Source organism: Amphibalanus amphitrite, unplaced genomic scaffold (genome assembly GCF_019059575.1).
Source record: "Amphibalanus amphitrite isolate SeventyFive unplaced genomic scaffold, NRLGWU_Aamphi_draft 001608F_arrow, whole genome shotgun sequence".
In the NCBI taxonomy this organism is placed as follows: Eukaryota; Metazoa; Arthropoda; class Thecostraca; order Balanomorpha; family Balanidae; genus Amphibalanus; species Amphibalanus amphitrite.
The window spans coordinates 1-137093 of NW_024883101.1; the positions used below are offsets into that span (position 1 = coordinate 1).

General features: G+C 47.9%; 2 protein-coding genes across 8 annotated transcripts; one reads left to right on the forward strand and one right to left on the reverse strand.

Annotated features, from left to right (window-relative positions):
• Nucleotides 1–38689: 38689 nt before the first annotated feature.
• Nucleotides 38690–118268, forward strand: LOC122374127 (ubiquitin carboxyl-terminal hydrolase 36-like). Of its 3 annotated transcripts, none has more exons than XM_043352703.1 (18): nt 38690–38712; nt 43657–43759; nt 43937–44120; nt 44631–44785; nt 46025–46199; nt 46807–46983; nt 51104–51177; nt 58226–58380; nt 62419–62515; nt 63262–63378; nt 77819–77921; nt 79315–79459; nt 87293–87842; nt 88402–88541; nt 91088–91300; nt 93136–94076; nt 99444–99559; nt 115881–118268. In XM_043352703.1, exons 2-18 carry the CDS (start codon nt 43661–43663, stop codon nt 116094–116096), a joined length of 3657 nt encoding a protein of 1218 aa, XP_043208638.1. In that variant the 5' UTR covers nt 38690–38712; nt 43657–43660; the 3' UTR covers nt 116097–118268. The 3 variants fall into 3 exon arrangements, with proteins under 3 accessions (XP_043208638.1, XP_043208635.1, XP_043208637.1); XM_043352700.1 differs by lacking the exon at nt 38690–38712 and adding an exon at nt 38930–39085; XM_043352702.1 differs by lacking the exon at nt 38690–38712 and adding an exon at nt 39139–39186.
• On the reverse strand, nt 108956–113328 carry LOC122374128. 5 transcript variants are annotated; one of them, XR_006255161.1, is made up of 4 exons: nt 110976–113328; nt 110480–110686; nt 110120–110267; nt 108956–109752 (listed from the first exon to the last, which is right to left on the reverse strand). XR_006255161.1 is itself a non-coding variant. In XM_043352705.1 (2 exons), the coding sequence occupies exon 2, from the start codon at nt 112427–112429 to the stop codon at nt 109355–109357; it is 3075 nt and encodes a 1024-aa protein (XP_043208640.1). In that variant the 5' UTR covers nt 112430–112483; nt 112732–113328; the 3' UTR covers nt 108956–109354. The 5 variants fall into 5 exon arrangements, 4 of the variants coding, with proteins under 4 accessions (XP_043208640.1, XP_043208639.1, XP_043208641.1 ...); XM_043352705.1 differs by having other exon boundaries at nt 108956–112483; nt 112732–113328; XM_043352704.1 differs by having other exon boundaries at nt 110120–113328.
• Nucleotides 118269–137093: the final 18825 nt, after the last annotated feature.

Below are 137093 nucleotides of genomic sequence, written 5' to 3' on the forward strand. Positions count from 1 at the left end.
AGCGCGGCACTCCATGATAAGAAGTGGAAATATAAATAAAATATAACGCATGCAATACTACTAAAAAATGTTAGTAAGTGCGCCAAAAAGGAGGAAAGTAGTCATTGCAAAGTGAAGCAAAATGACTGCCCACTATACCAACACAAGCAACTATCATTTACCAGTGTTAGTAATTAACGCAATACGCATTCATACTCAGGTGGGGAAAAGCATGCCTGGTCATGTTCTTGCAAGGTTATTTTTATTGCCGAAACCATTGGCTCCGTCGGTAAGCTAGGCTTGTTGCCAGACAGAACCTCAGGAAACAGCACGGACTAGAGTATATAAGAACTAGTACAATAAGTTGTATAGATGTCAATGTAGGTAATGCATGTAGATACCAGGTAAATATGCAATTGAAATAGACAATGATTGAGAAGGGTGGCACACAAGGATTATTGTAGTTGGTATTTAAAATAGGTATATACGAATCGTTATGTTGTGTACATGCATGACATGCACATACGTACATACATGCATATGCATATGTATCATGTACGCGAAACATACACAGATTTATGCTTTTACATAGTTTCTATCTTGAGGATACCGTAGGTACTTGATAGCCTTCCGTCTATCCTATGTGACTTTGTACTAATATGAATAATGTTCAGGGAAGTCATAATCCATTCCACTTTTCGTGAAGTATGACCGGAAGCCGCCTATGCTTTTCGTCAGCCAATTTGTAAACAGCAGCACATTACGAGCTATATTAATGCCAAACATTACTGGGTACTCCATTAGCAGTCCGGTCTATTTTTAGACTCATCTATTGCAGCTGTTTGCAAACTCCATGCTGATATTTCTATTGCTCCAAAATTATCGCCAAACGCCCGAGCTTCGTAACACAACCCATGCATTTTGCAGAGCTGTCATGTCTTTCACTAATTCATCTTATAGATCTAGTTTATTTTCAGTCCGCTATACCATTTGATCTTGCTTGGTCCTTTTGAGGTCGATGGTCCGACATGGTGGTCCCGGGACCATGATTCACGCCTGAAATGGTCCGAGATCGACGCATGACACCATGGCGCCGATTTGGTGGTCCGAGACCATGTCCCTTCTGCAATCATGGTCTCCGGGTTGACGATTTCATGGTCCCGTGCAGATGGTCCCGGGTCAGTGGTCTATGGGTCGATGGTCCAGAGATGGTCCCATGGTTCCGCCCAGATGGTCGGCCAATAGTTTCGGGTCGATGGTTCTGGCGCTATGGCCCCAGTCCCAGTGGAAGCAGGGAATGGTCTGCTATTACCTCTGTTGATGGGTGCATTTGCGGCACGTATTTTAGCTTATTAGTCCCGACAGGGTGGTTGGAGAGAAAGGAGAGTGGGAGAGAGAGAGAGAGAGAGAGAGGGGGGGGAGGGAGGGAGAGGACTAGGGGAGTAGGAAAGAGTAGAAGGAGAAGTTCTATATGTACAGACTCGGTATCCACTAGATAGGGTAAACAGCCACGCGTATTTACCTACAGGCCGGTATGTCAAACATTTCTCGCGTAGGACGAGAAAAACAAAGTCACCGATATGCAGCCGCAATTATCGACATAACCCAATGGTCAGTCTTCAGTTTCGGTGGGACATGAATACAAATCAAAACTTTATTTATTTTGCAATTAGGTTAGCGATCGTACCCCAACGTGATTGGTATTGCCAAGCACCGTAAAACCGAGCATCGATGAAGCTGAAAAGCGATTCGCAAGTAATGGAGTAGCATTTAGGAGATTTGCGGACAGTCAGTCAAATGTTTCATCCATTGTGTTTTCAAATCGGTATTAAAACATTACGCAGGAAAATATTGTTTAAATTTATTCTGAGGATTATACTGATTGTATCGTTATCCGCTCATATACAGGGTGACACAAAAAAAACGGTCATCACCAAATTTCGAATAACTTCGGGAGTGTTATTCAGATCATCACCAAACTTTGGCCACTTAAGGTCACACCTATGTAGCATACATCCACCAAGTTTCAAGTCTTCACTACGAATGCTTTGAGTACAGTGTGTGTTTTACTGACGCTCCACAATGTGCTCCAGGTGAGCGCCACGGCACTGCAGGGCGTAGGCACACTTGCATCCGGCGGGCAAAGTTGTCGATAACCCGATGGCTGTGCACTTTACAGAGTGCAATGGCCTCAGGAGACAGTGCTCAGGGGGTGTGCTACCCCTGAAACGTTATTCTTATCGGGTTATCGGCAACTTTGCCCGCCGGATGCAGGTGTGCCTACGCCCTGCAGCGCCGGGGCGCTCACCTGGAGCACATTGTGGAGCGTCCGTAAAACACACACTGTACTAAAAGTATTCCTAGTGAAGACTTGAAACTTGGTGGATGTCTGCTACATAGGTGTGACCTAAAGTGGCCGAAGTTTGGTGATCTGAATAAAACTTCCGAAGTTATTCGAATTTTGGTGATGACCGCTTTTTTTGTGTCACCCTGTAGCTTATGAACGACGCTATTGTCACACTCAGCGCATGCTAATTTCTAATTAGACGCTGATGGTATGAGTTTCATAACTATGCTAATTGGATTTCAGTAATATTTAATATTGTAGCGTCTAACTTCGCTGCAAATGAGCTTTTAAACAGGCTTCCCCGAACTACTATGATCCTCAGCAGTGAGGATAGGGCGCCAGTTTGTAAATGGTAGGCGGTGCCCATAAGGTATGCACTATTTTAAAATTTCGTAATGTAATAGCGAAGTTTCTGTTTATATTTGTTTCGTTCATGGCTGTTGTTAATTACCTGAAAATAATTGAAATATTCATCGATAGTGTATATGCTGGAACATGTGTGGGTAAAAGTCCACAAAAAATCAACAGTAAAAATAATTTCTCCTTTTCACATTATGCTGTGAGCTCGTACCAGAGTGCAACGGAGAATAAAAATGATGTTTTAACTTTGGGAATTTCCTTTGCGCTGGTCCTTCCAATAACGGAAGGAAAGTGGCACGGACGAAAAATATCGAAAGCCGGTGCGTGTTTCGCATTTGGGCCGGACGTAAACAGCCAATATCGTAAAGTCTGGGTGATATATAAATGGCTCTCAGCGCAGCACGATCCATTTCTCTGCGATTTTCGAATTCAGGCGGTCTCAATGGCTTTCGACTTCAACCAAGGCGCTTCTATTCAAACGCCTCTGAGTTTTGATTACTGCCTATGATTCTCTGTCTATCACGATTCACGATTAGTTTTTTTGGTGCGCCAAAACGCTTAGAATTCGGCGCCCAACACTAGCAAAACGAGAGGAAATGAGAAAAGTTTCGCTCCTCTTTTTATGCTCAGTGATTCATATGAATCCCAGTACATAAGCTATTCGAGATCTTTTAGGAACAGTTTGATCATAATTGAAAAACAAGGATGCGGAGCCGTGAAAATTTCAGACGGCTCCGGCTCCGGCTCCGGCTCCGGAAAAAAAAGTCGACTCCAGCTCCGGCTCCGGCTCCGGGTGAAATGTCATGGCGGCTCCGATTCCGGCTCCGGCTCCGAGTAAAACGGTCCGGCTCCGGTGGCTCCGGCTCCGGCTCCGGCTCCGACTCAGTACATCCCCTATGCGCAGGGATGCGGAGCCGTGAAAATTTCAGACAGCTCCGGCTCCGGCTCTGGCTTCGGAGAAAAAATCGGCTCCGGCTCCGTGTAAAATGTCATGGCGGCTACGGCTCCGGCTCCGGCTCCGGCTCCGGCTCCGGGAAAAATGTGCCGGTTCTGGCGGCTCCGGCTCCAGCTCCTGCTCCGGCTCCGCACCCTCGTTGAAAAGCACACTTTTCCTATACCACAATTAAAGGAACTATCCCACCCTCTAAAATGTTGTTAAAACCAGTTAAATTGTGCCCGACTTTATAGATTGGATGACCAGGAACACGGTTCTGGCATTTATTTTTCATTAAACATCTTAGGCTTCCCATATTCCAAACACAAACTTTCAAATATGTGACGTCACAGCCCAAAATTACCTCCTTCCCCAGGCCACATTACTGTCATAAAGCTGATTCTTTTACTCTGTAGGCACCACAACAAAGTTCAGACCAAGTTTTAACCCTAGAACGCCTAGGGGCACTGGCGGATCCAGGGGGGGGCCACGGGGGCCATGGCCCCCCCCCCCCAAAGGCCTAAAGTGGCCTGTTTGGCCCCCCCCCCCAAAACGTCAGAAAAATTGCTAAGAAAATATACCTTGATGGAGGTTTTTAGCACACTTGGTGAAGTAAAGCTTTCCACAGCATAATATGGAAGCAATATGGTAGCAGTGAGGGTCAGTCAAAAGTTGCGCGAGTGCAGTCGACCTTCAAAAAGACTGTTGTTGGCACGTGTTTATGGCGCGGTAGCTGGGAGTTGGCGGTGTTTCGCGTGGTGAGGCATCACTGGCGGATCGGGGGGGGGGGGGGGCACGGGAGCCTGAGGTGCCCCTGACAGGCCCGTGGTGCCCTTGCTAGGTCTGTGGTGCCCCTGGACCCTGGCAGGCCTGTGGTGCCTCTGGCGGGCCTAGGGTGCCCCTGCTAGGCTGCTGATGCCCCTGGGACCTGACAGGACTGTGGTGCCCCTAACAAGCCTAAAGTGCCCCTAACAGACCCGTGATGCCCCCGACAGGCCCAAGGTGCCCATGCGTGATGCCGTGTTGTCTGCGAGGCCGGTGGTGCCCCTGCGAGGCCGGTGGTGCCCCTGCTAGACCGGTGGTGCCCCTGGCAGGCCTGTGGTGCCCCTGCTAGGCCGCTGGTGCCCCTGGGCCCTGACAGGACTGTGGTGCCCCTGACAGGCCCAAGGTGCCCCCGCAAGGCCGGTGGTGCCCCTGTAAGGCCTGTGGTACTGGTACCCCTGCTAGGCCTCTGGTGCCCCTGACAGGCCCATGGTGCCCCTGCGAGGCTGGCGGCGCCCCTGGCAGGTCTCTGGTGTCCCTGACAGACCTGGGGTGCCCCTCACAGGCCCGTGGTGCCCTTGCTAGGCCTGTGGTGCCCCTGACGGGCTGGTGGTGCCCCTGCTAGACCGGTGGTGCCCCTGACAGGCCTGTGGTGCCCCCGGGCATTAAGGGGGGGTCATGACCCATGTGGCCCCCCTTGGATCTGCCACTGATACATATCATATTGATTAATAATGGCGTTATGGCTTATGCAATATGCAATGGCAGGCACTTGGTATCCCTCACTTATCCCTCATTGGGGGCTCTGGCGGGCTCCTGAGGGCCCACGTCTATCTCCGGGAGCCCTAGACAGGCTCCTTTGGGTCCTTTCAGTCCACTATAGCATAAGAGGTCTCCATGCGAGTCCTATACATCTGAGGGCGTACCCTGACGTCTGAGGTACCCAACTGCAGCTCCAATGGTCTCTTATACTGGCGGATCCAGGGAGGGGGCATTTACGGTCATGCCCCCTTCCCAGAGGCCTAAAGTGGCCCGTTTGCCCCCTCCCCCAAGCGATAATGAAACATAGTTCAATCAGTGCCTGGCCCAGGAGCCGAGTTAGACAGGGGGTGTTTTACCACCTCCCGGCCCGCAAAGGGACCCAAGCACTGACTCGAAGCGGGTTAACTGGTCGACAAAAGCAATGGTAAGTGTTTACAAAGTAATATAAAGGCATGGGTCGGATGGGCTACCATTTATATATTTTTACTTTTAGTTAAAAAAAAAAATATTCATAGTGTCAGGGCTGTGACGAAAAATAAGTGGCCTAAATCCGATGAGAAAACAGGATTTGGGGGTACCCTAGGTTTGGCTCCTGCATGAGTTGCCCCCCCCCCCCCAAAACGCAAGCCTGGATCCGCCAGTGCCTAGGGGGGGGTTGTATCAACCCCCCCCCCCCCTGAGGTTTTTTCGAAGTGCACGCTAAACGGCTTGTCGTAGCGGGCTGAAATTTTCAATACCCTCTGGGGCAACCTTTGCGCATCTTTTGCCGAAAAAAAAAATTGATCGGGTCATGTCAGGTCACGGAGTTATGACGTCATAAGAGGTACAGCCTCCGGCCGACAGTTACCAAACGTGTGCGCCGAATCCCTAGGTTTTCTGCCGGTGATACCCACATTGTTTGATGGATCATGATGAAACTTCCCATGCATGTTGGGGCAAGCATTGGCTATCGTGTGGTGCAAGAAAATTGACCGGGTCAGGTCAGGTCACGGAGCTATGACGTCACAAGAGGAACAGCGTCCGGTACTATTTTTGAAAAGCGCCCGAACCACTATTTTGCTAATTCTTGTCACCTCAATGGGAATATGCAGCAATATTAGCTTCTATAGGGAGCAAATGGACCTCCCAAATCCAAAAATACAATCAGATTTCAAAAATTTAAATTTTGATTTTTCGAATTTCTGCCGCCGACTGTGACCTTGCCGACTTCCGGCGCTCCCAACGCGCCATTTTTAGAGCTAGGGAAACGAAATACATACCAAACGATAGAGAATTGATCAAGGAACACGATAGTGAAGGTTTCAAGTCGATATCTCCCACCGTTTTGCCGCAATCGCCGCGGAAAGTTGAAAAAGTTTGATTTTTTTCGGAAAATGTGACCTTTGACCGGTCATAAGTAGGTCAAATGTTGACCTAGGACCAAAAAATATACCACCAATCGCGAGATCTCGTTGAGAGCAATCCGTTGGTTTTTCCGCTAAGCTCTACGACCTTCCGTTTCGAAACGCCAGGGGGGGGGTCGTAACAACCCCCCCCCCCCCCTGGTCGTTCGTGTTATGAGAAATGGCCTGGTCGTGCGAGGGTTAAAGGGACTATCCCACCTTTAACATGGGGTTTGAGTTGAGATAGCCAAGTTTGCGGCGAGGTTCAGAAACCACTATCCATCTAGCTTGCAACCCCCGCGGCCTCTTGGTGTTGAAGAAATTCGTTCCCTTCATTTGAAAATGGGCCTTGTACAAGGCCCTATCTTCAACATGGAGCGACCGTTAGTGTGACGTCACCTCGTTTAGTCATTCTGATTTAAATGGGTTTATTCGTTGAAAAATCGCTTAAAACTTGGTCTGAACTTTGTTGTGGTGCCTACAGAGTAAAAAGAATCAGCTTTATGACAGTAATGTGGCCTGGGGAAGGAGGTAATTTTGGGCTGTGACGTCACATATTTGAAAGTTTGTGTTTGGAATATGGGAAGCCTAAGATGTTTAATGAAAAATAAATGCCAGAACCGTGTTCCTGGTCATCCAATCTATAAAGTCGGGCACAATTTAACTGGTTTTAACAACATTTTAGAAGGTGGGATAGTCCCTTTAAGCGATTTTTCAACGAACAAACCCATTTAAATCAGAATGACTAAACGAGGTGACGTCACACTAACGGTCGCTCCATGTTGAAGATAGGGCCTTGCGCAAGGCCCATTTTCAAATGAAGGGAACGAATTTCTTCAACACCAAGAGGCCGCGGGGGTTGCAACCTAGATAGATAGTGGTTTCTGAACCTCGCCGCAAACTTGGCTATCTCAACTCAAACCCCATGTTAGAGGTGGGATAGTCCCTTTAAATGTGGGACGCTGAATAAGGATATACTTACAAATAATGCTCATAAAGACCACGGTTTTTTTTCAACCTTTTCTTGTCTTTCACCTTCCAAAGGACGAGGCAAAAAATATTCGGCGAATTCATTTTCATCATGAGGCTTATGAAACAGGGGGACATACGGAATGGATGTATCTAAATTCTAAACAACTAAGAAACCAAAGAACAAATACTGAGCCGTTGCCTAGCGGACTCACGTTTCCACTCCGCGCTCCACCGCGGAAACCTATGGTCCGATCCGGTGGCAAACACCCAGAGGTGATAAAGTTGACCGGGTCAGGGCGATAAGCCCGGGGACAAACGGCGACAGCCGGCTGGTATCGAGCCCCGCGGCAAACCAAACCCGGGCGAGTCGGTGTTGCAACTGTTACACTGTTCTACCTCCGTATAGAACATGCAGACGCAACTCAGTCAGTTCAAGATGATAATCAGAAACACAGAGATGTTTTGGTAAGCGACAAGGTGTAACATGATAGGACTCCGACTGCTCTCAATTTCAATAGGTGTAACAAAAGCAATCAGCATGGTATAGATGGGCCATGCTCATGCTTCTTCAAACGCGAACGCGTTGTGAGCTGAACAAGCAGCTGACCCCTGCAATCTGCATGTGGACTGTTCAGTAGGGGAAGGTGGGGTAAGACGGCCCAGCGGGGCAAGACGGACCACCAGCCCTCCCGGCTGAACCGCTGCTGGTATCTACTGCTTTATGCACTCACTATCAGGGGGTGTCGAAGTCTAGTAGGAAAATCTGGCAAATTCCCTGCGTGACGTCACGTCGGGGATGACCGACGGCACCTTGCACTGAAAGATACGGCAGAACGGCTGTTTTTGAAAAATGATTAAAAATACTTTTGTGCTGTTATGACGCATAAAACGCTTATCAGCATGTTCCTCATCATGTGATAAAGGCATATCCGTGGTCGAAAATAGCTGAGCCCCTCCCAATTTCCAACCACCGACCTCATAAGCAAAGGATGTAAGCGTAATCCTTAAGGGCGACTTTCCTATACATATCCGTACATATGCGTCCTTATGGAAATCGGTAGTGTGGCGATTGGCGACGCGCGCGACATCTGTGTGGCGACCAAGTGGCGACTGTGGCGACACCTGGTGGCTGCTTTTCTGCTGTATGTAGGCATTGGGGTTTTGCCAGATGTGGTTCCTACTGCTACACCACTATGTTGACCCAATACTAGAGAAGTTATTTTGCTAGTAAAAGGCAAGCAAATTGAAAGTTGATTTATAAAATTGCTTATAAATGATTACGAGATAATAATAAAGAAATTTTGATTGAATAATTATTTAAATAATCAACCGTGAAACTATATTCTGGTAGGTTTAGTAGAAATAAGTCCGTGCAACCTTGTATTTAGGGCCTTGCTCACTATGTTTGTTTTCCTTCGTAACAATGGCCACCTTGAGCTCATGCTGCTAGGATGCATAGCTTTTGAGTTATTGAGAAAAATGTTGTTTTTCGTCAAACCGATCTAATATAAGAGGTCTACGGGTGATTCAATTACGGCGCCTTTCTTGCATGATTAGTTTCTATTTTGCACTTAACTGTGAAGAACAAAGTTATAAACTTAGTTATAGTCACACTTTAGGAAAGGCAAGGTTTTGCCACAGTGTATATAAATACAGTGGCGGCAAATGCGCTTGGTCACGTGACCAAATCTGCACGTGCGGTTGTGGCGAGGGCACTTCCCGAAACTCTGGTGCCAACGGCCTCGCGGCGCCCATAGAGAATACATGGGACCTTTTCTTTTCAGACCTATCGTGTCTAAACCAAGCCATTTAGTGCAAGGATACGACTGGTTTGAGATTCAGTAGTCTTTTGGCTATAAGTCGGCATAAGAAACATATTTTTATCGGCAAAATTCGCAAAGTACCAGGTGGTTTTCCGATACCCTGCACGCCTCCTAACCCCCGGCGGCCGACCGGAGAGTCAGTAGCGCTCCACTCACGACTTTTGGCGATAGCTCAAAACACCTTACAGCTAGAGGGCTGCTATTCGGCACACCTTATCTTTGCTTCCATACGTATCTTTGGAAACCAATTGCATTTCCGTCTCAGGTCAGATCACTGACTTATGACGTCACACGTGAACCTCTGCAATAGTTCCAAAATACCGAAACTTCGCAATGCCCTCGGTGCCAGAGGAGCTGTCACAGCGAGATGATACTTACAGGACCTAGTATCCTCTAGGAGTCTCAAAACTTGTATATCTCGGATTTCTCCTAGAGGTCACATGAGGTCAGGCCGATCGCGTGACGTCACCATTACAAGTCAATGGGGGAAAATATGGAAACTGTAATTTTGACGCCGAGAATGATCTTAACCTAGCTCAAGCACATGGAATCGCAATTTCATGCAATTCTTGCAATGCCCAATGCTTCACTTTTGCATCTTTAACCTAGCGTGACGTCATTCATGACGTCACAAAGGTCACAAGTTTTTTCGTCAATAACTCCTGACAAAATTGAACTGGCAAGTCGGAAAAGTCGCCAATAGACTCGGGAAGACCTACCGAATCGAATGATATACGATATGACCTCCTCCGACCAAGTTCGTGACCTGAGTGTCTCTGACCTGGCTTTTGACCCGATGTGAGCACCTTATGTTGACCCCACCCAAACAAAAGTGTACCATTTTGACGCACCGGAGCATGACAAACATGATGGTACTAAAATCGTGACTCTGCGCCGTTTTTTTCGGCAAAGTTATTTTTCAAAACCCAAAATCGTATTTTGGCCCTCGGGGCACTTGACCTGACCCTCAGAGGCCACCAGTTGACCTGAGACTTTTTAACCGTGCATCAATCGCTGCGTCCCCGGTCCCGTAACGGCACACATGCGTGTTTTTCCCGCGAGGCTAGCACAATTAGGGCGAGGGAGTCGTACCCGCCCACTCTCGCGGCGGGGGCGTAGGTATGTAAAAAAAAAAACTAAGAAGTCTGGTGATGATTGATGCAAGATTCTTACAGATAATGGTAGATGAGGGTAGGGCATCAGTTATTAAAGATAAGTGAAACAAATTTGCAGCCCTCAGTAGCATTGATTTATGCATTAAGAGTTATAAAACCATAGGCGGCGGAACGGGGAGGGCACCGGGGCACCATGCCCCCTATAATTTTGGCATTTAAACATTAGCCCTATGGGCGTTGCATGGAAAGAATCGGACCGAAAGTCGGCAGTGCCCCCCCCCCCCCCATTGAAGGTGTTCCGCCGCTACAGTATAGAACAACTGTAAGCTGCAGGCTCAGCTCTTCAGTTTCTACCTATGCCTGCAAACACAATAAAATCAATGGAAGAGTAATAATAGACTAATTGCATTTTATTGATGCTATTCAAGTATCAATGGTAACTATGTCACCGATGATTCAATATTATTTGCACGGTATCATTTACCACCATGCGTCTAAATATTTAGTACCTAAAATAATGCAGTAAAATAAGCTGCGCCACGTCTGTCGACAAAATCTGGTGCCAACTCAAGGTCACACGGAAAATGTGGTCACGTGACAAATGTCCGGCAGCTGGGTTTTGCATTGTTGGGCTATTTGACATATACGTCATGATAATGACAGAATTTAGATTTGGGGCAAGACGGACCACTGTGGTCCATCTTACCCTGTGGTGGTCCATTGTACTCTGCATATGGAAAGTTCTTTTCCAAAACATTGACACAAGTTTAAGTAAGCTAATTTTTCAGGAAGGAGTCTTTGTTGCATGTGAGCAATGCATGCAAGTGCTCAGTTAGCATGCATTCATGCCAAACGACAATCAACACACATGTTCCCAGCTTTTAGCTGCACTTCCATCACACATGAGTAAAGAATAAAGGCTCATTTTGTTATTTTACCATTCTGGTATCTTTTTCTTACAAGAGTACAGAGCAGAAGTGTAACACACATGCGCGGATAGCAGGCACTGCTGGGTGGTCCGTCTTACCCCACGTTTTTTCTTGTCTGAGTTTTTGATATGTCCCTCTTTAAGAGCATCCACCACCTAGATGTCTTTAATTTGAAATTTAGTCTTTACAAATATCAACAGAGGAAGGATTGAGCATTCCGAAGACTATAAATAATATGAATTACGAGAGCAGTGTAGCAAGATATGCGGCCTCAAACCTTAGCTGGTCCGTCTTACCCCACCTTCCCCTACCTGCTTTTAAGGTGATCCTATACCAGCTCTGCATTTAACTCTCATGGCCAGAGTTCTGGTCGGTTAAGTCTGCATCTGACCGTGGGTCTAATTTGTCTGGAAAGTATTCGCCGCCCAATTTTACAAAGCCGTTTCAAGGCTCATTAAAGGTAGTGTGCCAGCTTTCTTGGACCATATGGAGTTAATGACCCGGATAAGGAGAACCGGATTTTTAGAACTTATCCATACCTTCAAAACTTATGGAAACGTCTTAAATTCTTCAAATTTTGAGTACCCCAGTGCGAAATTCGCCCCGACGGGTTGTCGGTCGTACCCCAACCACATTTCACACCACTATGAACAATAAATGCACACACTAAAATCGCTATTACCGATAGGCTCATCCAATCAAGTTTCGATAAACCCGTTCATCATCATCTCCTGCGGTTTCGAACACGCCTGTTAGGTGGCTTCTGATGCTCGTCGAGGTCGGAATTTCCAAATACGCGTGGTGCGTCGGGCCGCGCGCTCTGACTTCGGCCAAGAAAAATGCGTCAGCTGATCATTGTCATTTCTGCCACTTGCATGTGGTGTAATGGGGTCATAACTTAACCCGCGCCCCACTGGGGTCTGTGTATAACACGCCCTACTGGGGGGGGGGCTATTCATAGCCCCCCCTCCTAACTCCGAAACTACTGGGCCGATCGTCAAAATTCAAACGGCGTCTGATAGCCCCGGAAAAACTGTCGAGCGAAACCTAATTTCATTGACCTCGAGGTCACCGATGACGTCACAGGTCAGGTCAAAGTAAAAATTATTAACATTTTGGCTTGTTCACATTTTGGGCTCTGGCCGCCGTCTTACAAGTCAGATCAGGCTCATTTTTTGTTTCCACACTCGTGAACAGATGCTCTAGATACCTTGAGGGTACCAAACTTGTACTTTGATTTTCAGGTCAGGGTCAGGTCATCACAGGTCACGGAAATATTATGTCATGCGTCGGTCACGTGACACATGTTTTATGGTCCATTTAGGCCATAGATTTCGAATTTGATGTCGTCTGTGTCATTCGAGGTCATTTTGAGTCGAATTTAGCTTAGGTCAGGTCACTTTCAGGTAAAAAAAGGTCAAATTTTGAAGTTAAAATTTTTCAACAAAAAAGGTGTCTATTGGATGCAGTTTGAGCTCAGGAACACGATGGTGCCATTTATATTGGTGTACGATGTCAAATACGTACTGAAAAATTGATTTGAAAAATTAATAATTGTGAATTTTTTTGCAATAATGCGTATAACTTGGCTATTTTTGAAGATATTTAGCTAAAACTTGCTAGAGTTAGTCATAATCATGCGTTCTGTCACATATATTCCGGTTTTTTCGAAAAGTCAAAAACTTTTTGAAAAAAATATAAAAATATAAATATTGAATATTATTATATAAAATTTTCGAAGTTTTCAAAATTTTGAAAATCCGAGATAGCAGTTTGATAGCGTGGTCAATTCTGAGTCCATTCATGCAAAGAAATTGGATCTAGCTTAAAAACTGAGCTCTTGGGAGCGATTGCCGTGGTTCAATGTTTTGCGTCGAAATCGGACGAACATGACGTCACTCTGACGTCATTTCCGGCCGACCTATGGTAGCTACGAAGTTCAAATTTTGACACAAGGTGTCAAATTGATGCAGCCGAAGGTGCTGAAAGTTTGGCGTCGATCCGTCAAGCGGTTTGGAAGTTATTGCAGAAAAACGGGAGGGGGGGCTATAAATAGCCCCCCCCCCCCCCCAGTGGGGCGCGGGTTAAGAGACGGGTGTTTCATATCAATTATTTTACATAAAATCATATTTCAAACCACAAATTAATGTTCGACAGCCAAATTTAAGAAACAATACCAATACAGGCTTACAGTTTAAGGCTCGACATTGTGTTGTCTACGATTAGACAGCTGATAACTCATTCCCGTACGTCGTATGGTCGTAACACTATAATGACCTTTGCTTATTGTCACAAGTGCGCCGCATTCGCGATTGTTGCCCGACGCCTGTTTGCAGGTGAGCCCACTACAGTTGTTATACATATCTAAAAACCGATAAACTTTTAGGCGAAAAAGGCACTATTCCAGGCCCATTTTTGATTTTTTTTTTTGCGATATTAGGTAAAAACAGAAGCTTCTTATCCTAGGAAAAAGAAAACGGGAAATCTTTCAAAGGTGGCACACTACCTTTAATCCAGGCCCAGCGGCGGACCAACAGAAATATATTATGTTAATGTGGCTTATGAGAATCGGAACGAGCTTAGCAGAACGGATAACAGACATAACTAATGATTCGTATGCTCATTTATTTAGTAGGTATGCAAATGGAATTATTAGAGTATGATTGCTCGGGAAATATGAACTCGCATTGGTGACAAGCTAGAGCAAAATATGCACGCTAGTGTGTCATAAACATACATCCCATCAGCTAATGCGTTTATCTAGTGCACACGGTGTAACCCATCCGCACGTTTTATTGGCTCATTTATAGAGGCTCTACAAGCTGATGTCTGACATTTGATACTCGTCATGAAGCTCTCTCGTCTATTGAGCCGGGCCGGAACTTACTTGAAAGTTGCAATATGCACCTGAGGCCTGAACCCCGCAAAATGTAGCCTCTTAGTGCGGGGTAATGTATAAATGGTCAGTGGTCACCCCATGACAGTAACTATACCCTGGGATACGCCTTCATTGTCCAGTGTCCACTGAACCAACTAAAACCCCTGCGAAACAAGTTCTATCCGTATCAAATCAGGCAGCTAGGAATAACGGCCCAGGCCGTGTTCAAGTCTTGGTGCTATTCTGTTTTAGATCAGTGACGATTCGTGCTGATTCTTACTGTCATTATTGGATACTCCTCTCTGATGTGGGCTCAAGTATGTAATCGACGAGTGTTAACCCGCGCCCTGCTGGGGGGGGGGGGGGGGGGTGTTTGAACACCCCCCCCTTGTGGTTTTTCGCGAATCTCTTTTGGACGAAAGACATTATAAACACTCCCAAACGCTGAATTACAAGTGGCTTAGACACACTGAATATGAAAATGGTGTCCGTGACCCCTGTTTATGCCCTGAGGTCATCTTAGGTCACGAATGGTATCTAACAGTTTTTCGCAAATAACTTTTGATAGAGGCATGCTAGAGCGATGAAAACGCCTTAGATGTGTTCAGCTCGACGATACGGATCGACTGATATGCAACATGACCCTTTCCGGTCAGGTCATGACCTTGACCTGAGGTCAAATTTTCAAGTTGACCTTTCAAGGTCAAGTTCTAGTTCATTCGAGCGTCTTGACGAGAGGAACACGATGCCGGTAAAAGTAAGCTCGTACAAGGCTTGGATGAAAAGTTATTGCAGAAAAACTGTTTCCGAAAAAATCGGCTATTTTTGCAGTTTTTGCCCCCTGCAGGCAAAACCGTTGAAGTTAGGTCAAATCTGAGAGAAATTACTCAGAAAGGGCGTTAATAGGGCTATCGAATGCGCTTATCCGCGGCGCTGTAGCTCTATTGGTTCCCGAGTTATGCGTTGGCTTCTTGGAAATTTTCGACATTCGACCTGGAAATCGGCGAAATTTTGCCTTCAATGACCTCTGGTGACCTGACCTTTGACCTGACCAAAAAAGTGACCGAAGTGATTTCGTCATTATTTTTGACGCTCTTTCGAACGCCGCCTTCCGCGTATCGCTACGTGGTCCAGGAGCCGAGTTAGAAGGGGGGGGGGGTGTTCAAACACCCCCCCCCCCCCAGCAGGGCGTGGAAATCCAGGACCCCCAGCCGGGCGCGGGTTAATGAGCTAACCCAACGACCTCTATCAGCGCTCTTCCCCTTTCATCTACGACATTGTCTTTCTAAATCTAGTCACTCAGGTGGATCTACCACATGCATGGTCAAGCCGTGCGTCAATGGTAGGCCGTGCGGAGTGCGGGTTTTCGAACACGATAATGGTGTTTTAATTTAGCTATGTTTAGGGGTATCGCTCTAATAAAAAGCTACGTATTGGATCCGTCGTTATTTTTGCGCGACATCTGGTGCTTGCCTGTCCATTTGATGTACCCTGTAGGCCATTATGTTACGACATTAACCCGCGCCCGGCTGGGGGTCCTGGATTTCCACGCCATTGTAACTCGGCTCCTGGGCCACGTAGCGAAACGCAGAAGGCGGCGTTCGAAAGAACGTCCAAAATAATAACGAAATCAATTCGGTCAATTTTTTGGTGAGGTCAAAGGTCAGGTCACCAGAGGTCATTGAAGGCAAAATTTCGCCGATTTCCAGGTCGAATGTCGACAATTTCCAAGAAGCCAACGCATAACTCGGGAACCAATAGAGCTACAGCGCCGCGGAAAAGCGCATTCGATAGCCCTATTAACGCCCTTTCTGAGCAATTCTCTCAGATTTGACCTAACGTCAACGGTTTTGCCTGCAGGGGGCAAAAACTGCAAAAATAGCCGATTTTTTTGGAAACAGTTTTTCTGCAATAACTTTTGACCCAAGCCTTGTACGAGCTTACTTTTACCGGCATCGTGTTCCTCTCGTCAAGACGCATCGAATGAACTATAACTTGACCTTGAAAGGTCAACTTGAAAATTTGATCGTAGGTCAAGGTCATGACCTGACCGGAAAGGGTCATGTTGCATATCAGTCGATCCGTATCGTCGAGCTGAACACATCTAAGGCGTTTTCATCGCTTTAGCATGCCTCTATCAAAAGTTATTTGCGAAAAACTGTTAGATACCATTCGTGACCTAAGATGACCTCAGGGCATAAACAAGGGTCACGGACACCATTTTCATGTTCAGTGTGTCTCAACTACTTGTAATTCGGTGTTTGGGAGTGTTTATAATGTCTTTCGTCCAAAAGAGGCGCATTTCAATTTTCTCCCATTGACTTTTAATTAAAGGGACTATCCCACCTTCTAAAATGTTGTTAAAACCAGTTAAATTGTGCCCGATTTTATAGATTGGATGACCAGGAACACGGTTCTGGCATTTATTTTTCATTAAACATCTTAGGCTTCCCATATTCCAAACATAAACTTTCAAATATGTGACGTCACAGCCCAAAATTACCTCCTTCCCCAGGCCACATTACTGTCATAAAGCTGATTCTTATTACTCTGTAGGCACCACAACAAAGTTCAGACCAAGTTTTAAGCGGTTTTTCAACGAACAAACCCATTTAAATCAGAATGACTAAACGAGGTGACGTCACACTAACGGCCGCTCCATGTTGAAGATAGGGCCTTGTACAAGGCCCATTTTCAAATGAAGGGAACGAATTTCTTCAACACCAAGAGGCCGCGGGGCTTGCAACCTAGATAGATAGTGGTTTCTGAACCTCGCCGCAAACTTGGCTATCTCAACTCAAACCCCATGTTAAAGGTGGGATAGTCCCTTTAACCCGCGAGTTGCTGGGGGGGGGGGGGCGTTTAACGCCCCCACTTTTTTCGCCGGGCCATAGCATGAAAACGGCGCGCCGCAGGCCCGCCAAATTTTGGTTACCTGTAGGGAATTGATTGAAGTTTATTGTGACAAAGTTTCAAAAAAATCGGTCGGAAAATTTTTGAGATATCGAGGTTTTAGTTACGTCATGATTTCTGAGTTTTCGACCAAAAACGGCATATGTTCAAAAAATCATATAAAATCACAGAATAGACATACAGACATGCCGTAAACGCCATTAGACTGCCAATACCATGAACATTCAAATGGCTATCTTCGATTATTGATTATCGTTCCGCATTTTCCAAAATCTTGAACTGAATCTTGGCAATTTCTCGTGACTACTTCACGACCATGATACATGCCATGGTGTGTCAAAAGTGGAAATAGCCGGTGCGCCGTCTGGCAACCCGGCAGCCCGCCGCCATAGGGAAATTCATGTTTTTTGTCGCTTTTTCGCTCCCTATGAGTCACTTGATCTAATTAGAGCTTAACTAGGAACGAGGCGGGTCACTTGGACGTATTGGGGTGCCGAATACGGTGTTTTGGAGCCAATATCTGGGAAACCCTACCCGCCCAATGCGAGTTTTTAGGAGTCTGCATGCCCAAATTAACGTTGAGCGCGGCCGTTTTCGGTCGGTTTTCCCCGACCTTGTGGCGAAATCGCCTTATTTATTCAACCAGGGTGGGCTAATTCGCTTAACTAGGAATGAGGCGTTGAAGAGAATTATTCAAGGAATAGAGCTGTGCAAAAATATTTTTTTGTATTGTTAAAACTGTATCCGCCCTCGAGGCTCGAACGATAAATATTGTTGACCCATCAGAAACAAATCACCTGGAATGCGTTTGGAATTGGCTGGATCTAATATTAGCGAGTATCTGCTAATGCAGTTTCTTGGCTTACATAGTACACACACAATCATACATACTTCCTGCCCTAATACATAATGTACAATACATACAATAATACATAATACATAATGACTGACATGGTGGATATCACTGTCAGAGAACAACATTGTTACAGCCATGGGTACATACATCCCTGCTGCTAACAGACGGGTGACAGGGATATCAGTGATGTCGAACAGACGGGCAGCCAAGGGGACCTTTCTGCTGGTGAACACTGAATAGACGAATGACGGACGTCTTCACTGCTGGAGAGGCCGAGAGCACACACCTCTATCCTCCCACCGATCCGCTCCCGGGCCGACAGTCAGGTGTGCCGATGAAGTCACCCACCAAATGTCATATGACGCATTATTTGAAGGTTACCAGTATTATCCTGTCAACCATTTGACATCGACTGGTGGTCTGCCCAAGGCGTTCTGCCAGAATAAATGACGGCCGCGAACATACGTGTACAAGGCTGTTTGATTGATCTCGAACCAAAGCACTCCGTGTGCAGCCATTTTGAGTGAAGCATTCGTGAATTGTTTAGAGCTGCCTTATGTTTGTTGAGGCCATTGATAAGCACAATAGATTTATAGTGGTTTATCGACTGCAGTGTTTTGCGATCGTGTGGTCACTGCCTTTCAATAAATCAGAAAGAGGGAATGAACAGATTGAACGTTTTTGCGTATCTATAAAGAGAGAGATCAAATCTTAGCGTTTCTTCAAAACAAGTTTTCGTCGAATGTCTATTTCCAATAAAACACAGCTGTTAAATGATTATACAAAAATATCCATATACATATGCATAAATATCCATAAAAATATACAGTTACAAAAAAATATCCATGTCTCAACCCAATGCTCCTCAAACTGATGCTACACAGATCAGAAAAATAAAATGGAATAAAAGGCTGGTGATTGATCAATGGCGTATTTGTTTTCCGACTTTGCTTACCCAACCGCTCACCAAGCTCTCTCGGTCCATCCACGACGACGGGGGATGGTACCTGCGGTAACTTCCCCACGAGTGCCCTGTCCTGCTACTCACACTGATGTGATTATGTCTCAGTGCTCACTGTGAGAACGTAATACTCCGGTAGGTACTCACTGTGAATATGTGATTCCCCGGTAGGTACCCACTGTGAGATTGTGATTCCCCGGTAGGTACTCACTGTGAGAACGTTATGATGCCCACCGTGGTGGGGTCCGATCCGAGGGTCTGCCACGTCTCCTTCAGGTATCGCTTGTCCTCGTCCGTCAGTTTGGGCTCCGGCTCAGCGGGCGCAGGAGCGTCTCCTGATTGGCGGCGGGACGCCTGGTCCTCCACCTTCAGTGAGTCCTTCTCCTTCTCCTTGTCCTTGCCGTGCGCGGCGCCCATGGCGAGTGGGGAGGGGACACAACGGGAGACGAAAGGGACGCTGGTGCTAACCGTGACACTGCAAACCAATGCTGTTGTGAAACGCAACAGCACACTGACTGCCAAAAACTATTGTTTTTTTTTCTCAAGAGTTCTGAGCTATCACGTCGTGGCTTTCACCGTCCCCTCACCACTTCTTCTGCGTCAGTGTTCGCCACGGGCCGGGCCAGCCCAACGGGCCATGGGCCGGGCTGGGCTACGGGCTGGGCCGGGCCCCCAAATATCATTAGTTAACGGGCTATGGACGGGCCGGGCCAAGAGCTTTGTGCACTATGGGTTTTGCGACTAATGTCAATTTAAGAAAATTTGGAAACTGATGCAAACAAAACCCACTGGGAAAATACAAAAACTAAACCAAATTTAAGGAATGTGAAAGAAAACCTACTTGATATTGAATTTTGGGAATCTTGAGAATTATCCAATATCACATCATGTCACACATAGGAGGGTTTTCATAAAAATTCCGCAACCAAAAAGATCAGAGAATCTCTAGCATCATTAGTTTGTAATAAAAGTTAAAATGTAGTCATCAGAATAACTTACTTAGCACTACAACTCCAAAAACTAAGAAGCCACTCAGCAATGATGGGCCACAGGGCTACATTAAGTTTAACACTTATATATGGCGATAGTGAGACAATTCCAACACAGTCTTTTTTCCTTCACCGACGGCTTTTTAACGAACAGAACCTTAAAAGGATACTCACAAAACACACTGTAAGTAACGAGGAACTCTACAGAGTATTTCGCGATGAAAGCTTCTTTAAATGTCCATAAATTTGTCAAAATAAGTCACAACAAACCAGCCCCTTCTCAACAAAATTTGCAATCATGGCGGCGGCCCTGCGGCGGCCCTATGTTTATGTGGCGGCATCTCGGTAATATACACAACAGTATATCAAATAAATACGTTTTTAAAGTAACTATCAAGGTGAAAAACAAAATTAAACAAATAAAAAATAAAACCTAAATCACGAAGTCTGAAAACTCGAACGAAAAACAAAACAAAAACTTGATCATATATGTTTTATTATACAATTGGTCAAAATCGCTACCTGCCGCAGCTGCGACAATAAAGAAGTGTTCGCTCATTTTTGATTGATGATGATGATGTGTAAAAGTCGCAAAAGTACCCAATGACATTTCAAGTTTACCATGTTTTCTGCTTACGCTGCTAGCGATATCAATATCTTGAAAAGAGCCTAACATAAAATAGCAAGGAAAGTAGCAGATAGTTGTCCACAGAGATTTGGTTGACACGTGGGCATGAATTGAAAATAGATAAGATCAGTTTTGCTGATAAATGGATGGATTTTCTCTTTTTTTGGAAGACAGTGCTAAAGTTAGTGTCACCTATTTTGTATGCTTTCTCAGGCTTTTGATATTGCAGCATCTATGGAGTGAATTTAACAGCAAGGTCAATCCCAGACAGATTCATCAATTCCCATAAGTCAAGCTTTTTTCTGCTGGTAAGTGCTGGGAAGTATAGAGTATGTGGCAAATACTTCCGTCAAGTATGCATTAGAGTCACCAATTATGAATGATAATGTTCACACACATCAGTTTGCAAGATAACTTTACTCATAGAATGTAGTCAATATAATCATGTAAACTTTTTATAGGTGTGTAATCATGACCTAATTGACTGAGGTGCTTGCTGTTACTGTTAAAATTTGTGCCATAGGTGCTTGAAATGATTATATTCATTGAAAAGAAGGGAGTCATGATTGCCATGTTAATATTCATGCAATTTGAATTGTTCTCAAAATAGTGTAATCAATCATGCTGATTATAGCAATAGACTAAGACAATAACTAGATTGCTATTTTTGCCGGGCCGGGCCGGGCTGGGCTTGGAATATTTGCCAAGAGCGGGCTACGGGCTGGGCCGGGCTCTGAACCCATGGGCCTGGGCCGGGCTGGGCTGGGGATTTTGGGGCCCGTGGCGAACACTGTTCTGCGTCGCTTGATTTCTTTTAGTCCCCACTCCTCGCTTTCAAACTCAGTTTGCACTTATCACCCTCGACACGTCTATCCAAATCGTCATGTCACACTACGTCAGCCACTCCTTTTCAGCCAGTCCTCCGTTTTGCTCGTTTTCTCCGACAGCACGCCGTCAGAGCCCTCTGAGGACCGTCCCGCCGTCGTCCAGCGTCGCTGCCGACGGAGCACTGCAGCACTTCGTCGGGACCGACGCGTCGACGACGGGCTTCGACGCGCGCAGCTCACACCGCCGCCGTCGGCAAGAATCACAGCGGGGCGGGGCAGCGAGCCTCAGAGACCGGGCAGGGGATTATCGGCGTGCCAGTGTGTCTCGTTTTGCTGAATCGAGCCGGAAAGTTTGTCTTGACGAATTGCTGATTAAACCAGTAAACCCCGAACATCAGTGGATTACTGGAGATATGAAACGTAAGATCAAAGTTGTGGTATGGATTAGTGAGCTGTTCTGTTGACAACGAGTGACGGAAAAGGCATAAAAAATATGTCAGCTGTGACTAGAACGCTGATAATGAGGAGAGGCTTATGTAGAGTGGAGAGTACTTCAGGACCAGTCGACCTACCTCGGAAGTCATGACGCCATGCCGCAGCTGATAAACATGCTGATAAACAGTATGTCCCAGGGACCCTCCCCATTTCATCCAAAATAGTTAATGCAGGTTTCATGCAGTTGAAAGTGGTCCGAACACCAAATATTGATCCCCTATAATGGTGCCCCCAAAGCCTTTTTCACCTAACGTGAATACTTGCATGGTGAAAAGCTCATGACGTGCTTACGAGACTCATAACCAGGGACGTATCCAAGGGGCGGTCGGCTCCCTTTGCGGTGTGCCCTGCCGGGCGCTCGGGATAGGCAGCCCGAAAGCTTGCCAGAGCCAGAGACAGTTTGGGGCCGGCAGTGCCTTAACCCGGCAGTTGCTGGGGTATTTCGCCACCCACCGTTTGCTGGGGGGGGGGGGCGTTAAACGCCCCCAGCCGATAACTCGAGAACCAATAGGCGCAGCGAAACGCACGAGGCGGCAAACGAAAGAGCGTGACGAGACGCTTCAGATGAGTACTTTAAAGTTGAATTTTGAGGTCACAGGTCGGGTCAAGGTCAGGTCAAACACCTGAAATCGGTCTTTCAGTAGCATGGAATTCAGGACTTCACAATGGGCGCCTCTCGCCATAAACTCTGTCAAAACGGTGCACAATCCACCCTATAAGACCTACAAGAGTGTCAGCTCCATATAGGGGTCAGTCAAGCATAGGTCAGGGTCAAGGTCAGGTCAACCGGGTAGGCACATATCCCCGAAAATCAAAACTGATATTCGCAGCTTGTGACACATGTTTTATAGGTAATTTGGGGCGTAGAACACGATGGTGACATTCATTTTATCATATGTGTACGTGTTTGGCTCAAAAACTTCAATTTAAGAAATTCATGTATCATGGTCGTGAAGTAGTCACGAAAAATTGCCAAGATTCAGTTCAAGATTTTGCAAAATGCGGAACGATAATCAATAATCGAAGATAGCCATTTGATTGATCATGGTATTGGCAGTCTAATGGCGTTTACGGCATGTATGTATGTCTATTTTGTGATTTTATATGATTTTTTGAACATATGCCGTTTTTGGTCGAAAACTCAGAAATCATGACGTCACTAAAACCTCGATATCTCAAAAATTTTCCGACCGATTTTTTTGAAACTTTGTCACAATAAACTTCAATCAATTCCCTACAGGTACCCAAAATTTGGCGCGCCTGCGGCGCGCCGTTTTTATGCTATGGCCCGGCGAAAAAAGTGGGGGCGTTTAACGCCCCCCCCCAGCAACTCGCGGGTTAACCCGCGCCCCGTAGGGCTACCGGCGGACCCTACCACCCGTAGGGGGGGGGGGGCGTTTCGGCCCCCCCCTAAGATCTCGGAAAGTTACCGGCCGATTTTCAAAATTCAAACGGCGTTCGATAGCCCCACGCGGGAACTACCTTGTGACCAAATTTCATTGACCTAGGTCAAACCGATGACGTCACAGGTCAGGTCAAAGGTCAGATTTTCACCGTTCACAGGGATTTCAAGAAATGTGTTGTAAAATCGAGTAAATTGGCAATTTATTGAAAACCATCGATGGTTAATTGTTCGTCAAACACATACTTTGCTATCTGAGGTCTCTGATACCAGGTCAGGTCACAGCGAGGTCAGGTCACCGGGGGTCACAATATGAAAGTGTCGTGTGATACATGTTTTATGGTCCATTTTACATGACAAATGCGATTATGTGGGTTAAGCAGCCTTTGGGGCCAGCCTAGGTCACATTTTGGTGAATGTCAGGTCAAGGTCAGGTCAAATTAGGTCAAATTTTAAAGTTGATATTTTTGCATAAAATGGATATTGATTCGATGCAGCTTGTCACGGGGAGTCTAATGGTGGTCTTTGTTTTGCTCTACGAGGTCTAGAATTGCCAAAAATTGAGTTTGAAAATTTGACGTCATCATTTTTGAACAGTTTTTTCGCTATAACTTGGCCAAAAAAACGAGGTATCGATCTGAAATTTGGTATGTAGATAGAAGACGGTAGGCACTATTACATATATTCCGTTTTTTTCGAAACTCAGAAAACTTTTTGGATTTTTTGGCTAATATATCCAAAAAAGGTTTTTTGGATTTTTAGGGGTCAAAACCCAAAAATTTCAAATATCCGAGATAGCAGTTTTGTAGCCCTGTTATTTCTACATCTTTTATGTCTTGATCATTTTTCTGTATCTTCAAAACTGTAGGCCTGACAGGTCTTCTCGCGAAGGTCTTTTTTCGGTCGAAAATGACAGAACATGACGTCATTCTGACGTCATTTGTGGCGAACCTATCATAGCCTCTGGCAAAACTTTTGATCACTATGTGTAAAATTGATGCCCGGAGGGGTCCTGAAAGTTTGGTGGCGATATCTCCAGCCGTTTAGGAGATATCGACCGAAAAGGACAGGGGGCCCCCCTACGGGGCGCGGGAAAGCGGAAGGGCTTGTTCAGAAGAATATGTTCGAGCCTTCGGGTTCAGTGATGGGCCCCTGGGGCCCTGCCGGGTCACAAACGGGTCCGTAAACGAGCCCTTCGGCCCCATTTTTGAACAGAGCCAGGGTAATTTGGAGCCCGGCAGGGCCCTCAAAGCGGAAGGATCCGTTCCGAAGGATATTCTCGAGCCTTCGGGCTGGAGGAAGGGCCCCTATCGCCCTGCCGGGCCCCAAACGGGTCCGGCAAAATCGGGCCATCCAATCATCCGTCAATGATTCGTTCAAACATAGTTAGGCACCTTCAAAATGATTGTTCAGTCGGTGTAGCTGCAGCGAGCCTTTGGGCTTTTTCTGAGGTAAGGTCGCTTGACGTGACCTGGTTACCTGACCTTGAACGACCCCGGTCTGAAATTTTCACATGTGCGAAAAGATGTATGAAGGTGTGTACCAAAAACGGCGGCGCTGCGCACCACCGTTTTTTTATAGATACTTACGAAAACCTGAGGGGGGATAAAAACGGCCTCCAGCAAGGCGCGGGTAACGAACTTCAACGGAAGTTAACTGCAAAAATGAATTTCAACGGTTTGAAGTTCAAGTTATCTGCAAACATTTTATTAAGGTCGACAAACGCAAGACAATGCATTTTCATTTACAATATCCCGAATTCTATCGTAAATTTACTGTTTTTTCGACCATCTCGAATTTTTACACACCAGGATAGGCAGTCGCTGTGCGACCCCTTTTAGCTGACCTCCGGGCCCTTCTCGGCTGTCGCCCCTCCCTGAGCGGAATCCTGGATACGTGCCTGCTCATAACACTAGCCCCACGACAGGCTGCTATCTTTATAGCTCACGTGCACTCACTGCTCAGTACACAGATAATGATAAAGCAGCGGTGAGACGGGCGAGTTTTGTACTGCATCACCCAATCAGATGACAGCGCTATATTGGTATAAGATTGCCGGTAGCCCCACTAGTTGACCAGCTTTGCCGGACATCGCCAGTCCAAGGCAGACCCTCGCCCATTCGTGCCTCCGTGTGCTCCGAGGTCTCCGTGGGGTGAAGCTCTGGAGTGAAGCTGAAGGTCTCCTGAAGCTCTCCAAGTGGAACAGTTCAGAATGGACCGCCGCCCCTGCCCCGAGCCTGTGGAGGTCAGGATAGCTCTGAAGTTGTGGCACATTTCCACCAGCCGTATCCAAGGCTGGCTGCACGTGGAGTGGCCGTGCGCCGAACGTGGTGGGTATGATTACTACTTCGGTCCGATCGGCAAATTGCCGCTCACGGCAGCATGGCGTCCCGACATCCGGATCCTCTCTTCACCATCGGCCGGAGGTCCTCTGATCAAAGACGACACAGTGGTTCGGCTGGTGGGAGGCCAGTCGGCAAGTAAGGACTATGGTACATGGAGCGCCGTGGTGCCGCTCGACTGTGAACCTCGTTGCAGCTCCATGGACTACTCGCGAACATATCAACGGTCTCTGAGAGTGTTAGAAGTCACCTTGGGCTCCTATATGATACCCATGGACGAAGTACTGCTCACGCCGATTACCACGAAAGTGGACCTGAGCCAGTGTGCTGGCTGGAACAGCAGCGCTGTTGGCTGTTCCAACTCAATAAGAGCCACACGATGCAACTCCAAGGCATTCAATGGCCGGGACGAATACTTCCAGACAGTGCATATCAAGCTGTGTCTCTAAAAGAGCAAGGCACCCACCGACGAGTGCATGAGACGTGTGACTTAGCGGCAGGCGCACAAATATCAGTGCTGCGGGTGAAACTTCTAATGAAATGTATGTTTGGGCCTGGGGAATACATCAGATGTATTTCTATTGTAATAGCACATATGTTCGCGCGTGTCATACTCGTTCACTCGTTCCATACTCGTACTCATTCGTCACCCGGAGGACCATATAAAGTAATTGTTCATATGTGCAAAAGTCTCTTCAAGAGCAATAGGCGAGTGGTTGAAAACTGAAATGGGTAAGAAACGTTGAAGTTTGAACGTTCATTGTGACAGTACGACTAGATAAGTGAACCTTTTTTAAATATAAAGGTACTGTATGTATTATAGAAAGCCTTCGCAAACGCGTTTCGAACATATCTTCGTCAGTGCTAGCTTCCCATAATACAAAATCAAAATCATTTTGATTTTGTATTATGGTGTAAGACCGCGTCGGCCACGTCGTACGCCGGGCCGTGTCGCACCGGCGGAGTCGCGTCGAAAACTGTCGGTCGGTCCCCCGTCTCATCTCAGCTCTCGTGAAACACAAGACGTGCGGCATGGGAACCAGGATAGGGGCCAGGGGCCCCTGAAAATTTCATGACCCTGACCCAAATGAACTTTAACCTGTGACCTACTTTTTGAGACCATGTTTGGCCGGAATCGCGATTCGGCGTATGTCGGCTCGCATTAGCCGCGCGTTTGCAGTCTTTTCGTGGGTTTAACCCTCGCCCGCACATGGGGGGTGGTTGCCACCCCCCCAGGCAGTCTTTCTGCTCTGCACTCAACATTTTTAGAGCTAGAGGGCTGATTTTTCGTATAGCTGCTCCTCTATCCTTTTTTGATGTCCACTGAAAATTTCAAGTTTCTGTGATTTTTGGTTTCGGAGATATGACCTTGTTTTTCAGGTCATGTCATGACCCAAATGGCCAATTCTCAACATCTTGCGTTTGCCACGGGCCTTGTGAGCTTTTGACACCCTGATTTCGGCCTTTTTTGCCAGTCTTACCTCCCACCTATCATGGAACATGTTGTTCGACGATGTACAGGGGTCAAGGTCAGGGTCAAGGTCAACCTAGGTCATCTAAGATAAATGCGTTTTAGGCAAGCTGAATTTACTTTTTGTGAAGTTTTTTGACTGCATTTTTGGTAAAAGCTTCTCAGATCATGATTTCATGTAATATGGACCCAAAAACAATCGGTGCACACATCAGTATACACACAGACACACACAGACATACAAACACATATACAGGGTGCGGAAAAAGTTTTGTCATATGCATGCTAATCTCGCCTACGAGCGCTGCGGTTGAGTTCTGGGCAGCGAATAGCCGCAGGCGTGACCTTCGGTGACCTAGCCACCTGGCCGGAGGGCAGAAACTACCAACCATTCACGGTCAGTCATGAAAAGGCAGGCTAAACGTCGCCTCGTCGCTGGGTGCCTGCGCGCGGCGTCCAAGTCGGGCATGACCGATAAGCAGGTTACGGCAAAATGTGGAGTCACCTGGCGAACAGTCATGCGCATTAAAGCCAAAATACGAGCAGGGGAGACCAAGGGGGAGACTGTCGATCCGATGGTTCGATTCAATCCGGTGAATAAACATCCACAGAAAGTGATGGTGCTCGGCGTGGTGGGTTCGGACGGCAAGAAGTGCCCGATGCTCTTCATTGATGCCAATGAGAAGGTGAAGAGGGTGGTGTGCGAACGTCTGCTGAACAATGACGTCATCCCATGGATCCTGAAGACCTACCCACTCGGCAATTTTGTGCTCCAGCAGGACGGAGCGCCCGCGCACACTGCAAGTTCCACCCAGCAGAAGCTGACGGAAGAGCTCGGGGGAGGCCCATTTCTGGCGCAGGGAGACGTGGCCTCCTCAGTCACCCGACCTGAACTCCCTCGACTACGGCATCTGGAGCGTATTGCAGGAGGAGGTCCAGGGAGTGTCCCATCCTAATGTGGAGGCTCTCGAGGCGCACATCGTGAAGACGTGAGAGGCGATGGACCCCGCCTACATCTTCAAGACATGCCAGTCTTTTAACCCCTGTGTGGAGAAGGTCATCATCGCTGAGGGGGGTTATATTGAGTGAGGGGGGAGTGAAAGCATGTGATAAGATGTGGCAAACCAGTGTTTGGTGGTTTTATTAAATATAACTCCTCAGGTTGCATTTGTTTGTGGAAATGCGGAGATATGACAGAACTTTTTCCGCACCCTGTAATTGACCTTGACCTAACTTGACCTGAAATGACCTCAGCAGCAAAATTCTGGTCGGGTAGTGTGACAAAGAGGTTCTAGCTGGCTTGGCACCAGAAAACAGCATCGTCATCGGTATTTGATAAGCAGCGCACTTGATATCCAACCCAACGGTGACCCAAAACAGCAACATTTTTTAGTTTGACCTGACCTGGAAGGTCAATGACTGACCTAAGAAGGTAAAACTGGGTATCATTGGATTTGTCTCTTCCCAAAGAATCTTTTTGGTCTTTACCGCTAAGCTCTATCTCCAACAGGAACGAAATGGCGCGGGAGGGTGGCAACCACCCCCCCCCCCCCATGTGCGTTCTAGGATGGGAAAATGGCATGTGCGGGCGAGGGTTAAGCGTTCAAATCAAACATGGGATATGATGTTGCAGAGGTGAAAAAACTCCAAAGCTGTCACCTACGCGATGGCTAGCTGTCACCAGTTTTTACACGGGTCAGCTTTAAACAGTACCACAGTTTTCGCCGTTTCTTCATCACTTGGGATCAAAATATTACATTTGTAAATGGGGCTAGAATTGAGCAGAAAGAAACTGACATTCGAAATTTCTGCCTATAACGCATCACCACATCCAGTGATACACCAACAGACAATGAATCACTGTCATTAAACTTACCTAACCGGCCTGATCGACTTCCTGGCTGGTCATGGATTTCTGGTCCAGTTGAATCAGAGCTCACTAATATTTAAGTTGTCACTGATTCAGTTGTCTTTGCTTCAGTAGTCACAGTACCAGTTACCAACGATCCTACCAAGTCTTTGGCTCCGACCGTGTGCTGGAACTCGCCCCAACTAGTGGCCCAGATGTGCCGTTGTCCCGTCCCACCCGGCCCGTCTCGTCTCCGGCGGCCAAGGCCACACAGATGTCCGCAGCTACCGGCCGGCGAGATGAGCTGTCGCGCTGTCGCCGTTTTTCCTGCGGTGTCTATGGGGATTCACAACGCATCGGCTGTCGCACCGGCGGGATTTTCAGCAACAGCTGTCTACACAGAGATGCCGCTGTTAAATTATTTTGCCGTGGTAGGTAGTGGCTCTCTGTGGCTGACAGTTCTGAGTTTAGCGGAAAACGGCTAGCATCAATCATCGATTTTGAATGCATCAACTGAAATACTCGAAGCTGTCTAATTGCATTCCTATGGCTGTCACCTACGCACGCAGGCGAGTAGCAGGTTTTTTCACCTCTGTGATGTTGCTTCCATGCATTAGGGTGGGTGGCAAGGTCACCGGAAGGTCAGGTCAGGTCATTGACCTTTTTTTTCGAACTACTCCGCCACCCATGATCAGGTGACCAGGAGTGCCCCCGCCCTCAAACCCAGCGACTAGCAGAACCTTACGTTAACACCAGATAAAATAAACTGATAAGTCGCGGCACTCCCTGCTAAGAAAGGAAATAAAACTAAAAAAAGCAAATGAGAGAAGGGGTAGCGGGTTTAGGCGGAGACAAGAACAGAATGCGAAAGTAGCCACTGCTGAAACCAGACAGATGACTGTTCTCTACTACGATACCGAAAGCAACTTTCACTCAGAAGGGCATGCATTCATCTAGAGTAGAAAAAACAATCGCTCATTCACACGTCATGCAAACATACGTGGGGATTCGCTCTGGTCAAAAATTCGGCCGGTCAATGCTGAGGGCAGAAAAGCCTTTCCAGCTAAGCGAAGCTTGTTGCTGGTCAGGCTCCTTGCTCCAGCGCCAGAGTTATTCATGGTGACGATGATGAAAATAATTTCGATGAAACGTGATTTACTTGCAATTAGTGCAGTTTTGAGGCAAGTACATTTGAAATTAAGTTGCAATGAAAGGATAGCGAGAATTCAAGAGGAAATTCTCGAGAAAGCTTACATATTTTGTATGAAGTATGCTTTGACGTGTCTTTTTAGCTGAGATTTAGACATCTGATTAATGGTTGTTATAGAGAATTGGGATGCAACGACATTATTCCAGACACGCGGTCCTATCCATGATGCTATTTGTGCACGATAACGTTTTGCCGAGAAGGGTTCGTGAAAATGTTGTCTATTTCTTGTTCTTATATTATCCTGATCTACTGTAACAAACAATTGGTTAAGTTGTGATGGTAAATGTGAAGCGAATTTTCGATACATGAACATGATAAGTTGTTGTCTAGCTAGTGCGTTTACTTTAAGAACATTGAGCTTACGAAATATGGGCATAGTATGTGCAAGACGATGTTCATTTACTATAATTCGAACTGCTCGTTTTTGTAATACTTCGATTTTGTGGAGATAAGTTGGATATGTGAAACCCCAGATTAGGCAGCAATAGTTTAAGTAAGGAAGAATCAGTGAGTTGTAGAGCAAGAGTAATGACTTTTCAGGAAGAAAGTACTTCGCTCTACTCAAGATTCCAATATTTCTACTGATAATGATTGCTATGTTATCGATGTGGTATTTCCACTTCAAGGCAGGGTCAATAGTGATGCCTAGATATTTTACTTTTTCTGCTATTTCAATTTTTTCACCATGTATCATAATGTTCAAATTAATGATATTACCCATTTGGTTGTATACTTGGTAAATGGTTTTTTGTACGTTGAGTGTGACCTTTGATGACCTCGGTTCACTTTTTCGAGTTTTACATGTTTCTATGCTGGTTTTTGGAGCTGAATTCGAATTTAGCAACCATTTGAACATTTACGATGTAGTTTAGGTGCCGCCTTCGTAACATGTTACGAAACTGTCAGAGGCGGTTGCCACCTACTACGAATGCCCTTACTGGTTGACCTGACCTGACCTGACCCGACCTGGCCTAAATGCATGAAGACATCATCTGTGATCAAAACTAACATGATATTCGTGATCAGCACCCCGAAAAACCCTGTAGCTGCCACGCTTTACGACTTTCTAACAGGTCCCGATTTTCCCGACTTTTTGGTCATTGACCTGACCTGGAAGGTCAACCGATGACCTAGGACCTTAAAAATGGGTATCATCGGCTTTCCCTCGTCACGGGCAATACGCTCGTTTTTCCCGAGAAGCTCTAGCTCGATCAGGAGCGAAACGGCAAGGGGGGTCCAACGGACACCCCTTGCCGTTTCCCTTATACGATCGCGACTGGAAAACACCAATAGGTACTGAACTGAACACCAAATTTTGAATAACTCCCACATTTTTTACCGATTCTTCTAAAAATATTGGTATGTAGGTGCACATAGACCACTTCTCTAACATATATTCCGGTTTTGTCGATACCTATAGGCACTCAAAATTTTGGATTAACCTTCGCCCTGGCAGGGGGGGGGGGTCGATGCGACCCCCCCTAAGGTTTTTCGAAGATAGCGTAAAAACAGCGGCGCGCAGCGCCGCCAAATTTGGCACAGCCTATGGGGCAACCTTTCTACATATGACCTGAAAATTTCAGGTCCGGGTGACCTTGGGTCAGGTCACCAGGTCAGAAAAACCGGTACAAGGTCATGGTCAAATTTCAATTTTTTTGCGCCTGTCCAACTCACAGTTTTGGACTGATTTCCTTCAAACTTTCAGGATGTGCCAAGTTCACCGTGCTGTATAACATATAGTTCGGTTTTTTGAGGTCACTGACCTGAGGTCAGTTAGAGGTCATTACGTCGTAATGTTAAGCCTGTGGGAAAATACTAAATTCGGAAAATACTGGAGATATCCGCTTCGTTCTATCATTTTTGTGCTTTGAAACCACAGTACTTAACAGCAGGTCACTTGGTGCTTCTTTGTTTGGTGTACTTATCCATGGGTCAGGTCAAATGAGGTCAACTTAATTCAAATGACGTTTTTGCCAATAACTTGGCACATAATGACGCTAGAGCTTAAAAAAGTGGTGTCATTGTGTTCCTGGTGATCAGCCGAATCGAATGATATGCGATATGATGCAATTTGGTTAATTTTAACTTAATTAATTAATTAAAGTTTACTTAAAAATTAAGAAAAACTTTAAGTACACTTAAGTAAGCCAAAAAGTATACCTACCATTCGACGCGCCTTGACGTGCTGAGTTCATTGGTGATTTTCTTTTTGCTGTATCTTAATTAGATCAAAGGTTATAAGCGAAAAACTTTTGACCTGTTTTTAGCGAAATTTTTACATTTATACCCCCCAAAACCCCCTAAATATTGACCTAGAGCAACCAAATTTGCACAGGGGCGAGAACTCCAGGGGCCCTCCTACCTACCAAATTTGGTGTTTCTAGGTGCCATAGGAGCCAATCGCGAGGGGGGGGGGGTCGCATCGACCCCCCTGCCAGGCCGCGTTATGAAAAATGCCCTGCCGTGTATTTCACACACTTATTTCACTCTTTATGTGGATATACAGGCCGGCCGTATCACTTCCAGACTTGAAGTGTGAAATTCTCCTTGCTCTCATCGTCGCCCCATTTCCATTTCAGACTGACTTCATTGTCGCATTTACTTCGGCATCATTTTCAATCCGCCATGACACCGTCCCAGTCTCATGTTAAATCCGTGCCATTCTCATTTCAATAGCCATCTCATTATCATTCCAGCGCCAACCAATTCCCATTCCGTCGCCACTTCATTTCAAATTCACTGCCGTCCCATTCCCACTCCATCGAGGTCCGTTGAGGGATGGGGTTTTGATTCCTAATCTCCGCTTATGTCTTACCGCTAAGCCAAAGCTTCCCTAAACTAACCCATCGGCCACCATTGTCCCAGGAACGTTCCATCGCATTCCCTCGACTGTCCCATCAACCCTACCGCCCCAATGCTATCCCACCGTCTCTCCTCGACTGTCCAATCGACCGTCGTTGTCCCAGTCCCATCGACCATCGACCAACATTCATCCCACCTGTGGCCCGTTTCTGGGAACCCGCCGTGACTGCCCTGTCAGCAGTGGCACATGAGGCGAATGGACCGAACCCTAACCCTCGCCCGCACATGGGGGGGTTGCCACCCCCCAGGTAGTCTTTCTACTCTGCACTCAACATTTTTAGAGCTAGAAGGCTGAGTTTTCGTATAGCTGCTCCTCTATCCTTTTTTGATGTTCACTGAAAATTTCAAGTTTCTGTGGTTTTTTGTTTCGGAGATATGACCTTGTTTTTCAGGCTCAACATCTTGCATTGGCTATGGGCCTTGTGAGCTTTTGACACCTTGATTTCGGCCTTTTTTGCCAGTCTTACCTCCTGGCTCCTACCTATCATGGAATATGTTGTTCGACGATGTACAGATGTCAAGGTCAAGGTCAAGGTCAAACTAGGTCATCTAAGATAATTACGTTTTAGGCAAGCTGAATTTACTTTTTGTGAAGTTTTTTTACTGCATTTTTGATAAAAGCTTCTCAGATCATGATTTCATGTAATATGGACACATAAACAATCGGTGCACACATCAGTATACACACAGACACACACAGACATACAAACACATATAATTGACCTTGACCTGTCCTAACTTGACCTGAAATGACCTCAGCAGCAAAAACCTGGTCGGGTAGTGTGGAAAAGAGGTTCTAGCTGGCTTGGCAGCAGAAAACGGCATCGTCATCGGTATATGCTAAGCAGCGCCTTGATATCCAACGGTGGCCCAAAACAGCAACATTTTGTAGTTTGACCTGACCTGGAAGGTCAATGACTGACCTGAGAAGTTAAAACTGGGTATCATTGGATTCGTCTCTTCCCAAAGAATCTTTTTGGTCTTTACCGCTAAGCTCTTTCTCCAACAGGAACGAAATGGCGCGGGGAGGGGTGGCAACCCCCCCCCCCCCATGTGCGTTCTAGGATGGGAAAATGGCATATGCGGGCGAGGGTTAATTAATATACGATGCTGTCTTTGACTACCGGGGGCCTCCTGCCCACAGAGGGCCTCTTATCCACGATTACTTTACTAACTCTTAGGTAGGGTAGCCTGGGGCAAGACGCCCCAGATAATTTATTTTGCTACATAAATTTTGTCCCACATCACCTAGAAGGCCAAATTTGTGCTCAATGCGTTCTTTGGACATTTTACTTTAAATTGCACCCCTCAAATTCATTCACTTATGATCGGACTCCAAGCTAGGAAGTGATTTGTGAAGCAACTGCAAATGGGGCATTTTGCCCCAACCCCAGGGCAAAACGCCCCACAGTCTGGGGCAAGTAGCCCCATACTCTAGATTAAAGATTTAACATGGTAGTTGGCTAAATCTTATGTGAGAGGTCCGTTAGACCTCTGGAGGCACGGCACTGAAGTTAGCATATTCCATCCTGTCAGGTGTTCAGCTATGACACTATTGTATGAGCAGGTTTTTCACCTGCCTCATAAGACCAAATAATACATTATTGCAATGCAAATGTTTACAAAATACTTCCTTTGCCATCCAGTTGCTGAGAAAAATGCACATAAAGGCATAGAAACTTACTGTTCGCCAGCTACCGAACATTAGAAAGTGGGTAGCCCGAACAACACACGAGGTAAAACGCCCCATGGGGCTTTCTGCCCCGCGACCTACTGGGGCGTTTTACCCCATCACGTAGTTCGGTCAGAGAACAACGCCTTGCACTCCAGCAAGACATAATTTAACACGAACCAACCCGGCATGATAAGCGTTAGGCAATAGTTGTTCAAAATACATAAAGTCTTTAACCTGATGTGGACCATATAAGAGCGCCATGATGCATAATCTGACAACAAAACATAAAAATCACTCAAAAAACACATTTTTGGCTATATCTCCCGAAAGAGTCATCACAATTTCTTTCCAGTCTGCTCATATAATGATCATATAGAGCACGTTTTATAGAAGAGAGGATGTTTCCCCAGAACTCTGCCAGTTCCGAGAAACATCGGTGAGGCGTTTTACCTCGGCGGGGCGACTTGCCCCGGTCTACCCTATCTACAGAGGGCCTCCTCTCAGTACAGATTGCCTCTTATCTACAGAGGGCCTCCACTCTGCTGACTGCTGAGGGTGTCTTTCTCTTCAGAGGGCCTCCTTTACAGAGGGCATTCTCTCTACAGAGGGCCTCCTCTCTAGTAGGTACCTATCTACAGGGACCTCTTCTCTACAGAGGGCTTCCTATCTATATAGGGCTTCCTCTCTTCAAAGAGTCTCGCCTCTACACAGGACCTTCTCTATACCTACAGAGGACCTAATCTCTGCAAAGGGCCTCCTCTCTTCAGAGGGCCTTCACTCTACAGAGGGCCTCCTACCTACAGAGGATCTCCTTTCTACTGAGGGAGTCCTCTACAGAGGGCCTCCTCTCTTCAGAGGATCTTCTCTCTACAGAGGGCCTCCTCTCTTCAAAGGGCCTTCTGATTTCAGACGGTTTCCTCTCTACAGAGGGCCTCCTTTTTATAGAGGGCCTCCTTTCTACATGGGGTCTCCTCAGACCTCACTACAGAGGGCCTCCTACCCACAGAGGGCCTCCTCTCTACTGAGGAGTCAGAGGGGCCCTAGCGGTCAGACAGAGACACTAGTGGTTATTCACAGGAGGTGAGAAGGACCCTAGAGCTGTCAGGCTGGTCAGAGGGCCCTCGATTGTTCGGACGTCATTTTTTAGACTCCCGCGTGAATTTCGTTCACCTCCGACGTGATTTTGGCCTGATTCCATCCGGGGGCCTACTAAAACCCCAAGGGAGGGGCGGGCGCCCCTTCAGCCCCCCCAATTGGCTACGTCCCTGGTCCAACTCCATACCTACTCAGTACTCATAGTAGAGCTTTGCGGGACTCCTAACCCGCGCATGACTGGGGGGGGGGGGGGCTCTACAGAGCCCCCTCATGTTTTTCAGCAATATCTTCTAAACCGTTTGACGGATCAACACGAAACTTGCGTTACCCTCAGAGGCATCAATTTGACACCTTTTTTTTATTTCAATTTTCTAGCTACCATAGTTTAGCCGAAAATGACGTCAGAGTGACGTCATGTCGGCCGATTTTCATGCAAAATACTGAAATACGGCAAACGCTCTCAAGAGCTCAGTTTTAAAGCTAGATCCATTTTCTTTGCATGAGTGGACTACAAATACACGTAGCTATCGAACTGCTTTCTCGATTTTCAAAGTTTTGAAAATTTTGAAAAATATTGATTTACAATTACAAAAATATATTTTTTGATTTTTTTTCAATTTTTTTTTGACTTTTCGCAAAAACCGGAATATATGTGATAGAACACACACTGATTAACTACATTTGCAAGTTTTAGCCCAATATCTTCAAAAATAGCCAAGTTATTCGCATTATTGTCAAAATTTTACAATTTTATGTTTTTTGAAATCCATTTTTCAGTACGTTTTTGACGTCGTACAGCAATATAAATGGCACCATCGTGTTCCTGAGCTCAAACTGCATCTGAAAGGCACCTTTTGTTGAAAAATTTCATTTTCAAAATTTGACCTTTTCTGACCTGAAAGTGACCTGACCTCCGGTAAATTCAGCTGACAATGACCTCAAATGACACAGACGACACTATTTTCGAAATCTACGAGTAAAATGGACCATAAAATATGCGTCACGTGACCGATACATGATATACAATTTTCGTGACCTAGGATGACCTGGCCTTGACCTTAAAAATTCGAAGTAAAAGTTCGGTAACCTCAGGGTATTTAAGGCATCCGTCAAGGAGTGCGTAAACCAAAAATGAGCCTGATCGGACCGGCCCCAGTAAACATGCCGACGTCGGCCCGACATCGGCTGGACGTCGGATATGCCCGCATGTTCCGACGTCCAGCCGAAGTCCAGCCGACGTCGAGCCGAAGTCCAGCCAACGTCGAGCCGAAGTCCAGCCGACGTCGAGCCGACGTCGGGCCGAGGTCGTTTGCCGAGGTTGACGAGAACGTTGGTCGTTGGACCGACGGGGCCGACGTCGGCATGTTTATTGGGACAATGCGCCAAAAATATCAACCGGCGGCGGGATTCGAGCCCCCCAGTCGCTGACGTCGGCATGTTTACTGGGACAACACGCTAAAAGCATCATCCGGCGATGGGATTCGAACCCCGTGTCATTTGAACGCGAGATTAGTGCGCTAACCACTACACCACGCAGCCAGATAGCGATTTTGGTTTGTTTTGTTGGGTTATGCCCTTTCGGTCTGACAAGACCATTTCAGAGCCGGAAGGATGATAGGATGGAGACATTGGTCTTCTTGGCGAGCACCCTGGGTCCAGTTCATATAGAGTCCCTGGTCCCATTGCTGTTACGTGACACTTATTGGAAAGGGCGACCCCACAATGGATTCATATAGCCACTCTTACACACCTGCACCAACGTTTCCCAAAGTGTCCCTTTGATAAGCGGCACTTTGGCAAAGTGACACTTGCCGACTGGCCTTTCTATATGAACTGGGCCCGGCCCTGGTGAGTTGCCGGGGCTGAGCCTGACCAAAGGATAGGCCGAGCAGCCCCCAAGCACTCACCGCACTCGGCTACGGGCGAGCTCAGCTTACGGGCAATCCCAAATGGGATAAAGTTTCCCGTCCCGTCCGGATCAGGGGGTTGCGACGTGGAGGAAGATTTGAGTTTCCTGAGGATATTTTGAATACAGAAGCTCTTTATGAAACATGAAACATGCATTTTATATTATTTTAACGGTCAAAACAGCGGCCGATGTCGGTCCGACGTCGCCCCGACGTCGGCCCGACGTCGGCTGGACCTCAGCAATTGATCTCGGTCCGACGTCGGCCCGACGTCGGCTGGACCTCGGCTGGACGTCGGTACATGCGGGCATATCCGACATCCAGCCGACGTCGTGCCGAGGTTGGACCGACGTCGGGCCGACGTCGGCATGCCGATACCGAGTTGCCGACGTCAGCCCGACGTCGGCCGACGTCGGGCCGACGTCGGGCCGACGTCGGCATGTTTACTGGGTCCGGCGGTCAGAGCCTAAATTGTGAACTAACAAAAATGTTGATAATTTTTACTTTGACCTGACCTGTGACGTCATCGGTGACCTCGAGGTCAATGAAAATAGGTTTCGCTCGACAGTGTTTCCAGGGCTATCAGACGCCGTTTGAATTTTGACGATCGGTCCATTAGTTTCGGAGATAGGAGGGGGGCTCTGGAGAGCCCCCCCCCCAGTCACTCGCGTTATGGAAAATACCCCAGTCATGCGCGGGCTAAGGAACATATATGGGCCTCGGCACTCAACCACCTCCCTGTCGGCTCGGAATCGGAATGGGCTCTTAGTCTTCCAGATCACCATGGGCATGGACGTGTTCCCCAAAAACCAAAAGGGATGAAGTAAGTGAGGCATCAAAGCACAATAAAATGCTGCCAGATTCAGGTTTACGAATACCAAACTGATGTCAGCTTCACAATTCCATTGCAAATGGCATGTTTATATGCGCAGGATATGTCGAAAATTTTCACGCATTGCGACAATGCAAGATTTAAACGAAAGAAAGGTAAGATAATTATGACGTTTTTGTAAAAAAGTAGTGTAGCTTAGGCTTAATTTCTACGCATTTATTCGAAAAGGTTGTTCACGCCATCAGAATTAGGATTAATTAAGAATCTTGGTCATGAGAAATCATTTCTTTCATAATTCATTATCAACGTTATTTATATCTCTGACGTCAATCAAACTTCTATTATGCTTGATATCTGAAATATCAATTCCTTGTCCTTGACTAAGCTTGCGAAAAGAAATTTATAGACGTTCATGATAAATAACATGTGATAGTTCAAAATCAATATCGACGGGGATTAATACACTTTGGTCACTCTAGTTGTTACTACTTGCTACGCATGCAATTTATATGGTGGTTCTACAAAAAGGTAGTTTAATTACAGCTGCAATTGATCTTGTTCTTGCTTCAAAGCAAGGTGAAGGGCCCGTGAATCGACAATGTCAATGTGTGCTTCATCGTCAGTTCTAGATCAAGTTAACACATTGTTCTGATGCTGGCTTTAAACATTTAAATAATTGATATCATTGTGGCATAAGACCACTATTTCATCTTTAGATATTAATGTCACTGATTGCTTATCATGGAAATGCAAAATCAATGAGTCAGAGTGGCACTTGTTATCGGATCATCTGCACCAAATTTAAATGTGGATTGTTTGGATCTGTGTTGTTAGCTGTATGCTTCATAACCTGGGTGACATCAGCCACCCTTTCTCAGTCAAACCATGGATGGGGACCAGACTGGAAAAGCACATGCTATGCCGAATATTTCCGGCATGGCGGTACTTATTGCGGCAAAAATTTCACCTCGCGTCTGGCACAACTTTGCATGCACCAAATTCAGCACATGGCGGCCACTGAATTTGTCAGCGCAGGGCGGCTGCATAATTTTTCGCCGCATGGAAGTCACTGAATTTTGACAAGCCAGTCAATCTAGGAGCAGTTTCACCCTGTGGGTGGCTCTGGAGACGGTTTGGAATGAGATGTCCCTCACCTCGGTCGTTGCGTGCTCTGACTCGCAAACTGTTCTGAGTCAATTCAGCGGAGGAGCTTCCGCCCTACAGGTGATGCCTTCACCCTCGGTGCAGAGATAGGCATGGAAGACCTTGTTGAACATGGCCGAGCGTTGTGAAGTAATCTTGCAGTGAGTTCCAGGCTCCTGCTCACTGTGGGATCGATGGGATTAAGAGCGCTGCCGCTGACGACCTGGTGAGACAAGCGACTGCCCTGCCATCGGACGCCAGCTCTCTGACCTGGGCCCTGTTTCACCGGTGATTATGAAATTCAAATTGCGCGAGCTGACGTAATATGATGACGAGCTGATAATATGAATTCTGGCACACAATTGCAGCAATATTGTTTGATGTCATCGGTCATCAACTAAATGTTCGAAGCTTATGTCCAAATTTTCCTTAAACCAAACTTCTTTTAAATACATTATATTAAGAAATATATTTAAGCAGCGTGCTGCTATCACCGGTGAAACAGGGCCCTGGGGAGTTCATTGTGCGGCCACGCGTCAATGGCGTAACAACTTGTCCGAGTCACTATTCAAGCCACTCCTCGGGAGCACGCCGCCGCTCCCTATCCCCGGAGAGGACCGAGAGGACGCCGTTTCGGTGCACCAGATGAGGGCGGGCCACTGGGACCGCTCGGCGCTCGTGCACTGAATCGGCCGTCTCCTCTCCGCGGCATGCCAGCAGTGGCCGAACAAGCGGTGCCCTGTGGCTCTCTGCGCCGTGTGCCAAGAAGAGGGTGATTTGTCGGAACACGTGCTGCTCCGCTGCCTGACCCTTGTTGGTGCCCTCCAGTCTCGAACACATAACTCCGCAAATTTTTGTGGCCCTGAAACTTCCGTCTGGGCATTGTTTCACGGCACGACGCTACGGTACGCATTACGCGTATTGTGGAATTGAATTTCCATAGAAACATCAACTAATTCAAACGTTTGAACCCGGAATGCTCTGTGCCTGGTTGATATAGGCTTGGCTGGTAGATGTGCACACAAGCTTTATGTAAAAGTGGCTTAATTTTGGCTCAAATAGACACCCAACTTTCAGCGCAAATCATGCAGAAATTTCAGCGCAAAATCGCTTGCGCCGAATTTCGGCGCATGAGGGTCTCACGGGTGTCCGGCGTAGTGTGTGGATGTGTTCCAGTCAGGGATGGGGATACTGCTGAATAGGTAGGGGAAAGTGGGTGTATTGCGCCCTCCTAACCAATTGCGCCCACCAACATTCCCACGGATTCAATGGCAGGTTTAGAGTTTTGTGTTCGAAAACATTATTTTCACCACTGGATTGTTCATTTTATGGCCCAAACACTCCGACGAAGCCAATCAGCAAGGCTCATTACGCCATCAAAGATGTTATGGCGTTTTCTTAACTTTTTTGCAGTATTTTGAACCGTTGGCTATAAAAATTTACAATATTTGTGTGATTTTCAGAGTGATATTTAGAAAGAAAAACCCCTTTTTCATTGTATATCACTGAAACCGTAAACTTCCTGCAACATCTTTATGATAACTTCTATGCTTTTATTAAAAAGTGCCTCAATTTTAATTGCGCCCATGGCAATTGCGCCAGGGGGGCGCAAATAGAATAATGGTGTAGCCATTGTATCACGACAGTATGAATGCATCATTAAAGGAAATAGTTCACTTTCACGAAATTTTTTTTTTTTTTGCAACGGATTTATGATTTTTTATGTTCAAAATAATCAGCAAAGAAAATAAAACCTTTTTATAACAAAATATTCTTTTCTATATTTTGATATAGGAAGAACTTTTCAGTTTCTGTAAGGCACACGCGATCCAGTATGAAAAGAGCATGGGTCCCGAAAATTCTTCAGAAACAGAGAAATTATCGCAGCCACCGGCATTTGGGCGATCTGCTCGATCTGATAATGTTCCCCTGAATGTCCTAATTGATCAGTACGAGAATTTCTCTAGAGTTCTCGTAGATAATTTCTCTAGTTTCTGAAGAATTTTCGGGACCCATGCTCTTTTCATACTGGATGGAAATATATGCAAGGCACACATCCTCAACGCAAGACATCTTTTTCGGGACGAGAAATGGAATATCTTTGCCTAGGGTGATCGTTGGGCTGTAAAAGCTCCTGATCATGGTGTGTCAAAAGTGGAAATAGCCGCCCGGCCTTAGTTCGCCAGCCTTGTCAATAGATGGCAGTACCACAATATGGGCAGCGGATCGTGCAATTGACGTCAAATTTTCGTTATCAGCTAAGAATTGAATGGCGAATCTTTTCATGCAAGAATCAAGTAAATCGGTCCACAACTTTTCTAGCAACAGAGATATGAAGTCAAACACCCTGCCAGAGCGGCGGCGCGGCGGCCGGCGCGGCGGCCTACGCGCCGCCTGGGAGACTGGCGGCGCTGAACGGTTCCTACTTGGCACTGCACTAAAACCTGTTAACTGCTTGGAATAGTTATTATAGCAAAATTTTCATTCAAGTGAGGAATAACTAAGGGCAGGAAGTATGTATGCTTGTGTGCGTACTGTGTAAGCCAAGAAACTGCATTAGCAGATACTCGCTAATATTAGATCCAGCCAATTCCAAACGCATTCCAGGCGATGTGTTTCTGATGGGTCAACAATAATTATCGTTCGAGGGCGGATACAGTTTTAACAATACAAAAAATATTTTTGCACAGCTCTATTCCTTGAATAATTCTCTTCAACGCCTCATTCCTAGTTAAGCGAATTAGCCCATCCTGGTTGAATAAATAAGGCGATTTCGCCACAAGGTCGCGGAAAACCGACCGAAAACGGCCGCGCTCAACGTTAATTTGGGCATGCAGACTCTTAAAAACTCGCATTGGGCGGGTAGGGTTTCCCATGTATTGGCTCTAAAACACCGTATTCGGCTCCCGAATACGTCCAAGTGACCCGCCTCGTTCCTAGTTAAGCTCTAATTAGATCAAGTGACTCATAAGGAGCGAAAAAGCGACAAAAAGCATGAATTTCCCTATGGCGGCGGGCTGCCGGGTTGCCAGACGGCGCACCGGCTATTTCCACTTTTGACACACCATGTTTATGCTCGTCTCAGCCCAAGCTACGGAACTGCTATTCCAGTTCAAAACCCATGATAAAAGTGAACTATTTCCTTTAACTGATTGCTATAAAGAAGGAGTTTAATGTCAGGCAAGGGAGCAGCCCGCTGTCGTTAGTCCGCAAATTATTTCTCTCGTCAAACTTATAATGCAGCTGCCATTTAGGCCACGACTTGTGGTGTAATTGACAAAATACGACATTTTCAACATGGACTCAGGCGTGAGAAGTGACAGCTATGATAAAAAAGTAAAAACTGATGTCATTAAGTTGTCAAAACGATAAAAATTATTAATTTTGAAAGAACCGATTGAAAGGTTAACTGTATAGGCGCATACGTTCACATATATCTAGTCGGTTACAGTAAACGTTTTCGTTGCACTTTTACAAGCGTACGGACACATGTAAAGTTATCTACCTGGGCAAAAAACATCGCGATTTATATCTACATTTATTATTCATCCAGCCTGAATAACATTATAAATGTTTAAGTAAGCCGCAATGACATTAGACTGCCGGGGTGTATGCATTCCGTCTCATTCACTTAGCCATGTTAAAGTATAGGGCGCAATTGGATTCTAATTGCGCCATCCCCCTGGCGCAATTTGCAGCAGTTGTTGGCAAATGCGCCCTTTTGCATGTTTCTGAAAAAGCAGCTGTCAGAAGCAAACGAAACATTCTTAATTGATCGGGAGGCTCTTAAATCGTAGCCAATGAGCTCCTGTTTGAAATGGTTACCAGTGCATACTTATATCTCCAGCGGTTTTCTTGCAATTAGCGTTTTTCCTTAAGGTGGCGCAATTCACCCTCCTTCCCCTACTGGTGAAAATGCTCATTTTACATCATCGCTTGTCCGTTACTGTTTCCAGAATCATGGTGGCCGATCCGATAGGTGCCTACCTGCAGAGCTCTCTGTCCAAGCACAGCAGCAATGGAGGGCAGCAGGCGGCCATACTGCAGTCCAAACTGCAGGTCAGTAGTGGTAGCAGTAGCAGTAGCTGTGCTAGCAGGTAGCACCAGTAGCAGAGTTAGCAGCAGTATCCATATTCGTAATCAGTGACTGCTGAAGGTTTTAACTTTGTGCCGTTTATTCTACGTCAGTAATTGACCAACCCAAGCAAACTTGGCTCACTGCCCCGTCTGTTCCAGGCGTCTGCGAAGCGCGCGCTGCTCACCCGTGTTGAGTTCGAGCCGGCCGAGAAGCAGCACAGCCACATGTTGCAGACGCTGCAGAACAAATACATCGTGCTCGGGGAGCGAGACTACGCGGCGCAGGGCGCCAACGGAGCGGCAAACGGAGCGGCCAACGGTGCCGCCAACGGAGTGGCAAACGGTAATAACTGTTTGTGTGTGTGTGGGGGGGGAGGAGGGGGGCAGAGGACAGACACGGCCACAGATGTCGAAGATCCGGTAGGAGATGTGCTTCGGGTATTGTGACTGATCTCATCTCATGGTACACCGTATGCCTGACGTCTGACGAGCGTAATGCTCAAAATACCGACCTGACCAGAGGCCGTTCAGTTGCGTTACCAGCCTTGCTCTGATCCAGGGGTGCTGTTCAGTTTAACTGAGGGCTGCCGTTCTGTCTCTGTCCTGGCCACGTATGCCACCCTGTAGCTGACTCTAACATGGCTCTGTCACCCTGTTCTCGTCTGGCCTGGGGTTCCGTCACCCCGCACCTGTTTCAGTCTGACCTGGTTTTGTCGCCCTACGACTGCCCTGATTCGGGATCGGTTCCCCAATATCTGTCCCCGTCCCGGGATCAGCTGCCCTGTCTCTGTCTATGACCCGGTTATGTCGCCTGGTCTCTGTCTCTGACGTCGTTCTGTCTGTCTCTTCCCAGGCTCGGCCACTCCCGTCGGCTCCAGCCGCCCCCAACCGCCGGTGGTCCTCAGTAAAAAGTCTGACCTGAAGCTGGGCTGGGGCAACAGCAGCTACCCCACCGGCGCCGGCATGGTCAACATGGGCAACACGTGCTACCTCAACTCGAGTCTCCAGGTCAGTGGCGGGGGCGCCAGACGCGCTGGGGCACTGAAGGGAGATTCAATGGAGAGTTGAGTGGTCAGGGGACTGGGGTGGGATACGAGCTGCTATCTGGGAAATGCCAAACCAGCAGACAAACGTTTGGTTCTACGAAATTGTTGTGTGTGGAAACGGTGTTATGGGCAATCATGATGTGCTGTCAGGGCTACATGCAGGCTATCGCGGTTGTGTAATCGTACTTTACCATATACAGCTGGCTTTGCTCCACACTTTATATGACCCCCCTCCTGCCCTCGTCAGACTTTATTCTGTACCTCATATGACCCATACTACTCCATCGAACGTTGCTTCACACGTCTTGACACCCCTTCCCCCGGACGAGACTCATCTCCTCAGGCTATTCCTGGTCATACCTTTTGCGACCCTTTCCCCTCTCTTCGATTCAGGCACTGTAATTTATGTCTCTAGTGACTAGTAGCTGCCCCCTCCCACACACGCTGTTTCACGCGCCCTGGTCTGGTCCGCTGCTGGTAATGACCCCCTCTCCCCCCCCAGGCACTGTTCCACGCCCCTGGTCTGGTGCGCTGGCTGCTGGTAATGATCCCCTATCTTACCCCCCAGGCTCTGTTCCACGCGCCCGGTATGGTGCGTTGTCTCCTGGTCACACCTCATATGACCCCCTCTCTTCCCCCAGGCTCTGTTCCACGTGCCCAGTCTGGTCCGCTGCTGGTAATGACCCCCTCTCTTCCCCCAGGCTCTGTTCCACGCGCCCGGACTGGTCCGCTGCTGGTAATGACCCCCTCTTTTCCCCCAGGCTCTGTTCCACGCTCCTGGTCTGGTGCGCTGTCTAGTACCTCTTATCCCACTAACCTCCCATTATTACCTCTTTCTTTTCCCCCATGCTCTGTTCCACGCGCCCGGCCTGGTCCGCTGCTGGTAATGACCCCCTATCTTCCCTCACAGGCTCTGTTCCACGCGCCCGGTCTGGTGCGCTGGCTGCTGGGTGCTGGTAATGACCCCCTTTCTTCCCTCACAGGCTCTGTTCCACGCCCCCGGCCTGGTGCGCTGTCTAGTACCTCTGATCCCACTAACCTCCTATTATTACCTCTTTCTTTTCCCCCATGCTGTCTGTTCCACGCCCCCGGCCTGGTCCGCTGCTGGTTATGACCCCCTCTCTTCCCCTCACAGGCTCTGTTCCACGCCCCCGGTCTGATGCGCTGGCTGCTGGTAATGACCCCCTTTCTTCCCTCACAGGCTCTGTTTCACGCCCCCGGCCTGGTCCGCTGGCTGCTGGAGGACGGAAGGCACGCCGCCCGCTGTTCGGGCGCCGACCAGTGTACAGTGTGCTCGATGGCGCGGACCCTCCGCTCCACACACCAGAGACAGGGAGGCGTCGTCAAACCCATACTCATCTACTCCAAACTGAAACGTACGTAACAGTGCCTAGTGGGAGGAGTCGTCAAACCCATACTCATCTACTCCAAACTGAAACGTACGTAACAGTGCCTAATGGGAGGCGTCGTCAAACCCATACTCATCTACTCCAAACTGAAACGTACGTAACAGTGCCTAATGGGAGGAGTCGTCAAACCCATACTCATCTACTCAAAACAGTGCCTAATGGGAGGAGTCGTCAAACCCATACTCGTCTACTCAAAACTGAAACGTACGTAACTGCTAATAAGCGGCGGAATCGCGGAACCTATTCTCAACTACACACTAAAAACGCGAATAATCTATTCTAAACTGAAGTGCATGTGACTGTAAGCAGTCGATTGTTCCGTGATCATCTTTTAACATTGTTTTATGTGAATCGTAACAATCAATGAATTATTTCAAGTTTTCCATATTTCCAGGCATGAAACTGTTGTTGATTCATCACTTATTCTCAAATGCTGGCTCATTATATCATCACTTGTTCGTCTGCCTTGGTGTGGGCCATAGGGCATGCTGAATGCACACTCATTTCTTTTCTTGTTTGCCTGTCTTGACCTGCTGTAAAGCGACTGACGTTGACCGTGTGTGTGCCGTTGCAGTGATCTGCAAGCACTTCATCCACGGCCGTCAGGAGGATGCCCACGAGTTTGTGCGCCACCTGCTGGACAGCATGCAACGCTGCCACCTGGCGGCGCTGCGCGCAACTAAGCTCGACAACCTTAGCAAGGAGACGACGCCGCTCAACCACCTGTTTGGCGGCTACCTGAAGACACAGGGTACGTGAGCGCAGGCCGGGGGACGGTCGAATCGCTGCCGGCACCACTATCCGCCACCTTCTGAGTGGTGTGTCACCGTGGTTCTTATCTGAAAACGTCTTATAATTTACCCAGTTCATCGGTTTCCTTCGATGAACTCGTCATACTAACATGCCGTGCCGTACTTCATCCAGACCTAGTTCTTGCTGGTTCCTTCTAGTCCTCGCATCTAGTCAGTCGTGTCTCGCTATTCTCCTGTTTCGTTTTTATTTTTATTTTTGTCATGGCTGCAACATGACCATGCCGGTCGGCGCGCCAATATGTCCTCATTGGTAAACAAGAGCGCAGGTGATATACACACTAGGGGTGTCAGGGAATTGTTGGTGCTCGGTTGCGGCTAAAAAGCGTATATTCAGGCAACAGCCGGCGTGCCTTGATTGGCTGCTGAATCAGCGATCGACCACTGCCCACCTAATGGCGCGGCACCCAACCCAACAACTGACAGCTGCCAGCTGTCAGCTGTCAGAGGGACCAAACTGTCAGTCGGAGCGAGTCCAACAGGCTGAGACTCACTCTGAGTCTGACAAGTCGCGTGACAGCTGAAACACGCGAGCATGACCGTCCCACTCGAGTGAGGGCGAGATTTATGTCAGTCAAAGTACTTAACCCACTGAGCGCTGAGACCTTAGCCCTATCTAAAGACCAATAACCTGCAAGCCTGCAAATAATTTCACCATATCACACCCGATTTCGTCCAAAACATCATCTTCAAGAAGAAAAACATATATTTGCGCCAAAGATGTTTGTCTCACCCTAATTAAAAGATATGCTCCTATCTTCAAATGATGTATTCGAGGACTGAGGACAATCTGCTGCGAGCGAGGCGGCCCCAAGTGAAAGTGGCCCCGCTGGCGACGCATACTCGCGAGAGTCTGGTGGCTGCCATATGTCAGGGGGGCCAGCGATCTGAGGCAACCACGTGCTAACGGCAGGCCCGGCACCTTTAGGATACAGAAGCAGAAGCCGGTGACGGAGAGAGGCGGCAGTGCGGCAGCGGCGGCGAGGCTCTGGCTGTTGGGCGCCACCCAACGTGCCGCCCAGCAGCTGACAGCTGCCATGAGTCTGGCAGATGGGTTTATTTAGGCCAATTTTGAAGGATTTACGTCGAGTACGTTAAGTATAATATAGAGCCGCCGATGTTTGGCGAAAAAGACCACTGAGAAACTGGCCGTGGAGACGCCTCTATGCAGAATACAAACTATAAAGAAACTAACAATGCTCCCAATGAATGCTCAGGAAAAGTCACCAAATTTTACGTCGCCAGCTCAAGCTGTTTTTCGTACAGAGCAGAAAATCAGATGGGAGGCGAAACGTCTTTCCCATCAGTAATATGGTTCTAAGCGAAGGGTAACCTACTAATTGTAAGATTGATCCTTTTCTAGACGACTTCCATCTGCACCATGATGACAAAGTAGGTGAGAACGAAGCTGAAGAGGGCGAGCATGGTGCCCTTCTGCACGGTGAGCAGACCCCACTAGCCCTCGAAGGCGATTGGCGAGCGAGCTCTCTCCAGTAGCAGCAGCTGCAGCAGCAGCCTCTCGCAGCTGGAGGCACGGTCAGCAGGCCAGCGGGCGGCTGCCAGCTGCTCGTGAAGCTGCCGGCCCTGCTGGATCAGCCGGCTACCGGCAGAGCTGAGCAGCAGCAGGCGCAGCACCACGGCCATCGTGAATATGCCGAAGCCGTACACCTGGGCGCTGATGCTGGCACTCAGGTGGTACATCAGCAGGCTGACGTAGCTGCCTAGGAGGAGGGTGACGGTGACACATGCGTGGAGACTTAGGATCGGTATGGAGAAGAAGGCGTTGGCGTCTGAGGACAGCTGGCGGATGGATGCGTAGGTCTCCGTCAGCCAGTCGAGAGTTTCTTGGTTTGTGTCAGTGTTCAGGTCTGAAGATCGAGGGTACGCACCTGGACGAAGTACTGCAGGGTCGATGGCAGCGATCGGAGAAACCTTCGCTTCTCGAGGGTTGACACGGCGTGTTGAGTGGCTTACTGCAACCGTACCGTCGCTCTTGGTGTTCTTACCAGCGTGATCGGCATCATCTTCAGAATACCAAAGGTCAGACGTTTCTATGTCGTTCTCGTTCTGAAAATGCTGATTGGTCGACAGCGTGTGTAAAGCACGTCTCTGATCAGAAAATCCCGTTACGTAGCGTCCAAGTCTTTCCTGGAACGTGGTTAGAGCATCAATGAAGCAGAACAGAACAACATCAAAGACCAGTTGCATCGTGATCGACATGACGCTGAATGCCAACTGCACTGTGAGCGTGACGAAATACCAGGGCGCGGGCTGCAGCGCTGCGGGCACCCACCACCCGACGAGATAGTTTGGGTGGTGTAGCTCCTCGGAGATGAAGAACCCGGCCATCCAGCAGAACAGCGCGAAGGCCGATACGACGATCAGTGTGACCGAGCGACGCTGAAGAGATGTGAGGTCGGAGGATCTCCCTCGCGCTGAGGTGAGCCGCGCCACATCTGAGACATCCCGGAGCAGTCGGTGCAGCCAGCGCCGGTTGTAGAGGAAGTATACCGTCAGCAGGGTGGAGTGGGCTACCGTGGCGCTGCTCGTCAGACTGTACAGCACGTCCGTGGCGCTGTGGAACACGGAGACCAGGTGGCCGGCGATGGCGGCGATGGAGAGGGCGTAGAGGGCCAGTGGAACCAGGCGCACGACGCTCCAGACGGCCGGCACGTCCTGGTGCTCGATGTGAAGGTGACTGAGCGTTAGGATGGAGCCGACCAGGAGTGTGGAGCGCAGCACTGCAGAGTGGTCCCACATGTTGACTCCTTCGCAGAGACAAAACTTCCCGTCAAGTTCCCGAATTGTGCCGTTGTAACTGCTGATATGAGTTGCAAATCACAAATTGGAGCCGTTTGATGTACGGATTGTGTTGCGAATTTATGACGAAGTGAGTCCTCGTCCTGTCAACTTTCCTTCGCAAAGTGACACCATCGAATGGTAAAGACCATGTAATGCGCCGACCTGAACCTATCGCCTCCCCCCAACCCACGCCTTCCCCTACCCCATACACATACGCGCGTTTTGTTTGCTGAGGACATGCTGCCTTGTATCCATGGGTCGGCTCAAACCACTATTATTCTGCGCTACTCAGTATATTGCCCATTGACCAGCAGTAGATCGCAATAACTTCGCTTACCAACGCTGTTTTCTCAACGATCGATTGAGACGTTTGTGTACCCCCTGACGAACTGACATGCTTGTCAAATGGCGCAAACATAGTGTGAAAGGTGTGCCCAGGTGACGGCCATGTTTCGTCGCGCTGTGGGTGCGCTATGTTGGCATCCAAGTCGTTACCGTTGAATGTGATCTTTGCATATGGTTTTTCAATCCATGAACACATGTCGTGCTGAGTTTACCCCTCGAACACGCCTCGCTGCAAAGCAATTATAATCTTTTAGACCTCCTACCTTTATGTTTGTCATCAAATTCGGCGTCCTTTGCACGTCCTGAAGGCCGTAGCAAAAAAAGTATAAAAAACGGTGGGCTGGTCAGGTAACTAAAAATATTATTTAAATTTTAGCCAGACTATCGGCTTGTTTCGTGATTCCGGTGACCTTACTGTGGCCATCGCTACTGGACATTATCATTAATTGTGTCGAATTGTTGATCCAAATAGGTACTCCCATTTAAAGCTACCTATCCGAGGAAAACCATTAGGTAGGTTTCATATCTTTGCTCAGTCATTGAAGTCAGCCCTGATGTCCTTGTGTAGCCCACGGCGTCAGCGCTGATGTCTTTTGTCCAGCCGGTGACGCCTGTGCTGATAACATACTCTGATGTCGTTCATACTGTGACTGGTGCTGATACCATACTCTGGTGTCGTTCCAGTGACGTGCCTGCTGATAACATACTCTGGTGTCGTTGATACTGTGACGTCTGTGCTGATAACATACTCTGGTGTCGTTCCAGTGACGTGCCTGCTGCTAACATACTCTGGTGTCGTTCATACTGTGACGTTCGTGCTGATAACATACTCTGGTGTCGTTCATACTGTGACTGGTGCTGATAACATACTCTGGTGTCGTTCATACTGTGACGTTCGCTCTGGTGTCGTTCCAGTGACGTGTCTGCGGTGCCAGCACGCGTCCCGCACGTTCCAGCACTTCCAGGACCTGCTGGTGGATGTCAGACAGGTTAGACGCTGGCGGTACTGCCACTCCCCCCAGAGCCGCTCCTCCAGAGTCGCTGCTTTATTTAGAACCACTTCGTGATCCCGCTGTCCTTGGTCACGCAGTCTCCAGTCCGTGACCTTACCTTTCGGGATCTTGTCCGTGATCCTGCCTCTCGTGATCTTTTTAGTCTGTGATCATGTTACCCATGGCCGTGCCAGTCGAGATCCTATCTGCTGTGATGCCGCCTTCCGTGATCATGTTGCCCGTGGTCCTGCCATTCGTGCTGCTGCTGCCTGTGATCCTGCAGTCTGATTCAATCCGTGACCCTGCCGTCCGGGATCCTGTTATCCGTGATGCAGCGGTCCGTGATCATGCTTTTTGTGATCCTATAGTCAGTGATACTGTCATTCGTGACACCTACTGCGCTGCCGTCGGGAGGAAAAAAGCCGTATCTGGGGCACTTTTTCGAATTGAAAATTGTTCAGGAGAGGCAAAAAAGCGTTTTTTGTTATAGAATTCGTTAACTTTGCTCAATAACGAAACAAAACATACTGCAGTGATCGGAAAGAAATTTTACATCCAATGAAAGTGGTTATAAAAGGGAAATTATTTTAACCTAAAAGCAAAAGGCGAAAAACTTTTTTGCTTCCAATTCAACCCCGAGTTTGCGGAATCTTTCTTTCACGAAAAAAGCCGTATCGTGGAAGAAAGCCGCATCGCACGAGACACCTGAGCAATACTGTCATGAAAAAAGCCGTATGTCTGATACATTGGTTAACCGATCGGGAATAAAGCCGTATCGCCATTTTTGTTTAATCATATTGTCGTCAAAAAGCAGTATCATCGGTGCATTTGTATTGACAGCATATTGGTTCATAAAAGTACTAAAGCAGTTCCGCTGCTGGTTCCGTTCCACTGCTTCAGCTCTCAAGTATGGATATTTAATTGAACGTTCGATACAAAAACAAACCAACAGACCAGGGACGTAGCCAAGGGGGGGGGGGCACAGGGGCCATGCCCCCCTCTAAAGGCGAAAAATAAAATAAAACTTAATAAAAAAAATAATCACAGCAGCACCACACTCCAAGAGATGGTGGGCCAAATCCGGGGAGCTTTCCTTTTCTGGAGGGGCACGACACTAGGCCGCGACCTGTGGCCCCTCCCTGAGCAAAATCCTGGCTACGTGCCTGCAACCGACAAGGGGAATCACGAATGCTGTCTTTGTACGGTGCTTCAATTTTCGATTACACTGGACTCCAGAGTTAATTCTGAGCCACCGATATATTCGGAGAGATGAGTGTGCCGGTCTGCCGCTGCGCCGGAGCCACGGCGACATTGTCGAGAGAACCGAGATAGTGTAGTTTCCCATCGTCGATCACGATCTGCAGACCTCAAAGCACTTCAAGGGGGCAAGAGACGATGAGTGGGAATGCTGCTGATTAGCTGGACACAAGGTTCCCGGAAAAGGGACGCTGTTAAGTCACGTGGTGCGCAGCTACAAGCACGGAACCGCCCGGCTCCTGAACCAAAATAGAGGATGGTGTAAGAACTTCAGGAATTCCCGTAAAGAAACTGCATCTACAAAGCCTGTGCGAAACATCTAGGGCGACAGCACTGTGCCGCGGCTGAGGGTGTAAGCAAATGCCGCCTCATTGTCGGAGATCGCTAGACTGCTGAGAGCTCCACACGTCTGCGGGAACGCCCTTTAGAGGGCGCACCCTCAAAAGGCCCCCAATGTGCACTCGTATTCACAGGGCTCTGATTATAGCGCCTACTGCAACAGAGCAGAGGGCTATTCAGTACGCCTTGCTGCATCCTCCACCGGCCACAGCTGTGCTGGTAGGCTCTGGGCAGCTGCCCGTAGAATATGACAATGTTGGGCTTGTGTGGGTGCTACAAGGTAGCCTAAATTTCCAATATGATTGAGCATCATGGGTATGAGGGAGCCGGAAAGAAGACGGTAAAGTCATTGACCAGGAATGGAAGTGACAGGGGATGACGTCCCAAAGATACATGGGCGTGGTCACAATTATCACAATGAGTGTGACAAGGCTGGCAATAGCAATCGACCTTTCACGGTATTCAAATATATCTTCAACGGTTTTACGACAAAGATTGTAGGTCGTCGTACTAAGCGTGCCGGCTACGAGCTGCATGTCTATGATGATTACCGGGTCGAACTTAACATGATGTTATTTTGGTTGTGGGGTGGGGATGGGACAGGGAGTCCAAATTAATCATGGGGGAGGCTAGGTCGGGTATTTTTTATTGGAATTTTAAACGAAGTTGGGGAAAAGAACGGTCGAATTATACCGGCGCTCCCGGCTGGTTAGCACATCAAAATACTGAATGCCCGGCACCCTGCTGACACCACCGAGCTGGCAAAGTTCTGTTGGCTTCAAACTTCTCAAGTTCACTCCCTATTTTATTTCAATTAAAATTCCCCTGTAAATGGTCACATATTGCTACGATCACGTAGCATGTTTGTGTAAATGTTTAAATGTTCCGTCCAGGATATGCCGAAGCCATGCTAAATGAGTAGATACGGCTTTCTTCCAAACTGCCTGGACCAACGATTCGGCTCATATTTCACAGGCCACCATCAAATAAAAGCCGTATCTACAAGATACGGCTTTCTTCCTGACTTATCAGTTCCACATTCTGTGTTTGAAATTTTGTAAAAATGCCGTATCTGCCGAATTTAAGGATACGGCTTTCTTCCTGCGTGTTTTGCTGTCCCTGATGTAACAAATCCGTTTTTGAATTTTTATATTATATATAATTTTTTCATTTTTGAGTGTACACACGTTTGAGCAGTACCATTAAACGCATCATGAAAAGAGCTTTCCAACGATATCAAAAACGAAAAATCGATAAAAATGCGACTTACGGCTTTTTTCCTCCCGACGGCAGTGCGGCCCGTGATACTGCAATCTGATCTAATCCGTAATCCTGTTACCATTGATTCCGCCGTCCACAATTCTGTCATTGTCTTGCGATTTTATTCCCGATCATTTCATTTCAGTTTTAGTAAAAGATAACTGTTAATGATCCTACCGTACGTGATCTCCGTGATCCGGCCGTGACCTCACCATCCGTGAAAGCTGCTTCCTCCCCTGAAACCTGAACTTTCTCCGTGCATTGTGCACAGGGCCCCACTAGCCCACGATGCTACCGTCTTCCCATATCATCCACACTAAGCCTCCCCTTCAAGTACTCATTTTGTTGGCGTATTCAGCCATTTTAGCGTGTTTTCGTTGCTATTCTGCCTGTAAAGTAGCGGTCGGTGCGTAAGCTACTGAATGACTGCTCGCGAGCGGTAGTCTTATAAATGCCAACTATAAAAGCGTTTGAACTAAATGCACCAACGGGGAACCCCGCAAAACTAGCGGGGGATATGTTCAGAGGGTGTTGGGAAGAAGGTATGAGTGAGACGCCCGATTTCGAATTAACGACGACCTCGGTTGAACTATGCCATAGTGGTTCAACCGACTAAATCACATCAAAACAACACCCTGAAATAGACCGGGTACCTTTGCAATGTGTGACCAAAACGGCATCTTACCTGAACTTTGCGAGAAGTTTTTGTGTTCTTGGATTGGATCAAAATAGCTTTCAGTTACAAATATGTTTCAGTTATTCCCATTCATAACTTCTTAATTAGCTAGTCAAGTTTAACTTCAGTTGCAAATATAATAGCGCTATGCTCCAAATAAGTGTTATGCTCTTGGTAACTAAAACGTTTCATCACGTTTATTGTACCAGTAAAACGCCTTTTGGGCGAAGAACGAGCGAGCGAGATAGTGAGCCCTGCACGTGCGGAAGAGCGAGAGGGTACTTCCAACGGGGCTTGTGCAAAGCACCCTTCTAACCGGTCGCTAGCGATGTGCCAAATTTGAACGCAATCGGCCCAGCCGTTCCTGAGATCTGGAAGCGGCATTCTGCACGTGCGCACGTGCAAACGGGGTCCAAACTGACTTGCACGGCACCCTACTAACTGGTCCCCAACCGTGTACCAAATTTGAACGCAATCGGCCTTCCGTTCTCGAGATCTGGAAGCGCCCCCTGCACGTGCGCACGTGCAGTAGCACCTTAACCGCAACACATGGGAATGCATTGCCTGGTGGGTGCCTCTACCTGTATGCCAAGTTTCAGCGAAATCGCCCCAGTAATTACCGAGTTATTGAAATGGGAACAAAGTTGGCACCTCTTCTTTTTGTATTTTGCACGTGCAGTGGGGGTCACTCACATAGATCAAGAGTATCCAACCTTTGTTAGAAAGGATGCAGCTACCCTACAAAAATTACCGCAAGACAATCGCCCAAGCGGCTGCTGAGATATGGCCTCTCAAAATCACTACTTTTGCAAAACAGCTTGAACACCCTTGACTTTTCATGTGGCACGTGCCACGACGGTCACTGAGATGTATAAAAAGTAGGTAGAAGAGATGGGGCTACCCAGCAAAAAAGACCGCAGGCCAATCGGTCCGGCGGTTGCTGAGATATAAGCCTCTCAAAAGCGTTACGGGCCGGGCCGGGCCGGGCCGCTCATACTGAGATTTTCCGTTATATTGAAAAGACTCGCTTCGCTCGCTGCGCTCGCCCGCTCGTAATAAACGACTAAAGGGGAACATTTGCCTGGCTCCTGATCTCATCTGATAGGTAATGTCAGATTTTCAAGATGCTAAATGATCAAAATTATGTCACTGTTCTGGGTCTGCCAAAGATGCAGGCTGATTGACTTTGGATGAAATATTAACGTTAAAAGAAGCGTTACCCGTGTTCGGATCTGCTGCTTGACTCGACCAGTAGTTAGCGATGTGTATATCTATATCGTTGTTTTTACAATTATATGTTCCAGTTAGGTAGCATCCAATCGTTACCAAACACGCTTTGTTAAGAACATTATCTATTGAGAATGCTGACTTCAGTCATACACTGTAAATGCCTGGTTTAATCCAACTCTTTCAGAGCGTGTGCGAAGTTTAGCATCTCTGAAGCTCTTAACCCTATTCCTGGCGGGCTCCGCCGGGACAAGAAACTGGCGGGGGGGGGGGCCGATTCGGCCCCCCCCTGAGATCTCGAGAACGAAGCAAGATAGCGACAAGCGGTAAACGGCATCGGATACGCACGGCCAAGATCTACAATTTTTACTAAGGTCATTTTCAGGTCAGGTCAAAGATGACGTCACAGGGGTCGAAAAAGTCAAAATGGCGGCACTAGATATGGAGAGCGTTTTTCTCGAATAACTTTCGAATTAGTCGAGATAGGAACAAACTAAGGGCATCATCGTGATCCTCTCGTCAATCCGCATCGAATGATATATATGTTGACCTCGAAAGGTCAAGGTCAAAGGTTGACCTCAGGTCACGTGACCTCGAGGTCATCATGCATATCATTCGATGCGTCTTGACGAGTTGAACACAATGAGACCATCCACGCGTCTGTATCTTGTTCCTGTACGGAGTTATTGGCCAAAAACCTTTGGTGACCTTTGATGACATCACATGACCTCACAGCTGCCCAACAGCAAAACAGACCTCAAGGTAGTGAAGGTTGATCGTATATGAAGTCATGTATGGTATATGGGGCCATTCCGACCCGTTTTAGTGGTAAAAACAGGGAGTTGATTTTTCCCCCATTGACTTATAATGGGGAGGTCGCGAAATTGACCTGACCTTAGGTCACCGATATCAAAATTCCGAGATATACAAATTGCACATACTGGTACCCTAACTAAACCCTGAAGAGAAGAAATTGATCGGTCAAAAACTCTAGCTCTGGCGTGATTGCAAACTTTTCTGAGTTAGCGTCACCAAACCGCCTCTGGTGACCTGACCTGAGGTCAGATCAACTCAAAATTTTCAGACATGTTGCGTAGAAGCCTTTTAGGAAAAGTCAGAAAATTTGAGCTTCCTAGCTCAACGCGTTTGGGAGATATAACCAAAAAACCTCAGGGGGGGGGGGGGCTCCTGAGGCCCCCCCCCCCCCCCGCCAGGAATAGGGTTAAGTCCTACGTACCAGTTTTTGTCCCTTGGTCTTAGAGTCTAGGGCAATAAGGGGCGCTACACGACATGCCATCGCATTCACAGAGTCTATCTTGGGCTACAACGCGCGTTAGGTACCGATGAATGAGACTCAAGCTTGTTCGCTCCGCCAGCCCCGTGTCTTGCCATTCACACTGTTCCATTCAGCAGCGTTATTGGCTGGCAGTGACGCACGATATGTGTTCTGTCAGTCGTATGGATTCCTGGGGGAAGCTACCGCTCTTATAAACATGCCTGTGCTCTATTAGAATGACTTATACAACCTACTTTATAACCTGGGGTTGACTTATTTATACACTAGTGCGCTCTTTCGTACAGAAATCGTATGTTTTGTAATTATTCGTGCCTTCTTTCTCACGTTAACTGTTAAGTTTGACCGTCTTGCAATGTGCTTGCATCCATGCACCTGACTTTTTGAACTCTGGCATTATATCACATGCGGATACAATTTTGTCTTATTAACCAAGTTATTAATGAAGAAGTACCTAATGATGAAGTTTAAACACTGCAATATTTCGGACACGATTTGCTTATGATCCAGTGCCATGCCCCACCTCTCCCAGCCCAGGCCAATGACTTCATTCAACGGTTCAATGCCTTCTTTCACTACCCGTTGTTGCCCATTCGTTTCATGTTATCACAGGTTTTTAACCACCTGCGATTGTTGCTGCGACTGCGTAATGCTCATGACTGTATGAAAACACCCGCCAACTCGTTTTCTGTTGATCTTGGCGTCAAAACATCATTGAAACTCACCCTGCTACTTACAGGAGTACCGAAGCTGCAACATAGTAAATTGGAAGGTCCTATATGGGCAATATTATTATTTGGGTGACCCATATGGGGAGCAGTGAACGATTTGTCCACTTTTGGGTCTCAGGAACCAGGCGCACGATCCTTACGTCAGATGCATAAATGCATTCGTACATAATCTAACGGTTTTGTGACGTGTATTTGCGATACGAACTATTGTCCACACTCACAGCCCTCTCTTACGTGTAATATATGTGTCTATCCGGACAGGTATCAACGGTGGACGACGCTCTGCACTTGTACTTCAAAAAGGAGCGGCTAGATGGCGCTGACTACAAATGCGAACGATGCCGAATGAAGGTGCCCGCCACAAAGAAGTTCTTCATCGACGAGGCGCCTTTGATATTGTGCATACAGCTGAAAAGGTATGTGGTTGATGTGGAATGTGTTATGGCAATATTCTTACGGAATGCGTGACTACGGAATGCAGGGGCGGATCCAGGAAATCTCCAAGGGAGGGGCCATTAGAAACCAGGAGGCCCCCATAATCCCACCTGTTGGAGGCCCCATCTTCCCACTTGTTGCCCCCCCCCCAAAAAAAACTGCGTCGATTGAGCTTATCTAGCTGTTCAGGCAACATCTCAACATGAATAGCCACTTGATTTTCAGGAGGCCCCCTTTTCAGCTTTTTAACTTTTAATTTATTTTTGAAAAAAATCGACCAAGGGGGGGGGGCCATGGCCCCCATGGCCCCCCCTTGTATCCGCGCCTGACGGAATGCAATATTCTTACGGAGTGCTGAAATATGCGTGATATTAGGTGACTGTTGGGCTTTTCATAAATAGTTCGTTTTTAATGTTCGACCCTCATTGTAAAAACATTTTTGAACATTGTACGATAATTGCTAGCTGAATTACTGAGAAAACTGGTTAGCGCACAATGCACAGCGGAGGTATTTTAGGTATCAATGATATTTTCCAAATAAGTTTTGAACATCGATGATGTAGGTACCGTTATGTAAAACGCCTTGCGATGTATTGATTACTTCAGTTATAATTCTTGACAAGTCGTCTTTACCTGTAGAGCTGTAAATATAGGCAAATACGGGCTGAGAGTATGGGAAATAGGAGCCAGGTAGAAATAATTTTGATAAAAGTTGATCGTCTGTGAAATCAATGTGCGCCAACCAGTGCTATCAGTTAGCAAGTCTCGTGTTGTGTTCAAAGAGACGATTACAGTGAGGGTCGAACTTAAAAAACGAACTCTAGCTATGTGGTAAAAATATGTGTACTGCGTGGTGGTCAGCACGGCTATGTGTATTCGAGATGATCGTCAAAGTCTGACTACTGTGCTCGAGCTAATGCGAATATTTTGAACATTTCGCAATTATTGGTATAAAACCTTTTTATAGGTCGCCCAAGTAAATAAAATAAGGACAGGGTTTCTTTCAATGAATATGACATCCGATATTGCAGGGCAATGTTAGCTAGACGTGCTGAAAAGATGATACGCGATTAGCATCATGCAAATTCATGTTAATCGCCAAACGTACAACTGTATGCACTTGGATGTTGTTTACCAATAAGTTATCAGTTAAAATATTCTATCCCAACAATTTCGAATTCATTGTGATCCTGGTTTCGATTTATGCTAGTTCCTCATTCCTTAACCCTCGCCCTGGCAGGGCATTTTTCATAACACGGCCTGGCAGGGGGGGGGTCGATGCGACCCCCCCTCGCGATTGGCTCCTATGGCAACTAGAAACACCAAATTTGGTAGGTAGGTGGGCCCCCTGGAGTTCTCGCCCCTGTGCAAATTTGGTTGCTCTGGGTCAATATTTAGGGGGGTTTTGGGGGGTATAAATGTAAAAATTTCGCTAAAAACAGGTCAAAAGTTTTTCGCTTATAACTTAAACTAGACGTGCTTTAATTAAGATAGAGCAAAAAGAAAAGCACCAGTGAACTCAGCACGTCAAGGCGCGTCGAATGATATACTTTTTAGCTTGCTTAACCTTCGCCCCAGTGGGGGGGCATATGTTACCACCCTGTCGCGTTTTTTGCGTGTGAATAAAAAACCGCGGCGCGTAGCGCCGCGCCGCTTGTGGTAGCTTTTGGTACATCAATTTTGGACAATGTGTGAAATTTTTGACCCCAGGTCATGTCAGGTCAGGTCACCAGGTCAAGTTAACTGACCAAGCCTAAAAAAAAGTTTGCAATCATGTCCAGCCTGCAGTGTTTGTCAGAAAGGTTTCAAACTTGGTGGATTGCATGCTGTTATGGGCGCCTACAATTTGTATATCTCGGATTTTTTATATCCGTGACCTAAGGTCAGGTCAGTGGCGAAACCTTTCCATTACAAGTCAATGGAGAAAAATGAAAATGCCTCTAGATCCGTGTGTACGCATCGGAACAGTCCAAATATTTCAGAATCACAATGATTTAGTCCACTCGTGATGACCAAGGTGTCATTTTTGCTGGTAGCCTCTAGACAGGTCATCCGAGGTCACTTGAGGCTACAAACAGTTGTTTGCCAATAACTCGCGATTGGAAAGAGATAGAACGCTGGGGATGGTCTCATTGTGTTTGCCTTGTTGAGACGCATCGACTGATATGCAACATGACCTTTTCCGGTAAGGTCATGACCTTGACCTGAGGTCAAATTTTCAACTTGACCTTTCAAGGTCAAATAATAGTTCATTCGACGCGTCTCGGCGAGAGGAACACGATTCTGGCAATAGAAATGTCGTGGCTTTTTGTAGTCGAAAGTTATTGTCGAAAAACACTTTTCGTAAAAACAGCTATTTTTTGACTTTTTGCCCTCTGGAGGCCAAACCGTTGACCTGAGGTCAATATTGATAATGACTTTTTCAAAAGAAGAGTTCAAAAGCTATCGATTGCTCTTCCCTGCGTTATTCTAGCTACCATAGTTCCTGAGATAGCGGCATGTTTTCTGAAAAATATAATGACAATTGGCAAATTCTGACCTTTGATGACCTCTGGTGACCCCAATATTGCTCTAAGGTGAAAAATGACTGAAATACTTTCAAACGTACGCATTGAGAGCTATCGACTGCTTTTTACCGCGTCTTTCTAGCCCTCTTAGTTTTTGAGTTAGAGGTGGGTGGTAACATATGCCCCCCCTCACTAGAGCGAAGTTGGCTGAGACCGCCACTGGGGCGCGGGTTAAGTGTACTTAAAGTTTTTCTTAAATTTTAAGTAAACTTAAATTAATAAATTAAGTTAAAGTTGACCAAATTGCATCATATCGCATATCATTCGATTCGGCTGATCACCAGGAACACAATGATACCATTTTTGAAGCTCTAGCGTCATTATGTGCCAAGTTATTGGCAAAAACGTCATTTGACCTCAGTTGACCTCATTTGACCTGACCCATGGATAAGTACACCAAACAAAGAAGCACCAAGTAACCTGCTGTTAAGTACTGTGGTTTCAAAGCACAAAAGTGATAAAACGAAGCGGATATCTCCAGTATTTTCCGAATTCAGTATTTTCCCATAGGCTTAACATTACGACGTAATGACCTCTAACTGACCTCAGGTCAGTGACCTCAAAAAACCCGAACTACATGTTATACAACTCGGTGAACTTAGCACATCCTGAAAGTTTGAAGGAAATCAGTGCAAAACTGTGAGTTGGACAGGTGCAAAAACAAAATTGAAATTTGACCATGACCTTGTACCGGTTTTTCTGACCTGGTGACCTGACCTAAGGTCACCCGGACCTGAAATTTTCAGGTCATATGTAAAAAGGTTGCCCCATAGGCTGTGCCAAATTTGGCGGCGCTGCGCGCCGCCGTTTTTACGCTATCTTCGAAAAACCTTAGGGGGAGTCGCATCGACACCCCCCCCCCCTGCCAGGGCGAGGGTTAACACATACTGATTTTGGAGCCTTCCTCTTGACATTTGAGTGCGGCAATGTACGGCCGAATGAAATTCTTACTGCCTATACGCGTTAGGCTCGATTGTCATTACCTGTAATTTACTACTGGCTCATTGATGATTAGCAAATCAATAGAGGCGCTGAGTGTCTTCAATATTGGAGGGTGGATTTGATTAGAAATTAGAATCTGGAGCTGTTTCAAGGTATCGTGAATTTCTAATGGCCAAATTATGTCATTGCGCTAACCACAATCCCTTCCAATACGCTGCCATGCTGTCGCCGTTTCTCAATGGAGCGACGAGCCCAGGCATGCACTGTGCTGCGTTTCGGCACTCGGGGACCATTCGAATTACTTATGTCGTAAGATAGTGCTCACGTGCCCGTGCAATGGGGGTCCAAACAATATCACGTGCTGTAGGCTCTTTAGATATTCCTGGGCTCCCTGCATTGGGAATGTTGGGCTCGCTATGATCTTTGGCCCGTAGTGCTTGTAGGAGTAGGACCTCTGGCTCGCACGAATATGTGAAGTGGCTCACATGTTTGGATGTTGTGCCTTTTCAGGTTCAGCCTGGGTGGAGGGAAGATCACCAAGCACCTAGCGTTTCCCAACAAACTGAACGTGACCAGGTTCATGACGCGACCTCCGACACAGGGACAGGTGAGCACTAGGGCCTTTGGTGAGACCTTGGGTGAGAGCCATTGAGCGCCAGGGAGCTAGGTGAGCGTTGGTGATGTACCGGTGATCCTGGCGTCATCAATTACAGCCGGCCAGCGCTGGGTCCTTAGGTGAGTGATTGTTCTCATGGTGAGCTCCAGTGAGCGCCGGTGAGTGCCGGTGGGTGTAGGTGAGTGCCAGTGAGGGCTGGTGAGCTTTGGGTTGTTGGGTGTTCTATAGAGCCTTGGTTGGGTGTGAGACTGAGCGGCAGTGATGGCGTCGGGCCGATATGGTAAATGCGGTAATCGATGCGGTAATGCATGCTCAGGCATCACATCACAACACCCCCCTATGTGATGTGACTGTCGATATGTGATTAGCTGTGGGGTATGTCATTATGCGACATGACATACCCGACAGCTAAGCCTTTATATTGTTTCCCCCACATACGATAGTTAACGAGACCGTGTTTGTCCTTGTCTAAATCACTTGTAAAATGATGCGGATGATCAGTTCGAGCGTACAATAATTTCTCCGCAAATTTGAATCGAAATAGGTTATGCACAATTTTATAAAATGCGGTATTTAGTTTGCGTTCACATTGATTTTAATGTGCGACTGATTTTGTGCGAAAGAGCACACAACATTGCGCTTCTTCCTTTCTGCAGGTCTTTATTAAATCTACTCAATAAACTCTCAGACAATTCGATTTCTGACACATGCCTCGGCTCCTTTTTCTCGTTCCACAGGTGGTCTACTCGCTGGTGTCCCTGATCAACCACATGGGCCCGTCGCAGAACTGCGGCCACTACACGGCCATGGCCAAGGCCGCCAACGGACAGGTGTACCTCTTCGACGACGCCTCGGTGAGTGACGAGGGGCTGTGTCCTGCGCCGGAGGGATCGCGACAGTTACCCACCCCTTCCCTGGGAGTAGCCTGTACCAAAGTCGGCGGTCGCTTTAAGAACCCCACTCCAGAGACAGAGTCAACCTTCCTGGCTTTATGCTGCCCAAGTGGCTTGTCAGAGCCCTGGCGTTAGGTGATTTTTTTCCTCAGTTCTCCATGCAATCTTATTCCCTGCTTTATGGGCGCCAATGACCACTGTAGTCCGTGCGCCCCCCCCCCCAAAAAAAAACAATTCATCATCATCATCATCATTATTCCCTGCTTTCTTCTTTTCGTCTCTCTCTCTCTCTCTCTCTCTCTCTCTCTCTCTCTCTCTCTCTCTCTCTCTCTCTCTCTCTCTCTCTCTCTCTCTCTCTCTCTCTCTCTCTCTCTCTCTCTCTCTCTCCTCTCTCCCCTCTTCCTTCCCCCATGACTCCCCCGCACTTTCCCTGTCTTTACCATTCACTATGTAGGTAACTAAATAAATTAGCGATCATCTGTACTGCGACCACCCGAAAAACGTCTGTCTCAGTGACGAGCCAGTGTGGGACTCGTCTTTCTGTGTGCTTCTGCTCTCAGAGCTGGAGAATTGTCAAAATCTCAGGGGTGATTTTCAGCACCTGACGAGTGGCAACGTCAAACATTTGCTAGTAAAGCGCATGCAGGTACGCTTTCCCAACAGCATCACTGTCCTTGCGACTTATGCAAAACATTTTGTGTCTCAGATGGAATGTAAGCCGCCACTGGAACATGATAATATGGTAATCTTTGAATTTCAGGGGGTGCTCGAGCACCCCCAAACCCCTAATTCTCCACCCGTCTGCTGTGTGTCCTGACACCCACCCACGCGGTAATGCTATCTCAGGCATCACATGAAACAACACCTTGGCCCGCCGGGAGTCCCGAGTCCCGTCGGCAGGCTTCTATGGGCCGTCTTGACTGTCAGGGAGTCGGTAATGGTTGTAACTATCCGCTGGGTTGGTGCCAGTGACGTCAAAAGTAAGCTGGTCCGCTGAGGCTGTACGTGTGGCACAGATGATTGTGGAGCTTTGAATGATGGGGACGGGAGGGCTAGGGCTGGGTTTTTGCTTCCGTTATGAAAATATTTTCTGTGACTGCCGTCCTTGTTATGCGAGACTCTAGGCATTGTAAAGCCATTTGATGTCTTATATAATAAAGTTCAGTTCCTCACAGAATTGCTTTTAATTCAGTGTGTTGCGATCATGATAGATGAACTGTTGATTTAGACGCAGCTACGTACTTTGCTGCTGATGTGTCTTATATTTTAGCCTCGCTATCAATTACGGACTATCATATAAATAAGTTTATAGAGTGCTATGATGTTGCATTGAAACGTCTTTTCTTCAGTCAGTAATATTGTACTGAAGAATAACTAAGCTTCTAGACGTCCAGTCGAGACGGGAAAAAGACCAATTGATCCCAAATTTTCTCCATCATTTAATGGCCAACGCGACGCGGAGCGATCCATGATATCTTGTCTGGGCTGTTTGCCAAAATTCTCTGCAATATTCCAGCCTCGGCACGGTTAGATAAAAAGGGCACATCTGACTCCAAGAAAAGCTTCCGAGAAAGCAGCTTCTCTTCATGTGATACTAGGATCGGTTAAGCATTACTAGGCCACCACATCTTGATACAAAATATCAACCTGCAGGCTTAATTGACTCTGCACTGCATTAAACGCCTCCGTGTGGCTTTGGCTTTACGTGGTTTGCTAATTAGGTTGGTTGGATGCTGTTTTTGTTGTGCTCGTACTGGTTGACTCGTTGATACTAATCGTCGGTTTGTTTTGACCTCCGTTCAGTGGTTGCCATGGTTACAGCTGTTTTCCGACTTTTTCCGTCGAATGCCGGCTGTTAACCTTCATCCGAGAGAGAGAGAGAGAACGTCTGTAGTTTTAGTTTCCAGCTACCAGGACATGCCTCGGAACATGTGGCAAAAGCCTCGACGACATTCCGTCTTTTGCTTGGCTGGAGAATTGTGCTGGACTGTTGGTGCTAGAGCTCTCCCGATTCCACGCCGGCTTGGCTTTGGAGCCACAGCAGACGGCGGAGGTCAAGGTCGCCGCTAGGGTGGCGGCGGATTGACTGCGCCTGAGCACCAACAGTTCGGCACAATTCTCCACATATGGCCTTTTGCCAACTTCGTACTTCGCATGTGTTCTAGTTTTGAGCTAGCAAGATACTCCATTGAACATATGGTGAAAGCCTGGACGGCATTGCGTCTTTTCTCTACTTCGTATCCATCCATGTCCTATTTTGTGGTTTTCTCTCTCAGTTACATCGGTAGCTGAGATCAAATTAGCCAGACTGCTGGCACGTGGGAAGGGAAGAGATGGTTTTCGTACGCTTATTTTACTTGTTGACAGTTATGGGCGCAAAATGACCTTGCAGTCGGCCCGCCCTTAAGCCCCAATAAACAAACAAGAGATGGTTTTCGTATATCCCGAGGCATTGGATGGTGACTGCTATTTCATTTGCGACACCCTTTGTCACGGTGCATATGCGTCTGTGCTGGTCGGTAATGGCGGGGAGCGGTATCAGATGAGCTCAGTGCTGCTGTAACTGGAACCCACGTTTCTCGGTAGACATAAATTACATATCAGACGAGACGCGGGCGTCAGAAAGGAGTGCGATGCACGCGCAAATCGCTGCAGTGGCAAATCGTGGAAGTGTTTGCATAGAGCTGGTAGTGTGAGATCAAAGCGCTTTGAAAGCGCTGTCGCCTGCTGGAAGCTGTGTGTAATCCAAGTAGCGCAGGAATTGTTATTGCCTTACTAGAGTCGGGCTTTGGAACGGAGTTGTTATTGCCTTACTAGAGTCGGGCTTTGGAGCGGAGTTGTTATTGCCTTACTGGAGTCGGGCTTTGGAACTGAGAAGGCGTTACCAGAAAAATGAGGATTTTATATATTTTTAGTGTTGCTTGAGCGGCGAATACGCAGAGGAAAGGGTACATAGCTCAACTCTGAACTCAAGGCTAATTTACTCCGGCAATACAAATAACACACTTGTTTACACAAGTTATTTACAAAAATTGAACACGAAGTGTAAAATTCGTAAAATGGATGCTTGCTTGCTCTACCTGAAGTGACTATGCTCTTAACTCAGTTATTGGCCGATTCCTGAGGCGATTTATTTGAATAAAATGGCTGATAAACGAACTATATACAGTTGCTTTATTCAAGTGTTCAATTCGATTAGAAAGCAACCAAGGTAATAAATGTATATTTCATCTACATAGTAATGCTACCATGCTTTTTTAACCCTAACCCCAATAGGTGAATAAAATAAAACCCAGAATGCGTTACAATATTTGCAACAACAATAACAACAACAACAACAACAACAACAACAACAACAACAACAACAAACGAACGCATCTCCAACGGGGGGGGGGTACCGTGCCCCCTTTGATTTTGACATTTTAACATTAGCCCTATGGGCGTTGCATGGAAAGAATGGGACCAAAAGTCGGCAGTGCCCCCCCCCCCCTTAGTTGAAGGTGTTCCGCCGCCACTGCGTATCTCCCTAATGCGGAAAGAAAACCTAGTTTGGGTCTTTTCCCATCATCATAAGAAAAACATTGGTTAAATTTAGGTAAAGCTGTGTTCGGGCTACATTGACAGTCCCACTTCCTCTCAGAAACAGCCTTTTCGGGACCTGCGAATGTCTGTGTGCAAGTAGCGGATGCGCGAGTACCTACCAATCTGCTGCTATATTACCCAAAGCCTTAGGCTCAACCATATACCTCTGTATACAGAGGTCTATGGCTCGACACTCAGCACATTGTTGAGAAGTTTCGACCTAGTCTGTGCATGCTTATCAACTCCCTCATTCCCCGCTGGCGAAAGCCATATGACCCTCAAGACGTGCGATATAGTTCATAATTGAAATGCGAGCTCTCCGCATAAATTAATGCATACTGATGAAGCTCCATATCCTCTGCTGTATTATTTCGAAGCGCTGACGTGCACCGCAGAGGCCGTGACGCGTTTCCCTTCTGAAAGAGAGTAACCCGAGGCTCCTCGCTCACGTCCTGATGCCCATTTATGCTCACATCGTGTAGTGAGGTGGATTTCCATCCAGTTATTGATATCAGTTGCGGACCGGAGTAATCAACATTTATAAAGCATCATGACGCACGGCATTTACAGGAGGCAGTTCTTGCAGAATGGTCCCGCCCCTTAGTTGGCCTAAACCACGCAGCGATGCATACCGGGATACATGTGTATTGTGTACCTCTTGGTTGTTGCATTTTTTCCTTCATCGTCTATATGTCGATATTTTTTGCCCAACTGGCTTTGGTAGTTTTCGGATCCGTTGATTTGATAAAGTGGATAGAACACTGTCCATCTAATTGTCTTGACGTTAAATCGGTGAATACATTCGCATGGTGCTCGTAAGTAGGCTCATCTTTGCTATGGGGTCAACTACTCACCTTTACTCACCTTGGGGTAGGCCAAAGCCGTATCAGCATGCTACCAAGTCTTGGCTGAGTGTCTGAATCGGGCTCTCTAAGGTATGCTATTGGGTAACTACGTTTGGACTCAATCTTAGGCTTAGAAAAGGAGCCAAGCATTATTCGCGTAAACCACGCTGATTGTATGGCATTACGTTTTCAGCGCATTTCAGCGCTGTGTGAGGCTAATTAACATGAAAGAACGGAATGAAAACAGCAGCACCAAACAAAGACAGGAACAGATATTAAAGTTTCGGGCGTAAACTAATCTAAGGTCTCATCAAAGTTCTTGAGTGTTTGTCCTAAAATGTTAGCCCGCTTTTTATAAAGGAATGTACTTGATATGGCTTCTGTTTTACTCGGTTCTGTCGTATTTTTGAAAGTCTACTTATTCGAAACCTACGCCAGATCCTCCATTTATAGTCGTTAAACCCATCAGGAAGTTCAATGTCGTATCAGAGTTAGTTGATGATGATGTTCGTTGCTGGTCGGAAGCCGTGTTTCATTTTCTTACATCCGCCTTTTGTTAAGAGTTGTGCCTCCGTGTCCGATTTTCCAGAACCACAACATCCACACCCGCGCTGTGTGCTCTCAATACCTGCCAAACACGAAGCCTTAGTGTGTGTGTGCCGTGGTAGTAGGGTCTCGTCGTGTATGAACACTATGAAGTGACGTGGTGATTTCTTTGCCTGCTAACTCGAAAGGTAACGCTGTGATCTGCTCCCGGATCCTGGCGCCACGCCTAACGCGCACTAATTCAAAGCCGACAAAGCTTTGCTACGGGTCGCCGGGGCATTAGTTGTGAGCTAGCAAGGTGTTTTCGATGCATTCGTTCTATTCTGGTGTACATTGGCTGAGGTACTGAATTTTTCGATCTGAACTTCCTGCGTTCTCCAGCTAGCAACGCAAAATTCACTGATTATTTTCGCTGATTAAAGGGACCCTCCCACCTTCAAAAAAGTTAATGAACTGGCATAAAAGTGATGTAGCGTGAATCACAAAGAGCGAAAATGAACCTAACCGTGAAACGGCTAGTGAACTGGCGGATGCTCAGGGAAAACTAGAAGAGCATAGACAAATTTTGATGAGTGGGAACATAACCCGATCTAGGGTGCAATGGTTTGAAGAAGGGGAGAGATCGACCAAGTATTTCTTGGGTCTGGAAAAACGCAATTACGTTAGCAAATTAATACCGTGTTTGCAGACAGATGATGGCGAGACAGTTCAAAATCAAAATGAAATTCTTAGCGTGGTAGAGCATCATTTCAGCGAGATGTTTCGGTCACACGACACGGAAGACGATCCGCTTGAATTTTTGAACTGTGTAGAACTTCAAAAACTTACTAAGGTCGATATAGACCATATTAAAGTAGCGTTGACATTGAAGGAGGCTGGACACGCCCTTTATGCAATGAAAAACAATAAGTCGCCAGGTAGTGACGGGTTTCCAGCAGAGTTTTATAAATTCTTTTGGATAGATCTAAAATTTATTGTGATGAGGATGTTGTCGTCTTGCTTCACGTCACGAGTCATGCCACCGTCATTAAGAGAAGGTATCATAACTTTGATACCGAAGAGTGGGAAACCCAGGAACCTGATCAATTCATATCGACCTATTACGCTCTTGAACACAAGTTATAAAATTTTATCCGCTTGTATAGCAAATAGATACAAACAAGTGGTAGGGAAGTTAGTAGATCCAGCACAGACTGGGTTCATTAAAGGTCGATTTATCGGAGACAATACGCGGTTGATGAGTGATATCATGACGTATTTGGAACATGAAGGACGTTCCGGGATCTTTTTGAGTCTGGATATTGAAGGGGCGTTCAACACACTAAGCTGGAAATTTATTAGCGCCGCTCTGGATAAGTATAACTTCCCTGCAGAATCCATTAGATGGTTTCATTTGATGAATGAGGGGACATATGCAAGAATTCTATACAATGGACATTTGTCTAACAAAGTTAAACTGCTTAGATCCTGTAGACAGGGGGACCCTGTAAGTCCTTATATTTTCTTGTTGGCCATTGAGTGTTTAGCTTCACTTGTGAGGCAAAACAAGAATATTCGTGGAATTGCAATAGGTGACGTAGAGAACAAAGTATCATGTTATGCGGATGATACCCTCTTTTTCTTAGATGGCTCTGTCAACAGCTGCAGATGCCTTTTTCATGACCTAGGAGTGTTCGCGAAGTTCTCTGGATTGCGCCCGAATATAACTAAAACCGAGGCTATGTGGGTAGGTTATGATGTACAGAATAAAACAAAGATCTGTGAAGAACTTCCGATTAAATGGACGAAACAGATAAAGGTTCTTGGAATCATTTACGAAAATGATATCCAGAAAATGACCAATAATAACTTTGAAAGGAAAAAGGGAGAAATTAATGCGACTATTAAAGACTGGCAGAAAAGATACCTAACCATATACGGGAAAATATGTGTAATAAAAAGTCTAATAATACCTAAACTGACACATTTATTCGCGGCACTACCGAATCCATCGCCTGATTTTTTGAAAGAGTTAAATACGATTCTATTCAATTTTGTATGGAACGGGAAGCGAGATAAGATAAGTAGGAAGAGTCTTGTACAACCGATAGAATATGGAGGAGCTGGAATGATAGACGTCAACCTGTACCTTAAGTCGTTGAAAATTGCGTGGGTTAGGCGAATGTTGCAGTCTGATAGCCAGTGGATACAAATTTTTGAAAGTAAAATAGGTCAGAAGAATTGCATCTGGGATAGAAATGCAGTGTCTTTGCGAAATTTCAGTAGACGAGTGTCATATAGTCGTTTCTGGTGCGAGGTTATGGAAGCAGTAGCAGACTTAAAAGATGCATATGGAGATTACTCATTAGATGAAATGGCCGCAAGCACGCTTTGGTATTCTGACTTAAGCAAATTTTGCACTAGCAGAATCAACGAGTGGTATTCTAAGGGGATACATTATTTGAACGATTTACTGAACGCAGACGGTAATATTATGTCATTTGAGGAGATGAAAATTCAATATGGAATAGAAGGTGTGCAATTTGACTATGATTGTCTGGTGAATAGTTTACCGAGAACCTGGAAGACAGCCAACAAAACTAAGCTAATTGGACCTCTTATAGACCCATGCTTGTCTTTTATAGTTTCCAAATCACAAGGATCAAAACACATTTATTGGAAGTTGATGCAGAAACAGATTAAAAGCCATGCACATAAATGGGAATGTAAGTGGAGTGCGATGTTTAGGGAGGTCGCATGGAGTGAAGTTTATACCAATAACAAATTAGCCTCGATTTTTATGCGTTATCGCAGTGCGCAATATAAAATAATTACAAGAACATGTGCTACTCAACGATTGCTACATCGGATTGGAGTGGTTGAATCTATAAATTGTAAGAGGTGTTACGAAGTAGAAGATAGCATTGAACACAAATTTTGGTTTTGCCCCGTTGTTCAGATTTTCTGGGAATCTATTAAAAATTGGATGCTTACAAATCGAATTATGCAAGAAGGTTCTGAATTTAATGCGAAGACTGTGCTACTGGGCCTGGGTAAGACGACCCTCTTTAATCATGTAGTTATAGTAGGTAAAATTGTTATTGGAAATAGGGAGAGGTTGAACCTGGATGAAGTGATCAGGTGGCTTTGTGCTGACCGAGAGCTGGAAAGAATGATTGCGGTGTGTAAGGGTGATCGGAAACACTTTGAGGATAAATGGGAGCGGGCGAACGAGGCGTTGATAAGCGAGTAGGAGTAGGAGTAGGTTTAGGAGTAGGGATATGCGCTTTGCGCATGGCCCCCGCCCTCCCGGCCAGCCGGCGCGGTGACTGTCGGGCCGGGCCGTTGGACTGGGACACCGCCTCGCAGAAATGCGCGGCGATGCGGGGGGGGGGGGAGGGGGGCGGCCCGCCTGGAGCGCCGGGGAGGTATCCCCCAGATCTCCCCGGCCGGGGGGGGGGGGGTATCCCCCAGATCTCCCCGGGGTCGGGCGGTGAATGCCGGGGGTTAATCACCGCCCGGCCGGGCCAGGTGGGCTGCATAATTTTAATAATGTTTTTAGTCATGTTGATGTTATGTTTTTTTTTAATTAAGGGTATACTATGTATGATGTGTACGTGTGTACATGTGTGTAGTGTGTGGTGTGGTGCAACGTGTGCACAATTCCGCTACGGACACACAGCTATGTAATGTTGAAATAAAAATAATAAAAAAAACTAAAAAAAAAAAAGAGCGAAAATGAACATCTACCAAATTTTACCGGAAAATATTCACCCGTTTTCGAGATATAAGACTTTTATTTTTGTTTACTTTTTGGGAACTCCGCTGTTTCTATGACGTCACGTAAAGGTTTTCTTTACGTCGGCATTTGGAAGCAATAGTTTGGTATCAAAGTGCGACAAATATTGCGCGAATGATGCGTTTATCTTATCAAGGTCAATATATGAATAAAGGATTCCAGGACAATTCTTCTTATGGCATTTCTTCGTATCGCAATTCTTCGTCTGCAAATCTTCGTCAGGGCATTTATTCGTATCGCATTACTTTGTCTCGCATCAGGGTATATGAAAATCGGCTCGCATTTCTTCTTCAACGCAAATACCTATATGCAAAAGTAAGCATTGAGGGACAAATAAATGCACCGACGAAGATTTGTAGACGAAGAAATGCGGACGAAAAATTGTGCTACGAAGAAATGTCATGCGAGGATTCGTTCGGGTACCATGACATTTATGTGATTTCGAAGTCAAGGTTCACAGCTGATCTGCTAGATCAAGCCAAGAATCCAAACTATCAAAAAACCATAAATATTTGTTTGTCTGTCACAGAGGTCTCAAGCAATATAAGGTTGACATATGTTGAATCAAAAATCTACTGCCACAACTCACATCTCCTGCCTTAGTTTATCATTGTTGTTTTAACTTTCTTTCAAGAGAAACAGAAGCCAGTATATGATATCACTTCAGATGATTGTTTCAAGATCTGAGTTCAAATGGAAATAAAAGCAAGATCAAGATGAAACAGGGATTATTGCTGTTAAAGTAGTTTGGCCATGATACAACAAGCACATAAATCATTAGCCAAATCAAATACTGGTTGGTTTGTCAAGATGTTTGTTGTCTGTCGTCTGTCGAGCTGCTATGAACACTGAACGCTCTCACTCTTACATTAAAGATAGTAGTTTAAGTTGAATGGTAGTGAGCTGTAATTAGACAAAGCAGCTATTCAGTGCTCACATCAAGCCAGGCTAGGAAATGGCATCAACTGTGGTGGGAGGAAGCAGGTTCGGCAGCCCTATGTTGTAAACTTCTGTTGTGTCTTGTGTTTGATCAACTGATGTTTTCTGCTCTGTTTTGTGCAGTGATAGTAGCAGGTAACTGCATGCTTGTCAAATTATGTGAATAAACGAATTCATAACATTGCATTTTTCTCTCCATGCAAGGAACAAGTAAGATGTTGTAGAAAATGTAATAGAGGGCTGCATTGCTGATTTTGCACTTTATCAGAGCTTTATTAAGAATTGCTTTCCTGAAAGCTACACACAGGCCACAGCACTGAAATTCACAATGTCATAGCTTTTGGCAGAAAAAAAGAAAAGACTTACCTAGGTAAAATTGGCTGAAAGTATGGCAGAGCAGGTCTTGATGCGTATGCCCATCCATGTGCTTGCCGAAGCCGAACTGACTGCAACACATTAACTCTGACCCACCATGGTGGCTGGCATATCCTGAACTTTCACCACTCTAAACAAGACAACTTTCAGCCCTCAGCATTGTATTAAAACACTGTACATGACACTCAAAATTTGTTTCAGTGCCATCCACGAACATCAGTCGCCATTCACCACGCCAGTAAAAACAGAATAGATAATAGTTTCAAACCCATGTAGTCAGAGTTACAAGGTCTGCACCTCGAAACAAAATCCAGGTGACATTCACCATGCCAGTAAAAAACAGGTACTTAGGTAACGTAACAGCTTCAAATCTGGTAACATGTTGGTCGGACTTTACACTACCATATTTACATAGAATAATATGATACCAAACAATAGTGCAACCATTCTGGACAACAAAAGTGTATGATAAAATTAATTTAGAATACTTTGGCAGCATGATTTACGAGCACAGGCAGGTGTTACCTACCAGCCTTCTCAATGCTCGTAAAACCAACATTGTAGTTTTGATTTTACCTTACATGATAACCCACTTGGCTGCAATGGCACATTTAATTTAATACTGTGAAAAGACCAGTTATAACCACTTCACAAGCACAATTGCACCTCATGCCGACATCCTTTTCCAGACAGTCAGCAGCGTCTTTCGTCAAAACTGGAAGATCAATCCCCTTTCAGTTTCAACTGTTAACATCAAAAATATTTCTTCATGGTGTGATCTCCATATGGAAACCTTGCAGGAAAAGAATTAATGTCAATTGTCAGCTCTTCAAATTTCTTTGGACTTTAACTTGCAGTAGGTACCATATCCAGTTTGCTTTGATATTTTGTTTTTTATTCCATGTTGAAGTTGAACACCAAGCTCCAGATATAGCAGGCAGCTTGATCATCTTCGGCCTTGGTATAATATCAGTCCAAGTTCCAGTGGTGGGTATCTTCTAATATTCAAATTAAAATGAAACGCAATGGGCTTTCTCAGCGCCGACGACGGATTTCACGTTGATAAAAAAGGGAGCTCAAGGTCAGCAAAACTCGGGTTCAAGGAATGGCGGGCGTTGAAATGACTGCTGACGTCATCAAAAAACCGCTAATGGTTAAGAGATAGGGACTAAGCTGGTCCCACCCTGCAAGTAAAGGGAAGAAATTTCTTGAACACCATAAACCTGCGGGGGTTGCGACCAGGATAAATGGTGGTTTCTGAGCCTGGCCGCAAACTTGGCTATCTCAACTCAAAACTAATGTTAAGGTGGGATGGTCCCTTTAAATTCGCGCCTTGGCTCTCAAATGTATTAGTCTGTTCGTTTGGTATGTAAACTACATATAACATAGTAGTAGCATTGTGTTTTCATTTGGCGACATTCAAGTCATTTGCGCATTATCTTACGGTAATTGAAAATGGAAAATGATTGAGATCAGGACAACACGGACATGGTTTGCCTACAGCCTTCTGGTGCAATCAGCAGAGTTGTGCGCCGAGTCACTCGCGACACTCCACTGTAACAAGCAATAAACAGCTCAACCGATGAATTCTTCGGTCGTCCTTGCCAATGCCCGCTGACGTTATGAAGCTGTTGGATTGACGTGTCCCCTCTCAATGAAGCAACAGGGGACCCATTGGTGAGCAGCTTTCTCTACTGCACCCACTAGCGGCAGCTTACTTTGCTGGCATCTGCTTCTCTCAGCCTATGCTTGGGCTATTGGACGGCCGCGTCGGCTTTCAATGGTCCGTCTAAATTAACGCTGTCGCCAGTCCAAAATTAATCTCACAGCGGCCACCTCCCACACCCTGGAGTGAATGTTGAAATAGACATTGCAACAGGGATCTAAGTTTGTTTGGAAGAAGGACAGTGACTGGGTGCTATATAGGTCTGTGGAAAATTTTGCCGAGTTCGCAGAGAGCAGGGCGGAGCAGGCCGAATTGGAACGGATCGCTCAGCGATACATGTGTATAGGTTTCTGTTGTGATATGGGAAGTCGAGATCAAACATACCTAATGATATAATTGTTGGGAACAGTGTAAATCATTTTCAAAGTCGAAATTTGGTGCCGCGCTAAAGCGCTTGAAATGTGATCGTGTCAAAATGTGTTACGTCCGCCTGCGAGTCTTAGCACAACTTCACAAAAACGGGATTGCCTAATACCGTTATGTCCTTGGCAAGTTGCCCAGCCCATAGCCGAGTAAGAAATTGCTGTCGGTTTCAAGATTAGATTTTCTCCGACCAGCAAGCAATGCGATACAGTGCCTGACTTCTACCGGCCTCTATCCTTGCATTGGTTCAACTGCTAACACCGTATGCTTAGCCTGCTAACAGCTTATCCGTTGCCAGGAAAGAAGTTCGTGTAGCCGTGCCAATGAACTGCATCGTGTGCAGTGAACGCTTATATAAAATGTTGTTTTAAGCTTTGTGACGCCGGCTGCTTGGTCTTAAGTCGCAATAACAACGTACATTCCTAATTAAAGTCGTACGGAAGTTTACAACGCCTTGGAAGTTAAACTGGAGTCGCTGTCGGCTTACAGTTCAAATGTCGTGCTAGACGGGCAGCGTTATCCAGTATCTACCTGGCAACTGGCAGCTCGGCAGCATTTTGCCTGTTGCCAGGTGACGCCGGTCCAGAGCTGCCAAATGCTGCCAGATCCTGTGAGTCGCTGCCGGTCGTTGTCTTGCGAGCAGGAAATGCGACGAATATCGCCAGCAAGTTTGAGGATAATGGCTTGAGGATAATAGGCATGGCGTGTTGCTGTACGTTGCCTTTTTTCCCGACGCATTAAGAATTGTATTACCTCAGAACTTATGATGGGTTGACAAACTGAATAGCAGTACCTAACGCATTTTCTTTTTGTTACGATTGAAATCCGTCGATAGTTTTTTCAGCTTTTTCCAAAGAGATCATACGAGTATATTTGAGAAAATTGCTAGAGGTCTACCCTGGATCAGAAACGCTAGATCCCGGATCCCGCAGAATTTCAGAAGATATTCAGGGCGCTGCATTGTTGGGCGAACAATATAATACATGTAAGTGTGCGTGTGTGGGTTTGGTGAATCACCCGTCATCGTTGGAAAAAGGCACCAACGATGATAATCGCATTCAAAACAAAAATATTTAGCCATAGGCGAGGTCCAATATCTACTAATATCTACTTATATACGTCAACGTGAGGGGTACCAGATTTCCAGGATGATACCAGTTATGTGAGACAGAATGGAAAGCAATAAGTGTATTGCCCAATAAGCAGAGGGCAGGCTCATCTCCTACCTCGTAAGCTACGAAGCCGGGCACCGGTCGGAATGTGTTATCTTTTTGGGATTTTTGGCTTCCGTCTTCACCACTGCCACTGCTGCCGTGTTTGTGATGACGGAAAGATTAAGTGACATCAAACATTTACTCTGTTTTGGAGCGTGCTTTATGAACAGGATTTACATAATTTCATGTGTTATATCTGGTATGAATTTCAGGAAGTGCGCTCCCGAACTCGTGTGACTGAGCCTTACCTGCCCCCCCCCCCCCGAGAAAAAATTACATGCCATTCACGGTTCAAAACTATAGCGAGACTACATTATATAGTGTATACTGTATACTATGTACATACATTGTATTTTAAGGATAGTGGTTATCTGAAATTTTTGTTAATAGATTGTAAAATAAGTTGAGTCCATTTTAGCGCTATTGAGCCATCTGACAAGCGCTGCATCACACTGCCACCTTACCTGCCAAATTTAAGGCTGCACGGACTTTCGAAATTGAAGACAAATACTACGCAGTATTTGGTCCATTTCCTCTACCATCCTCTGAAGACCAGCGTAGGTTTTACCCTACGCCATTATTTAAAGCTTATTACAAGCGCTTTGACGCATTGGAGCGATAGTTTTGTGATGCCTCTGTTACCATCAACGCCTTTATTCGGCCTTTTATTTCTCTGTCGAAACTTCATTGTATTATGTGCAACATAATATATCACCTATTATCGTCAAGTTACAGCATAATTTGGAAACATAATAGGCCATTTTCCATCTAATTTCTTCCAGAAAATGACATTCACACTGACGTTTTTACTCAAACGGTGTCCCTGTCGCGAGAATTGTTTAATTATTTGACACCATTATTACATTTAATGCGGCGATTAACTGCATTCAGGAAATTATTGACATTCGGTATGGCAATATGATCTTCCATTTGGTGTTTGGTCTTCCTCTTCCGCTCTCGTTCCCCGTTTCTTAATCCTGGTCTGTAGCTGTGTGCGAGTCTATGTCCATGACGTCACCCTCCTCGTCCGCAGGTGCGTATGACGTCACTGAGCAACATGCTGTCCACCAATGCCTACGTGCTGATGTACGAGATGACGGGATCCACGCGACAGCTGCTGCTCGGTCACTCGCCAGGTGAGGCATGTCAGGGGGTGAAACTCATTGTATAGCACACGCCAGGTGAGCTAAAGGAACAGGTAGTGAGGCTTATTTTATAGCACACGCCAGGTGAGCTAAAAAAATAGGTAGGTGAGGCTCATTGTATAATGTATAGCACACGCCAGGTGAGTTATAGGAGTAGGTAGGTGAGGCTCATTGTATAGCATACGCCATGGGTGAGTTATAGGAGTAGGTAGGCGAGGCTCATTGTATAGCACACGCCAGGTGAGTTTTTTTTTTCTGTAGCTCTTAAAGACTCGCCCAACGCTACTCGTTCTATATCGGTAACCATAGACATCTCAATGATCTGCTTAACTTGCCGACCAAGTTAGTCTGTAATGCTATTCGCCTGTCAATGAAGGTATAACTGTTTGACATGCTGTATCCAACGGAGCCCGATCGTCTCTCGGTATCAGATCCAACACGGATGCGCCGTTCTCGGTTTGGCTGATAGGATTAGTGTTTTCGTCACCGGGCGCCTCTGCGTCGCTGGTTCCGGCTCTGTTGCTAACTCTGGTCTGTAAGTACCTATCACCCGCGGCGCCCGGCAGCGGTGCACTGCCTCTGTGTCCTGGCCTAGGTAACTCAGGGCGGACATTGCCGCTCGTACAAAGTTGACCAGAGCTCACGTTCTTTGCTGCCGCTAAGGACCTAGGTACCATTGCTTCACGGCCCAACGACGGTGTCGCCTGGGTGGTGTTTTCGTTGTGTATTTTTGTCGCAAAGTTAGGTTCAAGCTCACATTCGTTTATAGTTATGTTTGCCTTCTAAAGTGTTTAACGTGTTGGAAAAGTTCGACGGAAGTTTCTCAGCAAGGTAATGCAGAAGTATTTCTGGTTGTAAAAATATTAAATATTAAATTTGGGTTAGGCCCTTTCGGTCGACAAGACCATTGCAGAGCCGGAAGGATGATAGGAATTAGGGGGAGACATTGGTCTGGGCAGGCACCCTAGTGAGTCGCCGGGGCTGAGCCCGTCCAGAGGACAGGCCACCCGGCCCCAAAGCTCTCACTGCACCCGGCTACGGGGTGCGCTCCCTCAGGAGCAGCGGTGCCGCTCCAAGGGAGCAGCCCGCATGAGATAAAGTTGCCTGTCCAGCCCGGAGGGAGGTTGCGGCTTGGAGGAGAAGGATTTTAGTATCCTGAGGATAGAAGCACGGATAGGTGGTTGTAAAAAGAATCGTCTCGGATAATGTTTCCGGCGATACACGACTTTCAGTCGCGCTTTCCGGACTCCCATTTACCCAAATCCAGGTTTTATCAGCTTACTTCCGGCATCGCAGCTAGCGGCGAATGATGTCAGTCCTATAGAGTTTACATGCGTGACATTACACCAAAATCTCGCCTGACGCTGTCTTCCTCCTTTCACAGGAGCGCCGGCCACAGAGACGAACCGCGCGGCCTCCCCGCCCCCTCCTCCTCCGCCTCCTCCCCCGCCGCCGGTTCGGGCCCCGTCAGCCCCAGCCGCGACCACCCCGCTACAGCCGAACGCCGCGCTGACCAACGCCGCCAACAGGTGGGAACTGGCTCCTCACACGTGGTACGGGGACCCGCAGTTGCTACTGTACAGCGACCCTGAGCAAATTGTCCCAGCACCCTCACAGGGAACAACGATAAGCTGCCAGAGGGCACGCACAGAAAACCTCAGCTGCTCTTGTACAGGGACCGGCAGTCGATATCAATGTTATCGGTTGTTACTGGACAGGACAGACGGCTATAGTTGGGGTTCGTGTACACTGTACAGTAGCAACTGCGGGTCCCCGTACGCGCGGCGGCTGGGAGCCAGGGGAACTAGGCAGTAGGGTGTTCCATATTACTATGGAAAAATTCGAAATCAAAACACATCGTCATTTCGATTTTGCCCTGTATTCTTACTTCAAATGAAAGCGATTGACACCTCGTTGAACAAAATCGGACGATATTTAGATGTCGCGCTCATGACCGCCATAGCACTCTAGAGTGAGAAGGCCGAGCAGGCGGCCTTGGTCCGCTTGGGAACCTGGCTGCGGTGAAGCTGGACGACGCGAAGGAGGTACTGGCGCTGTTCCTCATCCTTAACAGCGCCAGCGAACTGCTTGATGAGGGCGATCCCTCGCTCGGCGCTGTCATTCACCACCTTCAGGGCCCTGATGCGGTTCTTCAGTGCCTCGTCCTTGATCAGGTTCTGGGGATGATCTTCCCGATCCGCCAGCAGCTCGAACAACCGTTTGCTGCGACTGGTGACGAAGTTGCTCAGGGTAGTGGTGTTATCCACACGCAATCCTTTCCCATCGAGCCGCTTCAGTGCCTTCTTGGACGCAGGATTCACCAGGTTCTCCAGCATCCGCTTCTTCTCCTCATCCTCGACTCTGTCGTCGGAGAAAGCCAACGCGATGAGGTCTTCTGAAAGGTACCAGAGATGGCGGGTTAGGGCCTTGGTAGCCTGTGCGCTGACTTCCTCGTCGGGATAATCGTTGAGGGCCTGCAGGAGCTTCAGATCGTTCTTCGGGGCTTACGAGTACTCCGGAATCAGCGCCTCGTGCCAGTGCTTCAAGAGGCTCACGAACAGTGCCACTTGACGGAGGCCTTGTTGAACGCGAGCTGGCAGCTCAAGTTGGTCGATGAAGAGCGTCATCTTGACGGCTTTGGCCATCCGTCTAGCTTGATGATAGGCACCAGGAGCTCGAAACCGGACCTGTCCCTCACTTCCTCCGAGGAACACGAGGCACAGACGGAGAAGCTCCTCGTAGTCCTCGCGTGGGTTGCTTCCGTCATGGAGAACCTTTCGCAGGAACGCAATCATCTGCACGCGGAGCAGCTCAAGCCAATACTTTGAGATACTACGAGTGTTAGCTTCATTCTTCATGAAACTAGCATACAGAAAAGCTTCAAAAGAGCGCGACATCTAAATATTGTTCAATCGAGCTGGGTTTTTGCACACATCATGGATATATGGCAAGGTTATGGGGCGACATCGAAATGTCGGCCAATGCTGAAGTTGGGGAAAATGGAACACCCTACTAGGCAGGTCGCAGGGCGGACGGGCTGTTCCGCTCCACAGGGGTAGTCGGGAAAGTTTTCTTCCTCGTGTTTTAGTTATTATGTGACCTCATCAGCAATTGGGTGCCACCCCTATGATGATGTGTTGATGAACTAAACTAAACCAAACTGAAGAAACTTCTTCCGAGGAGTATCGTATGCGTAGGATTAGATCTTTGAATGTCCCGTTTGCAACTATTTTATTTATTGTTGCTGATATCTAGCAGAAAGCAAAACCAATGCTGCTAGATGGACATTGCGTCAGATTTGCCGTTTGCTTTTCCTACCGTTGGCTGTAGGTATCCAGACGAGTGGCCAGATACTTGACTAATGTTGCTGCCTATGATGCCGCTTTCCGTTGCCACGCTGTATTAATGAAGCACTTACAGGAAGGGAAGTACGCATACGGTGACTGTGCAGCACTAGAAAGGGGCAACTGAACCCGACTTGGACAGGCTCTGTTTCCTATTTGCATCATTTGCTTATACATGCATTCCTAGAGACCCAGAAGCAATGAAAATGCAACGTTGATGATGAAACGTAGGAATTGCAGAAGTGCTTGTAAAAGAAGATTTCCTGCCAGATGAATGAAGTTAATTTTGCGTCTTCAATGCTTTTTTGAACTAGATGGATATCATTTTCTTTAACGAATCTCATGTAGTTGGGTATATGCTCTCTGGAAGAAGCATGCATTGAAGCATTGCACATTTAACTATTTTTGCTGGCTCATTCCGATGTGATCCGATGTGATTGGTTTCATTAACAGCTCTTGCTGGTTTCGTTTTACCCCCATAATCATTATCTAGGGACGGTAAGGATAGAATCATTTCCTGATTGGATGCCTGATACGCCTCTTAGGTTTTGATATGTTGTATTTGGAGAAAAAGAAAGCGGTAATTAGGATACATGAGACCTTGAAGTGGATGCAGGAGTTCTTACGTAAAGAGCGTCAGAGGCGTGTTTCCGTTACGCGCCCACGACGTCCACCGCTTTATGGTAGTTCAGTTTACTAAAAGCAGTTATGTAAGAGATAAATCGCCGGCTCCTTTTTTTTCGTAATGTCGCCCCTGAATTTTGTCATCCACTAAAAAAAAAAACTTGATGTGAAAGATACTACCTATACCAGCGTAACTGATATGTTTTCAAATCGGCTCTCATTTTTTTTCTCGTGGCTAGCTAGCTCGTGGCATGGCTAACTTTTAGAAGACTTGTGGATATAAGATTATTGGCGGTCGGCGATTTTTCCAGCTGCTAAACTCGGCCTCTAATCCTTCATCTGATGGACTAAAATGCGTAAAAACCATTTTGCACTTGATAGCCGTTTCGTGTAGCTGAATTATGTGCTGCTAAATCCTATTTACACCATTAGGCATATGATTGGGCTGAATTTCACGGCGCTCAGTCGGCGGGCCAGGGCCGCCCGAAACGGGCACCGTCTGATATATGTGCTGTCATTTCCTTCGAGCAATTATAACGCGTGCACCTTCAACGTGCACCATAAAGAAATTGAACAGCTTTCGTGCCTGCTACAACTCCATATCACAATGCACTTCATTTTATTTTTTTTTAACATCCACACCTATTCATACGTATTTTCCGTTTTTTATCTTAGCATGTATTTGAATATCGCACCCAACTGCCATCCGTGATCCACCCGTACCCTCTCAGTAATTCTCCTGCCTTCCCTCCCCACCGCCCACCACCCTCCCTAGAGACCTGCCATTAGCTACCCTGGGACGTGACGCGGCCGACCCCGATCGGCTGATTATAGCCACGTTACGCAGACCTGCCCCGACCAGGTGGGCTAACCGAAATGGATGGGCACGCAAATAGGACCTCCATCCCACGGAGAGACGACCGCCGCGCGCTGGCCGGGGGCTGCACTGTAGGCCGGTAGCCCGAAAAAGCGCTAGAAATTCCCCCAAACTGACTCTCCGCAATATGAACAAAATAGGTATCGTTTAATCCCAAACTGATCGAAGAATACGATTCCGATGCCAGTTTTTCCCTAAGGTCAAAATTGAGGTCGTCAGTTGTCACCAAACACAAGACAATTTAGACTCTCTAGTGGCCACCACATTTACCGATTTTCATGATGATCTTCAGTGGTAATTTATTAGCTGACCAATCGTCGTTTTGAACGAAATTTCCTCACAGACTAGTTTAGGGCACTGTTGTTCACTGTGCCAACATCATTCTTACATATTGCATCGTTTTTCTGCAAGATAAGCTAGCTTTTTGCAAGCAGCTGCAAGACGTAATTAAAAATCATATCTAATTTTTCAATTAGACTTTTATAAAAATGTGATTTCGAGCAGCTAAAAATGAACATTTTATACTAACCTCTGATTACTCATCTTTCGTTCCATATAGGTGCTTTGCTGCTTTTCCCTGCTACTTTTCGAGATATGCGCAAGTAAACCACATGATGTAGGGGCAATTGTCACCTCGCCGCTCTACTGAAGGCCCGGCGCTCTTTAAAGCGCTGGAAGTTTTGAAAAACAAACGCGTATAATCAGAATAGAATATATGTCCCTGAGCTCAGAATTGATCAACGCACACAATGCTGTTAAAAATTTTGGCCCAAACTAAAAAATTCAGTCGTTATTAACCCCCAAACACAAGTCAGTGATAATCAACAACAACTTGCTCTTTAGTCAGATTTTTTGAGAAATGTTATTTCGAGCCGCTAAAAATGACCATGCCATACAAACCACTAATCATCTTTCTGTCATGCCCTACTCGCAATTTTTGCTAATGCCTGCTACTCTTCGAGGTCACGTGACCTCACCAATAATAGTCAATGGGGAAATAAGGAAACTGTTGTTTTTGCGCATGAAATGATCTCAAACTATCTCAAGCACTCGGAATCGTGATTTCATGCACTCCTTGCAAGATCCGATGCTTTACTTTTGCATTTTTGACCTTCCGTGACGTCATTTATGACGTCACTACGGTCATAGGAGTTTCTCGTCAATAACTCATGATCAAATTGAGCCAGCGACTCGGGAAAGCCACCAATGGACTCGGGAAGACCTCCTGAATCGAATGATATGCAATACGACTTCCTTCGATTAAGTTCGTGGCCTGATGGGCTCTGAACTGACCTTGACTCGAGGTCAACACCTTAAGTTGACCTCACCCGGACAAAAAGTATACCATTCGACGCGCCTGAGCCAGGCGAACACGATGGTGCCAAAATCGCTGCTCTGCGGCCATTTTTTGCGAAATTATTTACCAAAAACTAAACTCTACCTTGGGCTTTTTGACTTCACCTCAGAGGTTACCGGTTGACCTGGTACCTTAAAATCGGGTATCAATCGTTTCGTCTTGAAACGGCGCACACGCTTGTTTTTTCCGCGAGGCTCTAGCTCCATTAGGGGCGAAACGGCGAAAAGGGGTCGTACCAACCCTCCCCCTCGGCTGGCCGAGGGGGGGGGGGTCCGACAATAGGTCCGGTGAGGGTTAAGCAGCCCCATGTCGTTTTTAGCATGTTTGCTTGTCACTGAGATCAACAACTCAATCACAGATAATTTCTAGCACTTTTCCGGGCCCCCGGCCCAGTGTGGGCTGGGTCTGATCGTGACCTGTGGCTGCTCTGATTTCGTGGCATGTTTTCAGCAGTTTGTTATTTGTATGCTTTCTAGTCAGGTGTGTGTTTTTCTTATTTAAACGTTAAAACTTGACACAAGTTGAATGCAGTTATTTTTGTTTAAAAGCGAGAACATGACCTTTGTTAGTTCCTAAGAAAAACTTATTTAACCTTTTTTGTATAATCTTTGAAAAACAATCGGGAAATGGGGCATTGATAAAATATTTTCGTGTGTACAAATCATCAATGACTTACATCACCATACAAGCCCATGATGAACTTTCCTTCACATATACTTACTGAAGCTACCGAAGATGGCGCTGTTAATATAAAATAAAAGCGTCTTGTTACTTTAGTACTAGGTACGCCTTTTTTGCTTTTGTTTTGTAGAAATAGGGCTGTTATATAAAGCATTGCTCCATTTGCTTATTTCCATGTAGCCACACATGTTTTAGTGAACAAAGACAACCGTGAATAGCACTGTGAACTCAAATCGCGGCTGTTCAACTTAAGAGGTGTGGAACGCAGGGTTGAAGCATGTTTATTATTTGGAGGGATTGAGAAGGAGACAATTCATGGTAAAGAGCTTCCCTTGTCCCATCCCGGTCCTGCCCAAGGCGTCCTGCCGCGCCATGTAATGTGAGCATAAGGTCAATACTGCCAATAGTTAGTTTCAATCAATAGCTGAGAAACTGCTGAAGACCTTATCTAAGTGCTGGTATAACGACTGTTTTAGGCAAAATTCCGGAGGAAGATATCAGCGGCTAGGTATTAACTTGTGCGAAATATTACAGTTTACATCGTAATTTGTTATGTTCTTTCAGATAACGGCTTGATCTCAGATATGTGGTAAAATTCATATTTTATCCTTCTTTTTCTAGTGAGATATCTACGAAGAAAACATATTGCGAACTTGAAGACAATGCATTTATATTCCGCGTATTTTCGGCTCGGAAAGCAGCTGCCGAGTTTAAAAAAGTGTTACCATGTTAATGCCATTATTGTGATTTTGTCCGAACTCATTCGGTTCCATTCGCACTGATGTTTATGGTGATACCGTAATCGAATATCGACCGGTGTGTAGAAATGTGTAGTGGAGAGCTGCGTAGTGCCACCTGCTGAAGGCTCACAAAGGAAATAGGAGGCGGATGTTTTCCTCTGCTCCTCTGCGCCTCGCCCGTTCTGTTGACATCTCTTCAGTTCGGTTCGATCGGCTGAAAACGCGTCCTGCACTGTCAGAACTGTCAAGCAGTCTCATTAAAGCGTGATCTTTGAGTTGAAGCACTCCAGCGCTGGTGCGTCGAACGCGCAACTAACATTCACAGTTTCAGAGACCGATGGGATTTACATTACTGGGAACTGGCTCTGAGCAATTACGCTGCATTGCAATTTTTCAGCGGAAGTCTGTCCCGCGCGAGTGATTGCATTTCTCCGGCTCGTGGCGCATCTGGGATAGATCTTTGCTGAGCTCTGGCTGTGTACTGTGTAGGCAGATGGCTTCGCTGTATGAAGCGCGACTGAAGGTAATGAGTTGTCGCTTTGAATATGGATCTATTGTTTAGTTATTTTGTTATTAAATGTCGGAAAACAGATTCGCTGCACTCAGCGGTTATGACATGCGTTGAACCAAGCGCCTTGAATAAATAAAGAGGTGTGTAACTAATTTCCACATTCACATCATATTTTATCGCATTACAGACAGACAATTTAGTCGGATTCCTCCTGTTGACGCAGGTAATCTCTCAGTTCGCATTTGAATGCTGGATTGAGTTTGATTTTGCTAGTCAACCAACAGTCCGTTTAACTAGGACAAAGCGATACGCATAATTCCACCTTGCTGGCGCCATTGACGTTTCCAATGTCGAAACTGATTATCCAATATCACTTTATTAGAACAATATTCCAGCGCGCTTTGCTAGTTATATTAGCTTTTGTCCAACGTTTTTTTTTTTTTTGCCACAACACCACATTTTTTTTAATCAAGTATGTATTTGCTTGATGCATTTTCTGTTGTCTCAACAGCACCGTTTCCGGTTTTCTAAACACTTGCCAGCCCCTAGGGGTTGGAGTTGCTCTCGGTTTGGCGTATCTAGCCCGAAATAGAACATTTGTTGGTTGTATCAGCCACTGCTTTCAGCTTTAGCCGGAGGCGGCAGCCGTTTTTCGCTAAGTACATGCTACTAAGTACATACCGTGCCGGAATCAGCGACCTCCCAGCCCCGCTTCAGCCTGCCTGCGGACATTCAACATTGATCCTCGCAACAGCAACGGGTGCAAGGTCGCCTGCCTTGGCGTGGATGCGAGATTCAGATTCGGTCGACGCCAGATTCGTTGGTCAGATTCAGCTCTAATTTAGGATTTTAGGACAGGTGCTGGCGCGCAGGACACATCAGTAGCTGCGGTTTTAAAAGATCTTGCTACCCCCCCCCCCCCATGCTTAGGTCACACCTTGTCAGGGCTGGTGAAATTTGCTCAGAATGCTTTCAGTATAATATATCTGTAATCTTCTGAATCTGCTGCTGGAAGACAGACACACACGTTTGATGAATCTGCTATCGGTAGGAACGTACTCTGGTTCGTCTACTGACAGTGAATTTGGGAACTTCAATTTCCTCCTAGACTGACCAACACGACGCTGTCCTTTACAACTACGCCAAACAGGGACATCATCATCAGTCTTGCCGTCACCTTCTACCTCAACCTCACCGTCAACCTGACTGTCGCCCTCTTCTTCGGCAGGTCTCGGATCTCGTTCACGATGACGTCACCGGCCATCGTGGTGAAGCGCCCTCTTCCTGGCAACAAGTCGGCTGTGCTGGGCCGGGCGGCCACCGCGCCTGCCGCCCCCGCCCCTGCCCCCGCCCCAGCCGCCGCCGGCGGTGGTGCCACCAAAGCAGCGCCTCTGGTGCCCTATGGCACGGGCGACTCGGCTTCCGACGACTCGGATTCTGAGAACCGCGCCGCCGGTCCTGCCAAGGGCTCTGCGACCTCCTCAGCTCCTGCGCCTCCGGCGGCTTCGTCAGCTGGTTCGACAGCTAAGGGGTTGGCGGCGACCACAGCAGCGTCAGCAGGTTCAGGAGCGGCAGTCAAGAAGCCGGCAGCTTTAGCCTCCCCGGCGACTCCTGCACGAGTTCTGGGAGAGCGGCAGCCCCGCGCGCCAGCGGCCACCTCACCCTGGCTGGTGAAAGAGGTGCCCGCGGTGCCGGGCTCGCCTTCTCTACACAGTGAGGAGAGTGCGACCAGCCACGGGAGTGTCGGATGCACCAGTCCCTGGCTCGTTACTGAGAAGGTGAGAGAGGGGAGGGAGGGAGAGAGAGAGAGAGAGAGAGAGAGAGAGAGAGAGAGAGAGAGAGAGAGAGAGAGAGAGAGAGAGAGAGAGAGAGAGAGAGAGAGAGAGAGAGAGAGAGAGAGAGAGAGAGAGAGAGAGAGAGAGAGAGAGAGAAGAGAGAGAGAGAGAGAGAATGGGAGATGAGAAGAGAAGATGAAAGAGGATGATGAAGTGAGAATGGTGGATTTGATTTGATTTACTTATGACGAAGTCATTTCCGATCTTCTTTTGGATGCTACGCGCCCGAATGTATCAATCAAGTTGATTAATTGTGTTGGGCTCTTAGCTTATCGCAATTTTTAACGAAGTGTGAAATGAAGAAATGTGTCATAAATCAACTTTGAGCACCATAATGTACTTTTTGAACGTTGTCTCTCCCTTATGCTGCGCAAACTCATGTCTTTTCTTCGTCACCTTTCTAAAAGTTTACCGATATGACTGACCGCCCTTCTGGCAAACGTCTGGTTGGGCTGAATATAACTAAGTATAACTCTGAGACGTGTTTTATTCCCGCCCACAGGAGGGCGGCCCGGCGGTGCCTCTGAAGGCGGACCCCACCCCGCCCGGCTGGAAGGTCACCCCGCTACCCGCCAGGTCACCGCAGAGTGACACCTTTGACCCGAGGTCAGAGGTGCGGCCCTCGCCTCCGCCTATACGCAGGTGAGCAGGTGGACGGGATCAGGTCAGGTTAGGTCGGCTGGAGACACTGCTCTTGAGCGCATTGGTGGACTTTTCGACGCTTTAGGTCGTGTGCCTTAGCTCATCTTTTGTTCTTTTTTATTGTTTTTTTTTTTTTGTGTTTGAAAATCGATATTTTTTCTACGGAACGCATTATTATATTTAAATAAGTAATTTCTTTTATATGCAAATATTTATGTTGCCACGCTTGTGAACATTAAGTAAGAGGGAAACGGTGGTTAGGCGTTCTTCCTTTTACGTCTTTCTTACACTTTTACGTTCATCGTAATAAATACAGAAGTCCAGCTACGTAAAAGCGTTTTCAGGCCTTTTTAGAGGATAATCAACTAGAACATATATTTTTTAGAGCATGCAGAAAGCTTGTAAAAAGCTTAGAGCTTGTAGAGAGCATTCGATCACAAGGTAACGTTGCAAGTGGCGCCTTGCGTCTAATCGAAATGTTATGTCTATTTTTGCACTGCTCCTCCCTCAGCCTGGGAACAATCCCTTTTGGGTCAGAATGAGATTGATTTGTTTTGCCCGTTCCGACTCCGGGCGGAGCATCCCACTCTGCGTCATTCGGTAGCGTTTTACGAGGACTTGACGCAGTTGAACTGCATTTGATTGCTATTTGTTCTGCTGAAAAGGTCTTCTTTAGCGACAACCGATGACAATACAGACAGATGCCTCCAGTCATAGATGAATCCAGTACTGAGTGGTTATATAAGAACTGGGATTGCCCTCTAGGAAATGATTAAGAGTATATACGCCCTAAGTCATTTGCTTGTAGAAAATATTCCTAGTTGTAAGAAAGCTTATTTTATGGGATCGTTTTCGTATCATACAAATATTAATTAATGAAAAAGTCAATAATAATCGCTCTAATAATGATCAAACATCCTTAGCCAGCGTGTTTGTTTGTTTTTATGCTAAATCGCGATCCCGTCCTTCTCCCCAGTAGCCGCTACATAGTGTAAAGGACCGTTCTTATTAGCGGCAACAACAGAGCCGCACGGGGGCGGGCCGTCGCCGCTCCATTTCGTACGTAATTCGGCGCTGAACAAACAACCGGTAGCACTTTGTTTTGCCCGTCCCGGCCGTCTTTCTGCCAGAGCCTGCTTTCGCCTTGAGTCTGTCGATAACATTGGCAGCGAGACGTCAGCTCGGGGAACTAGGCCACGGCACTGGATAAAGTGATTCGGAGAGGGGTGAACGAATGACGGAGAGGATGGGAGATGACACGGGCGGATGTCTTGTTTTGTACAAACGAGGCGCGGGTGTGTGTTTCAGAAATGGTGGCGATAAGTTTCGCCTGACAATTGGCTACGCGATGTGTTAAAATTGTTGGGTTTTTGCCTGATATTTTTACGTTGGTCTGGATGAATACTTCTTAGCATCAACTGCACTATTTTCACTTCGTTGACTTTTCGATGTTTGTGTGAGGCTGCACTGAATTTTTTTGCCAAACACTCATTGACTTCAGATGTGCCCAAATTTATTTTGCATATTGACGTTTTTTATATTAATCGGCCAATGTTGCGATGCAGGGAGGCAATAGAGAGTATGATTGGCCCATTTCTCACGGCATTCTCGCCTCTATTGGGAGGCGCTCGTGCGTTGAGGCGGCCGATATTGATGTGTGGCTCACGGCGGTTTCGCAGTAGCTGTAGCAGGCGATGGGGTTTCATGGTTTTCCGCCGCCTCCGCGCCTCTATAGAATTCGCGCGGCGCTGCTTGGGACTTTTCTGGGTGCCGTTGCCAGGCAGAGATGAGATTCCGCAACTTCGGGCGATGGCCGCACAGCAGTGCAGTGGTTGCTGGGTTAAAATGGTCGGAATAGGGTGGGCTGATGGCCTGAATGAGGTGCGAGATGTCCTGAATGAAGGCCAGCCGGCTTTTGTTGCACAGTGGGAGGTGGCGTGAAATATAAATCCCTTGCTCTCTGTGTTCAATCAGATGTATCCGTAACAAAAGAGCATCTTCAAAAGTCGGCAAGAAGAGGAGGGTATCGAATGCTGTCATTAGTTGTGCTGGCATCGAGCGAGTATTGACGTCATTCTCGCCGATAATGATTTGGTCGTCATCTGATATCGCTGCGTTCTGGATAAAAGTCTTCTGGCGTTTCCATGCGCCGCCTGTCATTCCTTAATGTTCTGTTTTTCCTCAACGTAATGTAATTTTCTTGAGCATCTTGAATTCTGCCATTCCAACGTCCCTTTAATTATCGAATTTTGAAAAGCTCCTATTGCTTATTTTAATTGCCTGATAGTACATGGTGGCTTGTGCGTCTCTGACACTGGCTCCCCCCACGCTTCCATCTCTATATCCTATATATCACTCTTATTTGTTCGTCTTTTGTCTTCGTTCTATTCCTCCACTATTTCTTCTCTTCTTCTCTACCTCTCTGCTTTTCCCTTCTCCCTCTACTCTGTCCCCTGTCTGCTCTCTCCCCATCCTCTACATCTCTCCCCTCTGTGCCCCCTCCCCTCCCCCCTATCACCCATCTGACCCACCCATCCCTCCTCCAGGGCTGGCAGCGTCGACTCCCCGGACGGGCCGCGGCATATCCTCAGCAAGATCTCGCGCAAGCTGAAGACCCTGACGTCTCGCCCGGAGAAGCGGGCGCTGGGTGAAGACGTCGGGAGGCCGGCCAAGCGGCCCCGCCCCGCCCCCGCCCCCGCCGACAGCGGGGCGGGGCGGAAAGTGGGCAACAGCGTCTTCTTTGATGAGCAAGAGAACAGGTGAGGTGGGGAGGGGGCGTGTGAATGCGCCCAGGTGCATCCTCTTTGACCTTTGGGAAAAGAACGCTGTGGAATGGACGGACCGAAAGAGGGCATTTAATTAATAATCAAGTAGAGATCTTCTGAGCTGAAAGTTTAAAACAAGGCACCTTTGCCTATATCAACAGCTTTCCCGCGACGTGCTGTGTTTCTTGCGACATACCTTTTCTGTTCATCTTTCCTACCATTTTATGTATTGACATTTTATTCGACGCTCCTAAGCCTGACTACCTGACTATTTTCCACCGTCACTGTGATCCGATTCTAAGACATTTCCAGCGGTATGGTCGTGTCCGGCTCAGGCCATAAGCTCCAGGTGTCTCCCGTTCGCAGCATGTCGCGCTGCCAGCCTCGGTGACTTAGCCGATTCAGGCCTTCAGCACCCTGTCTGCCCGCATCCGGGTATTGTGTAATGTCTGCGGCGTGCCAGTCTGGTGTTCCCTCAGGGTGGAAATCGGTGTCTCCCGGATTTCGGAGGCCTTTTGCGATGCTTCAGTCTGGTTTTCCTCTGGGGTGGAAATCAGTGTCTCCCCGTATTTCGGAGGGGGATCTAGCATTTCGTGGTGTTTCAGTCTGGTGTTGTTAGGCATGGAAATCGGTGTATCCCCGTATTTTGGAGGGTGATAAGGCTTTTCGTGGTGTTTCAGTCTGGTGTTATTCAGTATGGAAATTGGTGTATCCCCGTATTTTGGAGGGTGATACAGCTTTTCGTGGTGTTTCAGTCTGGTGTTATTTAGGATGGAAATCGGTGCATCACGTGCTCAGAATGGTGATAAGCGTTTTGCGTTGTCTATTTGTCCGCATAGAAATGTCGGTGGGAAGCATAGAAAATATGGTATTTTGAAAGCGTTCAAAAGTGTTGTGTGTGGCTGCCACTACCCACTGCTAGTAACCTGCTGGCTAATGAATCATTCGTATGTTTGTGGTATGTTTGTGTATGGGTGGCGGTGACTAAATTCCTGGCGCCCGGAAACCCAAAACCGTCATCATCACCTGTTGTTTTCGCTTTATTCCAGTTCCACCATATCAAGTTATTTTATTAGTTCTGCGACACGACTGGTGTGTCTAATCATTCTCCACAAAATTAGTCGTACGTGCATGTAGATATGGACATTTACATGATGTCAATTACAGTTATGACATTTCCATGTCAGAAAGACAAACTTCATTAAATTAAAGGGAAAAGTTAGATGGATCTAACGGTCGGGCCAAAGAAAAGATTAATCAATCCATATTTCTGTGTCAATGCTTTAAAAAAATCGACTCTGCCATTTTAGTCTTTGCCTGGAGCATGGTTTTGCCTAAACGTGAGTTAGTTTACTGCCTTTTGGTTAGTTGAGTGAGTTGTTTGGTAGTGTTGATCAATGATCCTTTGCTTCGTGCGCTGCGAGTCTGTTATTTGAAATATGAGCTGTAGTCGTGGAATTAGAGCATGTGTTTCGCCATTGAGCGATATCCTAGCCAGAATAAGGGAAAACACAGTCCTTGGTGATGCAAAGCTAGGCTTTGCTTTCGGTACTTCACTGAAACAAAACATTTTCCCTGTTACTAACTATCAATGTATTTTCTGCAATCTGCATTATGTTGACCATTAATTTGCGATCATCATTAGTAGACTCCTTGTGCTTTTCATTCCATATTTTTACATTCCTTTACATCAGCTGAAAATATGAAGCTGCCCCGTAATTTCCACTTTGTTTCTATTACGATTCCTCGGTATAATTGCTACAAGTGAGTGTAGCTAAGCTTTTACAAATTCAGCATTTTGATAACCTTTGCTATTGCATTTTTCCCAGTGCGGCAACACCGGCCGACTCTGTGGCAAACGGCGCCACAGCGGCGGCAAACGACGGCGCAGCGGTGGCGAACGGCGACGCAGCGCCGGCAGAAGCGGTGCGCCCGCCCGGCCGCTCTATGCCCCTGGTGACACCGGATGGACTGCAGGACTGCGGATCAGGTGACGGTGCCGCGCTGGCCTCGGCCCCGGCCGGCCCGATCCCGCAGAAGGAACACGTGGTGAACGGAGAGAAGGAACACAAAGCCAAGGCGCCTTCGGACAGTGCTAGGTCGTCTGAAGTGGACTCGAAGTCGTCAGTTGGGAGTTCAGCGTGTTCAGGATCGACAAAGGCACGGTCTGAACATGTGGAATCGCTCAATGGGGAGAGACATAAAAGGGACTCACACATGCACAAGAAAGACAAGAGTCGCGGGTTGGGTGACCGGGGAGAAGTCTCAGCACCGGGAAGTCGATCTACTTCCTCGGAGAGGCTCTCCCCACCATCGGAAAGACCGAAATCTTCCGAAAAATCGAAATCATCAGACAGGTGTAAATCCTCCGAAAGATCTGACCGATCGAAATCTTCCGAAAGATCAGATAAATCAAAATCATCGGACAGCTCAAAATCGTCGGACAGATCCAAATCATTAGAACGAACCAAGCCATCTGACCGACCGGCCTCTTCAGTTCGTGATCGGCCCGCCGCCTTCACGAAGCCTTCCTGGCGTTCGGGGTCTCAGGACTCTGGGCTTTCGCCTACCAAGCGGTCTGAGCGTCCTCACCACAGACACCAGGAGCGTCAGTACAGGAGGAGGAGTCGCTCCTCGTCCTCCTCCTCCTCTGAGGACGACAGGAGGAGGAGGCCGTCCTCCGCACCGGCCGCGGCCGGAGGAGGAGGGGGAGGGGATGCGCTGGCGTTCCTCACTTCGGGAGCCGGACTGACAGGATACGGACGAGATGGTGAGTTGGGGAAGGAGGGGAAGAGAGAGAGAGGGGGAAGAAGAAGAAGAGAGAGAGAGAGAGAGAGAGAGAGAGAGAGAGAGAGAGAGAGAGAAAGAGAGAGAGAGAGAGAGAGAGAGAGAGAGAGAGAGAGAGAGAGAGAGAGAGAGAGAGAGAGAGAGAGAGAGAGAGAGAGAGAGAGAGAGAGAGAGAGAGAGAGAGAGAGAGAGAGAGAGAGAGAGATAGATAGAGAGAGATAGAGAGATATAGAGAGAGATAGAGAGTTTGAGGGAGACATTGAGTTACCTATTGATCCCAAAGGCAAATTGTGGTCATTATTTAATTGGCATGTAAGTCTTAATCAAGCGATTTTGCCAATTTACCCACTATCCCACCATTGTGTCATGTGATCTGGAGCGGACACTCTGTAACCCGAAATATGGAACAGGCTGCCCCATTTCTTCCAGTTTCACTGGTTATTCTATGTTGCTTGACGGAATCAATTGAGCTAGCTCTCGTATTGATCGGCCCCAGGCTGAGTTACGGGCGACTCGCAGCCCGTATGACGGGCAGGTCTGTCTTGAATTCAACCATTTTCGGTATGTTTCGTGTTTTATATGTTTTTTTTTCAATGCGTCGAGATGTCACCCCTTAACCCGGCAGGCGGTGGGCCCACCAGCCACCTTCCGCGCGGTGGGGGGGGGGCATTTTTTGCCCCCCCCCCCCGTATCTCCGAAACTACTGGACGGATCCGGAAAATTCAAACGGCGTTCGATAGCCCTGTCAAATTTGTTGAGAGAAACCAAATTTCATTGACCTCGGGGTCACCGATGACGTCACAGGTCAGGTCAAAGATAAAATGTTTCACCGTTCACGGGGCTTCTAGGGAAAGCGCTATCACACCGAGTAAAACGCATTTTGTCGAAAATCAGCGATAAGGCGTCAGTTGTCTAGTACATAGGTATGTTGCTATTAGAGGTCACTGGTCATACCAGGTCAGGTCACAGGTCAGGTCACCAAAGGTCATCAAGGGTCACCACATGAGCCCAACTTTACTAAGGTTATGCGATGCATCATGCATGTTTTATGGCCAGTTTTTCATTTCCAACTCAATGGTGTTGGTTATAAGACCATCAGGTGCGATTTAGGTCACTTTCTGGTGGAGGTCAGGTCAAGGTCAGATCAAAAAAGGTCAAATTTCAAAGTTGATATTTTTGCATAAAATGGGTATCGATTCGATGCAGCTCGTCACGGGGAGTCTAATGGTGGTCTTTGTTTTGCGCTACGAGGTCTAGAATTGCTAAAAATTGAGTTTGAAAATTTGACGTCATCAATTTTGAACAGTTTTTTCGCTATAACTTGGCCAAAAAAGAGGTATCAATCTCAAATTTGGTGTGTAGATAGAAGGCGGTAGGGACTATCACATATATTCCGTTTTTTTCGAAATTCAAATAACTTTTTGGATTTTTTGGCTATTATATTCGAAAAATCTAGTTTTTGATTTTTGGGGGTCAAAATCCAAAAAAATTGAAAAACCGAAATAGCAGTTTTGTAGCCCTTTTGATTCCACACCTTTTATGTCAGAAACATTTTTCAGTATCTCTAAAGTTGTAGGCCTGACAGCTCTTCCCGCGAAACCTTTTTTGGGTCGAAAATGGCAAAAATGACGTCACTCTGACGTCATTAGCGGCCAACCTATCATAGCCTTTGGAAATGTGCGCTAGCTGCTCCCGGGAGGGTACTGGAAGTTTGGTGACGATCGGCGCAGCGGTTCTCGAGATATATTGAAAAAACTAAAGGGGGGGGGGGCAAAAAAATTCCCCCCCCACCGCCTGGAAGGTTAAAATTTCATACAAATCGTTGTCTTAGATAACAAAACCATGTAAAAATTTTGTTAAGATCCAACCATATCCAGCGAATAATGTTTGCATACCATCTTTAACTTCGGGTTCTATTTTACACACGTTCCGTGTCATGCACCTGCCAACAAGTCGTAACATTGTCTCTGCGGAAATTACCACTGTTGTCACTTCCCCATCGTTTCAACACCTGTCCACCCAGTCTGCATAAATGTCTCGCTGGCGGACAGCTAAGGGCTCCTCTGACCCCAACACACCCACAGCGCATGCATACGGGTGGTTGGAACGGCCGGCGGCTCGGTCCCTGCGGCCTCGTTCTGTTTTGTGTCCGGCTTGTCGTGTTCGGGTGCACCGCTGGTGCAACCCGAATGGTTTCCTAGCGATACCAGTGGTTTTCTGGTTCCAGGCTGGTAGTTTGCTGGTTATGAGATCGTAATTTGCCGGTAGTTGGCTGGGAATTCGTTGGTATTTCGCTGATTATCCTCTGGTTGTTGATTTGCTGATTGTTTTGTTTGCTGTTCGCTGTTGTTTTAGTTGTAGTTCGCTGGTAATTCAATGATAATTCGTCGATCATAGGGGCCGAACGGGGGGGGGGCACCGTGCCCCCTCCCTTGATTCTGCCATTTTAACATAAGCCCTATGGGCGTTGCAGGGAAAGAATGGGACCAAAAGTCGGCAGTGCCCCCCCCCCCCCCCCTCCTTAATTGAAGGTGCTCCGCTGATACTGTCGCCGATAGCTTGTTAGTAGTTCGGTGGTAATTCAGTGATGTTTTGCTGATAATTTGCCAGTAATTTCCTCTATATTATCTGACGAAAGTCTAGTTGCATGTTTTTACAGTTGATTTAATGTCTAGCTGTCACTCAATACGGGAAGAACTTCAGGCAGAGCTTGAGGCGAACTTTGCTGGCTGTCCATTGATTGCAGGATTATTCCTTTTGTGGAGTTCGGTTAGGATTTGTCAACAAAGCACTCGAAAGGGAGGAAGTGTGTGAGTTAGAATGTGTGACAGTGCCTTCAGCCGGATGTGTTTTGTCCACATCGCTCTTTGTAACAAAGTCCATAATTTTGGCAGGGCAGATATGATGTCGAGATTTTTTCACTGTCGCACTTCGTTTTACATTATAAAGACATTTATCAAAGGTGCCCCTACTGGCATTTAGACGACTTTTAATTCAATAACTCCTGCTCTTTTGTTGTTTGCTCCTACTCCTGCTCCTGATGCCGAATTTATGAATTTCTTAACGTGAAAATTGTCTCGCGCTGGATGTATAAAGCATTAACTTTTTGACTGTCAGATCTTCGTCAAAAGGTATTCACTAGTAGACAGACCACCGCCGTTTGATAAGTGCTAACTAACAACGCCTTGTCACATGAATCTGTACAAAGTTCGGCTCCGGATTCGCCGTAGTGATTAAAGGCCCAGTGAGGGCCTTCAGCAGTGGCCGAGCACTGCCTGGAGCACAGATAATACGGGCGTCTACGACCAATTTCGCCCGTGTATCCCGTTCACTGGGTGCGTCTCAGAGGGCAGATAACGCCTGGGGAGCGGTTTCCCGGCAGGGACTGACCAGCCGGAGATAGCGCCACGGCGGGGCTGTTTATGAGGTGCTCCAAGGGAAGATATTGGCACAACAAGTAGGCGGGATTGGAGACAGATTTACTGATCAATCGGAGGAAGGCTGTATTGCACAGATGGGGCACTTTTCCGTACTTTCAACGACTAGCTCATCTGTGCCAAACAATATGTGCTAGGATTTAGGAAGCTAAAATTGAATAAATATAAAAGAATAAATATTGGGGTAACCAAGGTAACCATTCAACCAAACAAACAAGTACAGAAGTTGTTATTGTAAGTGTTTGTCATCCGACTCGCATAAGCTCTTCTTAACCCGCGCCCCGTAGGGCTACCGGCGGACCCTACCACCCGTAGGGGGGGGGGGGGCGTTTCGGCCCCCCCCCCTAAGATCTCGGAAAGTTACCGGCCGATTTTCAAAATTCAAACGGCGTTCGATAGCCCCACCCGGGAACTACCTTGTGACCAAATTTCATTGACCTAGGTCAAACCGATGACGTCACAGGTCAGGTCAAAGGTCAGATTTTCACCGTTCACAGGCAATTCAAGAAATGTGCTGTGAAAGCGAATAAATTGGTAATTTATTGAAAACCATCGATGGTACATTGTTCGTCAAACACATACTTTGCTATCTGAGGTCACTGATACCAGGTCAGGTCACAGCGAGGTCAGGTCACCGGGGGTCACAATATGAATGTGTCGTGTGATACATGTTTTATGGTCCATTTTACATGACAAATGCGATTATGTGGATTAGGCAGCCTTTGGGGCCAGCCTAGGTCACGTTTTGGTGAAGGTCAGGTCAAGGTCAGGTCAAATTAGGTCAAATTTCAAAGTTGATATTTTTGCATAAAATGGGTATCGATTCGATGCAGCTCGTCACGGGGAGTCTAATGGTGGTCTTTGTTTTGCTCTACGAGTTCTAGAATTGCCAAAAATTGAGTTTGAAAATTTGACGTCATCATTTTTGAACAGTTTTTTCGCTATAACTTGGCCAAAAAACGAGGTATCGATCTGAAATTTGGTATGTAGATAGAAGACGGTAGGCACTATCACATATATTCCGTTTTTTTCGAAACTCAAAAAACTTTTTGGATTTTTTGGCGAATATATCCAAAAAAATATTTTTTTGATTTTTGGGGGTCAAAACTCAAAAATTTCAAAAATTCGAGATAGCAGTTTTGTAGCCCTGTCAATTCTACACCTTTTATGTCTTGATCATTTTTCTGTATCTTCAAAGCTGTAGTCCTGACAGGTCTTCTCGCGAAGGTCTTTTTTCGGTCGAAAATGACAGAACATGACGTCACTCTGACGTCATTTGTGGCCAACCTATCATAGCCTCTGGAAAAATTTTTGGTCGCAATGTGTAAAATTGATGCCCGGAGGGGTCCTGAAAGTTTGGTGGCGATATCTCCAGCCGTTTAGGAGATATCGACCGAAAAGGACAGGGGGGGCCGTTTCGGCCCCCCCCCTACGGGGCGCGGGTTAATCATAATGTAAGACGTAAAATGCTAAGCTTATCCTTAGATCGCTGGATGGCTTATCCTTGTTTCTGTGAATGTTTGTCCCCAGTAAAAGAACTTTAGACGATAGCGTTTGCCGGGTTGAGTCGCGTATCCTGACGGGCACAATACGCCATCACTGTTGACCGACGTAAGGCCTGATGGGGACGGTAAATGAGGAGGCTTTGAAGACATATTAATACGTCCTATTCTTAGATCTGTTGTTTGCTTAGAAGTTCGCTGTAGATGTGCGTTTTCAATCTGCTCAGCATCATTTCCGTTCCACCTGTGTATAAGAACTCGCCTTAGAGGTGAGTACTTACTGCATCTCAACATGTGACCCATCTGCTTATCCAGCGCAGCGGCCACGTGACCTGCGCGCCAGTCTAGTGCAGTGGCCACGTGACTCATCTGCCTGCCCAACCACGTGACGCGTGCGCCTGTCTGTTGCAGTGACCACGTGGTCTGGAGAGAGGCCCGGCCTGGAGAGAGAGCGGGAGAGGGACAGAGAGGAGCGGCGACGACGGGAAGAGCTGGACGAGTACAATGACGAGCTGGACGCTGGACGGGTGGGTAGAGTGGAGGAGAGAGAGAGAGAGAGAAAGAGAGAGAGAGAGAGAGAGAGAGAGAGAGAGAGAGAGAGAGAGAGAGAGAGAGAGAGAGAGAGAGAGAGAGAGAGGATGAGGGAGAGAGAGAGAGAGGATGAGGGGGAGAGAGAGAGAGAGAGGGAGGGAGGGAAGGAGGGAGGGAGGGAGAGAGAGAGAGGGGGCAGAGAGAGAAGAGCGGCTATGAAAAAAAAATTTGAAATACGATACAATATGTGTCTTGTCCTCTGCATGGGTGGGATGCGTGTATTATTTGTGTTACTCCGGTATTCGAGCTAATTACATACTTTGAAGTCATTTGTAACTCACCTTTCTTCATTTTTTATCATAAATCAATAGTTGTTTGACCTTAACAAGTGGCAAGTCGGAACAAACTGGTTCATTTGCAATTACAAGTGGCTGCAAGCTGGAAACATAGTTGAAACGTTTTTCGACTGCCATCTCATTTAGAATGCTAGTGTGTTTCTGAACACCGCCTTTATTAGTGGATACATTAGCATATATTATTAATGACCTTGTGCGCGCTTGGCGTTCCATGTAACCCTTATACAGAACAGGAGCAACTTACATTCCTTATCGCCTCGCTTCGCCTTTCCTGCTTCAGTTAAGTCCTTTATTTATACGCTCATTAAAGCTCTTCCGTGCAGTTGCTCAGTAACGTGGTCGCTATGTTCTGTGGCAACCCGGATCGCTAATGCAATTACGAGTAGGCTGTGTTTTCTGTTTTGTCGACCGCCCAGTACTGCAGCTCGGGTTACCGTATCAACATTCAGCCTTATCAGCCGGCCGGGTCGAAGCGCCTGATTGCAGCTAGACCTCGGCAATCGGCACTAATGACTTGATTTAATTGAGTCGGCACTGTGCCTTTGGAGTGGAAATCCGGCGTAAATTGTGAACAGACGGAACACAAATCGATAGTTGAGCAGCCTCGGTAGGCATTTGTTTGAATCAACCAATTATGGCGCCTTGGTTGGAATAGTCGCAAACAAATGTTATACTGAAACGGCTTTCGGAAGGAGCCATTCTTCTAAATCAAAGAATAGAATTAAACTACTCAATAACCATGCAGATCATTTGATGCATCTCGCTGCTAAAGCGCTGGGACAGGAAATCTTGCCATGATCTGGCGGCGTTTTAAAATGAGATACCGCGCCTCTTAACGTCCTTATTCGACGATTCGTCAGAAAGGCGCCCATCTGGATAACTTTATGACAAAAGTCGTGACTCCTTTTGACCCTGGCGATCGGGGCAGGGTGTGGGTGGATAGATTTTTACATGGAGGAGCTCGGGATGTGATAAGCTAATGGTACGTCTTGAGAAGGAAGGGAGGGAGGGAGGGAGTGGGGTAGCCGGACAATGAAGGAGGTAACGGGGGGGGGGGGCAGGGCGGGGCGCTCTCAGCTTCTTCAACGGAAAAAGCTGTTGAGTGTTGAGTGAACACAAATGCAAGGTGAACGATCCGTAGAATGGATTTAAACAATTGGGACACTCCATACCAATGTATTGCTCGCTTGTATACGGTTTCAGCGTTAGAGTATGAGCAGTGAGGTGCAAGTCAATATGACGATAACAAATAGTTCCTTACTAGGGGATCCTGGCTTGCTTCGCGGCGCAAAAGGTTATGAAATGATGAGACATAAAATTTGGGATCGAATGGTGTTTGTCCCGTGTCGATCGGCTTTCTAGAAGCTAAGATAATCGCAAAAAACCTTTTCGACTTGCAAAAGTACTTGGTACTTGCTTGGTATTGGCAAAAGTACTTGGTACTTGCTTGGTATCTGGAACATGCAAAAAGTACTTGGTACTGGCTTGGTACTTGCAAAGGTACTTGGTACTTGAGGCAAAAAATTTGGGATCGAATGGTGTTTGTCCCGTGTCGATCGGCTTTCTAGAAGCTGAGATAATCGCAAAAAAACCTTTTCGACTTGCAAAAGTACTTGGTACTGGCTTGGTACTTGCAAAGGTACTTGGTACTTATTGGTACCGGGTTCGCCGGGTAGGAAAACTTGCCACTCTACTCCCCCCCAGTTCCCAGTTCCCCCCCCCCCCCCCCCAGAATTTGGTATCGATCGGTGTTGGTCCGGTGTGAATCGGTCGTGAATAGGCCTTGTTTGTCATTTCTTCCTGGGATTAAAAACGTCTCTGGCATGGCCGGCACTCGGTGATGACGTCACGGTCACTTCTGTCTTCATCGTCCTTGTTTGTCATTTCTGGTTTGGATTAAAAAAACTCAGCTTTGTGTCATTTCATGCTGGGATAAAAAAATGTGACAGACACTCGCAGTCAGATGAGCACCAACACAGGTGCTGCCATCTGCCCCGGGCACCGTCTCCGCGCTGTGATCGGCTATATTTCTTTCGGGACGCGTGAATGGCGAAAGTTTATTGGTCTCACCGGGGCTATTGAAGACGCTCTTTGTCACGGTATCATTCGTTTTTATAAACGTGCTTTGTGTGCGCCGTATCGAAGGATAATAGCGGTAGGCCCAAGGTAGAGCTTCAAATCCTACCGATAGATGGCGCAAACTACAGTTGGTAAAATCGGGACCTGTTTTTCACGAATGGCTGGTGCATGTTTGGAGCTAAGGCAAAAGCGTGCATAGCGTAGAGTGGCCAACTATGTCACGATGATATCTAGACTGATTACAGTGTCGTACGTTGGTCGTGCTCACTACAGGGCGCCGCAGAGCGTCGAACGGAGAGAGGAACTCCTCACCCGGTTAAAATATAGTCTGAGATTCTCGTTCCGTAACCATCAAATCCTCGCTAAATAGTAATTGGATGACGTAGGTACGCACTCCACCATGCAGTGGAGAACAGGTACACAGCTGTATTACGGTGAAACGCTGTCGGCCGGAGTCGCCGCAGGCTGTTAACAAGCTTCAGGTGCTATTCTCGGTTTGACAAAAACAAGTCTCAGTTGTAGGGATTCACATCCGTCTTATCACAGGTCACAGCTATTGCTTGAGATACAGCAGTGGCACTCATATTGCTCGCCTGTAGACCTCAGGCTACGCACCGACATTTGGCAGGCCTTTGTGCATCTGGCCCAATCTCGCCAAGTTATGTAAACTTAATTTCGGGGTAGTATATTTGTAGTTATGTAGTGGGGTAGTTTGGTATTTTACCCGAAATTGAGTTTACCGCACTTGGGCTGGGGGGATCCATGTGATCGCAAGGCACCTCGCAGTTGCGATCAAACGTAAGTTGAATCGGAACAGATATTGGAGGGATCCATCACATCGTAGGCTAAGTAGATACGCAAGTTGTATCGCAAATGGTGAAGATACGAACTAACTTTACGAATCTTCTCGGTCGATCGGAAGGCCGATCGTAGCGAAGCTTTACCTCTTTCTCAAGAGAAAAATATAAGAAATTTTCAAAATTTTCACAAAACCGAAATATATGTTAAACAAATGTGGTTGATGAACACGTGTGCAAAATTTGAAGTCGATTTCTTCAAAAATGGCTGCGCTAGAGCGTTTTAAATTTACACGTTGAAAACGGTCACTTTCACGTCTTTTTTGTAATCACTTTTTCAATTTTGAAATTTAAAAAGTGTTTTGGGCAATTTTTCGCGTTAATTGCGAAAATCTGACCAAAACATGTATCGCACCATCAATGATCCGATACGCCATCAGAGACCGCGCCGCGGACAGGTGGGCGCGGCGATACCTAGGCCGCGTGGGGGTTACACTGGTGTTCGGGAAGGGCTATGTCAACGCGAGGCAGGCCGCGGGGGAGCCGGTTGCGGCGCCGGTCCGTATTTGTCGGCGCCTAACAGTGCAGCGGTGCGTTTATGGCGGAGGGAGGGGAAGCGGTGTAGTGTCGGCAAGGCCGCACACAGGAGAGGGCACACGGGCCTCCCCCCCATTCGAGTTGGGGCCCCTAATCTTTAGACCGCCGAAGACCATGTAAAATGAACTGAAATAATGATTGAAAAGACCGGGAGGGCCCATCTCGTTCCCCAGCAGGCCCATACGAGTCCATAAATGCCCAGTAGCGCAGCCAGGGGTATTGTGGTGAAATTTCAATGGCCCTCAAAAGACCTCAAAGGGCCCACAGATGGGGTCACCGGGTCCTCAGATGGTCTCGAAGGGCCCTCGGTTAGCGTCAAATGGCCCTCATCTGGTGTCAAAGGGCCCTCAGATGGCCAAATGAAGGGCCACAAGATGGCCTCAAAGGGCCCTCAGATGGGTTCAAAGGGCTCTCAGCCAACGTTAAACCTACCTCAGAAGACCTTAAAGGGCGTCAAAGGGCCCTAAACCTGCGTCAGAGGGCCCTGAGCTCGCGTCAAACGACCCTCCGAAGGCCTTAAAGAGTCCTTAGCTTGTGTCAGAGGGCCCCCAGCTGGTGTCAGTGAGCCCTCCTCAGCTGGCGCCAAAAGTCCATCTGAAGGCCTCAAACGGTCGTCAGCTGGAGTACAACGGTCCTCAGATGCCGTCACGCGGCCCTCAAAAGTCTCAAGGAGCCCTTATAAGGTCTCAAAGGGCCCTCATTTGGCCTCAAAAGGCCCTCCGCTAGCGTTAACCGGACTTCAGAAGGCCTTAAAGGGCCCTTATCTGGTGTCAGAGGGCCCCCAGCTAGTGTCAGAGGGCCCTCAGTTGGCGCAAAATGGCCATCAGAAGGCCTCAAACGGTCCGTAACTGGAGTCCAACCGCAACGGTCCTCAGGTGGCGTCAAGCGGCCCTCAAAAAGCCTCAAAGGCCGCTTAGAAGGCAGCAAAGGGCCCTCATATGACCCCAAAGGGTCCTCTGCTGGCGTCAAACGGACCTCAGAAGGTCTCAAAGGGCGTCAAAGGGCCCTGAGCTCGTGTCAAATATAAAAGCGCCCTTAGCTGGTGTCAGGAGGCCCCCAGTTGGTGTCAGCGTGCCCTCAGCTGGTGTCAGAGAGCCCTCAGTTGGCATCTACTGGCCATCAGAAGGCACCAAACGGTCCTCAGATGGCGTCCAACGGTCCTCAGCTGACGTTAAGAGGCCCTCAAAAAGGCCTCAAAGACCCCTCGGCTGCTGAAGAGGCCCTTAGCCTCAAAGGAAACTCAAGAGACGTTAAACGGCCCTAAAAAGGCTTGAAAGGGCCCTCTGCTGGTGGCAAAGGGCTCGCATATGACGTCAATAACAGCTTTGTTAAAAACGGACCTGAGAGACCTTGCCGGTCCCTGGTTATAAGGGACTCCTGTCTCTTGCAGTAACCTGAGTGGCCCACGTTTACTGAGGGGCCCCTGGTTATTGAAGGAGTCCCTGGTTACTGGAAGGACCCCTGGTTATCAGAGGGTTCCCTGGTCACCTGGTGGGTCCCTGATCAATTGAAACCTCCCGATCATCTGAGCGCCCCCTGATTGCCTTGGTCTTGGCGTTGGCGTACAGTTTAAAGTCGTCGGCACACTGCGGCCTCCTCTTTCTCAACAAGTCCCTCTATTTCTTCTGCAGCGAGGGCGATTTCGTCAAAATACTCCTCCATCGCGAAGCCTCGTGCGCAGACGCAGTCTTCGGGGCGCTCGCTGCGCCAACTCTTGACGCCAACTGACGGGCTCCAAATGGAACAGATGGACTCCGAAACGAACATGGGAATGCCGACACATGATCCCTCCAAACTTACAGAGGAGGAGATGTCCCTGACAGCCTATTTGCAATAAGGGTCACTTTTACACTATAGACGTATGGGGAATTCGACCTTATCGACATGGTACTACGAGGTCAGCTGATCTGCTTGGCATTTAAATCGTAGTAAAACTGGCATTTAAACGCTGCGAAACAACTTACGTACAACGTAGCTCCGATTTGCCGCTCTTTCTTTTTCATCCCTCCGATTTTCTTCCGATCAAGAGAAGTTTCGTACCGAGAGAAGTTTCGCAGCCACGTCCGATATAACTTACGATAGCACGGATCCCCCCAGCCTTGGTGAAACTGGGCCGTGGAGAACCAATAACGTCTTGTGTTGACATGCGGTCAAATATGTTTGACGCACCCAAACATAATAACTGTCCTGTGTGGGCATCGCGCGTCGTTTTTTGTCATCCTAACCAGCGTTGGAATTCTCATTTTCAGTCCTAGTTGATAAAATCTGTCCGCCGAACAGTAACCTGACGGACTACAGCCACTTACCGCCACCTCATGTCCAGGGGTGGATTTTTTTGTTTTTTTTTTAATTGGGGTTGCACAGCCCTGAAAGGGCGCCCAAAGCGGTTCCGAGGGGCGCAATAGTCCGAAAGTGGGCGCCACCAGGTACGGACGTAAACTTGGCGTTGGGGGGGGGGGGGCGAATTGGCAAAGGGGCCCCTGTAGACCCTCGCTGGGGGGGCGGTGTGTTAGCTTAACCCGCGTACCGCGGAGGGGGGGGGGGGCGAATATCCGCCCCCCTCCCCCTGAAGTTTTTCGTAAGTAGCGGAAAACTTCTGAAACCAGTATGAGACCCTTATATAAGCCCGGCGTAAGATCATTTAAGGCCAGTATTGAGATTGACCCTCATAAACCGGGTGAGACCTCGCACAGCAGTATGGGTCTTTGAACTCCAACGTGGGTCTTACGAGACCTGCCTGAGCCATCAGAGGCCAGTGCGGGCCCGGGGTCATCAAAGGCCAGTGCGGGGTCGTCAAAGGCCAGTTCGGAACCTCTGAGGTGGTGTGAGCCCTTGAGGCCAGCGTTGGTCCTTGAGAGGTCAATGTGGGACCCCTTGACTGGTATGGGCCCTAAGAGACATGTGTGGTGCCAATGCGACCCAAAATAGACACAACTAACGACATGGGGCTCTCAGACTAGCAGCGGCCCTTAAAAACCTGCACGGGCCAAACAGATCGACAGGGGCCCTCCGAGATCGGCAGAGAAAAGGAAGATAGCATGAGGCGCCTATGATGGGCAGGCCCGGGCTGTCAAAGACCTAAATGGAACTATCAGAGATCAGGGACCCTTAGCAGCAGACATGGGCCCTCAGCAACCGATGTGACCCCGATATGGTAATAGACCTTAATGCCGGCCCGCTGCGACGAGATAACGGCCCTCAAATTCCGAAATTCCGACATGGGGACCAACAGAGACTGGCAGGGAACCTTGGAGGACGGCATGAAACGCCAAAAGTTCTTCCTTGGACCCCAGAGACTAAAGATGGGACTCTCAGAGTCTGGTGCGGGACCCTCTGAGGCCTGTTTTGGGCCACCAGGGTCCGGTTCGGTCCATCAGATGCCGGTTATGGCCCTCAAAAGCCGGTTTGGGACCCTGACTGGCCACTGGCCAGTACTGGCCCTCCAAAACCAGTTGGTCATCAGAGGCCAATGTTGGTCCTAAGAGACCGGCATCGGGCCTTCAGAAGCCAGTACGGGCCCTCAGAAGTGCCCAAGGGTTAGTCTTTGTCCGCCAGAGACAGAAATTGGGCCATCCGAAGCCACGGTGTTGGGCCCTAGGAGGCCAGTTTGGGCCGTCAGACACCAGTTTGGACCCTCAAAAGACCAGCGTGGGTCCGTACCGGCAGTGTGAGGCCCTCAGAGACCAGTACAGAGCCTTCAAAGGGCAGTTTGGAACCATCAGAGGCCGACGTGGGCCCTCACATGCCGGTGTGGTATCTTACAGGCCAGCGTGGAGCCCTCAGAGGTCAGTGTGGGGCCCTAAAAGACCAGCATGGGTCGGTGTTGGACCCCAGAGGTCAGCATAGGGCCCTCAGAGGCCGATGTGGACCTTTAGAGACCGGCATCGGGCCTTCAGAAGTCAGTACGAGCCCTCGGGGACACACAAAGGCCAGTCTTGGGCCCCCAGAAAAAGAAATGAGGCCATTAGAGGCGTGGACCCCCAGAGACCAGTTTGGGAGCCCTCGAGACCAGTACAGGGCCCTCAAAGGCCAGTTTGAGGCCCTCAGAGGTCGATGCGCGCTCTTAGTGACCGGCACCCAAAGGTCAGTCCTGAACCCCAGAGACAGAAATGAGGCCATCAAGAGATCAGTGTGGGGCCCTCAAAGGCCGGTTGGGGGACTCCTGATGCCGCTTTAGGTCCCTCAAGAGCCAGTGGAGGGCCCTGGGAGGTCGATGTGGGCTCTCATCGGTCAATGTGGGCCCTCATCGGTCAAGGTGGGCCCTTGACGGCCACTGAAGCGCCCTCAGAAGTCAGGATACTCAAAGACCGGTATGGGGGCTGTTACATAATACCTGGCGTTGGTTTCTTGAGCCTCGTGAGTGACGTGACAACCCGGTAAGAGCCAGGGCCCCTACGCCCATCGAGGCCCATCGGTTGTTTAAGGGGGCAAATTATATGATGGCCCCTGATTTGTCTTTGGGGGGCCATGGCCCTGATGCCCCCCCCCCCCCCCTGCGACCTCCACTGGGCACCACCCCCATGCCCCCCACTGAGCGGTGAGCGGCGCACCAGGAATCGAAATCCACGATTTTTTAAACTGGTCATAATTGCATGTCCGACAGCTCTATACGGCCTTGTGACAGCTCAAGCTCTTGAGAGGAGGGTAGTACCTTCATTAGAGGGGGCGGCGCTGGCATTTGCACTTGAGGCGGCAGCGCCTACACTTAGAGGGGGCGGCACCTAAATTTTATGGGCAGCACCCTAACTTGAGGGGCGACACCCACGCATGGGGGGGGGGGCATCTATCTACATGTGAGGGAAAGGCACCTTCATTTCAAGGGGTGGCACCTACACTTAGGGGGTGGCACCTACATTTGAGGGGGCTGCACTGCAACTAGGCCTTAGAGGGCGGTAACTACACCCTAGAGGGTGCCAACTACATTCGAAGGGACGGCACCTACATTTTATGGGATGACCGATGACACCTATGCATAAGTGGCCGGGGCAAACATTTGAGGGGGCGGCGGGGTACCTTCATTCGAGGGGGCGGCACCTGCATTCGAGGAGGGCCGGCACCTACATCCGAGGGGGCGGCACTAACATTTGAGGGGGCGGCACCTGCATTCGAGTACGGCCGGCACCTACATTCGAGGGGGCGGCACTAACATTTGAGGGGGCGGCACCTACATTCGAGGAGGGCCGGCATCTACATTCGAGGGGGCGGCACTAGCATTTGAGGGGGGGGGGGCACCTACATTCGAGGAGGGCCGGCATCTACATTCGAAGGGGCGGCACTAACATTTGAGGGGGCGGCACCTACATTCGAGGGGCGGCATTTAGGTACATTTGAGGGGGCGGCACCAATATTCAAGAAGGGCCGGCATCTACATTCGAGGGGGCGGCACTAACATTCGAGGGGGCGGCACCTGCATTCGAAGAGGGACGGCGCCTACATTCGAAGGGGCGGCACTAACATTTGAGGGGGCGGCACTAACATTCGAGGAGGGCCGGCATCTACATTTGTTGAAAATCAAAATGAAATAAATAGGGCCGGCTCTCTGGTTTGACTTAAAAAAGCTTGAATATATGAGCACTTCAATTATATTGGTGGCGGTGGTGGCAGCAGATAGCACACTGGCGGTACACAACCTCACACGGCGGCGGTGGCGACAGAACTCAGAACGAAATACGACAACAAAGCGAAATCGGCGCGGTTAGGAAAAATATTCGTGAAGGATGCAGGGGTTACCAAATGGGCTGCCATAGGTAAAATAAAATGACGAGGCGTAAAGGAAAGGTAGGATACAACACAGTAACGATGGAAAACAAATACGGTACGGTAACATGAGGAGAAAAAAGGTCACAGGGCAGTAACGAATAGCGACATACTCCCCACTTTCGAAGTGAGCCATCACTTCGAAAAGTCTCTCCTCACTCGGCACACAGTCACTTTTTCGGCACTCGCCTCGCCGACGCTCACTTCACTCCGACGCCTCTAGTCTCAACAGTTTGTTGATCGGGCGGCGGGTAAGTCGCCCTCTTAGCACGATACTCGCCGCGCGAGCGCGGCCGTCCGCTCCAGACAGGAGGGACACCACGCGCGCCAGAGGCCAGCGACCACGCGGACCTTCCGCGTGCACCAGCACAATCTCTCCGACCTCGGGCAGCCGAACCGGACGGCCGCGCCGAGAGAAGCTCCACGTGCGTAGAGTCTGCAGGTACTCTTTGGTCCATCGCTGAACCAGGTGCTCGCTGATCAGCCGCTGGTGCCGCCAGCGCCGACTCAGGCTGTCCAGCTCGTGGCCAGACGGAGAGAGCACGCCACGGATGGACGTGACCCCGAACAACAGGTGCGCGGGCGTCAGCACGTCGTCGTCACCTGGGGTGAGAGGTCGGAAGTTCAGTTGTAACGCCAACTCATACAGGGTGACTGCCAACTCCTCATGGGTAAGATAACACTGGTGCAGGGTAATGCGCAGGGACTTCTTGGTTATCCCGACCAAACGTTCCCAGAAGCCGCCCCACCAGGGCGCCGCCTCGGGTACAAAGCGCCAGGTCACAGCTGCAGGTAGGTGCCCGAGCAGGGCATGAAACGTTCTGGCATTGTCACTCACAACTAGCGATGGCGTGCCACGTAGCGCAAAGAAGCGGCGCAAAGCCAGCTTGACGTCAGCGACATTCTGAGTCTTACACAGTTCGAGATGCACAGCTCGCGACGAGGCACAGGTCAGCAGCAGTACCCATACCTTGTCGCCGCCCTTGACGTACATCGGACCGAAAAAGTCCACACCGACCCGGCTGAACGGACGACTGGGCTCCGTCCTGAACGGGGGCAGCGCGCCATCAGCTGACCGGTACGGCGCACCCCGGTACCTCCGGCACCTGAAGCATGTACTGACCACACGATGAACAGTTCGTCTCCTCACACAGTATTCACCAGACAGCAGTGCCAGTGTGGTGCGGGTACCCTGGTGAAACGATTTACGGTGTGCATCATCCACTATCAAGGTGGTCAGATGGGCAAACTCAGGCAGAATGATCAGAGCAGGTTCGTGAGTTCGCGTGACTGCTTCTAGGACACCATCTGCGTTTAGACGAGGTCTGACCTTCTCGAGTCGCGAGTTGGGTGGCAGCGGTGCGCCTGCCGTCAGCGCCTCCAGCTCCGGCGCGTAGGCGGCACTCTGCGAGACCCGGATCCAGAACAGCAGCGCCTCCCGGCGCTCCTCGGGTGACAGCGCTCCACTCCTCCTCTCCGTGCGCTGGTGCCTGGCGTTGTGCGCGAAACGAAGAATCCACGCGGTGCGGTTCACTGCCTGCTTGAGATGAGAACACCGAGTCACATCAAACGGTCCACGCATGACGTCTGGAATCGGATCAGGGCCACACTCTCGTCTCACGGCCACGACCTGACGTCTGACCTCGGGCCTCGTCTCTGCTTCGGCTTCTGCTGAGGGAGGCGTCAGTAGCACTAACGAGGCATCATAGTCAGGCGGACTCAAATCAAATGGTGGACCCTTCCACCACTTGTCACAGGCGATGAGAGAGGTCAGCGTTACCCCTCTCGTGCCTATGTCAGCGGGGTTATCAGAGCCTCTGACGTACCTCCACTGGTCGGCGGTCGTCAACTGAAGCACAGTCTTCACCCGGTTCTCCACGAACATCTTGAGAGGCCGCCTCCGGTTGAGCCAGTGAAGCACGTCGGTCGAGTCGGACCAGTAGGTGACTGTTGCGCTCTCCAGATGCAGCGCGTTCTTGATGAAGTCCATCAACCTGGCTCCAACAACAGCGGCCATCAGCTCCAGCCTGGGGATCGTTAGATGTGGAGACAGGGGGGCCAGCCTACTCTTCGACATCACCAGGGCAGGCTCCCCACCCTGGACCACATACACCACCGCGCAGTAGGCGGTCCGAGACGCGTCACAAAACACGTGAAAAGTCGCTCCGGACTGATCGTCACGCGCTCCGGCTAGGCGAGGGAACCAGATCACCCTCCCCGGCGAGTCTCTCCACCAGGCTCGGACCTCGGTCTGCAGCTCCCCACTCAGGGGACTATCCCATGTGCATTGAGCGTCAAGCCAGGTACGCTGAAACAGGGCCTTCCCCCAGATCAGCCACGGCGTCACCACGCCGAGCGGATCAAACGGTCTACTCACAGCAGATAGCAGCTCAGTCCGGGTGCCAGGGCAGGTCACCTGTGGCACGGTCACGGCCAGACGATCCGATCTTGTGCTCCACAGTAGGCCGAGCACCTTCTCGTCCTCAGTGTCGTCACCAGACATCCTGGTCTTGTGAAGATCCATGGAGGCCTCGCTGAAGACGTCACCCATCTTCGTCAGTCCGGCCTCTGCCTCCGCCCTCGTACTGAAGGACGGGCACATGTCGTCCATGTAGACGGAATCCTGAACCTTCTGCAACAGAACAGGTTCATCGCGCAGACACCGGCGGACGTGCTCAGCGATAGTGCACAGCAGCATGTAGGGCGAACAGGTGAGTCCAAACGGGACCCTGCGAAACCTCAGCCGCTGGCCCGCCCACAGTAGCTGCACGAACTGACGGTCCTCCTCAGTGAGTACAATCTGATGGAAAGCTGCACGAATGTCCGTCTGACAACCCACAGCTCCTGAACGGAAGTTAAGTAGCACAGCTGGTAAACGATGCAGCAGGTTCTCTCCCGGCTCAAGGTAGGAGTTCAGGCTCATACCTGCACCGTCTGGCGCTGATCCATCGAACACCACTCGCAGTTTGCCGTTGCGGTGCAGTCCTCGATGCGGTAAGATGAACTCTGATGGTGGACTCGGCAGCGCGGGCTCGATGACGGCGTCTTCCAGCAGCTGATGCAGGTGGTCATCGTACTCCTGGAACTGTTCAACATTCAACTTCTCTGTCATACGGTGAGTCCGGGTCTTCGATAACATCAGGTTAGACACTGGGCGCTGGTCGGACTTCCATACTAGCCCCATCTCATACCTGTTCTCGGTGGCGTTCCAAGTCGGTACAGGTGGGTCTCTCTCGGCGGTCTCCTCTGCGGCGACTCCCACAGCGTCCAGCGTCCACATTCGCTCGACGTCAACCAGCTGACAGCGGTAGGCGTGCCGCTGCCGGGTCGTCTGCTGGCCTGGGGACTGTCCGTGGAGCACATACCCGAACACAGTCTCCACCAGGCGGAGGCCAGGATTCACCTCCACCTGGTTCCACAACACCACCTTGTACAGCTGATCACACCCAATTAGAACATCAACAGGTCCGTCACGGAAGTCATCAGCAAGCTCTACACTTGGGGGCAGAGACTGAATGGGTGGTGGAGCTCCCACGGGCGCACACAGCTTATCAGTTCTCCAGAACACAAGCTCGGCCTCACCTTTCTGGTATCCAGTGAGCCGCGCGCTTACTTGGTCGTACTGGTGAGCCTCCTCAACTCTTTCCTTGAATCCGACACACGCGAAGGTCCCCTGGCCGACCTTCTCGAGTCCCAGCTGGTCAGCCAGTGAAGCCCGGATGAAGGAGGCGTCTGCCCCGCCGTCAATCAGCGCGCGTACTAGACGCACGCCCCGAGGACCAGCCACCTCCACGAGCGCCGTCTGCACGTAGCAGTGCTGCTGGCTCCGCACGCCCATGCACATCCGTCCCTGGTTGGCAGAAAAAGTACCAGCAGCAGCAGGGGGCGGCAATGGTCTGCGATCAGGCATGCGACTCTCAGACACAGCAGCAGCGGCAGGGGGTGACAGAGGTCCGCGATCAGGTACACATCTCTCAGTAGGCATGAGGGCTGCATGCTCTCCGGGCGGCGGGTGCAATGACGAGTGGTGCGGGCCACCACACCATGGGCATCGGGTGCTGTGGCAAGCACGCAGCAGATGGGGACCAAGACACTGGTAGCAGAGCTTAGCCTGGCGCACAACATCCCAGCGAACAGGCACAGTCATGGTGCGGTAGGCCGAACACGCAGCCAGGCCATGCTTACCCGTTCCGCATGCCAGACATACCCAGTCAGGTCCCTTCTTCTGCCACACGTTCAGCATGCTGACTGTCGGCTTCCCAGGTACTGCGGTAGGTGGCTGCTCACTGGTGATCCTCTTCCTCCGAGCAGCTGCCTCCTCCCTGATGCTCATCTCCTTCTGCAGGAACTTCAGGAAGACTGTGAGTTCATCAGATGAGTCAGCACTGCATCTCAGCCACTCAATCTTCCATGACTCAGGGATGCAAGACAATAGCACAGGCATCAGCAGGACAGCATATGAGTCAGGCAACACGTTCATCGTCTCCAGCGCCCTGACCTCAGAAACCAGCCCATCAATCATGCGTCGCAAGCGGACCAAGTCATTGTCACTGTGCACAGGGGTGGTGGACAACAATCTCTGCATCAGCACCTTAATGCACAAATCTGGGCGATCAAACCTTTCCTTCAGGGTCTCCACAGCCTTCAAGTAGCCCTGGTCAGTGATGGGAAGACCCTGCACAGCCACCTCAGCCTGATCGACGAGGTGCGCCTTCAAGTGCACCAGCTTTTCGACAGGTGCATAAGCAGGGTTGTCATGGACAGATACACAGAACAGGCTCCAGAACTCTGACCACTTTTCCACATCCCCACAGAACTTGGGCAGCTTCAGGTCCAGCTTTCCCCCCAGGTAAGGCGGCACACACTGAGCCCTTCCAACAGAGACCTCAGAGCTCCTTTCCAGACGAGCAAGCACACGCTTAGCTTTGAAAAGCTGATCCTGCATATCCTGAACATGCGAGGTATCATCAGGCACAGACAGCTTTGTCAGGCTCACCTGGATCTCGGTCATCAGATCAACGTGCTGCTCAAGGTGGTGTATTGCCAAGGCAAGGTCGTCCTCTTGAGAATTATCACATTCGGCAAGCTCTTTCATCAGTCTGGTTGCCTTACCTCGAGCCACAGTCCTTTTCTGTTTAAGCTGTGCCTCACTCTCCATCTTGATATACACAATTCACAAGTCAATCTCAGTCTTGATCAGTCAAAATCAATCAGCAAATCATCAAAGAAGCAAATTTAACAGAAATCAAAAAGTCATCCGGCCCGGAGGACTATGTTGAAAATCAAAATGAAATAAATAGGGCCGGCTCTCTGGTTTGACTTAAAAAAGCTTGAATATATGAGCACTTCAATTATATTGGTGGCGGTGGTGGCAGCAGATAGCACACTGGCGGTACACAACCTCACACGGCGGCGGTGGCGACAGAACTCAGAACGAAATACGACAACAAAGCGAAATCGGCGCGGTTAGGAAAAATATTCGTGAAGGATGCAGGGGTTACCAAATGGGCTGCCATAGGTAAAATAAAATGACGAGGCGTAAAGGAAAGGTAGGATACAACACAGTAACGATGGAAAACAAATACGGTACGGTAACATGAGGAGAAAAAAGGTCACAGGGCAGTAACGAATAGCGACAACATTCGAGGGGGCGGCACTAACATTTGAGGGGGCGGCACTTACATTCGAGGGGGCGGCACCTACATTCGAGGGGCGGCATTTAGATACCTTTGAGGGGCGGCACCAACATTCGAGGAGGGCCGGCATCTACATTCGAGGGGGCGGCACTAACATTTGAGGGGGCGGCACCTGCATTCGAGGAGGGCCGGCACCTACATTCGAGGAGGGCCGGCACCTACATTCGAGGGGGCGGCACTAACATTTGAGGGGGCGGTACCTACATTCGAGGAGACAGCGACTACATTCGAGGGACGACATTTACATTTGAGGGGGCGGCACTTGCATTCTAGGAGGGTCGGCATCTACATTCGAGGGAGGGGGCGGCACTTACATTCGAGGGGGCGGCACCTACATTCGAGGGGCGGCATTTAGGTACATTTGAGGGGCGGCACCAACATTCGAGGGGGTGGCACCTACATTCGAGGGGATGGCGCCTACATTTAATGGGCGGCGCCTACATTCGAGGGGGGCGGCACCTACATTCGAGGGGCGGCATTAACATTTGAGGGGGCGGCACCTACATTCGAGGGGCGGCACTTACATTCGAGGGGGCGGCATCTACATTCGAGGGAGCGGCACCTATGTACATTTGAGGTCTGAGGAGGCGGCAACTACACTAGATAGTTGAGAGGTGACTATTGCCTACATGATGGGTAGCGCTCTTTTGAAAGATGGTGCCAAGTCAACGGGTGACATAGAGTTTTGGGATGGCTCAGGGTTATGGGGGCGGCACCACTCGAGTCGCCCGCCGATTTATTTCAGTCGTAAAGTTGGGGTTGCACAAACCGATGTTGGGGTTGCACAATTCAAAGTTGGGGTTGCACGTGCAACCCCAACTTAATATAAAAATCCACCCCTGCTCATGTCTTGAGAGATATTGTTTCGCTTTTTTGCACAGGGGCTGGATATTTAGACAGTAAGGAAATGGAAGATTCCAGATCCACGAGCGATGAGCATGTATTTGTTAGTAGCTTAAATTTTGGGACCCGTTAGAGACCGAAATATGTTTATTTCCAGCACTGATTCTGACCTGTTGCCCCGTCCTCCAACAGGTGAAGAAGGTGCGCGGTCACCGGGAGCGTCCCGTTCTCGACCACAACCCGTTCCAGCGGCTGCAGGAGGACCGTCGCCGGGAGCCGGGCGGTCGGGAGAGGGACCGCAGTCCGTCCCGACACCGGAGGGACAGGAGGGACCGCCGGCGCGACGACCGGGACCGGCACAGACACCGCCACCAGCGCCGCGACAGCCGAGACAGGGTCTCCCGGTGATGGGTGCAGATTGGAAATACATCGAGACAGTTAGGAAGAGAGAAGGTCAGTTGGTGGAAGTGATTGCTGACGGGTGACGGAATACATCAGGAAGGTTAGAAAGAAAGAGAGAGGGTCAGTCGGTGGAAATGAGAGCGGACGGGCGCTGATATACATCGAGAGAAGTTGAGTCGGTGGAAGTAATGGATGACAGCTATGATCACCACGTCAAGAAGTCTCGCAGTTCTAATAATGTCCAGCATGTCGGCACGAGGGCCTCTCTTTGATGGCTGACGAGCGCAGAGAGCCCCCTGCCTGCCTGTCTGCCTGCCTGTCTGCCTGACGGGCAGACGGGCAGATGGGTGATTGAAGTACGCCGAGCGGAATGAGTGGATTTGGACGAGCTGCAGCAGCCGGATCCAAAGCTGATCAGTAACGAGACAGATCGGCAACGATACAGGTTTGAAGAGCTTTGTGCCGCCGAGTGTGCGGCAGTTGAGTGAGGTGGAGTGTATCAGCTCCTATCGCGGGATTCTGCGTAGGTCGAGTGCTGGTGATGATTACAGCGAGCGGCATTGTTAGGCTGGAATGGCACGCTCAGAAGTGTTGGTGGAAAAGTCAGAGGTGATGGTCGTTTGTCGTTGTGAGCTGGTCTGGGAAGCTGGCAGGGATGAAGCGATCGCTGTATATCAGTGAACAGAACGGAGGGATGTCCGCTGGCTCGCTGTGTGCCGTGGGGAGCACGGATAAGCCTGACATGCGAAGGCATTGAAGACCAGCCACGTAATGGAACGTTGCGGCATTTGCACGACGTTTTGACGGCATGAGCTCACGGGCAGACTGCGTCAGTGGATGTGATTAATGCTAGAAAAATCTTTGCGGATCCAGCCGCCCGTGTCACTATACTGACAGCGTCGCGTCGGTCGCCTCTGCAAAGCCCCATCACCTGTCATCCACAGTTAGTCAGTGAGGGCTGACATCCCGCGATTTTGAGACTGATCAGACTGTAACGGGAGTGAGTTGCCCCGGGCGTTTGAACTCGATCGCCTCATTAACTGTACCGATTCATGTTGAGCATGAATCATTGGAGCCACGTGGTAGCTCTCTGTGGGTGAAAGCCACGTGCGAGGGCGACTTTTTTCACGGCATATTCTCGTGGAAGAACGGTTGTGTGTCTCATGTGTGCTGGCATAAGTGTTGAATGCAGTTGACATTCGCCGACTGGCAAAAGAAATCGTTTGCCAAACGCGGGCTATGGGGGCATTGTGGTGGTGGTTTGCAACTGTTTGTTGTTTTACGTGTTTTCATCGACAAAAGTGGCGACCGTATGTAAGACTGGGCTACGTTGCGATGTTTGTTGAGCTCTGACGTGCGGTGCGATGTGGTGTTTGTTTCAGGGCGAAGTGTTTGTGATCAGTCCGAGGCAGTCACCGCTGTCTCGTGAAATGTGATCTGGGAGGGGAAGGACAGACTGAATGAAGAGAAGGGTAACGATATGCGCCGGGTCAACTGCAAGAGGTGTGGCAACTTGGAGTGGTTTTCGCGGTCGTGTGCTTCGCTGCGATGGCCAGTGAATGTTGGGACGGTTTGAGCCGGTATGGCACTAAGTATGGGCGAAGTACACTGACAGGTTCAAATCTTCCACATCCACTACTTCCGGCGTTACGAAACGGGCCATGAAGACTTACAGCGGACGACAAAGCGAAAAGGCAGTGTGGTTTAGGAATATTTGTGTTTGCTTGTAGGCGCTGTCTTGTGTTTTGATATCGATAATCTTACAAATGGGTCTGTTTGGGTATTTTTGGCGGTGAACTACGCGAGAAACGCTGCATCCGGGTTCATTGGCGTCTCTCGTTGGCGTCGGCGTAGATCACTGTGTGGTTCTACCAGCTGTCTCGCCGTTTTCGATACGTTTTGCTGACAAGTCAAGCTCGGTCGGACGAGGTAAAGCGTTTGCGGTAGTTGTTTTCTGGTTGATTGCCCGGCTCTGGTGAGCTCAGTGAGAGTTTGGAGGGAGTTTGGTCACATGCCGGGCTGACGCCTTGTCTGACTGCTGCCTCTCCCTTCCTTGGAGGGCAGAGGTTTGATGTGTTTCATAAGATTGTGACGGAAATATGTGACTTCACATATGTAGTTTGAAGTCCTCATCGTGTGAATGAATTGTGTGGAAAAGAAAATCGTGATGGGAGTTGACGCGTTTTGTGTGATGGCGTTTCTACAGCGGAAGGATGGATTGTGGAATATGTTTTACCTACGTCTACATCTGTTTTTCAACTTTCTCGAACTTCCTTGTCGAGAAATGGGGTCTGAAAACACGAAGTGACTATTACTTTTTCGACAGGGTGATGAAATGTGGTGTTTTGCGTGTGCTCGCTCAGTCCACGCAAAAAAAGATCATTTAGAAGGTTCCCCTGCGTCGAATTCGTTTCGAAGATCTTCCTTTCGAAAGTGGCGCCTAACGATTATCGTAGATGTTCCTTGATGATCTCTGACCACGCGATGACATAATTTGAATTCGTCTCGGTCCGCATCAATTTCTCACTGCAGGCTGCAGCTTAGGTTGGACATTATGCAAAAGAATGATTTCTGAGCACGCGACCGACTTGATAAATGGTCCCGAATCGACGGGGCCGGTGGAAAATGAGAGCAGGCTCTGATTTATGAAAGCTTACTGGACAGGACAGGGCTCACTGCCGATTTGCCGCGCGTAGGTTGGGCGTGTGGTACACGAGTGCCTGTGCTGTGGCACGAAATTTTGAATAATTGCTAGTCGCGAAAGAAAAGTTATCAGGCATATTAGCGGAGTCAGTGCCGAGCCATAACGCCATGCCAGCCGTCCGAGCCTTCAATACGATAAACGGGAGCGATGAGCCATACCTAAAACAAAACGGAAAATATCCCTACCTTCTGGCCATCCTACCAATGCATCCTCATTTTCTCCCGCATCGTCTATGGCCTACGGCATTATTGGGCCGAATGTCGTACTGCAAGCACAGGGATCAGCCCGGGTGACCTACGCCCGAATCGCCTATTCCATCGAATGTCTACGCCCGGGTGACCTACGCCCGGCTGACCTACGCCCGAATCGCCTACTCCATCGAATGTCTACGCCCGGCTGACCTACGCCCGGCTGACCTACGCCCGAATAGCCTACTCCATCGAATGTCTACGCCCGGCTGACCTACGCCCGGCTAACCTACGCCCGAATCGCCTACTCCATCGAATGTCTACGCCCGGCTGACCTACGCCCGGCTGACCTACGCCCGAATCGCCTACTCCATCGAATGTCTACGCCCGGCTGACCTACGCCCGGCTGACCTACGCCCGAATCGCCTACTCCATCGAATGTCTACGCCCGGCTGACCTACGCCCGGCTGACCTACGCCCGAATCGCCTACTCCATCGAATGTCTACGCCCGGGTGACCTACGCCCGGCTGACCTACGCCCGAATCGCCTATTCCATCGAATGTCTACTGCCGTACGGCCTGCCCGTGTTCGTGGAGCAGTCCCTGCTGTATTATCGAGTAAGGATTTACCCATTCACTGCGCCGGCTGACTGGCGGCCCTATCCTTTGTTTGCTCTATTGTCGTCCGTCGCCCGCCGCGGCGGTGCCCAGGCCCGGGGGTCGCCTGGCGCAGCGGGGGGTAGCGTCCCGCCCCGCGGCCCCTGGCGCGGCGAGAGGTAACATGCCGCGGCGCACGGCACGGCGGGCCGCCGCCGCCGCCGCCGCCGAGGGAGTGGACGCTGACAAGGATGAGGGCCGTGGGCCCGTGGCATCACCTGGGTTTGTATGGATTTTTGTTCATTTGGCCGGCTGGCTTAAGTCACCGATTACATTAAAAGGACAAGTGAAAATGAGCCCCTGCACGAATTAGTGTCTTTGCCAACGGCTAACTTCAATTGCAGGAGGGTGAGGAGGGGTCGAAAGAACCACCCAGTGATTCATCCCTTGATTAAGCTATAGGAAAAGCGGGTTTGGCGGGTGGAAGCCAATGAAATACATTTTTATTGTCCTAAGAGCAACTTGACAAGAGTCATTGCCATAGAGTGCACCAAGTTTCAAGTTGAACATATTTTTTTTTTTTTGAAAAATGTGAAGTAAAGCCTTGCTTCTCCGTCAAGTGACGGTGTATTCAAATAACCCGACCGTTGGGTAACTTGAACAGTCTTTCTTTGCACGCCATGAAATAGTTATCTGGCTATCACCGATGTTGTTTGGTGTATAAACAAATAGGCACAACAGCTCTAACATAGGTACCTTATTGAAGAAAGATTAAAACAACAACAAAAATAACCGTTGCAGAATATCAATATCTGTTTGCAGCACACCAGCCAGTTGACAGCGGTTGGCTTCTCTCGTCAGTTGACAGATCGTCTATATCTCCGTTCGGTAAAACCTATCACAACCTTACCACATCTGTCAGAGTGGTGCCAATCGGATTTTGTACCTTCAGAATTCCGATTTTGTCCTATGCCCAAGTCGGAATTTGGTTGGACAAAGGCAGCATGCTTTGGACAATATTTGTCAATCACTTGCAACACTTCAGCATTTTTATGAAGTAATCGTGCACACCAGTAAAACGCCTTTTGGGGCGACCAACGGAGTGAGCGGGAGGGTGGGCCTTGCACGTGCGAAATTGCGAGGGGGTACCACCAAATAACTTGTGCACTGCACCCCAAGACTTACTAACCGGTCCCTAGTGATGTGCCAAATTTGAGCGCAATCGGCCCAGCCGTTCTCGAGAATCGAGATCTGGAGGCGGCACCCTGCATGTGCGCACGTGCCAACTGGGTCCCAACTGACTTTTGCACGGCACCCTACCAACTGCTCCCTAACCGTGTACCAAATTTGAGCGCAATCGGTCCAGCCGTCTTCGAGATCTGGAATCAACCCCTGCACGTGCGCACGTGCAACAGCACCCCAAATCTGGCACATGGATATGCATGGCTTAGTGGGTGCCTACCTACATGCTAACTTTCAGCTCAATCTTTCGGTAAAAAAATATTTTCGGGTCATGTCAGGTCACCGAGCTATGACCTCACAATAGGTAAAACCTCCGACTCTTTTGACAAAATCGTACATCTGGCGTAACTGGACGCGATCCCATCGACAAGAACGAAATTATTCTGTGTGACTTATCATTATGTCAGATTTTGACAGGACATGAAACATTTCATTGTATATTGACCTTTCTAAGGTCAACAAAGGTCATTGACCTCGCATGTCTGTGTTTAGTGGGGTTTCTTGAGGTCCTGAATCCGAATCTGTGGTTCAATCTTCATCTAAATGCTTTCAAAATTGTTCCTCGATCTTTACAAGGTCACCTTAGGTCAATTAGGACCGTCCTCGCCAGCGGCGGGCGTGACTCTCGTGTTCCCAGGGACTATGTCACGCCAGTAATGACTGAACTGCAGTGAACTATGCATCATTTTGTTGCTAATTCATTGAGAAACACGGTCGTGAAAGTTTCATGTTGATATCTTTCATAGATTTGCCATTACTGGCTAAATAGCTTGGAAAATTTTAGCTTTTTCCCGTAATTTGATCGTTGACTAGCCAAAACGGTGTCAAATATTGACCTTGGATAAAAATATAGGTATCACCAGTCGCGAATACTCGTAAAGAGCAATCGACTTGTCTTTGTTGGGAAGCGCTACGACGCTTAGTTTCGAAACGCCAGGAGGTCGGATCACCCCCCCCCCCCCCCCAGGCCGCGTTACGAAAAATGCCCTGCCAGGGCGAGGGTTATAATAGCACGATCTAGGCGTCCAAAAAAAGGGTGTGATATTGATATGCAACGTAGCATTTGATGAGCGGCTTGGTAATAGTTAGATTGTCCTGGAGTGACTCAATTCAGTTAAGTTCTGTAACACTTGCAAGCTATATATGTATTAAAAAATATCTAGGCGCGTCCAGTGAATGTTGGAAGGTATTGGAAAGTAATTACACACAGCGAATATTTTCTACTCAGATCATGACGTTAAGTGTGTAAAATATCAAATGCAATAGCGATTGAAATAAACATTTTTTGTAGGTTCACAAGTGAACAAGAGGTGCCAGGTGGATCATAGGTGGACCCCGGAAAAGAAAGGGAGATCGATTTCACCTGCCAACTTCGGTACCCTGACGCCATCTATGAATTTTCAAATTAATTTGAGTAATTTTATCACGCATTTTTGTAACATAATTAGACTATTGCCAACACGTTTTCGTGATATCACCAACGAAGAAACCGATTTATGTTGCATTTTGTGTGCTTACTCATACCTGCTTAGTCATAGTCATACATTTATTTATGTAGTTCACGTCCCAATTAGATCCGTTCCACTCAAGTGTGGCTATTCCAGAGTCAGGCTCAATATATCAAAGTAGAAACAGCTCAGTTGGTCACTTATGCTATAGTACAGGCACACGCACCAATTCACGCCCATTCCCACTCGACCATAGACGTGTCATCGAGAGCCGGCGCTGCACAGCCAGCCCAGCTGCGACTGGCGCACGCTGCTTGTTTGTTTTTGTTTTGTTGGGTGGTTAGGCTCTTTCGGTCTGACAAGACCATTTCAGAGCCGGAAAAATGATAGGGATTAGGGGGAGACATTGGTCTGGGCAGACACCTTAGGGCCTAGAGTCGCCGGGGCTTAGCCCGTCCGAATGGACAGGCCGACCAGGACCCCCCCCCCCCCAGAACCAGGGACGGCGCCACGGATTTCGCCTTGCGGGGGCAGGTTTTCAGAAAAAGGGCCCAAATAAGATGGGGGCCCAAACTTTCCGAAATATCGTCAATACCGTCAATACTACGCAAGCCTTTATTTGTACAGGTCTCGCGAGATTAAGCGGTAGGTTTGGCACTTTTACATTTCCGGTTATATCTCAGAAACTAATCGATCTACAATGAAGTAATTTTACACGATCATGGCCGGCTTGTTACCCAACAAGTCGATCGCATCTTCAACACTTAAAAGCTTAAGACGACGAAGATATAGCCTGAAGTACACTAAATTTTCTAGGTTCAAAACCTACCGCTAAAACCCGCGAGACCTGTAACGACCTACCATTCCCACAACCGTTACCTTCTACACTTTTATTTATTTTGTATTTATTGCATACCTACCATCAACAGGTCCAGAAACCCAATAATACACAATAACACAAATACACAATAACTTTTGTGTTAAAGGACACACTCTTAACCCTCGCCCGTATTGGTGTTTTTCCAGCCACGAACGTATAGGGGGCAGGAGTCTGTTACCCCCCCCCCTTGCCGTTTCGCCCCTGATCAAGCTAGACCTTCGCAGAAAAAAACGAGCGTGCTGCCCGTGACGAGAGAAAGCCGATGATACCCAATTTTAAGGTCCTTGGTCATCGGCTAACCTTCCAGGTCAGGTCAATGGCCAAAAGTCGGGAAAAGCGGGACATGTTAGAACGTCGTAAAGGTGGCTGCTATGGGTTTCTTTTTTCGGGGTGATGATCACGAATATCATGTTAATAATGATCATAGATGATGTCTTCATGCATTTAGGCCAGGTCGGGTCAGGTCAGGTCATGTCAGGTCAACCAGTAAGGGTTTTGCCGGGTATTCGTAGTAGGTGGCAACCGCCTCTGACAGCTTCGTAACATGTTACGAATGCACCAAAATTACTTCGTAAATGTTCAAATGGTTGCTAAATTCGAATTCAGATAAAAAACTAGCCTAGAGACATGTAAAACTCCAAAAAAGAAAACCGAGGTCATCAAAGGTCAATGACCTGACCTGACCTCCTGGCGATCTTGACACCCACCCTAATGCATGGGAGCAACATCATATCCCATGTTTGAACGCTTGAAACCACGAAAAGACTGCAAACGCGCGGCTGATGCGAGCCGACATGCGCTGAATCGCGATTCCGGGCCAAACATGGTCTCGAAAAGTAGTAGGTCACAGGTCAAATGCCATTAGGGTCAGGGTCATGAAATTTTAATGGTTGAAAGATAAGGTCTTTAAAATAGCATATGGCATAGTGCGTTATATCCCGCGCCCTGCTGGGGGGGGGGGGGTGTTTGAACACCCCCCCTTGTGGTTTTTCGCGAATATCTCAAAAACGGCGGCGTTTTTGGTACACCTTATCATACATCAATTCTACACATGTTGTGAAAATTTCAGACCAAGGTCATTCAAGGTCAGGTCACCAGGTCACTTGAAGTGACCTCACCTCATAAAAAGTTTCAATGTCTGTCATAGCTACACCGAATGACCGATCGCTTTGAAACTTTCAGCGATTGCTAAGAGCAATAGCATGTACTAAATGTATATCTCAGAATTTTGATATCGATGACCTAAGGTCAGGGCAATTTTGCGACCTCCCCATTATAAGTCAATGGGAGAAAATTGAAATGCGCCTCTTTTGGACAAAAGACATTATAAACACTCCCAAACACCGAATTACAAGTGGTTTAGACACACTGAACATGAAAATGGTGTCCGTGACCCTTGTTTATGCCCTGAGGTCATCTTAGGTCACGAATGGTATCTAACAGTTTTTCGCAAATAACTTTTGATAGAGGCATGCTAGAGCGATGAAAACGCCTCAGATGTGTTCAGCTCGACGATACGGATCGACTGATATGCAACATGACCCTTTCCGGTCAGGTCATGACCTTGACCTGAGGTCAAATTTTCAAGTTGACCTTTCAAGGTCAAGTTATAGTTCATTCGATGCGTCTTGACGAGAGGAACACGATGCCGGTAAAAGTAAGCTCGTACAGGGCTTGGGTCAAAAGTTATTGCAGAAAAACTGTCCGAAAAAAATCGGCTATTTTTGCAGTTTTTGCCCCCTGCAGCCAAAACCGTTGACGTTAGGTCAAATCTGAGAGAATTACTCAGAAAGGGCGTTAATAGGGCTATCGAATGCGCTTTTCCGCGGCGCTGTAGCTCTATTGGTTCCCGAGTTATGCGTTGGCTTCTTGGAAATTTTCGACATTCGACCTGGAAATCGGCGAAATTTTGCCTTCAATGACCTCTGGTGACCTGACCTTTGACCTGACCAAAAAACTGACCGAAGTGATTTCGTCATTATTTTTGACGCTCTTTCGAACGCCGCCTTCCGCGTATCGCTACGTGGCCCAGGAGCCGAGTTACAAGGGGGGGGGGGGTGTTCAAACACCCCCCCCGCCAGGGCGTGGAAATCCAGGACCCCCAGCCGGGCGCGGGATATAGGCTGTGAGTTTTGCACCGATGAACTTGTGACCATGGTTTGTGCCTACCTATGTATGTATGCATAACACTCCAATGTATGTACAGTCTGCTTTTCTTTTTGCTCTATCTTGGATCAAAAGTTATAAGCGAAAAACATTTGACCTATTTTAGCGAAATTTTTACATTTTTATCCCCCCAAAACTCCCTAAATATTGACCTAGAGCAACCAAATTTGCACAGGTGTGAAAACTCCAGGGGGCCCACCTACCCACCAAATTTGGTATTTCTAGGTGCCATAGGAGCCAATCGCGAGGGGGTCGCATCGACCCCCCCCCCCCCTGCCAGGCCGTGTTATGAAAAATGCCCTGCCAGGGCGAGGGTTAAAAGTACTGCGCAAAGTGACGGTGGATCCATCAACCCTGACCGAGGAAGGGCCTGCTATAATTTGAAAGTCACCGAACCAATTGACATGGGGAATGGGCGAGGATATCCATTGTTTCGGTGACTAGCAGTCCTTCCTCGGTCAGGCTTCATGGATCCACTGTTACTTTGCGCGGTACTTTTAAGACATACTGTGCAATGATGTAAGCTTTAAAACCTACCACGTGGAGGCTTGAGATCGTAAATAAATAAATATAGATAAATACCTAATAGTATATGGTCAAATAACTAGTCTAGCGGTGACACACTTCCCCTCGCCAGTATTGGTGTTTTGACAGCCGCAAACGTATATAAGGGCGGGGGAAGTCCGTTGGACCCCCCTTGCCGTCTCACCCCTGATCGAGCTAGAGCTTCGCGAAAAAACGAGCGTGTTTCCCGTGACAAGAGGAAGCCGATGATACCCAATTTTAAGGTCCTAGGTCATTGGTTGACCTTCCAAGCCAGGTCAGTTAGGTCGTAAAGTGTGGCTGCTACGTGGTTATTCGGGGTTCTGATCACGAATATCATGTTAGTTTTTATCACAGATGATGTCTCCATGCTTTTAGGCCAGGTCGGGTCAGGTCAGTTCAGGTCAACCAGTAGTGGTTTTACCGGGTATTCGTAGTAGGTGTCAACCGCCTCTGACAGCTTCGTAACATGTTACGATGGCACCAAAACTACTTCGTAAATGCTCATATGGTTGCTAAATTCGAATTAAGCTTAAAAAAAACTAGCCTAGAAACATGTAAAAGTTAACCGAGCTCATTTAAGGTCAGTGACCTGTCCTGAGCTTCAAGTGAACTTGACACCCACCCACGGGCGTCGCCACGGATTTTTGAGAGGGGGGGGGGTCGGGTTTCCGGTCTTCGTCTTGATGGGTAGGGGTGTTTTTAGCCACACTCCCGGTTTTTTTCGTGTGCCCGGAGAAAAACCTCGGCGCGCAGCGCCGCGAAAGCAGCGGTATATCTTATTGCACATCAATTTTGCATCGTGCATAAAAATCAAGCAGAGGTCACCTGAGGTCAGGTCACAATGTCATGTCAAGTTCAGTTTTAATGCCTCTTAAAACTACAATCTTGTCATTCCTATAGATTATCTCCTGACTCCTATAAGTCTGAAATCCGGTGTAATGAATGGGATTATAAGTGCCAACAGTTCATAAATCTGGGATTTTACATCTGAGAAGCGAAGTCAGGTCAAATAGGTGTGTGACCTCACCAATCATGATAAGATATGGGAAAAAGCACGATGCCCTCTGCTTTGAAAGAATATGCTAAAAACGCTAGATACTTTTGTAGCCATGGCACCTTGTTCATTTTAGAGATAAGGTGCAGCTAATGACCAGTGGTGACTGAAATGGTCAGTCATTAGGTCATCAAAGGTCTCTAACACATTTTCGACAACAACTTTTGATGGAGACGTTGTAGAGCGATGACAGCACCTGGAGTGTGTTCAGCTTAGTAACACAGATCGATCCATATGCAGCAGGTTCTTTTCCGGTCAGGTCATGACCTTTACCTGATGTCAAGTTTTCTATTCAAGTTTTTAAGTTCAAATTGTAAGCCATGCGACGTGTTTCGACGAAACAAAAACGATGGTGATAACATGAATATCATACACAATTACTGAATCATACGTTGTTACAGAACAAATGTTTCGGCAAAATCCGTCCGTTTAGCTGTTTGGACTCTATGTATGGTACACAAGCCATAGACCCGAAGTCATATCTGAGGCGAAGTTGGCGAAAGAGCTTTAAAAGGCTATCGAATACGCTTTCTGTGTTGCTGTAGCTCTTATTCGTATTTTGCGGGTCGCTAAGGTAAAACGTTTACCAACCAGGGTTGTATACCAATCAAGTCGATTGAATTGATTGATTTGATTCAACGCGTATTTTGAGTTGATTGGATTGAGTCGATTGACTTTTCGAGATGACTGGTTGACTGACTCGTTTGACTTTAGCGACTGGTTGACTGATTTGATTCCTGAAAATTAGAGTGACTCGTATGATTGAGTCGATTGAATGGAAAGTTCAAATAAGTTTTAGTTGACGAAAAATAATGACACCAATTGATGACATCAAAGATCATAAAACTACACTGAAAACTGCTTGTCATCACAACTGCAATATGGGGTAGATGGCCAAATAAAGAACAGGCCTAAACAAAGTAAACATGAACAGCCAACTTTGACTTTCAACTGCAATAACTGCTCCAATCCTGTGATAGAACCTGGCGATGCACCTACCTACCTTTCTGCACTCAGCAGGAAACTTTTTTTTTTAATCCAGATGATAAAGTGCAAGGCCCTATATACTAATAAAGTGTGATTAATTAATAATTCACATAATATTTCCACATCTCCTCAGAAACAACCCACTGAACTCTATAAATATCTGAAACCCCTACAAAAATAACTGAAACAAAAGCGCCGTTTTCGTCTCGCTAATTACGTTTCCGTAAATTAATAGCTAATTTGCTGCATTGTTTAATTTGCAGCAGAACGTTTGTTGATCCTTTTCTCCTGAGAGCCTAAGCATAACATACTTAATATATTTCATTTTCCTTAAAAAAAAATTTACTGAATATTATTAAGTGGTTGAATTTCAAATGAAAAATAATTAAAACGAAATTGGTGCTGTACAACCGATTTATTTTATGATGATCTACCATACCTACCACATGATAATCAATGACGTCATCTTACCAAAAAAATCAAAAGACGTAGAATAAGGATTTATAAAAGCTTAGCATACTTATCGGCAAAACGTTTTCTTTGTTTTTTCTTTTTAATTTTCTGTTTCTACTTCCTTTGTCCTTAACTTATCCTGTGGTTCCAGAGTCCCTGTCCTTTCCATTTCCTTTTAAGTATATTTTTAATGCTCATCCCTATCCCCCAGTCCTAAGAGCTTCAAATTGTATTGCAATAAAATGTTTTGAATTCTTCACATATATCTTCCTATCTTCCTTCGTTGGTACTGTTGGTAGCCAGTGACACATCTAGGCAGGTAAGTAGGTACCTACCTGCTTTCCTGCTGTCTTCATAAAGCATACCTAATGAAGTTGTCAAATTTGTAGCACATTTTCAACACTTTCATATGGTGTCAGTGTGGCATGAAACCTAGCTAGGTTCATTATGTTCAGGGTTCAATTCAGAAGAGCTCCACATAACTCACATAAGAGACAGACGGGGGCTTTACATGGGGTAGATGGCCTGATGACTTAGCTGGAATATGGCCAAAATTAAATTGACAACTTTTAGGTGAAAGGTGGTGATTTGGGTTAAGGGGCGTTTGTTGAAGTCAACTACTGGGTTATTTTGCACCCATTAAATGAAACTTCTGCTCCAATTCTACCCATTGAACCTCAATATCATGATCCACCTGTCCATCACTAGGTATCCTTCCTTATTACATAGAAACTTTGAATGGCATGGCAATTTATAATTTTAAATGACAATATTTTTATGTTTCTTCTGTAGGTAGGTAGGTAGGTAGGTATATACACCAGACTGCTATGGACACTTTTCCAAGTTGGTGGGGCAAAAAACCTAATGTATATCTTGGTTTGAGTCGTTTGATTGAGTTGATTGATTCCTTTCATTGTCGCGTTTGAGTCGATTGAATCAATTCCCGAAAACTGCTCTGACTTGATTGATTTGATTGGTTTCCCAAATTTGTCGTGATTGAATTGATTGCTATTGATTGAGTCGTATACAACCCTGTTACCAACGTAACGCATAAGGCATGCTTTCGGCCCCTGATCGAGGTAGAGTTTCGCGGAAGAGCGAAAATGCTGCCCGTGATGAGAGAAAGCCGATGATGCCCAATTTCAAGGACTTGGCCGGGTCATCTTAGGTCAACGCCCAAAAGTAGGAAAAATCTGGCCGCCTGCTAGAACTTAGTGAGCCGTAGCTGTTATCGGGGTCCCGAGTACGAGTTCGATGTTAGTCTTGAACAAAGATGATGACTCCATGCATTTTGGGTAGATCGGGTCGGGTCAGGTCAGGTCGACCAGCAGGGCGCAGGCTTCCTGCCGGCCATCTAGAGTGGGTGACTGACAACCACCAACGATAGCTTCGTAACATGCTACATAACCATCATTTATCAAAACTACTTCAAACGGTTCAAACGGGCGCTAAACTCGAAATCAGCCCCAAAAACCACACTTGTAAGTGGAAGCAAATAAAACTTAAAAAAGTTAACCAAGGTCACCCATATTCGAATCAGGGCCAATTTTTTTTTAGAATAGGTGTAAAATTCATTAACTCGAGGTCACTGGAAGTTTCGTTGCAATATACTCCTTTTTTGCGCGTCTTATTAGGAAAGCCCCAGAGGGATCCAACATCTGACCCCATTTCCCATATGCAGGCAGGTCCGAGGGTAGCAGGGCTGAGGCTAGCCAGGTACCTCGTAGTTACCTACTGCTACGTCATCCGACGAATCGACTGCAACCATTATTTTGACAATCAGACGAACGCTTGGGTCAGTTTTGACGCGCTCGCTCATTTGAGGGATAAAAAGGGACTAAAATCATATTGTCATGCTGATGTTCTAGCCCACAGCTTATTGACCTATAAGCAATAGGGACTAGGGAGCTCTTGAAGCGATTCTGAATCTGACGTTGTATTTGTTGATGCTGCTGACGCCAACTTCCCTGACATGATAGCTAAAAAAAGCATACTCAGCATCGCCAAAAGTGGGGGGGGGGTCGACCCCCCGGTTCTGACGAGTGGGGGTCGCGACCCCCCCCCCCCCCCGACCCCCCCGTCGGCGACGCCCCTGCACCCACCCTAACGCATAGGAGCAATATCATATCACATGTTTAAACGCTTGAAATCACGAAAAGAGTGCAGACGCGCGGCTAAGAGGAGACGATATACGCCGAATCGCGATTCCGGCCAAACATGGTCTCGAAAAGTAGGTCACAGGTCAAGGGTCATTTGCGTCAGGGTCATGAAATTGTTAGGGTAGGTGTAAAATTGATGAACGCGAGGGTAATGAAAGTTCCGTCGCGATCAGCGGGTTTTTACGCGAGTTATTATCGAAAACCGAGAGGGGGCTGTTCGACCCCCCCCCCCCCTATACCGGCGAGGGCTAAGGGGGAGGGGCGTTTCTCACGGTTCTCCCTACCTAAGATCATTGTTAGGGTGAATAGGTCAAAAACGCCCCCATTAAGCGCGAAACCTTCTGACACTCAACCCAACACAGATTACTCAAACCTTTGGGCACCATCATGTAGCTCATTCTTTTTACTACGCTTTGAGACCAAGAAAAGACACCTGCGTGTGGTATTTAACCCCCCAAAAAGCTTTTCGCATACCCTTACAAAAGGGCGTTTTGCCCCACACCCTGGGTAATACGCCCACACCCATGTGCAAAGCGCCCCCACCCCATCCAGCAACAGAACATGATGAACATGGCAGAACTTGACGTCATTCTGACGTCATTTGTGGTCAACCTATCATAGCCTTTGGAATAAAATTTTGTTGCAATGTGTAAAATGGATGCCCGGAGCAGTCCTGAAAGTTTGGTGACGATATTTGCAGTGGTTTAGGATATATCAGCAAAAAAGGACAGGGAGAGGCCTTTTCGGCCCCCACCTACTGGGCGCTACCCTGCACTCTCACCACCGTGCAAAACGCCCCCCTTTCAGAAAACTGGGGGCGTCTTGCCCCATGCATCGAGGAGGCGTCTTTCCCCATCCACTCCATTTCCGGTCAACAAAGTATTGACAAAAAACGCGCCACTAACGCCGTAGCATAATAAATTCAACAGAATGACAATAAAACGCAGTTTTTAGTGATGTGCACAATAGCAAGTTTTGTGATATAAAGAGGGCATCAAAATGTTAGGAATCTTCTGTAAAAACAACAAAAACAACACCCAAAACCAACATCAGCACCTACCCACGCTGCTCCTCAAGACGCAGAACCGGAAATAGAGACCTACGTAAACAAGCAGCTGACTGTTCTGAAAGACAGGATAAAACACGTATCCGTCGATAAGAAATACGATTTTTTGAGGGGAGGCGTTTAACCCAGGGGTGCGTTTTCCCCACAATTACCCTAAGATCTGAAATGAGAAATCATAAAACATGGCTCACAGCAGGGCTGAAGCGTGAAATACGCAAGCATGGCTACTCAAGCTTGATCAGCTCAACGATAAAAAAAGCAGTTCAGGCTCTCCGCCGATGATGACAGCCTGGTCGGGTAGTTCGCTCCGCGACAGGGTCCGTCTGCTTTGTGCGGCGCGGCGCGGCGCGGTGGGGGGGGGGGGGGGGGAGGCGGCGATGCGTCTGAAAGGCGACGCTCGGACGTCCCGGGAATCACCTGTCACCATGCGGCGCGGCGGTCGGTCCCTCCGACCCTTCCCATTGTTACCTGACTGCGGGTGCCGGTTCCCCCGGAAGGGTCACTTTGGTATGCGAAATCTTCACTCGTTAATCGGACAGGAGGGGAGCAGTAGACATTCGATGGAGTAGGCGATTCGGGCGTAGGTCAGCCGGGCGTAGACATTCGATGGAGTAGGCGATTCGGGCGTAGGTCAGCCGGGCGTAGGTCAGCCGGGCGTAGACATTCGATGGAGTAGGCGATTCGGGCGTAGGTCAGCCGGGCGTAGGTCAGCCGAGCGTAGACATTCGATGGAGTAGGCGATTCGGGCGTAGGTCAGCCGGGCGTAGGTCAGCCGGGCGTAGACATTCGATGGAGTAGGCGATTCGGGCGTAGGTTAGCCGGGCGTAGGTCAGCCGGGCGTAGACATTCGATGGAGTAGGCGATTCGGGCGTAGGTCAGCCGGGCGTAGGTCACCCGGGCGTAGACATTCGATGGAGTAGGCAATTCGGGCGTAGGTCAGCCGGGCGTAGGTCACCCGGGCGTAGACATTCGATGGAGTAGGCAATTCGGGCGTAGGTCAGCCGGGCGTAGGCCACCCGGGCGTAGGTCACCCGGGCCTGAGCCCAAGCACAGATCAATTTGGAATAAGACACGCGATACCATGCGTTGGTCGGAGAATGTTCATGACTAATTTATCAACCGATACGCGATCAGATTCGCCGCATCTGTGACATGAATACGATAGCAGGGAGGAGCTATCCGTGGGTTTCCCCGTTCATTGATATTTAATTTCTACTACGTCAATAAGCCGAGACAATTTATGACGCATGTTTACAGTACCTACCTACATCTCAGCTCCGCCTTGGGACAAGATAACAGCGAATGACATCGTGTTGTGCTTTGCTCTCGGAAGTGATCGTTGTAAAAGTCACCGAAAATCCCTGACCACAACATCCGCCGTTTAAGGTGACTTAGCCTCGGCTGTTCGCTATCTCATTTACGGTGAGTTTGTTCTGCGGCAGACGGTGCTAAAGGTCATTTTGCTATCTCGTCACACGCGATTGACGCCTCTGTGACATCGCGTTTAATCCAGCCGTGGACAACAAACAGACCTGGGCGCTCTGCTAACGCGCCCTGTTGACCGGCTGTGATCGCTGTTGACTCCCGATGTTGACCGGGCCCTGTCCGAGGCGGTGTTAATCTCCCACCCCCTCGCGGCAGGTTTGTCAGAAACGCCCGTCACCCGGCTACCGCGATTGAAGCTGACATGTGTCTCCGCTCTGCGCCACTTACGTAATGTGTGTCGGCTGCAAACGTCCGCGGCGGAATCGGCGCGCCATTGGCGTTAGTGGCGCGCTGCTCCCTGTCTGCGTGGCGTACATACCTACCGCTAACGCCTCCAAGCGTAACTCCGCGGAACGCATCGTGGGCAGATGGCAGATGAAGAACCTAGGGAACTACGAGTACCTATAGGTATTGGTAATTTTTAATGCCAGATGTGGGCACCAACCGCGCCAGTGCACGGTGCAGTGAAACTGCTTCACTGAATGCAGCCATATTGACTGTCTTGAAACACGTGATTGATGCACGACTTATTGTGATAGGGCAGCGGTGCGTTTACCACCTACCTACGCTCTCTTTCCGCCGCGGTATACCTAAGCAGGCGCGCCAAATCATGCACCTAATGTGCATTGTCACCGGTCACGTGCATTATGCAAGGTGCCTACCAAGCTGAAAGCTGTCACAAATTTATCAATGTGTGTGTAGGTAGGTACTGATCTCTGGCAGCTTCTGCTAATTGCCCGGGAGGCGGGAACTGTTTTTTTTTTTTTTAGATAATGTTTTATAACCTTTAAACTGAACTGACCCGGGTCTTGCACTTTGATTGACGTCTCAAGTACGGCGTCTACTTGGTCTTCCTGGCCTGCAGAAGCCTTCTTCCTAGTCTGAATTCCGTCCGATAGCCCGTCCTCGGCATGGGGGAACTGAAAGCTGATGGCAATGCAAGTTGAAATCAGTGATGACACGATCTTGACCTAATGGGTAGTTTCCAAATCAATTCGAGAAAAAAGATGTACCTATGTATGGCTCAGGCTGGCTCACTTACCTACATAGCAAGTACCTACATATTTATTTACTGATTTGATTATTAAAACCGCCGGTATTACAACTTAAAATCATGCTTCTGAGATAAAGTTCATGTTATATACCAACATATGGTATAAATGCAAAGTGCAGTGCACCTGAAGCCTCAGAGATTTTGTCCAATTTGGTTCCACTTGGTGCCTTCGCGCATGCCTATCGAAAAATAGCTTAACCCGCGCCCTGCTGGGGGTCCTGGATTTCCACGCCCTGCTGGGGGGGGGGGGGGTGTTTGAACACCCCCCCTTGTAACTCGGCTCCTGGGCCACGTAGCGATACGCGGAAGGCGGCGTTCGAAAGAGCGTCAAAAATAATGACGAAATCACTTCGGTCAATTTTTTGGTCAGGTCAAAGGTCAGGTCACCAGAGGTCATTGAAGGCAAAATTTCGCCGATTTCCAGGTCGAATGTCAAAAATTTCCAAGAAGCCAACGCATAACTCGGGAACCAATAGAGCTACAGCGCCGCGGAAAAGCGCATTCGATAGCTCTTTTAACGCCCTTTCTGAGTAATTCTCTCAGATTTGACCTAACGTCAACGGTTTTGCCTGCAGGGGGCAAAAACTGCAAAAATAGCCGATTTTTTCGAAAACAGTTTTTCTGCAATAACTTTTGACCCAAGCCTTGTACGAGCTTACTTTTACCGGCATCGTGTTCCTCTCGTCAAGACGCATCGAATGAACTATGACTTGACCTTGAAAGGTCAACTTGAAAATTTGACCTCAGGTCAAGGTCATGACCTGACCGGAAAGGGTCATGTTGCATATCAGTCGATCCGTATCGTCGAGCTGAACACATCTAAGGCGTTTTCATCGCTCTAGCATACCTCTATCAAAAGTTATTTGCGAAAAACTGTTAGATACCATTCGTGACCTAAGATGACCTCAGGGCATAAACAAGGGTCACGGACACCATTTTCAAGTTCAGTGTGTCTAAATTACTTGTAATTCGGTGTTTGGGAGTGTTTATAATGTCTTTCATCCAAAAGAGGCGCATTTCAATTTTCTCCCATTGACTTACAATGGGGAGGTCGCAAAATTGACCTGACCTTAGGTCATCGATATCAAAATTCTGAGATATACATTTTGTACATTCTATTGCTCTTAGCAATCGCTGAAAGTTTCAAAGCGATCGGTCACTCGGTGTAGCTATGACAGACATTGAAAGTTTTTATGAGGTGAGGTCACTTCAAGTGACCTGGTGACCTGACCTTGAATGACCTTGGTCTGAAATTTTCACAACATGTGTAGAATTGATGTATGATAAGGTGTACCAAAAACGGCGGCGCTCCGCGCCGCCGTTTTTGAGATATTCGCGAAAAACCACAGGGGGGGGGTGTTCAAACACCCCCCCCCCAGCAGGGCGCGGGTTAATTAGGCATCGTTAAAGAGCATGGCTTCTTTTTTTTTTCGTTTATGACGGCATGCCAACGCATTTACGTCAGCGATACCTTCTAAGTATCCACCAGTCACCACATGGATAGCATAAATAAATTATAAAACCTCCCGCAACGGTGACACAAACCCCTTACCTCCATAAGAAATTATATTACTGATTGATTACCAGAGCACCCCGACATTTTAGTGACGTCACTGCGTCTGACGGCGCTGACGTCACAGAGCTCTGCCAGTCACGTGACCCTGTTGCTGACGTCATTCACGTCTGTGAAGGCTGTCGGGCGCAGCCTCCACCCACTGCGTGAGCCGCTAGACACGTAAACAGGGTGATGGCGAGCCGATTTCTGCTTCCAACCGGGGCAGAGTATCGGGAGGACGGAGAAGACAGGTGCGGCATGTAAGAGAATCCTCAGCCCTCGGGTATGGATTATTTTTTAAGCTCAGTGACGTCAGGCATAATTAGATGAATTGGAGCTACAGATATATGGGTTTGGGTACATAGTGGCCAAAAGCTGCAGCGCGACAGCCTGAACAAGGCATAAGTACACGCATGTACCTATAACCGATTAGCAGAGGCGTTCAAATTTATCAAGCGAGTATTCTGATTTCGTCACATGACCTGCACTGACCAAGCGAGCCATATCCCATTCTAAACCGTTAATTTCTAAAATTGGAGTCAAATTAGGCCGGAATTGTGACTCGCTTGAAGCATGTGACCCAGGAAACCGACCGTAGAGGCTGCAGACTCAAAGAAATATAATATATATTTAATTGCCCGGTCCGAGTACTATACCAGACATTATTCGGTCGCTTTCCCAAGGGTGTTTTAAAATAATGTCCGAACGAAGTGAGGACATTATTTTATCGAAAATAGCGTCCGAACGGAGTGAGGATGCTATTTTCGAAAATTGCACGAATGAAATGAGTGCAATTTTCGCATTGAATGTGCGAGCCTGCGAGCACATTCAATGAAAACACCCTTGAGGAAAGCGACCGTATCATGGCTGATATAGTATTCGGACCGGGCCATTAAATTTATTATAGTAAATTTTTGGCACCGAGCACCAACGCATCTCTGAGAAAGGGTTCGCTTTTGGGCTTCGACATCAAGGAGGGGCACGGAAGATGGGGGGGAGGCAGCAAATGGATAAAGCTTTGGGCGTATAATGAAAATTATTGCCAATGGACTTTAACATACGATGGGCGAATAACGAAATTAATCTACCACTTGGTCTCGGTATGCCTATACAAATTGCTAATTGCCCACCACGTCGTATTTTGCTTGAAATTCATCCCTCATTCCTCAGATATTTCCTGGTGAACATGCCAGACCCGTCTGTTACTTTTATTGGACATTCATGCTACGAAGCAATTGCGAGTGAGGAGTTAGTCGTTGCGGAGACATGCTTTGTCCTCATTAGTGGGAAAATGTCGTTGCGTTCCCTCCTCTTTTCTATATTTTGACATCCATGAAGGTATTATAACAAACGTCGATCTTACTACGAACACTCGCTCCTGGCAGTGCTGTTCTTCCCGTTTTGTAAGGGTCATCTCAT

Bases quoted from the DNA above. Each gene is read 5' to 3' on its own strand.
- LOC122374128 (XM_043352704.1), bottom strand. From the start codon at position 113,296: ATGACTGTGCCTGTTCGCTGGGATGTTGTGCGCCAGGCTAAGCTCTGC.
- LOC122374127 (XM_043352703.1), top strand. From the start codon at position 43,661: ATGGTGGCCGATCCGATAGGTGCCTACCTGCAGAGCTCTCTGTCCAAG. The intron at 43,760-43,936 runs GTCAGTAGTGGT...CGTCTGTTCCAG, and splicing joins TACTGCAGTCCAAACTGCAG to GCGTCTGCGAAGCGCGCGCT. The intron at 46,200-46,806 runs GTACGTAACAGT...GTGCCGTTGCAG, and splicing joins CATCTACTCCAAACTGAAAC to TGATCTGCAAGCACTTCATC.